This window comes from Podarcis vaucheri (genome assembly GCF_965113315.1).
Source record: "Podarcis vaucheri genome assembly, chromosome: 3".
In the NCBI taxonomy this organism is placed as follows: domain Eukaryota; kingdom Metazoa; phylum Chordata; class Lepidosauria; order Squamata; family Lacertidae; genus Podarcis; species Podarcis vaucheri.
In genome coordinates, this window is record NC_138761.1 from 111,489,518 (window position 1) to 111,607,646 (window position 118,129).

At 43.3% G+C, this 118,129-nt stretch overlaps 4 long non-coding RNA genes across 5 annotated transcripts; 3 read left to right on the forward strand and 1 right to left on the reverse strand.

Moving 5' to 3' along the window:
* The first annotated feature begins 23,348 nt into the window (after positions 1-23,348).
* LOC309528322 lies at positions 23,349-28,242 on the forward strand. Its single transcript, XR_014217660.1, has 3 exons — positions 23,349-23,524; positions 25,864-25,904; positions 28,046-28,242. It is a non-coding gene; the product is annotated as an uncharacterized lncRNA (long non-coding RNA).
* A 7,768-nt stretch (positions 28,243-36,010) lies between these two features.
* On the forward strand, positions 36,011-41,940 carry LOC309528351. Of its 2 annotated transcripts, none has more exons than XR_014217696.1 (3): positions 36,011-36,177; positions 36,613-36,745; positions 41,646-41,940. It is a non-coding gene; the product is annotated as an uncharacterized lncRNA (long non-coding RNA). The 2 variants fall into 2 exon arrangements; XR_014217697.1 differs by having other exon boundaries at positions 41,649-41,940.
* Positions 41,941-48,468: 6,528 nt separating this feature from the next.
* Positions 48,469-106,406, forward strand: LOC309528323. Its single transcript, XR_014217661.1, has 4 exons — positions 48,469-48,695; positions 82,834-83,117; positions 84,361-84,464; positions 106,292-106,406. It is a non-coding gene; the product is annotated as an uncharacterized lncRNA (long non-coding RNA).
* Positions 48,492-52,353, reverse strand: LOC309528350. The gene is made up of 2 exons (XR_014217695.1): positions 52,161-52,353; positions 48,492-48,710 (listed from the first exon to the last, which is right to left on the reverse strand). It is a non-coding gene; the product is annotated as an uncharacterized lncRNA (long non-coding RNA).
* Positions 106,407-118,129: the final 11,723 nt, after the last annotated feature.

The window sequence follows — 118,129 nt, forward strand, 5'->3', positions numbered from 1 at the left end:
TGTTAAAAAATAACAATACAAAAACCTGTTGCCGACAACCTGCTTGCAATATCTCAGCGACCCTTTGGCAAACTGAATCCCTGCCTAGAAGCAAACCGTATTTCTAGTACTAGGACTCAAAATTAGTGTAAGGCAACAACTTTTCCTTTAGCAAATGCCCAGAGTTCATTGATTGCTCGTAAACCTGATTAATGAAAAAAGGTGACCACAGTTCCTGCATCAGTGGGACCATAAAACAGCCTGCAGTGACAATAGAGTTTTGACCCATTTACACAACAAGTAACGGAAATGGATAAGATCTATACATCACATGCCTGGACATTCTGTTTGTATTTTGAGGGCATTTTTACTAGCAGGAGACAAAGGGGGAGGGGTGGGGGAGAAAGATTTGTTTCCATACAGTCTTCCCACTGTGACCCACAGAAAAGAAAATTATATCCTTGGGATGGAGGTGGGGCAAGGAAGTCTATCGTGTAGGGAATAGAATGTCTCCCCTGCTCATGCAATCAAATTATCCTCCATCAAAAATCACTTTGATGGTGTTGCATTCAGAATGTTTACCAAACATTTTTCAAAAGGGCTCCTGAGGGGTTTTTCCCAGTTATGGAAAAGTTGGTTTTCTTCTTCAGCAAGCTACCGACCAGTGCAGGCTAGTTTATTAGGACAACTGGGGCATGGTCTTCTCCTTAACAGCTAATCAACTTCTCAGCAGTACAGTGGTACCTTGCGTTAAGAACTTAATTTGTTCTGAAGGTTTGTTCTTAACCTGAAACTGTTCTTAACCTGAGGTATCACTTCAGCTAATGGGGCATCCTGCTGCTGCTGCGCTGTCGCCACACGATTTCTGTTTTTTAATCCTGAACCAAAGTTCTTAACCCGAGGTACTATTTCTGGGTTAGGGGTGTCTGTAACCTGAAGCGTCTGTAACCCGAAGCATCTGTAAGCCGAGGTACCACTGTAATCTCATACCCGCCAACATTTCTCTGAAAAAAAATAGGGAAATCCTATTCCATAATGATAATTTTACTATTTATACCCCTTACATCTTACTGGGTGGCCCCAGCAGCTTCCAACATATATAAAAACATAATAAAACATTAAACATTAAAAAAAAACCACCCGTTCCTATACAGGATTGCTTTCAGATAGCTTGGGAACTGAATAACCCCATACCCTCCAACCTTCAATGAAAACAGGGATGCCCTAAGGAATAGCGGGATATTCTGGGATCAAATCAGAAACTGGGACGGCTTCTCTAAATCAGGGACGTCCCTGGAAAATAGGGACACTTGGAGGGTCTGCAGTCCCAAGCAGCACTCACTTTCTGCACCCCTTTCCTTGCTCATGAGTAGCCACAGCTTCTCAGGAAACTGTCAAGACACCCCCACCTCTTTTGTAATAAGGCCATATGAACCTACCCGGGCCCTGAGATCATCTTCTGAGGCCCTTCTTTGTGTGTCTCCTCCTCAAGAGATCCTGAGGGTGGCAACACGAGAACGGGGCCTTCTCTGCAGTGGCTCCCCGTCTGTGGAATGCTCTCCCTAGGGAAGTTCACCTGGCACCTTCATTATACACCTTTAGGCACCAAGCAAAAATGTTCCTTTTTAACCAGGCCTGTGGTTGATCTGATTGACATCCTATGCCCTTTTAAAATATGGCTCCTTGAGGGGGGCGTTATTGGGTTGTTGTTTTTATTTTGATTATATATATTGTGGTTTTTATGTTGATCTTTTCTGTGAACTGCCCTGAGACCTCCAGGTATATAAATGCAATAAATAATAATAATAAGGCCGCCTCCTGCCATTTAACTCTGCTTGCTTGTGTGAATAGTACAGGCATTTGCCTTCTGTCAGATTATTAGCTCCTGTCCTTTTCCCGGCCTGATTGTCTTCAGAGCATCAGTGCTACCACAGAGAAGTCCCTGCAGTTCGAAACATAGAGCACCCTTTTTGGTTGCCATGTGGAGGTGTGCTCATTTACAAAATGGCTGCTGTGATGGGAGTGGCCAAGCATGAAACGCCCTTTTCACAGAAGGATGAGGGCTAAATAATATTTCCTAAGAACCTGAGTGCACATCCAAGATGGCCAAGTCTCTCAAAAACAGCGCCAAAGACCTGCAAATTGCCCCCTGCAATGTTTGGTGGTGGAAACGCTGCGTTTGCAGGTAGGGAAAAAAATGAGCCCTCCCACTGAAGTTAGTGGGACATGTTTCTGTGTAGACCTAAACAGGATTGTTCTGTCTGTCTCATTTTTGCTCACTCGCATCTCCACATCCTCTCACTATTCTTCAGGGACAGCAAAACCAGCTCACTAAAGGATACACTTTTAAGGGATTCCCAGGTTGAATAATGCATGTGCTGCAAATCTTAAATTCTTGGAAGGTATCAATCTTTCGGAAGATTGGTAGATTAACGAAGACTTTGATATGAATATTTCAAATGAATATTTCAAAGTGAGCGCAATACTCTTTCCCCTTATTTGAAAAGTGAAATGTAATTGAAAGATTCCATTAAAAGGAAGTCATTTTTTAAATTTTTATTATGCCAGGGGGCGTGTGTGAGAAATTGTATAGAAATGTGTGTGAGAGAGAGAATGGAAGAGATACAAGCAGTGTTATTAAATTGCCTCTTCTCCTATGTCCTGATTCTAATGAACATTTTGATACTGTCTTATTGATTCTTTTGCGATCAGTTTGCAGTAAGGAGATGATCCAAGAAGACCCACAATAACAAAATGCAGAAAGATTTATAAATTATGAGTCCTGGCACTTCAGATGGAGGCCTGTCGAAAATGCAATTAGGCTTGAATTGAGAATCAAAAGTATTCTCACATGTTAACACAGCTGTGAAGACTGTTTGCAGTGAAACAGCTGGTTTCAGGTTTCATCCTGATCTTGAAACAACCCTCTTTTCTTCATATTGAGAGCAGGAGTTTCAGTATCTTGGACTGATGGATTTGTATTTGTTAAACTAGACTAATTTCTTTTGACAATGATACTCATCACCCAAGTTGTGTGTGGGTGTTTTTTAAACACACTTACTTCAGTCTTACCCAAGTTGTGTGTGGGTGTTTTTTAAACACATTTACCACTTTACCACCTTCTCTCTTATGTGATGCATCCCACTGATTCGTGTTGATAACTAGGCTTATGATAATAGCTTTTATTGTCCTTTACAGTTAATCCAGTTTCCTGGTCCAATTCACTAACCCTTCCCAAACCTGGTGCCCTACAGATGATGTTGGATAACAATTCCCTTTATTCCTGACCATTGGCCATACTGGCTGGGGCTGATGGAAACCTCTAACAGGACCCAGAATGTACCCACTTGGAGGAAACTGAGTAATCAGAATAGCAGAAGCCTGCGGAAGTGGCACTCCAGGTTTACTCTAAAATCCCAAACTTCAGAAAGAACCACCTGTCAACTACAGATAATACAAATCTAATAAATACATAATAAATAAATAAATAAATAAATAAATAAATAAATAAATAAGGTATCTGAAGAAGTGTGCATGCACACGAAAGCTCATACCAAGAACTAACTTAGTTGGTCTTTAAGGTGCTACTGGAAGGAATTTTTTTATTTTAAATAAATAAGGAATGCCTATTGAATTCTTCCCACCCTAATTCCTTCCAGGATTTTGAAGTATGGAAGCCTTGTTTCCAGAACCACAGTGCTGCCAATACTGAGTCATTAGGCGCTCAGTTTAATTTCCTAGATTTCATTCAAACTACCATGCTCATTCAGCATGAAACAGATTCCTCAGCACCCTTTTGTTTCTTATAGGATGCCAAATGTATGCCGACACAGGATATCAGGGACTGGCTGGACACTGAAGAGAAGGCGGGTTGGAGACTGAAATACATGCCTCTTCGTAACTTGTAAATGTACTACTTTTGACAATAAAGTACGTTTCCAAGCACAATTCAAAGTGTTGGTGCTGACCTTAAAGCCCTAAATGGCCTCGGCCCAGTATATCTGAAGGAGCGTATCCACCCCTATTGTTCAGCCTGGACACTGAGGTCCAGCTCCGAGGGCCTTCTGGCGGTTCTCTCAATGCGAGAAGTGAGGTTACAGGGAACAAGGCCTTCTTGGCAGTGGCATCAGATGTCAAGGAAATAAACAACAATCTGACTTTTAGAAGACATCCGAAGGCAGCCCTGTTTAGGGAAGTTTTTAATGACTGATGTCTTAATGTATTTTTAATCTCCTGTTGGAAGCCACCCAGAGTAGCTGAGGAAACTCTGTCAGATTGGTGGGGTATAATAAATTGTTGTTGTTGTTGTTGTTGTTGTTGTTGTTGTTGTTGTTGTTATAAAGTAGGGCTGCCATTTGTCCAGACATAGCCAGGATTCGTTTGTTGAGAAAAGCTCTACAACTTTGGCCCAAAGGAAAGGAAAGGAATCTTAATGTGGTTGCATGATGGCACAAATATTTCTTTGGTGCAGAACTAATAATAAAATAATTTTATTTTTTATACCCTGCCCATCTGGCTGGGTTTCCCCAGCCACTCTACATAGAACTACTCCAGACATAAGCCCTCAGACCTTACTCTCAGATAAGTGGATAGAGGGCTGAAGCCTTAATCAAAATGCACATGTGCTGGACATGCACTGGCAGCCCATTCAAAGATCAAGAAGCAAACTGAAAACCAGGGATGGAGCATCCGTATTGTTGCTTGAGCAAAATGGGAATGTGCCACCCTGCTACTGGCAACACACCAGTCCCCTTGCATTGCGTGGCAGTGCCCATGAAACATGGGCAGTTGTGTCATCTTCCAGTGAGAGTCCACAAAATCTTGATGAAAACTGGTGCTGTTGCCACCACTGCTTCTCCAGATGCAGCTGGGTGGGCGAGATGCTTGAGGTGGTCCCCTTACCTAGCCTCATGGGCAGGCCAGACCTGCTGAAAACTGTGACACACTCACATGTGTCAGTTCCAATGAAGAAAATCCCTGCACTCCTATATTGGCATTCCTAACCCCCCATCTTTCTCCAGTCATTGTTTCATGCTAAATAACAACAACATATCCTCCAACATTTCCCCGATGAAAATAGGGACATCCTATTCCATAACAAGAACAAGAACAAGAACAAGAACAACAACAACAACAACAACAACAACAACAACAACTATATTTATACTCATCTGACTGGGTTGCCCCAGGCACTCTGGGTGGCTTAAAAACACAAGAAAACATTAATTTTTTTTTTTAAACTTCCCTATACAGGGTTGCCTTCAGATGTCTTCTAAAGGTTGTATATTTATAAATCTGCTTGGCAGTTGCATAACTCCATCCCCTCTCTGATGAAAATGGGGATGTCCTAAGGAAAAACACGGGACATTCTGGGATAAAATCAGAAACTGGGACGGCTTCTGTAAATCTTGGACTGTCCCTGGAAAGTAGGGACACTTGGAGGGTCTGTTGTTGTTGTTGTTGTTGTTGTTGTTGTTGTTGTTGTTGTTGTTGTTGTTGTTGTTGTTGTTCCTCCTCCTCCTCCTCCTCCTCTTCTTCTTCTTCTTCTTCTTCTTCTTCTTCTTCTTCTTCTTCTTCTTCTATATTTGTGCCCTGCCTATCTGACTCGGTTGCCCCATCTACTCTGGGTGGATTCCAACAGATATGAAAACATAATAAAACGTCACACATTAAAACTTTCCCTATACAGGGCTGCCTTCAGATGCCTTGTATAGTTGTTGTCTAGTTGCTTATCTCCATGACATCTGACGGGAAGGTATTCCACAGGGTGGGCGCCACTACCAAGAAGGCCCTCTGCCTGGTTCCCTGTAACCTCACTACTTGCAATGTGGGAAATGCCTGAGGCCCTCAGAGCTGGATCTCAGTGTCCAGGCTGAACAACAGGGGTGGAGACACTCCTTCAGGAATGCAAGGCCGAGGCTGTTTAGGGCTCTAAAGGTCAGCACCAACACTTTGAATTGTGCTTGGAAACGTATATAACATGTCGGTATCCCTGATCCCCAGCCTGCCTCCAGCTATTGCTTCATGCTACAGATGCAGAAAGGAAGTGTTAATCTGATCCATCACAGTTAGCAGCCCTAAAAATGCACCTCTCCTGAAAGCCATGCTAATCTCAGAGGAACATTAGATGTTTCTGTTACAGTCTGACACTGAAAAGGGCCTCTTTTTCTCCTTTCAAAGGGCTCGGAGCGACAGTAGGTTTGTTGTGTCCTGCAATGCACAGGAGAATAGATATGAATTACCAGGAATCTAGGAGGGCAACTTCTTGCGCACAGTGATTTATTTACTTATTTGCGCAGTGGATTTCCATCAGTCCACAAAACTAAAAGATATATCCCCAGCATTTCAGGGGCCAGTGGAAACAATAGCGGCCATAAAAATCTTCGGTGACTTCCCCTCGCTCGCTCGCTCGCTCATTCAACCCTTTCTTTCGGAAGAAGTTGCCCCCCACATAAGCAGAAGCGAGAGAAGGGAAATTCACAAGAGAAAGCGGCAAGTGACAGCTTACGCGAAAGAACTGAAAATGAGCAGAAGGGGAGATAAAAGGGACGGCGAGAGAATGAGATTGCACAATGACATATTCTCCTATAAAACCACCTAATTCTCCTATTTGGTATTCATCACTGTCAGGAGCCATTGTGGGACCTGAATGAGGGCTTTATATTTAGCCTCATTATCAGCTCAATGATAGAGGGCAGACCATGCAAATGAAGTTCAGGACCATAGATATGTTGTTAAAATGCTGCAATTTGTCAGCATTTAGATAAACAAATGAGGGGCAAGCTGTGTCTGTGAAATGACCCATGGAGCACTTGTGGAATATTTTCTTTCCACTTGTTCACCAAAATATCTTCAGGGCTTCCGGCTTCTTAGGGATGTTTTTGTTTGGGCAAGCAAAACAACAACAGGAACACCTTTCTCCTTAAAAGAAAAACACCAAACTCCAAAACTAGCATTTTAAATTATGTTCGTGGGTGGGATCCAGAGCACCACTGGTGGTGTATTGCCTGTGCATTTGAATTTTTCAATTATCCCTTCCAGGGGCAGCCCCCTAAAGCTTCCCAGATCCTATACATAGTTGGAGCCATTTAGAACTTCATCCCACAAGATGTGAGAGTCTATCACGGGAAATGAATATTGCCCCTCCTGCTTTCTACTTGTGTGTGGCAGAATCTGGGTGCCACCTCCCTTAAACAAGATGGCGGCAGCTCTCACTTTCTCTCTCCATTATTTTGTTGTAATTGAGCTTCATATGAGGAGAAGTTATTCTCTCCAGGTTTTTATGGGGTTCCTCCCTCCAATACTTATCCCATATTCCAGACCTTTGTAGGTTCTGAGAAGACCTTTTTAGGTTCTAAGAAGAAGTCTGATTTCAGAATCCTGATTCTCGGTTGAGCAAATTTCATAGCACCATAAGGACTGTATTCCTTTTTCTGCCTCCCAATACCTCCATGTTGTTGTGGTGCTGCTGGTTGTCATCTCCTTCTCAATGCTATTTTTCCAGTAATTTTTGTTTTATGGCTTACATTCACCTGATCTCTTTAACATACCTTCCAACTGTATTGTCTAACTGACACATTAGGTATTTATTCCATAACTTGTGCTATTTGTATGAATCGGTATATATATTTTGCATTCACCAGTAGAAACAGGTCTTAGGTAAGTCCTACGAAAATTAATGGGCTATGGCTTAGCATCTCAGTGATCTTCCATCCAGATTTCCAAACAGTTCTATACTGACTTAAGCACCAGTAATTCTGCAGTGTTTGGTGTGTCAGGCCACTGACTATATCCTACTTGTAAGCAAGGTTTCCTCAATTGTGCAAAAAATACTATACCATAATAAAATAATATTACCAGTAACAACAATAATATGTTTTATATGTATGGATTTGACTGGTACTATTTTGATATTAGACCTAAACATGTGCTAATTTGAAATTCAGACAACGGTAGCACTGGGGAGCTAGATTTGGAAAATGTAAAAAAGAGGAGGGGGCAGAGCAAATTGCCCTCTGGGTGTTAGAGAAAAATGGATTTTGAAGTTATAGATTCCTAAACTTGTCTTGGGAACTGCGCCAGGCCACCGGACCCCCCAGAAGTGGCAAGCTCACGTTGTCTGTCTATCTTTCCATAAGGATCTATTGTTTTGTTACAAGGAAAAATAAATGTACCTATCTTTATCTGGCAAATGTTGGAAGGTCTGCTATTAACGTCTCTAGCTCCTTTGCCTCGCGTGCAGCTGAAGTGACTTGAACATACTTAAAGACATGAACAAAGACCATTGAGTCAATTCTCTAGTTTCTTAAAGGGCTTTTAATGATGCCTTGAAAACCCGAACACCTTAGAAATCTAACTGAATGAATTGTAACACTCTCTGAAAAGCAAGATTAGGCTACAATAGGGTCTCAGTCACCTCGAGAAGCAGGCCTGCCTGAAAGCAGGCCTTCCTAGGATTATAAACAGCTGTTGAGCTACCTAATTCTTTCACAGCTTCCCCCCACGTAGCTGGAAACTATGGCGGCATGGGATGGCCATCCATCTCAATCATTTTGTACAAAGCAGAGTCACTAAAGTCTCATTTGCAAGCCCTTTCTGTTTCTTGGCCAGCGTGCAGTCTTTTCTGCTCGTTTGAGGAGAATTATGTGGGCTTAATTAAGTGTAGTAACTTATTGGTAGCACAGCACCCGATCAAAGAGAGGTGCAGATGCGGGTGTCAAATGATGGGGCATCGCTGCTGTGAGGGAGACAAACCCGGGTGAGAAAACTATTCTGCGTCACCCAAAAGGAGTTATTTGGGACTCAATTATCCCATTCATTGTGACTGTGGAGCACCAGATGGTTACAATGCAAAAGAGCTTTCCATGACCATAACATTACTCCGAACACTTTTTCTTCTTCTCCAGTTCACCATACAACAATTAGTTCCTTATTGGGTGTTTTGTTGAAATGAAGAAGCGGGGGCAAGGGAGGGGTAGGTTTGGGCTTCATGAACAGATTTAGTGCATCTAGGGACAAAAAAAGGGAAGGCAGGGCGACGAATCAAAAGAAGAGATTGCAGCATGCCTCTGTTGTTTCGAAGGGGCCTTGGAGTAAGTGGCCTCACAGCTTATCTGGAATCAGACCCCCTCCACAATGTGGGAGATGTAAAGTGTTTCTAATCTGACCGGCTGCTGTGCCGGCTGCCAAGACGTTTCCACCCAGCTGAGCAAGGTTCCTTCCCCCCATTTAATTCATTGAGTTGTCCTCAATAAAAATTAATTCCTTCTCATCAGCAGCATTCAAGCACACAGTGGGAACAAAACCAAATGAGCTCGTGAATATAGTGCTGGTCATTAAGTGGAGGCACCCAACTCCATCATGTTTTTTTGTTCTTCTTGTCCCCCTTGGGACTTGCAAAGACCTCACCATCCAACGAAAAGGGGAAATGCTCATTGATATCCACAAGGAGGACAGAGTTTCAACCGGGGGAAATGAGCAGCAGGGTTTTTTTTAAATAAAAAAATATGAATGGGAGTAAATCCTTCTATACAGATCCTGTCCACAAAGTACAAGCTGTGAACTCCTGCCATGCTTGTGACCTGGGGCCTCCGGCTTATCCCATTCTGTCCGAAGCATTCTGTGAAGCTTAAGACCAGTTTGTGCCCATCCGCCAAAGTTATTCCCAAACTTTATATATATTCTAAATATTTTGTTACTTCAGCCTCGGTGTATTCCCAATTGGTGTTTGCACATATGCATTTCTTTTGGAAGCCAGAAACGATCTGTTAAAGCAAAGATTCCCACATTGTGCCCATATGGCACCCCATTTTCACATTTGTATCATCCTTCCCTCACCTTTTCTTTTCTTTTCTTTTCTTTTCTTTTCTTTTCTTTTCTTTTCTTTTCTTTTCTTTTCTTTTCTTAATACCATTTTCAGCTGAACTGATGAGAAATGCCCATGATATGAGAATCAGGACAACTACCTGACCAGTTCTGTCCTGTGTTGTGCTGTCATGTCACAGCCAAAGGTAAAGTTATATGCTATCACTTTATAACTGATCAGTTCACCTCGTGACTCCTACGATGCAATGGCCAGCTACATTCATAGCCCTAAAGTTAGAAATGGAAGCATTTCTAATTCTAATTTCACTGGGTTCAAAACCAAAGCCAGAATGGAAATACAGTGGTACCTCAGGTTACATACATTTCAGGTTACATCCGCTTCAGGTTACAGGCTCCACTAACCCAGAAATAGTACCTTGGGTTAATAACTTTACTTCACAGAAATTATGCTCCACTGGTGTGGCGGCAGCAGGAGGCCCCATTAGCTAAAGTGGTACCTCAGGTCAAGAACAGTTTCAGGTTAAGTACGGACTTCTGGAACGAATTAAGTCGGACTCGATGGCCCTTGTGGTCTCTTCCAACTCTATGATTCTAAGTACTTAACCCGAGGTACCACTGTATGGGGAACCGCCCCCCTGGAGCATGGATTCTCCGCAGCTTTTTAACTTGTTTCACAAAGCCTTCCTTTAAGAGAATGGGATTTTTAGAATAGGAAAAAAATATGGTTGAAAGAATGATGGCTACCACCGACCAAAAGCAATAGTTGAGTTATAGATTACACTCATCTGACATACCCAGTTCTGCCTATCCTGATTCAGAGTGTTTTTAAAATATCATTACGATCCTCAAGTCATTGGGCAGCCGGAGGCTTCTCCCTTTGACTACTATAACCATGAGCAAGGCATGGTGCTTACAGAAGTAAGGAAAAGTAATTATTATTTCATTTTAAAAAGCTATTCATTAAAAGTAGATGAGGCTTTGAACTTAAAAAGAAGCAAATTCGATAAAGTGAAGGAAAATGAACCCTAATCTCTTTCAACTTCTATGTTTGAATAGAACAAATACCAATGGAATAATAGAATTGTAGAGTCATATAGTCCAACCCCCTGCAATGAAGAAATCTTTGCCCAACGTGGGGTTCAAACCCACGACCCTGAGATTAAGAGTCTCATCCTCTACTGGCTGAGCTATCCCAGAGCATGAGCTCATATTCACTAAAATTCAGGTACTAAATTTCTGCTGGCTACCAAGAAATCACTGATGGTTCATTCATTTCTTTGAAACTCCACCTGGAAATATGGGGACCACTCTTGCAATGAAGGCTGGCTGCAAGCCAAACCATACCTGTTGTTATGGTGAAAATTGTTTGTTGAACATACTGATGGTATAGATAATACTATATTTATGACTTTCCCATTCAAAACAACAGTACAGCTCTGATGGCGTCTGCTTGAAACCTGATTGTGTGGTTCCAAAGGCTGGCAGCCACATCCTATATTGGGGTTAGCCAAATAAAACTATATTTTGGTTTAAGTGCAGCTAGCTTTGAGGAAATGATGGTTAGGCTATTTGGGCCAGAGTTTATGTTGACTTTAAAACTGCAGCAGCCATGAGACAGAACTCCTACCCCCAGCTTCAAAACAAAACAAAACAAAAGCTTTTCTAAGCAACATCTGCAGTAAGTTTTCAAGAAGTTAAGAAATGCAGAACACAATTCTGATTGTGACACTTGGGCTCTTACTGATCTCCCTGGGGCATTGAACTCTCAGGTTCCTACTGCTTCTGCTATTTCTATTTCTTAACATTGATATTAAATACTCCTGCAGCCACTAACATCTTTTGCTAGTTACAACATGTTGAGCTGCCTATCACCAAGTAGGAACTTTGTCCCATAGGGATGGGTGAATATGTCAATTTTTGTTTATCTCTGTTTCTCATTTCTCCACTCTTAAATTCAGTTCTTCAAATTTCCATATAAGTTTGTGATATATCTATACAGCTATATCTATATCTATCCTCATGAAAATTCATTTTAGTGCAAATTTCTCCTAATTTTTTGTATGCCTAACATTCACATCTTTGCAAAAGCAATTGCAAAGCCATTCCCCTTAACACAAATGCATGCTTTTCTAATACAAGCTTTTCTTTATCGATTTTATTCTACTATATGTATTCTGCTACACATTATTTGGTTGGAAAACTTCATTGCAAAATTCAGAGAGATGCAATTTTTAGAGGTTAGCTGTGCATCTGTTCAATCAATCCGTTTATTACGATCATAGACCAGCATCTGTTTTTGTCTTGTTTTGGAAAGTATAAGTTAGATAAGTTTGCCTTTAAATGCAAATCAGATCAAATTTCTCCTCGATTCCGATTGCTCCATCAGCTTGAGCATCATTTCCTCAAGGAGGAAGTAGCTCTCCAATACTTCAATGACGGAGATGTCAGCATATGGTTGTGAAGCAGTGTTGTACCACTGAGCTACAGGTCCACAGGAATAGATTGGGATCTATTGGCTCTCAACAACAAAATAACTTCCTTTGCCAATAGCAGAAATGAAGAAAGCCGTGTGGGTTACCAGGAGTAGATTATTGAGTTGAAAGATTGAGAGTTCCATTCAGTTCTGGTGTACACATAAAATAAAGATTCCTGGTGTTAGAATTCTTAATTCTTAAGTCTATTTCTTCTGCATCTCGCTCCAGTTCATGGTTCTTGGAGTTCTATTAAAAACCAAAGTAGATCCAGAAGTCTTCCCTCTCGGACAACACAGTCACTACCTTAAGCTACTCACTTAGTCCTTCACTCCCTGTCCCTTCTTAGTTAGATAACATATTTGGAATTGAGTAGTAATGACAGCAGTTCCCTTTAAAGTAGCAGTTCATTGTAAAGTACATCACAGTGGAGCTCACCCGCCCATAACTCACTCACACTTTCCCCCCTGAAATCTTGTAGCCATTTTTTTAACTTTGGTTATTCTTTTTTGGGGAAGGGTTTTGTTATTGTTGCCAGTTTTAAAGAGTAGAAGAGAAGAGATTTTAAGAAGGAACCTTTGGGAGGAAAACAAAGCACACACTTTGCTCCAAATTTTCTCACTTTGCTTCTTTGTAGGGATTTGGTGGCAAGTCTGATTCGGCACATAGCTCCTTTTTTGCCCTAAGAAGAAGAATGTAGGACAGAAAGGTCAGATGACAGTGAGTAGTGGGAAAGAAGAAGTCAATAATGCCTACACATGTGCACACATGCATACCACAAATGTTTGCATCAAAGAAATTTAAATTCCATGCCAAGAAAAGCTGTACATGGTGGCCTCTGTCAGTTACTCAGATCAAAGGCATTGACTTATATCTGTTCTCTAGGTATAATATATTCTGTTTTCTATGCATAATATGCTTGTTGTCTTTGTCCATGGAGTTTTCTTGGCAGGGATAATGGAGTGGCTTGCCAGTTCCTGCTCCAGGTGGATCACGTTTGGTCAAAACTCTCCACTATGACCTGTCCATCTTGGGTGGCACTGCACGGCATAGCTTATAGCTTATAGAGTTATTCAAGCCCCTTTGCCATGGCAAGGCAGTGATCCATGGAGGGGATCACCTTGCCAACAAAGGTCCGTATAGTTAAAGCTATGGTTTTCCCAGTAGTGATGTATGGAAGTGAGAGCTGGACCATAAAGAAGGCTGACCGCCAAAGAATTGATGCTTTTAAATTATGGTGCTGGAGGAGACTCTTGAGAGTCCCATGGACTGCAAGAAGATCAAACCTATCCATTCTTAAGGAAATCAGCCCTGAGTGCTCAGTGGAAGGACAGATTTTGAAGCTGAGGCTCCAATACTTTGGCCACCTCATGAGAAGAGAAGACTCCCTGGAAAAGACCCTGATGTTGGGAAAGATGGAGGGCACAAGGAGAAGGGGACGACAGAGGACGAGATGGTTGGACAGTGTTCTCAAAGCTACCAGCATGAGTTTGACCAAACTGCGGGCGGCAGTGGAAGGCAGGAGTGCCTGGCGTGCTCTGGTCCATGGGGTCACGAAGAGTCGAACACGACTAAACAACTAAACAACAACATGCATAATATATTCCGTAATCGGATTCTGTAGATGCTGCATACAAGCTACCCCAAAAATGGCGTGCTGCAGATGTTTTGGATTAAAACTCCCATCATTAGTCATCACTGGCCATGCTGCCTGGGACTCATGAGGTTTAGACTCTAAAATGTTTGGAAGGCACCATGTTGGGGAAAGCTGCTGTATCTTGTGCATAAAAAGGTAAAGGTAAAGGGACCGCTGACCATTAGGTCCAGTCGTGGCCGACTCTGGGGTTGCGGCGCTCATCTCGCTTTATTGGCCGAGGGAGCCGGCGTACAGCTTCCGGGTCATGTGGCCAGCATGACTAAGCCGCTTCTGGCGAACCAGAGCAGCACACGGAAACGCCATTTACCTTCCCACTAGAGCGGTACCTATTTATCTACTTGCACTTTGACGTGCTTTCAAACTGCTAGGTTGGCAGGAGCAGGAACCGAGCAACGGGAGCTCACCCCGTCACAGGGATTCGAACCGCCAACCTTCTGATCGGCAAGTCCTAGGCTCTGCGGTTTAACCCACAGCGCCACCCGTGTCCATATTGTGCATAGTGCATAGTATGCTATAATCGCAAAGCTACAATGTGAAAAGGCTGAGGCTCAGTAGTAGGCACCTAGTTCAATCCCTGTCATCTTCAGGTAGGACTGGGTTAGGACTTCCTCTCTGAAATTTCAGAAAGGCACTGTCAATCGCTATAGGTGTTGCTGAGCTGGATGAATCAATGGTCTGATTCAGCGTGATGTAGCTTCCTTTGTAGGGCTGTAAGAGAGATGGCTTTCTCCACTTCACAATTGTTGCTGAGAGATGAGCTAAGGAGCAGGGCTGTGCCTATAATAGCTACAGGCTTTGCACCAACTTTGGTGAAGGCATATCCCAAGGGAACATGCAAATGGTTTCTTTTTGAAGGACACTTCTTTTGCTTTTTGCAGTTTAATTCATTGATGAGAATGGCTTCACTAGCGACAGAGAAGGGTGCAGCTCTGGGTTTCTTCTGTTTGGGAGAAAGGGGGAGATCGTGAAAGCTAATAAAATATCAATTTAATATATCTTCATTCCCTACTAGAGATGTTATTTTGAAGGTGTTTATGTTTCACCACAACTCAAAACCCAAAAAGTGCCTTCTTCCTTGTGTGGAGATACATTTCAAGTCCATTGCTTGAATTACAGGGCACTTAGCACTTCCCAAGGCAGCAGCAACACCAATTAAAATCCAGTTACCATTTTAACGCTCAACATCTGCGATAAATGCATGAATTTAATTGAACCAATTCACTTCTAAATGTGTGTGTTTATTCTTTGGGGGAGGGGGATTCCTGCCTTATTATTTTCAAATCCTCTGCATTTCCTGGAACACCGAGGAAGTTGGGGCGGGGGGAGAATCACACACAAAGACACACAAACTTTCCTGATGTACAATTATTTTTGACGTGGCTTGTAAACTCGGCTGTTGGAGGGGAAGGCCTTGTTATTCGGCTTGCCCCTGAAGGTTTCCCTTGCTCCCTAAGGCCCCCTTTGGGGACCAGTTTCTGCTCCCAATCACTGTCTCTTGCTTGCCCTGACCTGTTGACAACAACGCTTGATTTTATTTTTATTTTTTTAAATTTACCCCGTTAAAGCTGGGGATATGCATTTCCTGATACACTGCAGATGCTGAGCTTTAGCTGGGCTTTCACAGGGAATTCAGACTGTTTAAATAGGTTTAACCTTGTACTGAATTTCAAGGCCCACAAGGCTTGCTTCTCCCACCTCGACCCCCCAAAAACAAATTAATGAGAGAAAGCCCTTCCACCGCCGTTCACAGGGCACATGAAAAGAAACCTAACACAGCTCCCCTCCAGCACACACACATTCTCAATGCTAATTAAGCAATAACGATCAAGGCACCAAGTGTTTCCTGAGGATTAATAACTAACTGGGAGGAGATGATGACCCCCAGACTGTCATTAATCCCAAGAAAAGCCCTGTGTGAAGGTTGTTATTGCTAAGTAATCTCTAGTATGAGAGAAAAGCAGACTAAATGTGCAATTGGCTGATTATATATAACGCTACACAGAAGTGGGGAAATCCTAAATCTGTATGAATTGCACACCTTCTTCCCTCCTATGGATTCGACATGAGCTCACCCACAAGAGATATTTGAGTCCCTAAGATCACCTTGTGGAAACGCCAGGGAAGGAAATGTAATGAAATCTTGCCAGCAATGCATTGGATCTGTTGAGAACTAGGATGCCTGTTATTTTATTATTGAAACCTGATGACACTGACTCTAGTCTGTGAATGCTTATGTCATAGTCTACTGTTCTACTTTATTTCAATGAAAGTGACAGTCAATGAAGTATTAAGGATCAGGAAGAAATTACTACCAAAAAGGGGGGACGTGGTGGTTTCTGGACAGGTGGAATTATCAAAAGGGACTTAGAGGGAAGTTAAGACAGTTTCAGTATGTTTGACCACATTTCTTAAGGTAGCTTTGCAGTGTATCTGTAGGTCAGAGATGTTAGGCTATAATCTTGTTCTGGATTTGAAATGTGGGTTGACTCTGTAGGGACTTCTCTGTACAGATGTTTGTGTGATGAAAGAGAGAGAGAGAGAGAGGAGAGGAGAGGAGAGGAGAGGAGAGGAGAGATGGGTTAATCTGCCAATTTTGGTTACTTTTAGGTTCTCATTTTTCCAATTTTAAGTTCAGTTCTCCAAACTTGCACATCAATTTGCATTTATAAAAGTCCTTGAGAAACTGGCATTTTAGTGTGAATTGATTGATTGATTGACTGATTGATTTCTATACTGCTGAATATATTTTTAAAAATATCTCTAAGAGATGTACAAAAAACTGAAGCAACAAACAAACTATTGCAAAAATACAGAGTTACATACAAAAATGTTACATTAATGCAAAGTTGCTAATATATAAAAATCAAGATCAGTTTATTTTCCTTCTAACACACCCTCCCTCACAGCCTCTGGGTTCTCACAAACAAATTCACAGCTCACTCAGAAAAGCCTTACAATGAGAAGAACTCCTAGAAACAGCAGACATCGCCCTAGTCTCCCACTCTAGACTTGCTTTCCCCTAATGTACACATTTGTTTGCTGTTTTCCCTAATATGCATATTTATTTGCAAAGCAATTTTGCCCAGGATTGTACATTTGTTATTTTCACTAATATGCGTACTTCACCCAAGTATATGTATTTTTGTACACATTACTTGGCGGGGAAACTGCCTTGCAAAATTCGGGGAAGTGCAACTTTAGGTGAATTGCTGTGTTTCAGTTGGTACATTGTTTCAGAACATGTGAATTAAGTAGGTTCACCTACTTAATGCAAACTGAATCAAATCCCTAGCTGAGAGAGACACATACAAATTTGGTTTGCCTTGGTTACAGAACTGCCAACATTATCTAAAATTACTTGGTATCATGTGTCTTGGAATACAGTCAAACCTCGGTTTTCAAACATCTCAGCTGCTGAATGTTTTAGAAACCAAACGCTGCTTCCATGAATGCTTCCGATTTTGAACGCGCCTCAGAAATCTTCCGAGGCGCATTTTTCACCCCCCCCATTAAACTTTCTGACAGTCTTTTGATCCTCGGTTTTTGAATGTTTTGGAAGTCAAACAGACTTCCAGAATGGATTACGTTCAAAAACCAAGTTTCCACTGTACACCACAAATATTCCCTCTGTTATGCATCCATGGTTATAATTGTGGCTATCCTGCTAACATCCCCGCTGCCACAACAGCCCTTCAGTATTCATTAATAGGTGCTGAGAATACAGCGCAGCAGAAAAGCCCCCCCCCTCACATCTACACATCTGCTCATGTAATACTTTTCTTATAGGATAAAGTGAGTATTGTCTTTGTATGCGGAAGAAACAAAAGTGGGATGGTTGGTTTAGCAAAATGTAATGACCGTTCAGAATCAATCCCCCACTCCCCACCCACCTCAGCTCCATTCTGCAAGAGCACCTCCTTGGTCTAAAGTTTCGTGCTGGCCTATTTCTTATTAGCAATGCTAAGCTGGCATCAAGGGGCTATCATCTGTCGAAACATCAGCAGGAGGAACAATTGACAAAGCAACCACTTGAGAATGTTGAGTAAACTGGGTAAAATGAAGTGAAAGAGGTTAATGTGCAACCTGGCACACAGTGCCAACCCAAGCCGTGAGAACCACTTATGTGATAATTGGTCCCTCACAATATCTTCTGCTCTGTAAAACATTGTCTTGGGCTTGTCTTTCAGCACAGGAACTGATCTCTTTGAGACACGCTGAAATGAAAACCAGCTACCCCAAGCTCCCGCCCTCTCCCAGGTAGGAATTCAGGTGGGAAAACCTGCGCCTTTTGAGCATCTACAAGCTGTTTCGGGTAATTTCAGGTTAGTGCAGCGTCAATGTGTGTGATAAAGAAGCATATACATGAATGAGAAACCATTCCAGATTTAGGTCAGAAACAAACGTTGCACTTTTGGTGCCTATTAGACCTTCTCATTCAAAGGCCAAAAATAAATTTTATGATAGATGCAACCCAACTTTTTCTTCTGTGCACACACACACACACACACACACACACACACATACACACACACACACACACACACACACACACACCCTCCCAGAGAGACAGAGAGAGAGAGAGAGGTATCACAGTTAGAAAAGCATTTTACAAAGCTGACTTATGAATTGAGGATTTACAAACTGCTTCCCAAGAAATGCTTCTGAAGCAACGCCCAACAAAAATAGCAAAAGAACAACATATATAGTAACACACACACACACACATACACACTACATTGCAGTATAAAAACTGTATCTTAAAGCACCAAGATTCCAGATTATAGAACATAAAAATGTGAGCGGAATTCAGGTATGCTTATTTATGGATCATCCATATTATAATTCTGCTTTTGAAAATGAATAAAGGACAATACCTTTTTTGTTATGCTACATTCCTTGAACCTTTGTCTTAATTTGGACAATTGTTGGACTCTGCCAATCCATTAATTTACATGTAGGTATTTATGAATTTCTCCTTTTTTGCAATTTTAAGTTTGGCAGCAGTTAGACTGTTTGATATGAAAGAGGCATGCACTTTTGGTCAAAAAAGTACCGTTGCATTGGTATGTACTGGTATACCTTGATTATTCTAAGGACCACCTTCTTAACCTGTCTCATGTCTGCATGGCAAGACATGCCCACCACATAGGTAAGCAATTTGCTGTGGGCAAATTTCCCTGCCGACAAGCTAGTTTTATTTTCACTTTGTGGATCTTGTTCACTGTGTTTGGTTTGAGATGCCAATAGTATAATATCTTGCAATAGTTTCCCCTTAAATTTAAACCATACACTTCATTGCTTCACCTGAGAAATCTGCATCACATTCTTATTTTGTAATTATTGATCCTTGCATCACTTCCACCTTATTTGAATTCAAAGTCTGGCTACCCTTAATGTGTTAAAAGCAGCTATGCGTAAGCCAAGAATTTACCACTGTCAGAATACCAACCAGATAAATTGGAGGAGAGGAGGAACATTCTTTTCCAGTCTGGATAAATTTTCAGCTGGAGAAGAATGCGCGGGTCATAATGCCCACCTCGCATTCGAGGTGTGCATTGCAAGTGCTTAATTCCTAAGGGTCTTATTTCCAAAACCAGAAGCACAAACCTCAGCACATCACTATTCGAAAAGCACATTTTCCATGACATTCATAGATTAGTCTTTTAGTGACTCAATTCCCCCCTGAAACTAACTTGTAAGTATGTGTAGCTGAACTTCAACACATATACTTTGTGTTACCCTTGCCTCTGTATTCCATCCACCGCTCTATTGCTGTCTCTTAGTTTCATTTTAGTGTCCTGCCTCCCAGTCAATACACACAGATAGAAGCTCTTACTAGGAAATAGGAAAGAGATATTTATTTAGGCAAGTAACAGTACATGTTCCGTAGCAGACACAGTGCTCAGGACTCATGATTCATGAGTTAAGGAGCAAGGCAAGAAGTTCAGAACTGGAAGGAGGCAACAAAGATATCCCAACAAGTTTCCCCAACCCTCCCACCGAATGCATGGTGCGCTCCTTTGCAAAAAACTCTCTTGCCTTGCAGGAATATCAAGATTGCAAGCATGCACTCAGTCGAGGCAGGTGGGTTTGCTCCCACTGACAGATCTAGGTAACAGGACTGTACCCTCCTGTTGATTTGCTGCCACCTCCTCTTCAGCCTCCCCACTTGGCTGATCAAAGACCTCCCAAGAGGCTCTCCGCTCTGCAGGAGTGTTGTGGGAGGAGAGAGCCAGCATCCCTGCTCACCCTCCTAAACTGACTAGGGATGCAGTTACAGATAGGTAGCCGTGTTGGTCTGCCATAGTCAAAATAAAAAAATTCCTTCCAGTAGCACCTTAAAGACCAACTAAGTTAGTTCTTGGTATGAGCTTTCGTGTGCATGCACACTTCTTCAGATACACAGAGTCCAGTGCTGAAGAAGTGTATCTGAAGAAGTGTGCATGCACACGAAAGCTCATACCAAGAACTAACTTAGTTGGTCTTTAAGGTGCTACTGGAAGGAATTTTTTTATTTTGACTAGGGATGGAATGAGGAGATGCCTCCCAACCAAGGTTCCCACAATTCAGTCCACTATCTGCTTCTTCTTCCTCCTCCTCCTCCCATCCAAGCCTGCCAGTTCAAGCCCAGTCACAACAGTGCTGCTGGGCTCATGACGTTTAGATTGTAAACTCCTCAGGGCAGGGAACTACCTTGGTTGTTTATGAACGATAGCACAATATCTGTCTGTGACAGAGAGAGGCCACGTGCTTGGACTACACCATCAATCAGACCCTGTCAGCATAGCCCATAGTCAGGGATGATGGTAAAGGTAAAGGGTAAAGGGACCCCTGACCATTAGGTCCAGTCGTGACTGACTCTGGGGTTGCGGCGCTCATCTCGCTTTATTGGCCGAGGGAGCCGGCGTACAGCTTCTGGGTCATGTGGCCAGCAGGACTAAGCCACTTCTGGTGAACCAGAGCAGCACACGGAAATGCTGTTTACCTTCCCACTGGAGCGGTACCTATTTATCTACTTGCACTTTGACGTGCTTTCAAACTGCTAGGTTGGCAGGAGCAGGGACTGAGCAACGGGCGCTCACCCTGTCACAGGGATTCGAACCGCTGACCTTCTGATCAGCAAGTCCTAGGCTCAGTGGTTTAACCCACAGCGCCACCCGCATCCCTAGGGATGATGATAGTTGTAGGCTAACAACATCTGGGAGGCACCACATGAGCTGCCCCGATTGGTTGGATGTAAATGCCTTGTGACAGCCTTCTATTCTACCCTAATTTTGAAATTAGGCTTTACAGCCGCCCCCTACAAATGCAGATCACTTGGAGTCTGGGAATTGACCTCAGACGCTGTTGGAATAGGGGATATTTTTCTCAAGTGAGAGGCTCTGGTTTGCCGATACTGGAAAGTATGAAGAACATGTATGCTTTGGCACACCTGCAGACCCTCAAGAACCAAGAAACAGACTTCAAATTTATTTTTGATGATTCACATTGCTGCTACTTGTCCTTAAAAGTGTGAGAACTAACCGTTGCTCGAGTCATTACCATTTCCTTTGCAATTGGAAATTTCCTACTGTATATGTCGTCGTATTTCCAAAGGCTTAAGACTCACTCCTCAAAGCTGCTGCCAAAACTGTGTGATTGCACGATGGGATTTTGCTTTAGCTGTAGCTAATGACTACACTCCCTGACCCTTGTAAATGGAACTTGATCTTGTCACATCAGATTTAGGAAAGCATCATAAACGAGCTGTGGCAGATTCTTCCTTGATTGTGGGAAGACTAGGAAGGATGGGTTCTGAACCAGGAAATGGTAGGAAGGGTTCCGAGCCAGGAAGAGATTCAGTGAGGTTTCCCAAAGTCCGCCAAGAGCATTAAAAATATTATATTCAAATGAAACTCTAGCCTCTGGCCTATTTTGTTCTCACTGAGAACGGCTGAGTTGGGGATTTCCAAAATGGCACAACTCCAGTTCTGTCTTTCTGAGATAGGGAAAATAAAGACAGTCGTAAGAACTGTACTGTGGCAGCAAAGGGGTCAGGAAAAGAGCATCGGGGGGCATTGAAGGGGCAGGGATGACAGAGCAAGGGCAGTTTGCTGAATGGCACAGAAATGGTGGGTTGGCATCAGCACCGTGGGAGCTGGACAGTGCAACCCTACACATCAGCTCAAAAGTAAGGCCCACTGAGTGCATTGTTGCTTACTCCCAGGTGAGTGGTTTCTTTACACCAGGATTGAGGAACCCTTTTCAGTCCAGGGATCACATGTCAGTGGTGGGTGGGGCCAGTGGCAAAAATGGTTTTAATAAGGCATTTGAAACTCAGCAGGGATAGTGCCTGTCTGACTTATTGTAGGAGATCTTTCACAGAGCTGGGTCCACAACACCGAAGCATGACTTCTCGTTGACCTGAGGTGTGCTTCCAGTCCATGGGAGACAACTAACAGTGCTCCTCTGGGTGATCTCAGTGATCAGTTTTGGATGTACAAGTGGTACTTAAGATATCCACCCCCATTGTTCTACCCGGACACTGAGGTCCAGTGCCGAGGGCCTTCTGGTGGTTCCCTCACTGCGAGAAGCCAAGTTACAGGGAACCAGGCAGAAGGCCTTCTCGGTAGTGGTGCCCACCCTGTGGAACGCCCTCCCACCAGATGTCAAAGAGAACAACAACTACCAAACTTTTAGAAGACATCTGAAGGGAGGCTTTTAATGTTTGATGTATTGCTGTATTTTAATATTTGCTTGGAAGCCGCCCAGAGTGGCTGGGGAAGCCCAGCCAGATGGTCAGGGTATAAATAATAATAATAATAATAATAATAATAATAATAATAATAATAATAATATAATAATAATAATAATAATAATAATAATAATAATAATCCTGCGCTAAATAATTAAGAACGCAAGGAAATGGGCATCTGCAGGGATTTTCCCGAGGCTGAGAGTGAATATTCCAAATCAACAATCATAACTAGCATCAGATAACAAATCTGGCAACTGGAAAGCAGCAAGGCCTGGATAGACCTGGCCTCTGAGAAAGTTGTGTTTTGGGTCTACCCTTTTGTTTTTTTCTCAATTGATAGGTCTGCTAGCCAACTAAAGGTAGCCTTGACGTTCAGATTATGTTTTCCCACCCATACCTGAAACCTTCAATTGCTTCCCTAGCTCCCTTCACCTCCTGCAGATCTTGTACCAGGAATATACTTCAGGGTTGTCACACTTTTCTCTAACTCCCCCAGCAAAAGGGATGTTACACTATTGGGCTACTTTGCAATGCAGGTGTGCAACCCATGCTGCCTCAACTACCTCTCTTATAATATGGCTGTAATAATGGTGGACATGGTCTCCATTGGCAATGTTTACAAATGAGGCTGCCTCAGCTCCTGGCAACCACCACTCCTGGCCAGCCCCCAGAGGCACTATTCACCTGGGGAGCTTGCAGCCAGGGTCGCTGCAACAAAGAGCCACACAAGCCTTTGGGAGGCAGAGACGCAAGAGGGCATCAGAGGAGTGAGGGAAGGAAAGAGGGACAGAGGCTACTGTGCTGGTCCCGTGGGTTACCCGAGAGACGAGGTCGAAGTCCAGTCCGTGGTCAAAGGTGCAACGTGGAGGCAGTCCGTAGTAGCTGAAGCTGGGTACAGGGCAGGAAGTCAGGTGAAGCCAGGAACAGGCTTGTAAGCAGGGAGCCAGGGCAGGTCAGGAGCTCAGGCAGGAAAGCAGGACAGGGTTCAGGCAGGAACTAGCAACCAACAATGTTGCTCCCGCAACTTGGGGCTCGGGCTGGCCGGCTTTTATCTGTCCCGAGGCATTGGGCGGCCCCGATCCTCTGGTGACTCGCCTCTCCTGGCCTGGAGGCGAGCACTCCTCCTGTGGGAACTTAGTTCCCTCCGCCTCTCTGCCCTGAGCCTCTGCAGCTCAGGAGAGGCTGGAGGGTTACCAGACCCAGAGGCAACTTCAGCTTCCTCTGACGGGGCTGAGAATGGAGAACCTGCAGGCAATGGGTCCTCCATCACCTCAGGAGCCAGAGCAGACTCAGCTGAGGATCCAGCACAGGTGAGGACCCTTCAAGCTCATGCCCCAGCCCCGGTTCAGCTGGTTCTGGAGGCGGGGAATCCTGTGCAGACTGGGACCCCTCAGATTCAGCCTCCGAGTCCGAATCCCAGGTCATCACAGCTACTGTTGCTTGTGGCATGCCACAGCACGCTGGTTGGAAACCATTGATGTAAAAAATAAAATCATACCAAACAGAAATAATTTTGTCCTTACTTATTTGACTTCTAGAGGCTCTCAGTTTATATGTCATTTTTTTCCTAGTAGGGCTGATTCCTATACATTTGTGAACCAGTAAGAAATATCTGCTCTAGCTAGATCCTTCCAAAATGGGGCTATTGTGGCTCTGGCTGCAGTAAGCACATGGATAATTGAGACCTTACAACATAATCCTTTATCACTCTCTTCAAAGATGTTTAGATGAGCCAGTTGTGGAGTGCATGCTACACTGCAATTTGGACTTGCACTAATCTCTTTAAACACAGAGAGCCAGAACCTTTGTACTTTTCCACAATCCCACCAGAGATGTCTACAAGTACCCACCAGCTGGTATCTTGTGCAACAGCATGGTGATAGTGTAGAATTTATATAGGATAACATCATGGTGCTAATAGCACTTACGTAGCATTTTAACTGTTGCCTCTTTGTCTCTAGCTGAGACGGACCTAAATGGGGGTTTCTTCAACCTTGTCTGGCATTCCCGCTCCTCCAGTTTCAAACCCAAATTCTTGCTCCCACATTATTTTAGGGCCTTCTGTACCATTCATTTATTTTGTTTTTGCATGAAACCTGGGAATTGGTGGGTTATGGCCCATTTTGGGGGGTTGGGGAAATGCCCTCTCCCAGCAGATGCCCATGTCCAACAGACATGTTTGTTTTGTTGGAATCAAATGTTGCTTTTGAGCCATAGTAAGTGGTTGCAGGGGATGCGGGTGGCGCTGTGGTCTAAACCACAGAGCCTAGGACTTGCCGATCAGAAGGCTGGCAGTTCAAATCCCCGCAACAGGGTGAGCTCCCGTTGTTTGGTCCCAGCTCCTGCCAACCTAGCTGTTCGAAAGCACAAAGTGCAAGTAGATAAATAGGTACCATTCTGGCGGGAAGGTAAATGGCATTTCCATGTGCTGCTCTGGTTTGCCAGAAGCGGCTTAGTCATGCTGGCCACATGACCCAGAAGCTGTCTGCGGACAAATGCCGGCTCCCTCGGCCAATAAAGCGAGATGAGCGCCGCAACCCCAGAGTCGGTCACGACTGGACCTAGTGGTCAGGGGTCCCTTTACCTTTACCTTAAGTGGTTGCAGTCGCCCCGTGAAGCCACCCATTCAAGCTTCCCTCATCTGACTTTGCCCAAATAGTGCCAGCTGAAAAAGTGGGCAAGGGCAAGCATTTCTGCTACTGAGCACTTGCCTTTTCTACACTTGTTTTCACAGAGTGTGAAAGAGATAGGCAAAGCACAGCTACTATTTAGGATTCCCCAAAAACCTCAAAACTGCAGTGCTGTCCGCAGAGAGCAGGTGCACGCCCATAAGACTTGGGGGAAAGAACATTTTATGTCTTATCTTGGGCCATACGGTTTAGAAGCAATTGATATCAATGTTGTTAAGAATACTGGCCTGTGAAAAAGGCCAGGCAGGAAGCCTATGGAAAACCATGAACTGACCTTCTAATTGGCAGTCCTGAAATCTGTTCCTCACTGGGCAATTAATATCATTAAGTATCAACATTGTAAAAACTTGAAATAGTTCCATTACAATCACTGATGGGAATGAAGATTCATTTTGCTCAGATAACCTGCCTTTCTTTCTGGGTTTGAAAAGACTGAACTGGTCCTTTATAAACCCCCTCTCCAAAATGGAAGGGGCTAATTGTTTTAAATGATCTTTATTGTAGGCATCATCTGGAAAAGATCTTGTGAATTTTGAACACATGCTGTAAGTGAACCTTAGATATATGTGCTTTGGCAGTTCCACAGAACTCCTCCACAGAAAATTAAATTGATTCTTTGCATATGGAAGATCCACATCCCCCTCCCACTCTCTCTCTCTCTCTCTCATCAAACTGTACCCTATGCCTTTACAGGGAGGTAGTTTTATTGGACATAGACTATATCCACTTGTTATCAGTGGTTATACTGCTTTGGGTTGCTCTGCTTGTTGGGTAATTTAGGAATCAGCTGCTCTCATGCAACTTATGCATGTCAAATCATTCAACTGCACTCACGTACAGTGGTACCTCGGGTTACAGACACTTCAGGTTACACGCTTCAGGTTACAGACTCCACTAACCCAGAAATAGTACCTTGGGTTAAGGACTTTGCTTCAGGATGAGAACAGAAATTATGCTCCGGCGGCACGGCGGCAGCAGGAGGCCCCATTAGCTAAAGTGGAACCTCAGGTCAAGAACAGTTTCAGGTTAAGAATGGACCTCCAGAACAAATTAAGTTCTTAACCTAAGGTACCACTGTATTCACATGCATAACTTAATGAAGCAATTGCAAACCCAATGTGGGGTATACAGTCTGCAATGTAGGACTTAGCATTAACATGGATTCCCCTAGGAAGATGGTATCTGTCTTTTCTCTCTATGAGCTTATAAGGTGCTGAAGTGCCTCAAAGAGAATATGGGAAGTAGCTTTATAATAGGGATAAATAAACGAACTTCCTCTGTTCCATCCTGCCCCCCATTTGTGGGTTCCATCCACCCTGCATTCCACTTCTCTTCTTCTATGAGTAAGAGAATGTCCAAAATCAAAGCACATGCACTTGATTGCACCTTTCCATTCATTTGTATCTCTCCCCACTCCAGATTGCCAAGCCACATGCTGTGCACATTGATAATACGCAGGAAAAGAAAAGAAGGAAATAAATAGAGCAGTCTTGATGTGATTGGGGGAAAGGCAGCCTTGATTTGATTCCACCAAAACTCTGTGGGGTGTTTTACTGATGCACCTTGTATGCATTGATGAAACACCTCAAAAAGCAACTTTGATGAGATGGTGCACAAGGTTGTGTTAAGATTATTTAGTGTCTGGGATTTCATCAATGCATACATGTACATATGTGTACTCATAAAACACAGAGTAAAAAATAATCTTGATTCAATCATATTAACATCTATTCCAGTCTTGGAGCACTGAAAAATCTCAGGGGTCCTTACATTTAGTTTCCTTGGAATGTAGGAATAAAAAGATGGATAACATTTTCTGTGATGCAAGATTTATTTATACATTAACAGGGAGTGTCCAGCAGTGCCTGGATATTTTTAGAAACCAAAAATTATTGAGATTTTTGAATGGGTTGTGAGTTTGGACCTGTCATGGCCAAAATAAGGTGAAGTCAATCCAATGTCACATTTTGGTCCACCAGCTTAATTCAAAATGGCACATACAAACATAAATGGAACTTTTGCGCCATGTTTGGTGACAATATCTCAAGAGGCAGCCATACTTATGTAAAAAAAATGGGCAAAGTCACACCAAATTGATATATTGCTCTGTCATCTTGATTCAAAATGGCGTTTGGTGTCCAAATGGTGTCAAAACCTGCCACCTCGCCCCAGGAACCCTCGTGGCAGCCAGAGACAACTTCCAGCTCAGTTTCAATCCTATAACAATATGTAAAGGTAAAAGATAGAAGACCCTTGGACAGTTGTCCAGTCAAAGGCGACTATGGGGTTGCGGCGCTCATCTTGCTTTCAGTCCAAGGGAGTCGGTGTTTGTCCACAGACAGCTTTCCAGGTCATGTGGCCAGCATGGCTAAACTGCTTCTGGCGCAATGGGACACCGTGACGGAGCCCCCAGAAATGCCATTTACAATATGTATGACCACACCTAGGGTTGCCATACATCCGGAATTTCCCAGACATAGCCGGTATCCAGCTGTTGGAAACAGTGTCTGGGCAGAAATCTCTGCAATGTCCAGGGAAACCCATGTCAGAAGTGTAGTTTTTGGCGAAGCAAAATACAGTTTTGGGCAACACTGAAAAAAGGTCAACATCTTGTGTGTCTGGATTTTAACTTTATGAAATATGGCAACCTACACCAATACTTCTTTTTCCTTTTCCTTTTTTGCAGTACTTTGTCAGTGTAGACATGCACATTGGAAGACATGCATGAACCCAAGGAATTGCACATGAAACACACTGCATGTGAAATAATACTGTATACCTCAAGAAATAGCTGTGCCTTGCTAGTCAACTGTCGCTATTCATAAGATGTAACACTGGCCAGCCATTAGAGATGGATGAACAACCCTCGCTTGCCTCATAAAACATCTGGGTTTTATGTCTGTTCCTTGTAACAACTTGCAAAGCCTTGAGGAGTTGTGTCGCTGCTTGCAATGATCACAAAATGAAGATAGGAACACCCACCCCACCCCCCACTCCCTCAGAAGCAATACTCCTGTGCCAGTGATCTTGCCTCTGAAGGCGACAAGATCATTATTATTATTTTACAAAAAAATATTTATTTACTTATTATCATGCATTGGTGCACAGCAAAGGTAGCAGTAAAAACTATGCAGGCAAAGTACTTATATTTACAGTATAAGTGCCTAAAGCTAATCAAAGGAAGAGAGGAAGGGAGAAGCAGAAAATACTACATGCGCCTTCCTTTCCAGGAGAGGACAGGAGAGGAAATGACATCACACAGGACCCTCTCTACCAACTGTATTTCTATGGTCTAAGTACCTGCCTGTCAGCGATACAGCTCTGTGGAATTAGTGCCTTCTTGTGCTAACTAGCAAAAATATGCCTTTGTTAGGTTTGGCTGCTAATCTCCCACAGTATGAAGGAGCACTGGACTCTCTTTTCCTCTCCCTGACATTAAAGCATCCTGACTTGCCTCTAATCAGAAGAAGAGATTCAATTGTAAGTCACCTTGTGTCTTCCCAATGAACTTGATTACTCAACCTTGGGAACTGTACTTGTCAGCAGAATCCTCAGATATATATATTTTATTGAAACCCCAGAGCCTTGTTTAGTGCCTGGAGTTGCCTCTTTCCAGTAGACATATATGTGGAAGTTCAGTGGCTTGTATCTTATTATCTGCCTCAGGCAGACTCATTGCCCAGTTCCCAGTCTGGACAGTGGTTTTGTACATCTTCCAGAGTACAACTTTTGTTTCCTTTTGGAATTGCAAGTTTTGCAGAGGTTTGAATCACTTCTTTCCTGGTTCGTTTGGCTGCTGAATCTGTTTTGGGAAATAAGTACTGAAATGGTGCTGAACATATAAGTCTCTTTTCCTCTTTGTCAAATAACCTTTGAAATTCTTTAATGTTAAGATAGGAAACCTGTGGTTTTACGGATGATGTTGTTATTACGATATACATTTAGGACTCACCTTACTTTTGTGATTGTAATTTTGTGATTTCTTTCATAATGTGCCTTAATGTAACTTGCCCGGGGACCTTAGGAGTAAAGGGTGAGTAATTTATTTATTATTATTGTTGTTGTTGCCAGTGGTTGGAGATGATGGAAGCTGTGCTGCAGCACCTCTGGAGAATAGCAGGTTCTCACTTCTGCTTTAATGGACACATGCAGGACCTTTACTCAGAGAAGTTAGTTCCACTAAGTTGAATGAGACTTACTCCCTAGTACAGTCATAGGCAAACTCGGCCCTCCAGATATTTTGGGACTACAACTCCCACCATCCCTAGCTAACAGGACCAGTGGTCAGGGATGATGGGAATTGTAGTCCCAAAACATCTGGAGGACCGAGTTTGCCTAAGCCTGCCCTAGTATTTTGGTATAGGTTTGCATTCAATCCCTCACAAATTCTCTTCAATTTCATTTCTTTTAAAAGCATGGCGTGAAGGCACACGATGCAGCAGAAACTAAACACGTCAATAATAATAATAATAATAATAATAATAATAATAATAATAATTTATTTATACCCCGCCCATCTGGCTGAGTTTCCCCAGCCACTCTGGGCAGCTCCCAATCAAGTGTTAAAAACAGTACAGCGTTAAATATTAAAAACTTCCCTGAACAGGGCTGCCTTCAGATGTCTTTTAAAGATAGGATAGCTGCTTATTTCCTTCACATCTGAAGGGAGGGTGTTCCACAGGGTGGGCGCCACTACCGAGAAGGCCCTCTGTCTGGTTCCCTGTAACCTTACTTCTCGCAATGAGGGAACTGCCAGAAGGCCCTCGGCGCTGGATCTCAGTGTCTGGGCTGAACGATGGGGGTGGAGACATTCCTTCAGGTATACAGGACCGAGGCCATTTAGAGCTTTAAAGGTCAGCACCAACACTTTGAATTGTGCTCGGAACGGAAAGTCTAGAGACTTTTGGTGTCTGCCTCAATGGAAAACTACCTGGAAACACTTCAGCTCTGTGGGAAAAAATGTGGGATATGAATGAAATAATTAAGCACATTTCTATCCAAAACTGAGCATGAAACTACATGACCTGATTCCTTAATAATATACCACTACATCAGATTCAGTCTCTTCCTCTGAATGATTCAGCCCATGGTAGAAGATTGCATAGGCATCACCCGGCCAATATCTGCTGTAATCGTTAGAGTGACTAATTATTACGGCATCTCCCTTCCAAGGTCAGAATCAGGATCCTGTCCTGAGAGGTTCTGGATCAATATCTATGAAGACTGTAGCTTAATCTGTTATATTTGGACTAGACGATTAAAGAAAAACACTTCAGCAGCACCCAATTTAGTTGTTAGAAAATATTCCACAAAAACTTTGCTGGCCATTCTGCATGTGCGTACTACTGATTGTGGTGCAGTCCTTTCCGCTTGTAATAAAAGTCAGTGCAGCTGTTTCAGGGGCAGATGTATAAATGCAACTAAATCACAAGAAAAACTATTTCTTCATTAAAATATGGCTGGGGGCAAAAGAAGGCTGAAGTTATTAAAGCAGGACTAAAAGCTAGTGCCAATAAAACTCAGAGAAGTTAAAGATTAAGAGCGGATACCTTGAGTATATTAGTGGTATGAACTTCTAATATCGAAACAGAAACCCCAACCCCACAGACCCCCTTGTTTTGGGTAAGGAAGAGAGAGAAAGGCATTTACAACTTAAAATTCATTAAACGTATGTTGCTGTGCATGCATGTGACCTTGGCGATTTTAGATTGTCAAGAGGTATATCTTCTGGTTTCAGAAAAGGAAAGTGAAATTGAACCACAGTCACACAGCGGAGAAGAAATGCTCACTAGACCCCTGGAGTCAGTGGCTAAACTCTCGCTCCCTTCAAGGGAACTAGATTGTGCTCATTGCACATTCTTTAGTTGTTGTTGGGGGGCGGGAGGGAGGACGGCCGACAGTGACAACCTTGTGAAAAGCTTCAACCGGCACCCTTTATCAAGTCCCACTCTTTCCACTAGAGGGATTATAGAATTATAGAACTCTTTAGAAAATGCATCAGGAGTTGGCCGGGGCAAACTTTTATCAGCGTTCGGCCATTGTTACTTGTATTTGTGTAGCCTTATGGTAGCAAGAGGTCACATTTCCATAAAGATAAATTCCTTATTAGACTCAACTGTGATCTGAGGTCATTGCATATCTGTGCCAGGACAGACTTAAAAGTGATGGCGAATAGGAAGTTTTTTGTGCTGCATTGTCCTGGTTTACTGAGTCTGGAGCCAGACAGCATTTGGACCAATATCAGCATGGACTAAAGCCGGCATATCTTTCTATTTGCTCATCACGCAACAATGAGTAAATAAACACTGTCCGCCATTGCAGACTGAGCTGTCAGTCCAATTAGGCGTGAGAGTGTCCCAGCGCACCCTGTTCCCTATATCTTTACCTACTGCTTCCCCTGCTCAGATGCCTGGGGGGTGATTTCAGGCAGACACAGCTGTATTCAGGCACAGTTACATGGCTGGAAGGGGTCAGGTCTGCTGTGTCAACACTAATCCTTCCTGTCTATTATCAGCCAGTTGGGCATTTGATTCGTGTCAAGTTTCTGTGTCCACTGGAAGCCGAATATCACAGTCGTAAGATAACTTTTTGCCCTGCTTTCCTCCAATCACAGAAAGGCTTCTGTGTTTTCCTTTACTCAGTTGCCCAATCCAGTAAACTGAGGTTGAGGTCAGTGGCTGCTGATATGTGTGTGTTCTTTGACTGTTGCTATTTTTTCCATGCATGCAAATCTTGCAAGACTTAAAACAGCTCTTTTAAGGACAGTCAGCCACAAGCTATGGATTGGATGTCCATAATACAACAGCATTTTGCTTGATGTTTGGCTGTCCAGCTCGGAAGCATACTCACCGGAGTATGTTTAATGTTGTGTGGCACCAGAGACAGAGGTTTCTGTCTCTTGCTAAATAAAAGCGATCCTTCCTAAATGAAGATTTTTCACATCCCTATCTGTGCTGCGAAGTATGACTGCCTGCTAAAGGTTGCTCTCTATTATGTGATCATCTGAAACCACCACAGTCTTGGGCCTTCAAAGCATACTGAATGGCAGTGTAAAAGCATCTTTTTGTCCATGGAAGATGCCAGGAGTTGCAAGGAGGCAGGTCGTCTTCTGTGCTGTTGTGAGATGAGATTTTTCCATGCCAGGTAGCACTGAGTTTCTTGGGATTTACTAGTGTGGTACACAGTCTAGACAGGCAAGGAGAGCTGGCTACTCAGTTGTAAGTTATTGACCTGACAGTAATTACAAATACAGTCGTACCTTGGTTTCCGAACAGCTTAGTTCTCGAACATTTTGGCTCCCGAATGCCGCAAACCCAGAAGTGACTGTTCTGGTTTACGAATTATTTTTGGAAGCCAAACGTCTGGTGGGGCTTCCATGACTTCCGATTGGCTTCAGGAGCTTCCTGGTCACCTTGGGCATTGGCAGCGGCAGCAGGCAGTGAGCAGCTCCTGAAGCCAGCCAGAGCCAACTGCGCTACCAGGCTGGCCCCAGGCTGCTGAGGCTGCCACTGCCACGTTTCCCAGGAACAGATTTGCAAATCCGGGGACTGTCCCCGGGAACTGGGGAAGACTGGTAATCCTAGGCTAGATGGGTTGGGGCGGTGGTGAGGATTGATGAAAGCAGGAATTGTTATCTGAATGGTATAGCAAGACTTTTCTAAATGGCCCTAGCAAGAGAGTTGAACCATTTGGTCATTGCTTCAGGCCTCAAAATAGCTTGGGCTGTTGCTTGATTTCTTCCGGCCGTTGTTTAACCATGGCAGCAAAGCTTGGACCTTGGTTTTTGGAAGCACCTAATGGCCACATTTACTTTGGCTTCAGTGTAGTTCCATGAAAACAAATTATTGCTTTAAAATCCCTTGAGTATCTAATAAACCAGGTTGTGCTTTATAACTGATGGTGTATTGTTATCAACAATCTCTCTGTTATCAGATTTGGGCCACAAATTTAGGCATACATATTTTAGACTAGCTCCTCTTGCCATCAGTGAAACACGCATGTTGAGATGGTCCAATCTATAATTAGCCAGTGTGCTCCAGAAAATAAATATCTGGACTAGGTTGGCTGAGCTGAAGTCTCCACCATGCCACTGGCCTATTGTGTGGTCCGGAAACCCCATTTTCCCAATTGTAAAATGGAAACATTAGCAATTTTGCTAAAAGAATTATTCTGTGGGGGTGAAACATTGTGCATGTACATAAAACTATGCATGAATGATAAACTATAGGAATAATTATAGTTTATTTAACCATATCTGCCCACTTACTTGCTATAGCTGTAGATTTTTCTCATGATAATCCAAAAACCACGTTCTTAATAACCCTGATTTGTTTTGGCCACAACACTCCCAGGCTCTTCCAAGAACAAACACCTGGGGAATAAAGAAGGAATAAAATCTATTATGTTAAGAAAATCATTCTGGCCTGAGTCATGCTATCGGTCAAAGTCCCAACGATGGAATGATGTAACCCAAATCAACAGAAATGAATATCAAAATTCATTATATATAGTTTTTTCACAGTGTATGTGTTCATATTCTCAATAGAGTGGTAGTCCAATTCCTGTGTGGATTGGAGCAGATTTTGGCATCCAAAAGGTTAGCATTGAAAATATCCATATCTAAACATGTATAATATAAAGAAAATAGAGAATAACTTCTAAAATATACATGGGAATTTGTTTTCACTGATGAAAAAGATAGTAATAGCAATGATAAACTTTGTTAAAACCGTACTAAAAAGGCTTCTTTCTTACAGCCTCATCATCTTGTATAGAATAGACTAGCAGGGCTTTTTGCGTGGACAGGCGGAGTCCCCAGATCCTGCACGGTTCCCCCGTCATGTGGAATAACGACTCAAGACAATGTGCTATGGGATTAAATTGGCCACAGCTTTATTAAATTTCAAATGTGGGTAGACCTTGGCTCAGGCATTGGGCGTTCTCCCTCCCCGGTCCCCAGCCGGGGACCTAGGGAGCATCAGGGTTATCCAGTGTGTGTGGGGGGGATGGGCCGGCTCTGGAGAACATATGTTCAAGCAGAGATGGCCGCCCCCGTAACGCCGCCGCCGCAGGAGAGAGCAATGACGACCTTTCGGTGTACGGCCAAAGCCTCCCTTCAGGAAAACCCCTTTAACGGGGAACCCTGGTATCACCGCCGCAAGAGGAAGATGGATAAAAGGATTCTGCCCAAGGCCTGATACCGCCAAAGTTGTGACGTTTTGCTACGGGAAAGGCGAAACCTGCCAATGCAGGGAAATTCCTTTCCGGCCCTTTAACAGCGACCTTAACGTAGCAGCACCCGCATACCTGTGAAGAAAAGTTAACCTGCAAAACCTGTGAATAAAAGTTAACCTGCAAAATAAGACATTAACTGAGGGTGGGTAGGCTGGGAGAAGCTCTGGAGCAAAGTGAGGATTCCTAGGTAAGATCCTCCCTCTATTGTGTGGGCAGGTAATCCCTCCCTTACCTGGCCTGGTCTCCTTGGCAATGCTTCCCCCAGGTGGGATTGGACAACTGACTGGGGTAGGCGGAGACCTCCAGGTATCCCACCTGAGGGAAGGCAAAACCAAGCCTATGCTGTTGGGGCCGCTCCAGATCCAGGGGCTGCACGCGTCCACGCAAAGGGCGCCCCCCATTTTAAGCGGGGAGCGGTCATTGTCAGTGGGAACTCACCAGAACTCAGTTCCAGCACCTCTCAGTTGGGCACCATTGCCATTATAAGAGAATAAGGGGGATGTTCATTGTGAATTCTGGCACTTTCCCCCCGAGAAAAATAGCACTGTCTACTAGTATATGATATTGGGATTGATTATTTCCTCTGGGGTGAAGTCAGTTGAATCAGGGCTTTATTCAGTATAAGCTTACTGAAAAATTGGTTTGGAAGAGAAAGTGACCATTGCACAAAATACGTTGGGGAGAGGGTAAGAAGAAAGCAAAAAAATCCAGTTTCCCACCAATATGATATTGGAATGTGAAGGGGGTAACATTTTAGTTTACCTTTAGTTTTGATTTTGGTTTTAGGAATGTTCCATTTTTGTTTTAGTTTTTCATGGCTCTTTGTGAGACTACTGACAACACTTCTCAAGCTGGCACTTTGATGCTTTCTCTCATTCTCAGCAGCGGCAGTCTTCAATGGCTCCCATTCATCACAGGAATGACTGACAGGTGACAGGCAGACAAAACAGAGAGACACGCTCCCAATGACAGCCAAGAGAAGAAGTTAGAGGGCAGTCTGACAATGCCCACACATCACTGGGGGCTGGTGGGGGCTGGTTGGCTGGGTGAGGAGAAATAAGATTCACATCTGAGGGGGTGGGAGAGTAAGGAAGAGTAACACCTACCTGGTCCAGGGTACAAGAGGGCACCACTCCCATGAAGGACTTGGAACTGTAAGGGCATGGGTGCCAGAGTCCCTCTCTTTCAGTTGGACATCCTTCTTCAGGTGGTCCACATCAGCAGGAGGTCATAATGGCCAGTCTCACTCTTTCAAGTGGTCAGTAGCAGCCTGTGGTTGCAATAGCCAATCTCTTCAGTCAGGCACTGTCATCATGAGGTCACAATGGCTACTTTCTCTTTGCTTGAGACAACCAGCATGAGCTCACAATGCCAGTCTCAGTGACACAGAGCAACATCATATGTGGACCAAATCTGTCTCCTTCTCCATCTCTCTGTCTCTGTCCCTCCCTCCCTCCGAGTAGCCCAAACCAGGAACTTGTGAACACAGTCTTCCTTTCTTACTGAGGTGGGCACCAGCAGTGGACAGCAACCAGTCTCTCTCTGCCTCAAATGTGAAAGGTTGTGTAGGCAAAAAGGCAGCAGGTAAGGAGAAAAGGAGAGCTGGCAGACAAACCCCCCGTCTATTGAAGGGTTTCTGTGCTCAGAAAGTCTAGAGACTTTTGGTGTCTGCCTCAATGGAAAACTTCCTTCAGGTATACTGGGCTGAGGATTTCAAGGTCAGCACCAACGCTTTGAATTGTGCTCTGAAACGTACTTGGAGGCAATGTAGGTCTTTCAGGACCGGTGTTATAACCGGGGCTTTTTTTGTTTCAACTGGAAATTGCCATTATAAGAGAACAAGGGAAACATTCATGGTGAGTTCTGGCACCTCTTTTTCTAGAAAGCTAGCACCAGTTTGCAGAGTCTATCAGGATTGGGCATTGTGATGAAGGCAAACCTGCTGGTTTCAACCTGGCAGAAGGAAAGCATACACTGTCAGATGCAGCAGGGCTTCAACTTTCTGTGTTTTCCCAACAGGGGGCTTAGGAGAGAGGTAGGAGATGGGGACGGATGGGGACAGAAGCAGTAAACTATTGAGGCAGGAAGATGAAGGGAGCAGTGATGGAGACTGACAGGATAGGAGGAGTTGAGAACAGAAAGGTATGGGCATGTAAGCAGGCACAGAAATGCTCACTCTTGAGTAGGCAGTTTGTCACTTAGAAGGGAAAGGGAAAGGGAAAGGGACCCCTGACCATTAGGTCCAGTCATGGCCGACTCTGGGGTTGCGGGGCTCATATTGGCCGAGGGAGCTGGCGTACAGCTTCCGGGTCATGTGGCCATCATGACTAAGCTGCTTCTGGCAAACCAAAGCAGCACACGGAAACGCTGTTTACCTTCCCAGCAGAGGAAGGTATTTACTTGCACTTTGAAGTGCTTTCAAACTGCTAGGTTGGCAGGAGCAGGGACCGAGCAACGGGAGCTCACCCTGTCACGGGGATTCGAACTGCCGACCTTCTGATCGGCAAGTCCTAGGCTCTGTGGTTTAACCCACAGTGCTACCCGTGTCCCTTAGTTTGTCATTTACCTGAAACAAAAGCCAAAAAGAAAAATGGCATACAGAAGAAAAAAAAGTTTATTGATCTTATGTGTCTTGAACCCCAATGGTCCTTCTTTGAGAAGATTCAGAGGCCAGTATTTCAAAATTCAGGTGTGCAACCTCTTTTATTTCCTATACTATACACAGCCAATTAACCAGAAACAGAAGAGGTAGGACCATCTGAAATTTGAATTGCTGTTCAATGAATTTCCCCGAAGAAAGGCTTGAAAAACAATGATTAGAGGAGAGTGCAGGGTCACATCCACACTGTATATTTAAAGCACATGGGTTCCTCCCAATGAATCCTGGAAACTGTAGTTTGTTAAGGGCACTGGGAAATGTAGCTCTGCGAGAGGTAAAATATAGTTGGCAAGGTTATTCGAGGGAAGCCATGTGCTTGTATGGTGTTGATGTGACCATTGGATTGGTAAAACCAAGTTTTCTACAGACATTTAGAACTGATGAAATGAAGCACACATGTGACCATTCTCTATATAAAGTACACATTTAGGAAATAAAAAGTATTATCAAAAAAAGGAGGGGAGTCATATAAGGGGCATTATGCTGGCATCAGAGTACTTGTAAAATATACTTGTAAAATGTTTAATATGCACACGGGAATTCTTACAATTCAGGAAATGAAAAGCAAAATGTCAAAATGGCCTGAACTGTCTCTCCCTGTTTGAATGGAAACGAGAATGTTACTTTTATACGGAACTGTAAAATCAAGATATCAAGGCCGCATCCCTAACCCAGCTTACCTTAGTGTAAGCCTATTTACCTTAGTGCAAGCCTATAAACTTAGCTTTATATTTATAGATCTAAAAGCAGTTTACATCTCAATAAAAACTCCAAATACAGTATATAATATTAAATATAAATTCTGCATTCAATATGGCGACTATTATGACTAAAATTCCACATTTTAAGCTATAACCATCCATACCTCTGTACTCCACCAACCACACACTCTGACTTGAAACATAATGGGAGAAAACCTGAATTTGAATACCAGATTTTGCTAACACTAGCAACTTTTGTTTGGGCTTGTGACTTGATTTGAACCAGGACCTCCTGGCTCACAGCTCCCACCATTAACTGCTCTGCTGTGCCAGCTCTCTCAACTGTACTTAGTTCTGTTTATATTTTCTCCATCCTCAGAGACTAAAAGAAAGAGAGGGCTCCCATTTCAGAGTCCTCTGGCTTGTTGTCATCTCCAAGCACTTGCCTTCACTTTTGTAGCTGCCGTTTTCTGGCTTGCCATTCACCCTCTCTTTGGTACTAATTTCACTCTTGATTAGCAGGAGTCAAGCACCAATGATTGAGAAGGAAGGCTCAAGTATCCTCTGTCAACCATGTTTATTTGCCCTTGTTTCAGTCTTTCTGTTTGATGTGAAGTCCTTTGGAACAGAGAGAGGGGGAAGGGTCAATGGCCTGGTAGAATAATGGCAAGAAAGGAGAACTTCTGTGTGCTCCTTTAGCATTCTCTAATGAGAGGATGGAAGGAGTGAAGCTGAAACAGCTGGCAAAGCATGTTCCCAAAGGCCATTTACTTGAAACATTTTCTGTGACCCCCAAATATTGGCCTAGTTTGGAAGCAACATGCCTTGGATGTTCCTTCTACCTCTTTCTCTAAGGATTTTGCAAACCGATTGCCTACCTATGCTTCTTTGCCGCTGTGTCACGTGCATCATCACTGTGCAAATTTGGCCCTGGAAAGGCCCTAAGGATGAAATTAGCTGCATGGGTAGGCAAAATAAGGCCCGGGTGCTGGATCCGGCCCAATCACCTTCTAAATCCGGCCCGCGGACGGTCTGGGAATCAGCGTGTTTTTACATGAGTAGAATGTGTCCTTTTATTTAAAATGCATCTCTGAGTTATTTGTGGGGCATAGAAATTCGTTCATCCCCCCCAAAAAAAAATAGTCCGCCCCCCCCACAAGGTTTGAGGGACAGTGGACTGCTGAAAAAGTTTGTTGACCCCTACCTGACTGTGAGAAAGTACCTGAGACAACAATCTCGTCTCACAGACAGACAGACAGGGAGAGAGAGAGAGAGAGAGAGGAGAGCAATCGTATCCAGCCAAGGACACTTACTGAGAAGTTCTGTTAGTGGGAGATACATTTGCTGCTGAGTCATTATTTGTCCCTCCAGTCATGGAACTGGACTGTTTCAGGGGTAAAATTCATTTTGTGTCTCAAAGCTTTTCTGTGTTAGCATCTTTGCTGAAAGCAATAAAGAGAGATTAGCACCATGTCGTCTGAGTCATCAACCACTGTTTCTCAGGCTTTTAACATCACAGGGCCATTGACGCAGGCCTTTCTGTCTGCATTCAGCTCCTTGTTCTGAGATACCTTGTTGAACTTTATCCTGATAGTTCCTCAGGCTGCTGCTGCTGCTTCTTCTTCTTCTTCTTCTTCTTCTTCTTCTTCTTCTTCTTCTTCTTCTTCTATATTTGGCCACCCAGAGCTACTCAGAATAAGAGCAGTCTTCATGGAATTCCCAAGGTTTCATCTCTCTCCCTTTTTACAATACAAAAGCTAACAAATTTTTAAATGGAGCCCCTTTTCTAAGTGGCATGTCCTTCACTTGCTCATTGATCATTCATTGGCACATCTCATTCTGCCCTTCAGTGAAAATGAAGCTCTTAAGAATTACTATTCGAAATGCAGGAGCTGAGCTGACCAGAAAATGAAAATGATTCCAAATGCACATATCTAATTTGGATGTTGGCATGATCAGAATTAGTTCGGTAAAATTACTGGGCATTCTTGAACTAGGCCAAGTGTCCAAACCCAAAAGTTTTGGATCTATATACAACACGAACCTGTATTAGGAGGAGAGGCTGAATTATTTGCGACAGTATTCTGCCTGTGTTTTTGATGAAAGGGTTCGGTATTTTGCTAAGAGGAAGAATTGAGGGCTGAGTCTAAAATCTCTACTCCAGATCTCATTCTTGTGGCTTCTGGAAAATATATGTTATTTCCATCCTTCTTTGCTTCCAACCAACTTTACTAGCATGGGAGCAGTTTATGGCTCAAATGGAGACACTGGCAACAATGGCAATTGTGGCAACCATTAGGAACCAGTTTGAGAAATCCCAGTGGTTCAAGAATTTGGGGGCCCCCTCAGACACGGCACTTTCAGTGGGGAGGCCTAGCCTAGAAGAGGTGTATCATGAAACCTAAGAATTCTTGTAAGCAGTATCTAATTGTCTTAGATTTCCTGAGCACAGTGGAAAGGATAGCAGTGGCAGGGAAGTTGACATTTCTTTGGAGCCCTGAGAAATCGCCAGTCTTTGCTTCCCTCTGGAGCCAGCCCTGAACCCAGCCCAAATCCTATAATACATTCATCCCAACCTTAGTACTGCACCATGGGGTTCAGTTCTACCACTGTGCTAGCTAATACGCCCCATGGGTAAGACATCTCTTCTTTTTCACTTTGTCCGAAAGGTAATCATATATCCTCTAACACGTCAAGGAGAAAAACCGGGATGCCGCCTTCTGGGGCCATGCTCCTGTATGAGTCATGTGACCTTCAAAAGTTCATGCCCACAGGAAAAGCATTCCCCCCCAGCGTGTGATTGCAGTGTCCAAAATGGCCGCCGTGCTCTCATGTGAAAAATTGGGATGTCCCAGTTTTCCCAGGACAGTTGAGGGGTTTGTATTTGTAAACAAAGCAAAATAAATGAAAGCAAATTGCACCAGTTGAAGCCTTTACCACCTACATGGCAAGAAGAAAGATGCTTAAGCTTTCCTTGTGTTAACAGTCATTATTATAAACGATATGCATGTTAAGCGAAAAGCAAACCTGAACCTTTGTTTTCCTGGTCAGCTTAAACAATATATCTGCCAACATCTTTTCTGTTCTGCTGACAGTTCTTATCTTATCACATTAATGCTGGCATAAATTGTCCATCAATATTCAAAATGATGGGCTCACTAGCGCATGACTGGAATTTTCATTGCAGCTGTGATTCCACTCCCCCCCCCCCCGAGCTCAGATGTGCATTGTATGAAGCGAGCCTTTCCCAGTCTCTTGAGAGCTACAAAAACACTAAAGGAAAAGGCCGGTTGGGGAAGAACTGTTCAACATTGTAGATAAATGCTAAGTATTGTCAGAAGCACAGAGCAAAAGATCTTATACCTGCTTATCCCAAAGTCTCGGCAAGGGTATCTGTGCACAATAAGTGCTTGTTTGTTCCCTGTTCACAAGGCACCTATGGACTTTACTCAAGGTTCAGCTTCTCTTGTCAGAAACTGCTAATGTTGAACTGAGAATTATCCATAGAGAACTTTCAACTTGAAATTAAGGTGGGATGAAATTAAGGTGGCGGGGGATCCCAAAATGGATTTCAGGGGGCCGGGTGGGCATTTTTGAAAGTTTATGGGACTGAACTAAAGGATTATAGCAGCATTCTTCCCCCTTTTTTTAAAAAAAGCCCCAAAAACTAACAAGCGAAAAGCTTAATTTAGCAGCATTAACACTGGAGCTGTGGACAACGGATTAGAGGAGAGGTGAAATGGACCAGCCCGGAAGAGCAAGGAATGTGTCCATTTGGCAGCATCGGGAACAAGAGAATATTGAGGATTACAAAAAGGATGCAAAGTGAATTTCTGAGGAGGGGTGAGTTTTGTCCCATGTATGCCCCCCCTTCTGGGGGGGTGGGGTTTCAGTTCCTGGCTGTCACACAAGTCCATCCCGTCTCCTTTCAGCACTGAACATGGTGCGCATATCAGTGACTGTGCACATGTTGATCGTGGGCATGTGGACAGGTCCCTGTATTCAATTTTAGAAAGAGAAATAACAATATATTTCATATTAATGCTCCTTTGCTAAATACGTGGGGAAGGAAGGGAAAGGAGAACGTTAGCCGCTTTGAGACTCCTTCGGGTACTGATAAAGCGGGATATCAAATCCAAACTCTTCCTCTTCTTCCTCTTCCTCTAGCTTCCCAGCAGGTGAGTCGTTACTTACCAGGAGGGGCTGGGCAAGTTGATGTGCTGCAAACACACCAGCAGGAATGCCAAATTGAAGGGCATTTGCACCATGTCTGCTTCCCGCTGTTTATTGAACATTCATCTTGATTTGTTAAGGTGGACATTACAGTGATGCCCCGCAAGACGAATGCCTTGCAAGACGGAAAACTCGCTAGACGAAAGAGTTTTCCGTTTTGGAGGTGCTTCGCAAAACGAATTTCCTATGGGCTTGCTTCGCAAGACGACAATGTCTTGCGAGTTCCTGCTGGTATTTTTCCTCCCCCCCCTTTTTCTAAGCCGCTAAGCCGCTTATCAGCTGATCCAATCAGCAGATAAGCCGCTAAAAGCCGCTAAAAGCCGCTAAAAGCCGCTAAAAGCCACTAATAGCGCTAATCCGCTAATCCTTCAATGGGCTTGCTTCGCAAGACGAAAAAACCGCTAGACGAAGAGAATCACAGAACGGATTCTTTTCGTCTTGCGAGGCACCACTGTATATGACATTGCCAACAAGTGGTTGTTATTTTGCATGTTTGAGTGCAATTTTACTGAACTTTTTCAGTGAAGAAAGTGAGAGGATTTTTAATGATTTCAGATTTTTGCCTGGGCCTTAATGAAAAACCTTAAAAAAGCGCTCCACTAATGCATTGTTGATAATGGGATTTCTCTTCTTTCTTTCTTTCTTTCTTTCTTTCTTTCTTTCTTTCTTTCTTTCTTTCTTCAGTGGTACCTCGGGTTACATACGCTTCAGGTTACATAACGCTTCAGGTTACAGACTCTGCTAACCCAGAAATAGTGCTTCAGGTTAAGAACTTTGCTTCAGGATGAGAACAGAAATTGTGCTCCGGCGGTGCGGCAGCAGCAGGAAGCCCCATTAGCTAAAGTGGCGCTTCAGGTTAAGAACAGTGTCAGGTTAAGTACGGACCTCCGGAACGAATTAAGTACTTAACCCGAGGTACCACTCTATATAATTTTTATTAAATTTTCTGTTTTACAATTTAAAGTGCTGGAGATGCAAAGAGCTGGAGAGAACGTTCTTTCACATGGGGTGGACTTGTAAAAGGGTAAAAGAGTGTATTGGGAAATGATTCATAATGAATTGAAAAAAATGTTTAAAAGTAGTTTCCCAAAACAAACCAGAGTCCTTTCTGTTGGGGATAATTCAGACCGAAATTCCCAGGTGTCAAAAAAGGTTATTTATGTATGCCACTACTGCAGCCTGTGTTTCGTTAGCCCAGAAATGGAAAACGAGCGAAGTCTCAACTAAAGAAGAGTGGCAACTTAAGTTGACAGAATATGCGCAGCTTGCAGAGTTAACATATAGAATAAGAGAACAAGAAGAACATATGTTTAGAGAAGATTGGAAAACATTTATTGAATATATAGGAAATAATTGTGTACAGTTGAAAACACTGGCAGTATTAAGATAAATTCAACAGTGTTTTGATGGAGGCAATAATGGAATACTGAATGGTGTAGTTTTTTGTAAAATATGCAGGGATTTATGATATGTAAAATGTACCATGGAAAGAGAAGAAGGGAAGTCATTGATATCTTTCATTTAAAGCGTCAACATAAAGCAAATCCCTGTTTACTGTCAGGCTGTTCCCAATTCCTTTCCTGCTTATCCACTTGAATTTTAGTTAAAAACAGCAATAAAGGAGCAGCCAACATTTATGACGCTTGGCTCTTCCAAATGGGCATTGATCCGAAAGTTTACAGGTGCATACAGAGAAGCAGGATGTTTTGTGGAAGGGTTGGGTGGGATTGCTGGAGGCATCAACAAGACAAATTTAGGTAGTTGGAAACTGTACAGCACAGTCTTGAAACATACTGGGGTGGTTTTTTAAAATGAATATTTATACTCTCTTGGTTTGGCTGGCCCTTCGCTTTTGTCGATGGCTAATCAGCCTGTTCTGCTAATGAATCCCTTACACCAAGTAATAGGCAAAGACATCACTATGTTGCTTCACATATTTATAGCCAGGCCCAAATGCTGGCCTTGTTCTGCTCACTTTGATTCATTCAGGGATGCTCTGTAAAGTGTGGGCATCCCAATTCAGCAGCAAAAGTGGTGGCAGAAGAATTTCACAGACCCAAGTGACAAAGCTGCCATTTTGCACTTCCTTTCCCCTCTGTTACTTTTAAAGCATCACCTGAAACTCATTAACCAAATCATTTTATAGTGCCAAAACCTCAGTATCACATAAAAATGCATTATAAAGTATGTTAGGGTTGAGTCAGGGTGTGTGTGTGTGTTGGGAGAGAGAAGTCTTGCATGATTAATGCAAGATTTTTAATGACTCTCTCCAAACTCTTGATTATTCTCTGTGGCCAGAACCACAGAGCTTGGTACGTACAGAGCAGTTTCGCTGCTATAGGACTAAATTAATGAAGGCCAAGTGAGATACAAAGAATGAATGGTATTTAAAAGGCAGATCCAGGTCTGCATCTGGCATCAATTGGACAACTCTACTGAACATATTTGCAGCAGCTGATCCAAATAATCTCTACACAGCACCTTCAGCTTCTGTCAAATGGGATTACGCAAGAGTAAGAGCCAGTCTGCACTAATGTTCTGCAAAGGAAATTATGTGAACGTTGAGTCTGATTCAAAGGTGCTCTTCCATTTGTGGAAAGAGTGTTTCTGCCAACACAAGGGCCTCCGATCTAGTGGAGGACTCCACTAATGTATGTAGGGTGATGAGGACACAAGATAATTTTTATTAATTCCCGCCCCCTTCACTGCATCCTCTGGTCCACTTCCCATGCTATTCTAGAGGGTTCCCCAAGCATCCAAAGCAGATTTTCAGGGACGCAGTGAAGGGAGGAATCGGCGAGGGGGAAAATTCACCTCCCCACATCTCTTAGTGGAGTGCTCTTGCTGTGAGAGGCTTGGCTCCATCCCAGGATAAATAATGAAAGGAGCGAGTCAAGAAGGCGCAGACTTGTGGTTTCACAACTGGCCTTGTCGTGTGCTCAGTCTGTGTCCAATGTGAATCTTACCTAGACCTTTCCTGGTTAGAAGCCTATACCAGAGACTTGCCACACAGCACACACGTTCTGGGTTCATCATGGCCACACGCACAATGGACTGAGCTGTTGTAAACTATTCTGCTTATGCACAGAATTATAGTGTCAATTCAAATCTCTCTCTCTCTCTTTGTGTGTGTGTGTGTGTCTATGTCTGTGTATAATCATATCATAGAATTGTAGCGTTGGAAGGGAGCACAAGTGCAACTCCTTTGCAATGCAGGAATCTTTTGCCTATTGTCGGGCTTAAACCCACACATCAAGTTTTTAGCTCTTTAGGTTGTATGAAAAAAAATGTCCTGAGCTCAGAAATTAGAGGATGGCAGATTCTGCTTAGGGACAGGTGAATCTGTCGCTTTGGGTTTTTCTTCATTTCTCAGTTTCCCCCCACCTCAGTCTTAAGCTCATTTCTGCACATCTCCACATCACTTTAATAGCCTTGTGAAAATTCACCAGGAGTTGTATACATGAATTCTTGTACACATTTACTTGGCTACATTGCAAAATTTGGAAAAAGTGTGAATTTCAAAGGACAGTTGTGTTTCAGATTGCTCATTATATTTAGAAAGCTGCAAATTAGGTAGCAGCTTTAAATGTGAACAGAATCTGGTTTCTCCCTCCCTAAGTCCTCTAATTTCACCACTTAGGGGTTTTGTTACAATCAAGCAGTATGAAAAAGTTGTGAGTTCTCATCAGTGCAAGCAAGATTTCCTCTCCTTTTTATTTTTTATGAATAAGGAATTAAAATTTGCATTTTTGCTGCCTTTCCTGTTCAAAAGAATATGCAGAAGGGCCAGAACTGGAATCCTGGCAATAAAAGAAACAATGGACATGAAAGCATGGGCTGCTAATTAAAAACCTTAAAATCATATCACAATGACTTTAAAATGAGAATGATCTCAGTCTAATCACATAATACTTTCCTTTGTCCTCTGGGTCATGCAGTCACTCAGATGCAATATTCAGGAAGCACATTTCATTAGACTAAATAAAGCTTCAATCATGTGTAAAATTTCCAAGTTGAATAGGCAGCCATCATATCATTCATCAGTCCCCACGTATTTAATGGGTGTAATTTCTTCCTCATATTTCTGTGTTTATTGTTTCATTTTTCTCTATAGGAATCCAGCCACCTTATCGAGATTGCTTGTTGTCAAGGCCAGGCTTGAGTAAATAATGCAGCTGAGGGTGGACTCGCTAATATGTTTCCTCTAGATTGTCAAGGAATGGGGGAAAATTTGATTGAATTTAGCCTGGCATTCAAAGTGTTTGGATGCAGGGAGACTGCGTAGAGGCAGCACCGAGGAGAGGGAGGGCTTCCTAGCAAAACCTGCTGCTTGCTGTGAAATCTCAGCACTTTATTAGAAGCTAAACGTGTAGCCTTGTCGGATCATTATCTGTCACTAAATACTAGCTTTTTAGTGTATTTTTCATCTTTGTTGGAAGCCGCCCAGACTGGCTGGGGAAACCCAGCCAGATGGGCGGGGTACAAATAATAAATTATTATTATTACAGTGGTGACCCGCAAGACGAATGCCTCGCAAGACGAAAAACTCACTAGACGAAAGGGTTTTGCGGTTTTTGAGCTGCTTCGCAAGACGAATTTCTCTATGGGCTTGCTTCGCAAGACGAAAACGTCTTGCATTTTTTGCAAGTTTGTTTTCTTTTTCTTAACACCCTTAATACAGTTGCGACTTGACTTCGAGGAGCAACTCATAGAACGCAGTGTGGTAACCTTTTTTGAGGTTTTTGGCGATTTTTGAAGCTTTTCCAAAACTTTTCCGACACCGTGCTTCGCAAGACGAAAAATTCGCTAGACGAAAAAACTCGCGGAACGAATTAATTTCGTCTTGCGAGGCACCACTGTATTATTATTATTATTATTATTATTATTATTGCTGTGGGGAATCACAAGTGGGCACTCGGATCATGCTCTCAGGCTTCTCCTATGTGTCTGGCTGGCATGATAACCACACAGCCCCCGCTGCACATGAGAATCCCTTGGATCTATCATAAATTATTATTATTGAGTTTATATACCGCCTTATACCTGGAGGTCTCACAGAAAATATCACAACATATATAATCAGAATAAAAACAACCCAATGACACCCCCTCGAAAAAGAGCCACATTTTAGAAGGGTACAGTGGTACCTCGGGTTACATACACTTCAGGTTACATATGCTTCATGTTACAGACTCCGCTAACCCAGAAATAGTACCTCTGGTTAAGAACTTTGCTTCAGGATGAGAACAGAAATCGTGCTCCGGCGGCGCGGCAGCAGCAGGAGGCCCCATTAGCTAAAGTGGTGCTTCAGGTTAAGAACAGTTTCAGGTTAAGAACAGACCTCCAGAACGAATTAAGTACTTAACCCAAGGTGCCACTGTATGGGATGTCAAACAGATCAACCAAAGGCCTGGTTAAAAAGGAATGTTTTTGCCTGGTGCCTAAAGTTGTATAATGAAGGCACCAGGCGAACTTCCCTGAGGAGAGAATTCCACAGATGGGGAGCCACTGCAGAGAAGGCCCCGTTCTCATGTTTCTACCCTCCGGATCTCTCTAGGAGGCAGCACATGAAGAAAGGCCTCATAAAATGATCTCAGGGTCCAGGGAGGTTCATATGGAAAGAGGCGGTCCTTCAGGTATTGTGGTCCTGAGCCATTTAAGGCTTTATAGGTCCAAACCAGCACTTTGAATTGGCCCCGGAAACTAATTTGCAGCCAGCGCAGTCAGACCAGGATCGGTGTAATATGCTCAAACCATCTTGGTTTGAGCAACCTAGCCTCTGAATTCTGCACTAGCTGAAGTTTCCTCAACACAGTAATAAAAACGTGACCTCCATGCTCAGAGACAATATAGTACTTTTCACATGTGCAGAGATATGTATAAGCCATGGTCCCCAACCACATGCCCAAGCCTATGTGTAAAGAGTTTGTATGCATGATGCAGACATAGAAATGAGCACCTATGCATTGGGGATGGGTGAGATTTGCTGCTGTATTCCTGAACCCTCCAGAGCCCCGTTCCTGGATTAAGCATGTGAAGGGAGCAGTGCCAAGTAAAATTCAACCTTTCAAAAATTCCTGTTCACGGTGGTTAAAGTATGATTCAAGTTTATGCAACATTCTTAAACGGGTGAGGGGACCTCACAGTATTGCTGATTCTCTCTCTCTCTCTCTCTCTCTCTCTCTCTCTCTCTCTCTCTCTTTCTTTTTGTTGTTTATATGGCTTGGGCAGGAGGAAACATATTTTTTTTGAAATATATGTAGGGTGGGCCCTTCCCTGGAAAGAAAAATTCCCAGTGGTCTGACTTCAAGGCTAATAAAAAATGCTTTATTGTTTCTTTTGTTGATCCTACTAACCAGACAGCAAGCCTCTTGGGCATAGTTAGGCCAACAAATTCAAGCTTGTGTATCCAGTGTCTCATACTGCTTTGGTTAAAAATCAGGTTCCCGGTGAAGAAAAAGCAGCTCTTGGGCTCCTTGTGATTCCTCATTTGCCTTCTATCCATGTTTGTGATGCAGACAATTCTGCAATGGAAGTGATTCTTTAGCAGAATCTAGATTTAGACTTTAATCCTATACACTTTTACTGGAGAATAAATAAGCAAGTCCTATTGAAAGTTTTGGAAAAAGATGAGTAGTGGGAGGACAGGATAGAGGTATGTAAAATTATACATGGTGTGGACAATGTGGAAAAAGAGAAGTTTGGAGGAGAAATCTAAGTATATATAAAATTACATTTCTGTACTATCCTTCATCCATAATAACAAATAAAACAATACCCCCCCCACCAAAAAAGCAGGAGAAGAATTTGAATGAAGCAGTCATTTGGACGCATCCATATTTCTGCAGCAGACACTGTAAAATCTGCCCTGGGTGGAGCAGACAGAGAGGTCATAAGTGTCAGAATAATTACATCTGAAAGGAAGCAGGAACAATGAGCATAGGGCAGGCATAACAACCACAGGCTTGATACTCTTTAGCATTACAGAATGCTTGGCATTTGTCAAGAATCTGTCTCTGCGCTTCTGAAACATCACTGTGACAGCACTGATACAAGTGAAATGTGTTCATGAAACAATTGGGAAGCTCGCTTGCCTTAGATTCGCCGTTGTTGCAACTTAAGTTCATATAATACAGGAGTGGGGTACAGTGGTACCTCAGGTTAAGTACTTAATTCGTTCTGGAGGTCTGTACTTAACCTGAAACTGTTCTTAACCTGAAGCACCACTTTAGCTAATGGGGGGCTCCTGCTGCCGCCGCGCCGCCGGAACACGATTTCTGTTCTCATCCTGAAGCAAAGTTCTTAACCTGAAGCAATATTTCTGGGTTAGCAGAGTCTGTAACCTGAAGCGTATGTAACCCAAGGTATCACTGTAATAATAATAATAATAATAATAATAATAATAATAATAATAATAATAATAATTTATTTATACCCCGCCCATCTGGCTGGTTTTTCCCAGCCACTCTGGGTGGCTTCCAACTGAATATTAAAAACAGTACAGCGTCAGATATTAACTTCTCTAAACAGGGCTGCCTTCAGTTGTCTTTTAAAAGTAAAATAGTTGTTTATTTGTTTATTTTTTAAGATATTTATTAAGATTTTCAAAATATTACAAAAGAAAAATAGAAAAAAGAAAAATACAAAATAAAAATAATTAAAAACAACTCAATCTTTCCATTACTTATTTTTCATTAGCTTGTTTCCCGGACCTCCTCACGCCTCCCTTTTTTGTATTCCAATTCAGTTTGTTGGTTCAGCAAATCCTTCCCCTCTTTGTTTATCCTAATCTTTAATCTTAAAATATTGTAACATTAAATCTTTACCTATTAATAATCCATTTTTCATATTCCCTTATAGTATTGCAGCTAAAAACCACTTAGTTTCTATCCAACATCATTCTAACATTCATTAATTTTACAATATTTCTGTAAATAGTCTTTAAATTTCTTCCAATCTTCTTCCACCGACTCTTCTCCCTGGTCTCGGATTCTGCCAGTCATTTCCGCCAATTCCATATAGTCAATCACCTTCATCTGCCATTCTTCCAGAGTGGGTAGATCTTGTGTCTTCCAATACTTTGCAATGAGTATTCTTGCTGCTGTTGTGGCATACATAAAAAAAGTTCTATCCTTCTTTGGCACCAAGTGGCCGACTATGCCCAGGAGAAAGGCCTCTGGTTTCTTCCAGAAGGTATATTTAAATACCTTTTTCAATAGTTGTTTATTGCCTTGACATCTGCTGGGAGGGCGTTCCACAGGGCAGGTGCCACTACCAGGAAGGCCGTCTGCTTGGTTCTCTGTAACCTCACATTTTGCAGTGAGGGAACTGCCAGAAGGCCCTTGGCGCTGGACCTCAGTGTCCGGGCTGGATGATGGGGGTAGAGACACTCCTTCAGGTATACAGGACCAATCACAGTGAGTGCTGTGATGACAGAGACCTGTAACTCATAATGGCTGCCTCCCGCATTGTTTTTGCTGTGTACACAGCACCAGAGGGACCTCACTGGGGCGCAAGCCTGGGCAGTGTGTATGGAGGTCCTGGGCGGCCCAGATGACAAGACCCAACTCTTGGCCTTGATGATGTGGTCGAAAGGAAAGCAGAGGAAGACATTTGGCACCAGCTTGGCTGCAGGAGTTGCCAAAAGGAGGCATACAAGGCGCTGTCCAACTGTCTTAGGGACCCCACTCTGGATTTGTTTGCAGAGCTTAGTCCTTAGCTCTTTCTTCTCCCAAAGACATCCTGCAAGGCAGCAGGGAAGTATTCTTCCCTCTATAGCACATGCAGAAACCACCTTATTGAGTGTTGGACACACCATTGGTCTTGTCCTCTCAATCTGCCAGAGCCTGTCTTCACCTGCAGGGGAAGTCCCTAACTCAGCAAAGGTTTGAGACCCTTCAGCTACCCACATCTGATTTAGCCAGCGAGTTGAGGTCGTTTCCCACGGTTGTGACCGCTGTCACATGCTGACAGCTTCTAGGAGCCACAGGTGAGAGCTGAGTGCAGGTGGGGACCAAAGGTGGACAAACAAACCCAGAATAAGCACTACGTGTTCCCCACAAGAGGTACTACCCCTCCCCATACCCCTCATAAACCCCCACCACTGATATATGGTATAATACCGTATTTTTCGCTCTATAACACGCACCCGACCATAACACGCACATAGTTTTTAGAGGAGGAAATCCATAGGCATGCCACCAGTAGGCATTCCCTCCATAACACGCACAGACATTTCCCCTTACTTTCTACGAGGAAAAAAGTGAGTGTTATGGTGCAAAAAATACGGTATGTGGAACCTTGTAAGAAACTAATGTCCCTTCCTAAGTCAAGGAAAAATATTTTAGGCATCCTCAAGCAGAAAAAGATCACTCAACCTTTTATTTTTCCCAACCAGTTTTTGACTGATATTGTTGCAATCTTCTATGTTGTATGCAACCTTTTTGTATTTTTATAAAAAGTGTGGCCTATAACTATTTAAATAAATAAGGAATGCAGGCGCCCTTAAATGCCTAGAAGGCTTGAAGGGTACCCTGTTTGAAGTGGTGCCAAGGGTTACCAACCATATGGGGACCCTGATTGCTCATGTTTATTCTATGGCTATTGGACACGGGTAGCGCTGTGGTCTAAACCACTGAGCCTCTTGGGCTTGCCGATTGGAAGGTCAGCGGTTCAAATTCTCGCAACGGGGTCAGCTCCTGTTTTTCTGTCCCAGCTCCTGCCAACCTAGCAGTTTGAAAGCACACCAGTGCAAGTAGATAAATAGGTACTGCTGCGGCAGGAAGGTAAACAGCGTTTCCGTGTGCTCTGGCTTCCATCACAGTGTTCCGTTGTGCCAGAAGCAGTTTAGTCATGCTGGTCACATGACCCAGAAAGCTGTCTGTGGACAAACGCCATCTCCCTCAGTCTAAAGTGAGATGAGCACCATACCCCATAGTTGCCTTTGACTGGACTTAACTGTCCTTTGCCTTTACCTTTTACCTTAGCCAGTCATCTACCTGTAGAAGATCCCTTCTTATGGGCCATTTGCCACGAATGAAGCCGACTGCATGCCACTGTAAATCTCCTCAGTGAGAAGAGAGTAACAGCATGCAGAAGGGTAGGTTCAGGTGAGATGATCCATTTGCGCTAGGAAAAAGGAAAGAAAACTCCCATTATAAAGAGGGAGGTCACATGTGCCAGTCCTTAGGTTGAACAGGTGCTATGCTCACTCTAGCTTTGTCTAAATAAAACAGCAACCAGTTCAGTAGTATATTTTAGACTAACAGCTTTGTTGTATCCTATTAAGCAGCTGTGGCTTACAGCAGCCCATTTTGCCCGATGCACAAAGTGGTCACCCTGTGGCGAGCTGCTAAAGGTGACTCGCACATCTCTTTTCATAGATAACTCTTGAGGGCAGGATTGACATGGTCTGTGAAAATTAGTGCAGAAACTTCCATAACAAAAGGAAGATCTAATCTTTGCAACCATGGGGACTATATTTGGCGCATGGGAAGCAAACGGGAGTTTGGGAATTGCCCTTTCCGCTTCAGTGGGACATTCACCAGGTGTGGCATTACTGAACAGGGAAATAGAGAATTTTGCTAATCTAGTATCTCCAGACTGCAACAATAGCAGTTGAATAGGCATAGGCCCATATGCTTAACAGGACAAATAAGCAGGACTTTATATGAGCCAGCTTGCTCTGTGCAACCTATATGGGGAGCAGATGGCCTTTGTTGTGGGCCCAACTCTGGCTCAGAGGTTTCTCCAATTAGGTGGTCTGTGGTGTGTGTTAGCTCTTTCTACATATTACTTGTTTGGGATACTTGTTTAGGATGTTGAAGTTGCAAGTACACTTCCTGAGTGCAAACCTCAGGTTATTAACATGCCTTCAGACTCCCACAGTTTCCTTGTTTGAAAACGTCTCTCCTTGTAGAAATATAATGTTTACCAGTTCTTCTTTCAGGCTCACTTTTCCTCTCCCAAGAGGATGTTGCTTATGCATCCTCTAAGAGGAAGTTAAAAGGAAAAATTAACCTGTCAGAGAGGAATGATAAAGCTTCTATCTTTTTTAAATCAGTTTCTTTTCTAAAAGGCAGAGACTGGTGTGCTTTCCCGCCTCTTCATCAGCTCAGCAATCACTTCCATCATGACCATAGCAGCAGCATTCAAGGTGCCTCTTTGCCACTGAAAAGGGGGAAACAGAGACTCAAGCTGTGTCTCTGAGTGTGTGTTTAACATTCTTGCCTTGTGTTGATGTTCTTTAGTCGTGTCCGACTCTTCGTGACCCCATGGACCAAAGCACGCCAGGCACTTCTGTCTTCCACTGCCTCCCGCAGTTTGGTCAGACTCACGCTGGAAGCTTCGAGAACACTATCCAACCATCTCGTCCTCTGTTGTCCCCTTCTCCTTGTGCCCTCCATCTTTCCCAACATCAGGGTCTTTTCCAGGGAGTCCTCTCTTCTCATGAGGTGGCCAAAGTATTGGAGCCTAAGCTTCGGGATCTTTTAATTTCGTGACTGCTGTCACCATCTGCAGTGATCACGGCGTCTTGCCTTGTAGCACATGGGTAAAAAGGTAAAGGTAAAGAACCCCTGGATGGTTAAGTCCAGTCAGAGGTGACTATGAGGTTGCAGCACTCATCTCACTTCTCAGACTGAGGGAATCAGTGTTTATCCACAGACAGCTTTCCGGGTCATGTGACCAGCATGACTAAACCACTTCTGACCATGACGGAAACCAGGGGATTCGAACTGCCGGCCTTCTGATCGGCAAACCAAAAAAGCATGGTGGTTTAGATCACAGTGCCACCCATGTCCCTGGCTAGGGAAAAGGAGCAAAGCATTTGGCTTATTACTTTTTTTTAAAATAAAAAATTCCTTTGCCAAGGGGGCACACATGGTCTCCTCCCCATGTTGATTTTTGACACAGGGTTGCCGATTTCATTTCCATCACTGTGTCTCTGTGGCACTCAGTTAGATCTGAACCAAAATGAGGGCCCTCTTACAATGGAGGTGCTCACCCCTGTGTGAACTGGTCCCTCTTCTTGCAATGAGTACCGGGGTGAAACTGTGCACATACGCCCTCTGCATCTGTAGCCAATGAGCACTTTGCCAAGAGTGGGAAGGAGGCCTTACACTATTATGGGCCTGTGGAAGCAGTTTGGTGCAGGAATACCAAAGGGGGATGCCCCAAAACTCCAGTTTGGCCAGTCCTGGTGCTTTATTAAAGAAAGGTGTAAACTTACAACACAGCCTGCAAAGACCCACTGCTGTTACGGATACAGGGTGAACACCGCAGCAGTGAGAGGTTGTCATGACTTGTTTGCAAAGTGCTAATATGTTAAGTTGGACCATAAAGAAGGCTGATCGCCGAAGAATTGATGCTTTTGAATTATGGTGCTGGAGGAGACTCTTGAGAGTCCCATGGACTGTAAGAAGATCAAACCTATCCATTCTTAAGGAAATCAGTCCTGAGTGCTCACTGGAAGGACAGATCGTGAAGCTGAGGCTCCAATACTTTGGCCACCTCATGAGAAGAGAAGACTCCCTGGAAAAGACCCTGATGTTGGGAAAGATGGAGGGCATAAGGAGAAGGGGACGACAGAGGATGAGATGGTTGGACAGTGTTCTCGAAGCTACCAGCATGAGTTTGACCAAGCTACGGGAGGCAGTGGAAGACAGGAGTGCCTGGCGTGCTCTGGTCTATGGGGTCACGAAGAGTCGGACACGACTAAACGACTAAACAACAACAACAATAAGTGTGACATACAAAAGAGAGCATATGCCAGTTTCGGCAGAACCTCCCATCAATCCACCTGACTAGTGTGGGCATAGGTGGCAACTCCCCAAAGCTTACAGAGAGTTCCCCTCTCTGGGCCATGAGCCCAGCACCCTAGGGCCCACATATAAGCACAGCACCAAAGCAAGCCAATTAGCATATACCAAAGCAAATGAACATAGAAACAGTGGCAGAGAGGGAGAAGGCAATAAGCAACGTACAGGCCCTGCCTCCATCATAAGGCAGGTATGCCACGAAACCTATGCTACTGATGCTTGTTTTTATCCTCTGAATTCTGTGCAAATCTAAGGCCATAGAGCCCCAGCAGTGGCTTGACCTCAGGCTGCTCCTACAGGCTAGTTTGCAATTCAGCACAAGCCAGCATCACAGGCTAATCGAGGATGTTACCAGAGGCCAGCCAAAAACCAAACCAAGGACTAGGTGGTCAGTGCCAACATCTACATTCCAATGTCAAGAATCGTCATCGTGTTGCTGTCTTGTTTGCTCCGAGTGTGCCCACATCCGCTGGCTCTCGAGCCAAAGCAACTGGAGGCCATTAAGTTTTATCCTGATTACCAGTCAGAAAGGGATTCCTGTAACTCTTTCTCCCCCAAACCACGGTCGCTTTGGCTGTTTTGAAAAACAAAAAGTTATTACATTAAGCCATGAAGTCCTGTAACTCGCTCAAAAACGGGGGAAATGACACATAGTTTCACCACCTAGTAACTAGCGATTCAGCCTCCAGCATCAGGTAACACTAAGCAAATAAGAATAATAATTACAAAACATCATAGAAATATGAGCCTAATGTATAAGGTTCTCTACTCCCCATTATCATATACCCAGCCCATACTAACAAAAATACGTTTTTTAACCAAAAGGTAAGCTACCAAAAGATAGAGGGGACGCGGGTGGCACTGTGGGTAAAACCTCAGTGCCTAGGACTTGCTGATCGTATGGTTGGCGGTTCGAATCCCCGCGGTGGGGTGAGCTCCCGTCGTTTGGTCCCAGCTCCTGCCCACCTAGCAGTTCAAAAGCACCCCTAAGTGCAAGTAGATAAATAGGTACCGCTTTATAGCAGGAAGGTAAACGGCGTTTCTGTGCGCTGCACTGGTCTGGCTCGCCAGAGCAGCTTTGTCACGCTGGCCACGTGACCCGGAAGTGTCTTCGGACAGCACTGGCTCCCGGCCTCTTAAGCGAGATGAGCACGCAACCCCAGAGTCGGACACGACTGGCCCGTCCAGGCAGGGGTACCTTTACCTTTACCTTGAGCTGCTTTTTATTCAACCAGCTTCTGTTAGTAAGAGATTTCAATCATAGGCACTTACAAACTTAGATAACATAGACTCTAAAGGAGTCACTTACTTTTGGAAAAGTATAACAATTTTTCAACATTCAGCTTTTTTGCCCTACTGCAATTTTTCTCCATCATTTTTCTGTTGCAGTCATTCCCGACTTCCACCCCAGAATGCCCTGGAATGACATGAGATCTTGGGCAAAATTGCAAAATGGAATGGGCCAAATTGGGCCAAATTGTGAAATGGTGGCCAGGAGCCCAACACAGCTAGCTGCTGGTGTCACTTGTAGCAGCAAAAACAACAACAAAAAATAAATTAGGAGAAGACAACAAAGCTGATCTCACAGATCTCACAGGGTGTTTTTCCCCCAGCCGGAACTTACCTCTCAGGTGTGTTTTGGCACTTATTCGGTGTGTTCTGACAGCTCTTTAGGATGCTGAAGGTTGGGCAGCAGTGTTGCCTTAAAAAAGCTCAACAACCTGGATGGGTGCTCAGCAAGTTCCACCATCTCTTTTCTAGAAAGAAAAGCCCTGGCTGATGCCTCTGGGGAATTTCAGTGAGATAATTTCCTTCCTACATGCATACACACACACACACACACACACACACACTTCTCTGCTCACAAGATGTTGAAGAATTTTGAGGAATCATTTGTGCATAGCTCTAGTCCTGTCTTGGTCCTGAAAAAAACTTATTTCATGTAAGAAGTTGGTCCATATACTTGGGCCTACATCAACAGTAAATGAGTTTATCTCGTGCAATGGTGGATTATGAAGATCAGAAATGAGGCCTTAGAACAGATATAAGGTTACTGTGACTTTTCAGATGTAGTTGGAGTACAAATCCCATCTTCCTTGACTACAAGCCATTCTAGTTGGGGCTGATAGGAGTCCAACAATTTCCTGAGGGCCACAAGTTCCCCATCTGTGCCCAAGATTATGATCCAGTTTATCAATACCTTTATCAATAAGGGAGTCTCTAGGGTACAGTTCCCTCCCCCATTACTCAGCAACATTGGAAGTCTCTGGTGTGTTGGGAAGGTTCCCCGCCAAGTTCTCACTCCCATGCTAGGACCACCATTTCTGAGAAATGGAACAAATCTGATATTGAAAGGGCCTCTTTGCTCTCAGATTTCCTACTGGTCATTGCTCCTGCCCATAAGGGGAGATGCAAAGGATTTCAGCAGTTCCATCATTTACGAAGAGTGGACTGTATCATTGTACAACTCTAAAGGAAGACATCTTTCTTTCAGTTGGCTTTTAAATCAGGGGACAGCTTATACTCCCTTCAGTTTGAGAACACTTTGTGTGGGGCATCCAGAATGAAGGAAAACAGTGACCAAAAAATCACATACAGAACATCTGGTCCAATACATCTCTTGCTAATAGTATAGAGTCACAAAAGCTACACACATCTGAGAGGGCTCACAGCTGTCCAAGAATCCCATTACTTTCCCAGAATTGGCATAAAAGGAGGAACAAACTATGACTTGTATAACTTGAGAGTTATAGAATGTGATTAGGCAAACCTTCAGAAATATGAAACTGCTTTCTGGACTCTGGAGCAGGCCTTTTGATGAGGCCCTCCAAGGCGAGGACCACCTTTGGCCTACTAGAATTTGGAGAAATAAAATACCGCTCTTATTAATGTCCAAGGCAGAAGCCAAACACAGGAACTGAAGACAGGAAACCCGGTATTTGTTTTACATGACAAGTATATCAGAGCTATAAAGCACTTAAAAAAAAAAATCAGGGTGTCAAGCAGTATTTATGTACAAGACTCTATTCCATAGGAAGATGGGTTTTTGGCATAAAGCCCAACATGTTGTGTGTACAGGGCCAGATTTGCTGTGGTATAAAAAGGAGGGAGAGGGAAATTGAAGGTCTTGCTCACAGCATCTTTTGATGCTTGCTGTTTTGCCCTGGTGTTCTTTCTTTAGTTCAAATGGTGTAACTCAAAAACTAGCAACACCAACAGGGATTGCTCCAATTAATCAAGGATGTCACCTCAACTACTTGGTGTTTGGAATGTGCTTTGTCACGTAACACTCACAGGTTAAGAGAGCCCAAATCTCTCTATTTAAACTCTCACTTCCTTCAATGTTCCTTTCAGCTTTAAACTTTTGTCCTCCAGAAAAAAGCTATTCCTGGAAAGTGTGCTCCTTGTGCATAAACTTTTTCATATGGTCCCATTTGAAGCATGATGGGTTGCAGTACTTGAAAAGTTAATGGAAAGTTTCCGATATGAAAGAATATGTCACCTACCATGTTTTTACAGGACTTTCCATGCCAGTCATTGAGTTTATGAAGCAAAATCAGATGGTCACTAAACCGATCTTAGCACTATTCCATGTATCCTCTTTAGTGTTGCAAAGCCGTTTTGCTATTTAATCCTTAAATAATGTTGTCTTAATACCTCTGCATCTAGCACTTTTTTTATAATGACAGTAAGAAATCTGGCTTCTAGTTCCTGCACTCGGCACCTCTGAGGAAACTTTGGCTGTATATTTACAATGTATATTTATTAGTAGTGAAGTTTACTGGCAAGTTTTATTGTACCTGGCTTGTCGTCTGTATTCTAGCAATTGATTGACATTATTATCAACTTATAGTGTGTCATGTTTTAGTGACTGATTCTGCCAATCTTGCAGTGGATCTGTACCAAGATTGTGTAATCTGTATTTAACTGATTTAGACTACAATTGTAACCCTATTTACCTATGAGTGAGGATGGGCAAATTGGTGGAGACTGTCATAGCTTTAAGAAATGTGGTTTATTCACTTGTTTACACCTTCAATCTGCATGGATAGAGTCCAGATCTTACAGTATGGTCATTTCAAGAAGGGTTTGTCCCCCACAACAGTGCAGCCCTGGACTCAAAGGCATCTCTCCCAGTCAGCCTGCCCAGGATGGATCCCTGTCTTCTCCCTCTTCTTCCAAGCATACCTTGCTCTAAAGTCTCTCATTTCCTGACCACGTAAACACCCCCCATCACCATGGCATCCTCTGTCTGTCCAGGTCCCAAAATTCCTCTTAGATGGGCCACCAACGCCCTATGTGAGACTGTCCTTAAACATCTGTTTTGAACACACGGCTTGACGGTCCTCGCTACTGCTCTGTTATATTGTATATATGAACTTTGATTGGCTTACTCCTATAATTTGAATGATATCATTATTCTATTATATATTTTCTACTAACTATTAGCCTACATGATGTGTCTGTTCCTGTGTTGTGAGCATTTGGGGCAGATGTACGTGGGAAAGGATTATACAAATTGAAATAGTATATGGTAAAATAAAAGAATAAATTGTAGCTGATAACTTTCAAAAATTTGCTATATTTGGATGTCCACTTTTATTTAAAAAAGCAAAACAAACAAACCTGGCTGTCTTTCGATGGAAGAGCCCCTTCATTTACAAAGTTGTCACTTGCAATCTTTTTTTCTTTAAAGCCAAACACTTGGAAGGAATTCCTAGATAAGGTAGGTGTGGACCAAAATAGTCATTGACAGCCCCACAATTCACTCATTTCCTAACATAGCTGGCTGTGCACTGCATTTTAGCCTAAACAATAAGGTCATTGTTCGGACAAGAAAACATGCCCAGTTTATTTAAAGGTTAGCAAGACTCAAAAGCTATATGCACTAGCCAGGCTTTGGCATGCTCAGTTTTTTGTCATCGCAGGTAAAATGTTCCCAAAATGTCCACAGCTATGTGCAATTGATAGAAATATCATCAGAATCCTACCGCACGTATTCTCAACCATGAACAAGGCATGAGATGCTAGCATTTGCACGCACACATGCAAATTGTTGCCAGTGGTCTAGTTCTGACTCTAAGCAGGATGTTGACTTGGTTTGTACATTTTCCCCACTAAGGTCAAGTCTAAAAATACTCCAGAAGAACTTCTTTTTGCACTTCATGAACTGTTTGGCATCCAAGGAGTCTGAGTCTCACTATAGAAGACATTTCCATGTATTATGGAAAACTTAACAAGGGGCTTTAAATCTGGAAGGCACCTGTATTCTTCTCTCCTCCATAAATCTTCCCAAAGATATATGCACCTGAATCAAAACAGGATTGAATTAGAACACATTTGGGGGAGGGGAGGGAATGTCTTAGAACGAATCATGTTCCTGAAGGTAAGAAAAAAAATATTTTCTCTATCATGGGATGAAGGCTCTAGTACAACCGTAAAAAAGAAAAAGGTAAAGGACCCCTGGTAAAGGACGCCAGTCAAAGGCGACTATGGTGTTGTGGTGCTCATCTCGCTTTCAGGCCAAGGGAGTCGGCGTTTGTCCACAGACAGCTTTCTGGGTCAGGTGGCCAGCATGACTAAACCGCTTCTGGCACAATGGGACACTGCGATGGAAGCCAGAGTGCATGGAAATGCTGTTTCCCTTCCCGCCACAGCAGTACCTATTTATCTACTTGCACTGGTGTGCTTTCAAACTGCTAGGTTGGCAGGAGCTGGGACAGAGCAAGGGGAGCTCACCCCGTTGCGAGGATTCGAACCGCCAACCTTCTGATTGGAAGCCCAAGAGGCTCAGTGGTTTAGACCACAGCACCACCCACATCCCTACTCATTATCTGGAATGGAGCATGCCCTTGTAGTCCTCTGTACATGCTCTTCACATACAGAGCACTCGCATCAGGAGTGGAACTATGAAACCAGCCCAGTCCCAGGCAGTTCATGGATGAGCTAGTCCCATTCCTGATATCCTCACTCAGTGCCTTTCTATTTGGCACCTTGTGATTCCGTGTCACCATGCTGAAACTACAAAGAACATATTGAAAGCATCCTAGCTCTCAGGGGAGGCTGTGCAAGCCCTTGATCAGTGGCTGGACTAACTGATGAGGGCCAAGAAGTTTGGCTCGAATCCTGGCGAGACAAGAAGCACTGTGGACGAGTGGTTTCTGGGTCTGGATGAGGTTACATTCCCTATAAAGGAGAAAGTTAGTGGTCTGGGGTACTCCAGCACTGTCACTGGAAGCTCAGATAGCTTCAGTGGCTCAGGTGTCCTTTTAATAGCCTTGGCTGGTGAGACAGCTACAACCATTGTGTGGCTAGGCCCCACTGCCACCCTATTCCCTAAGGTGCAAATAACTAGACAACACACAGCTTTTTGGGATTTTGGGATCAAAGAACTTTTTTGGTTAATGATGTGAAAGGTTTGGCCATAGGCATTAAAGGTAAGCAACGACACATGTTACTCCCGCCTGTCTGCCAGGAGTGTTTTGAAGGGTGAAGTCAGCGGAGGGGGGGGGCGCCCTATGACCTACGTCAAATCGGGGTGTCCCCCAAGTGGTCCCCGTTGGAGGAGTGGTATGGTCATAGCCCCCGTCTAGGCATCAGACAGGAGTCACTCCTGCTGGATCCTTTTAACAGGATACCCTTACCCATGGAGGGGCAGGGGGGGTTACAACCACCCCTGCAACCAAGACTAGGCTAACCCAATGCCTCAGAAAGTTGTGACTATTGCTATGAGGTAGGAGAAAACACAAATGGCGGTGCCAATTTGACAGATGGGAAAAATTCCTGACCAGCTCCTGAATCTGGCAACCAGCATTGTCCATAGCAAAGTTGTACCATTGGTAAAGAACCCTAATCTGAGGGGTGGTGGGCGGGAGAACTGGTGCAGCGAGAGAGAGGCTGAAAGGCCCAGCTGGCCGGGTATTTATCCTTCCCCTGGGTGCGGTGCCAAGCACCACTATTAGTGGACTGGTACCGCGCCCAGTTGATGCCCCCTGAATGCCTGCTGCCATTGGCCAATTTGGCGGTAGGAGTACTATCCGCCTGACAATAGGCCGGTTCATAGGGGAGACGCGGTGCCCGCCCACAAAGCCACCCCCCCAGAGGGTAAACAGAGTTCCTTGACCATGAGAGATTACACATGGTTGCCCATTCAGTGGTTGTATGGCTTGATTACTGTCATTGGCTTTATGTGGTGCTACCCTTTTCGGACCTGGAAGCTTCAGCTGGTATAGAATGTAAGCAGCCCAACTACTTGTGGGACAACTTTCTGACAGAAAATAACAATAATAAGCCTAGGATCAAGGTTTGGGACGCGGGTGGCACTGTGGTCTAAACCACTGAGCCTCTTGGGCTTGCCGGTCAGAAGGGTGGCAGTTTGAATCCCCACAACAGAGTGAGCACCTTGCTCTATCCCAGCTCCTGCGAACCTAGCAGTTGGAAAGCTCGCCAGTGCAAGTAGATAAATAGGTACTGCTTCGGCAGGAAGGTAAATGGCATTTCTGTGTGCTCTGGCTTCCATCATGGTGTTCTGTTCACCAGAAGCAGTTCAGTCATGCTGGCCACATGACCCAGAAAGTTGTCTGTGATTGCAGCTGTAAATCATAATCTTAAAGAATGTACAAAGAAAATGAGCGAATTAACTGAACGAAGGGTTGCTGAGAAAGGGTTAATATAAGGATGCAGAAAAAGGGAGGTATGGGGAAGTCCGGGAAAGAAGGTTTTGAAAATAAGTTTAAGAAATTATTCATGTTTATTTGTTTGTATGTCTTGTAGGGTTTGTTTTGTTATTTGTTTTATTATATGTTTGGAAAATTAATAAAAATTATTATAAAAAAAACAGAAAGTTGTTTGTGGACAAACGCCGGCTCCATCAGCCTGAAAGTGAGATGAGCGCCTCAACTCCATAGTCGCCTTTGACTGGACTTAATTGTCCAGGGGTCCTTTACCTTTTTTTAAAAAAACCAAGATTTGGTACCACTTTACAAAGCCTTAAACAACCTGGGTCCAGGGTTCCTTAAAGAGTGCCTCACTCCCTATAGGCCTGCTAGATAGCAGATATCACCAGGGGCAGAACTTCTGGAGCTGCCTCATAACCCAGAAATCAAATTCCTGTATGCTCATAAGAGAACATTCAACACAGTAGCCGCTTGCACTATGGATTTTGGCACGTCATGAACACATTTTTATTTTACCAAACATTTGTTGAATATTAATCTTATCTGATCGCCTTTAAGACCCTGCTGTTTTACTTGGGATATATGCTGTTCTGAAATTGTTTCTGTTCTAAATCATTTAGCGATCTGTGCACGTAATCAATTCATAAATATTTAAAATAGATAAATAAAACAGAATCAGTTTAATGGCTGCTGCCAAGAGAGCAGAGATGGCTCAAGAGATATTGACTAATTCTCCTGAATTAAAGGATATAAATAAAAGACACTTTTGTACTCACACCATCTTTTGAAGATGCCACACAAAAATGAATACCGTACTTCCAGATTTTTAAAATCACATAACTAGCAAGGAAGACATCTGGAAGACTCATTTGCTACATGTAACTAATTCTTTTTAATGGTCTCAACTGGATAGCTTCTTCTATTTTAAATTAGATTTACTCTTAAGAAATAAAATGCTGTGTTCGTTTTTAACAGCAGCACTGCATCTTACCTAATGACAGTGATCTTTCCCTCATTTTTAAAGAATGTTACTGTTGCATTTGCTAAGTGCATGGTTAGGAGCTTGGAGCACTGTGCTCTCTTTTCTCTCCCTTCTTGTCCTCTCAAAGAAGATTTCACTTTGCCTTGGATTCCTATGTTACGAAACCCCTCTTCCCTCCCAGAGCTACAATTCCCAGAGTTCCATGAGAAGAGAGATTGGCTGTTAAGCCACTCTGGGAATTGTAGTTCTGGGAGGGGAGGAAGGGTCTCCTGACAACTCTCAGCACCCCTAACTACACCTCCCAGGGAAGCCATGACTATTTAAAATGGTATGAAGATGCTTAAAATATATGGTGCAAATGTGGCCTATAATTGCACTCAGGGCCGTCTTTACCCAGGGATGCAAGGGGTGTGGGGCACCCAGGCGCCGAATTCTGGGGGGCGCCAGGCGCCCCCCACTGAAGCTGCCTAAGCTCTTAACTATCTACCTATTATGAAATAATAAATCATTTTGATCAAGCTGACATTCAAAGCTGGCTGCCGCTGCCGCCTCCACCCTGGCCGCTTTCTCTTCTCCGGAGTCCTGCCCTGAACGGAGAGGCATTGTTCTTTCGCCTGCTATTGGTGCAGCTGCTGCGTCCCTCTTCTTCTTCCTCCTCCTCCTGGGGAGCATTTAAAAGCACCCAGATGTGAAGCTGCATGCCTTTGTGGAGCTCGGGCACCCGGTTCTTGAGAGGCGATGGCAATGAGACTCGGAAGAGCATGACGCTGCCGATGCCGCCATGGCCTCACCTGCAACTGCAGAGAAGTATATCTTGGGTGTAGACGTGGGCGGCACTAAATTTGGGGGCGCTGGGCAGATCTTTGCACCCCTGGGGCGCATATGGTAAAGACGGCCTAGATGGCACTACATGAATTGGCTGGTGTGTGATAATAGTAATTATTATTATTATTATTATTATTATTATTATTATTATTATTACCTCACCCACTTGGCTGGGTTGTCCCAACTACTTTGGACGGCTTCCAATGCATATAAAAACATATACAGGGTACCTTGGGTTAAGAACTTCATTAATTCTGGAGGTACGTTCTTAACCTGAAACTGTTCTTAACCTGAGGTACCACTTTAGTTAATGGGGCCTCCCGCTGCCGCCGCACGATTTCTGTTCTCATCCTGAAGCAAAGTTCTTAACCCGAGGTAATATTTCTGGGTTAGCGGAGTCTGTAACTTGAAGCGTCTGTAACCTGAAGCATCTGTAACCTTAGGTACCACTGTATAGTGAAAACGGTGGCAGTCTAGAAGCACCCTTTGTCATTTTTAGCTGCTTGCCACAAAAGCAGCGAAAGATTTCTCCCGGAGAATCACAAGTACTGCAAATAAACATTGCAAAGGTTCAAAGTGTCAAATCAGCAAAAGAAATCAGATCTCCCTGTTGCACGTAGAAATGTCTAAAGAAGTTGCAAGAAAATTCATAAAAATTGTAATAAAGCGACACTGCTAGGGGACACTATTAAGGGGCATAAGATGCCCATGCAAAGTTGGTTTCATATAGGTTTGTTCATTTTAGATCTTAATACCTATTACTACTTCAATAATAGCAAACTAATTGCAAGAAAATGTTAATGATTGACTTTTTAAAGGAGGGAATAAGAGTGCTGATTACTAACTGTAATCTCAGTGGAAAAGAAGAATTAAACATGAATAAAATTTGAAGACATTGCTTTTATTAAGCTGAGTATTGTTCACTGTTGGCCATCGCTGCACAATCAATAAATCCCTGTGATAGTTGCATTGCCCACCTAGAATCATAGAATTGAAGAGCTGGAAGGAACCCTGAGAATTATCTAGTCCAACCTGCTGAAATGCAGGAATCTCAATTAGATCATACATGGCAGATAGCCATTCAACCTCTTCTAAAAAAAAACGTTCAAGGAAAGAGAGTCCACCACCTCTCAAGGTAGTCTATTCCACTATCACACAGCATTTACTGTCAGAAAGTTCTTCCTGGTGCTTGGTTAGAATCACCTTTCTTGTAACTTGGATCCATTGGTTTGGGTCCTATCCTCAGCAGCGGTTGGAATCCCAAAACATCACTGGGAGAGTCACAAAATCCTTTATAGGAGCTTTACACTGTATGGAGACCTTGATTGGAGTTAGGTAGGTGTATGGGTGCAGAGATATCTCCTTGCCAACAAAGGTCCGTATAGTTAAAGCTATGGTTTTCCCAGTAGTGATGTATGGAAGTGAGAGCTGGACCATAAAGAAGGCTGATCGCCGAAGAATTGATGCTTTTGAATTATGGTGCTGGAGGAGACTCTTGAGAGTCCCATGGACTGCAAGAAGATCAAACCTATCCATTCTGAAGGAAATCAGACCTGAGTGCTCACTGGAAGGACAGATCCAGAAGCTGAGGCTCCAATACTTTGGCCACCTCATGAGAAGAGAAGACTCCCTGGAAAAGACCCTGATGTTGGGAAAGATGGAGGGCATAAGGAGAAGGGGAGGAACGAGGACGAGATGGTTGGACAGTGATCTCGAAGCTACCAGCATGAGTTTGACCAAACTGTGGGAGGCAGTGGAAGACAGGAGTGCCTGGAGTGCTCTGGTCCATGGGGTCACGAAGAGTCGGACACAACTAAATGACTAAACAACAACAAATGGGTGCTTAAAAACACAACAGTTCACTTCCATTCCAGAGAATAGGGATGAAGTCATTTCTTGGGTTAGGAATGAAGAAGGGAGCTTGGACTTTTGTTTGCTCACTAAGGCACAGAAATCCTTCTGCCCGTTCAACTTGCCCATTTAGAAGAATTTAAAAAAGGGCTGCTAACAAGCCACATCAGATGTTTGAGCAGGATTACACACACTTGCATTTAACCAATAGACCATAATTATAAAGGCAAGTTCACCTGATTAGTATCAACTTTACATCTTGTTTTCAAACCAAAGCCAAATATAATTAATAGGTATAAAAAAGTGGGAAGGAAACCACCATCACTTTGCCTACAGTGGTTTTCTTTTAATGGGAGCAGATGGAAAATCTTAAGGCATGGGCTTCATTTATATATAAATAAAACAAATCAGGACTAGTGAGCCAGTTGTAATTAAACTATGAAGTTAGCAATCATGTAGGGATACTGCTCCCTCTCAACCCCCAGCCCTACAGGGCTCCTGTGTCTGTCAGGGCAGAATTCAGCAAGAGAAAACTTACTCATCAATTGTGGGGAAAGCTTCTGATGTGCATTTGTTAGGGGCCTAATGGTCTCCCCAAAGAAGGTGCTCCTGGATAAATCTTGGAATTGCTCTTTACATTTAAGACAGATGCAATTACAGTGGTACCTGTAATTGCGGGGGCGCAATTAGTGCCAGCACTGTCCGTTAAGAGTTTGGGTGTAATCTTCGACAGCTCCCTTTCCATGGAGGCGCAGATTGCAGCTATAACAAAGGTGGCATTTTTTCATCTCCGCCAAGCTAAGCAGTTGGCTCCTTACCTCTCTCGCCCTGACCTAGCCACTGTGATCCATGTGAGGGTCACCTCCAGACTGGATTATTGTAACTTGCTCTACGTGGGGCTGCCCTTGAGACTGACCCAGAAACTCCAGCGGATGCAGAATGCCGCGGTGAGACTCCTTACGGGGCACTGGCTCCCAGTGGAGTACAGGATCAGGTTTAAGATGCTGGTTTTAACCTTTAAAGCCCTATATGGCCTAGGACCCTCATACCTACGGGACCGCCTCTCCTGGTATGTCCCACAGAAGAACTTACGGTCTTCAAACAAAAACATCTTGGAAGTCCCAGGCCACAGAGAGGTTAGGCTGGCCTCAACCAGAGCCAGGGCTTTTTCAGCTGTGGCTCCAATCTGGTGGAACACTCTGTCACAAGAGACTAGGGCCCTGTGGGACTTGACATCTTTCCGCAGGGCCTGCAAGACAGAGCTGTTCCACCACGCCTTTGGCCAGGGCACAGCCTGACTCCTTCCTTTGGCAATCTTCACAGAACTCTAGCCCAATGCTTGCCATTAATTTGATTTGAATTAATTTTATAATGAAATGATTTTAGAATGTTGTATTATTTTATTGTTGTTAGCCGCCCTGAGCCCGGCTTCGGCTGGGGAGGGCGGTATATAAATAAAAAAATATTATTATTTATTATTACCTCAGGTTACATACGCTTCAGGTTACAGACTCCGCTAACCCAGAAATAGTGCTTTGCTTCAGGATGAGAACAGAAATCGGGCTCTGCCGTCGCGGCAGCAGCAGGAGGCCCCATTAGCTAAAGTGGTGCTTCAGGTTAAGAACAGTTTCAGGTTAAGTACGGACCTCTGGAACGAATTAAGTACTTAACCCGAGGTACCACTGTATCTGAGCATAGTAGTGACTACTGTTGACTGAAAGAACCTCTGATTGCTCATCATAGCATAGTGGCAAATCATCTGTTCTGCATAAACAAGCTCCCAGGTTCAATTCCTAGCACCTCCAGGTATGGCTAGGAGACACCTCAGCCTGAAACCCTGCAGAGTCACGGCCAATCAGTGTAGACAATACTGGGCAAGATAGGCTAATGGTCCAACTGGTATATGGTAGCTTCTTATATCCTATACTTGTGGCTCCTCTTATTGCAGATACAAGAATGTTGCTGAAGCTCAGGAAGCCTTATGCATCAAAGACTGGAAGATTATGAAGAAGGGGATTACTGATCCAAAGAGACCCTGGGAACCTGGATATAACCCTTTCTTGTTATGGCTCCCCTGGTTCCTGTTTTTTCTCTTCAAGTTAGCACACCCATTGCCCTCCATTGTTCCGTGTTCCCCAGTAAATGCAAAAAGTTTTCCACTTACCCCTCTGTTACAGATTGGTAACAATGGCCAGCATGGCTATGCCCCTGTCTGGACAGGGATAGCCTAACTACTGTTGTCTATGCTCTGGAAACCTCAGGGTTAGATTACTGCAATGCGTTATACATAGGGCTGTCTCTGAAGACGGTTTGAAAACTTCAGCTAGTGCAAAATTCAGCAACCAGGTTGCTCACTGGAGCAAGACGGTTTGAGCACATTACACCGATCCTGGTCCGACTGCACAGGCTACCAATTAGTTTCTGGGCCCAATTCAAAGTGCTGGTTTGGACCCAGAAAGCCTTAAACGGCTCAGGACCACAATACTTCAAGGACCGCCTCTTTCCATATGAACCTCCCTGGACCCCGAGATCATCTTCTGAGGCCCTTCTTCATGTGCCTCCTCCTCGAGAGGTCTGGAGGGTGGCAACATGAAACTGGGCCTTCTCTGCAGTGGCTCCCCATCTGTGGAATGCTCTCCCCAGGGAAGTTCACCTGGCGCCTTCATTGTACACCTGTAGGCATGAGGCAAAAACGTTCCTTTTTAAACCGGCCTTAGTTGACCTGATCAACATCCTATACCCTTTTAAAATGTGGCTCTTTTGAGGGGGGGTGTGTTATTGGGTTATTGTTTTTATTTTATATAATAATAATAATAATAATAATAATAATAATAATAATAATAATAATAATAATCTATTGTTATTTATACCCCGCCCATCTGGCTGAGTTTCCCCAGCCACCCTGGGTGGCTCCCAATCAAGTGTTAAAAACAGTACAGCATTAAATATTAAAAACTTCCCTGAACCTTCAGATAGGGTAGTTGTTTATTACCTTGACATCTGCTGGGAGGGCGTTCCACAGGGCAGGCGCCACTACCGAGAAGGCCCTCTGTCTGGTTCCCTGTGACCTCACTTCTCGCAATGAGGGAACTGCCAGAAGGCCCTCAGCACTGGATCTCAGTGTCCGGGCTGATCGATCGGGGTGGAGACGCTCCTTCAGGTATATATATTTTGATCTTTTCTGTAAACCGCCCTGAGACCTCTGGGTATAGGGCAGTATTTAAATTCAATAAATAAATAAAATAAATAATGGTCAGGAATGTTGGGAACTGTGGTTCAACAACATTAGTGGGTTCTAAGGTTCGCCCTTGTCCATGAGTTCGGCTGCAGACATGCCAATCCCTGTGTCATTCAGGCAAGAGCAAACTGTGTCTATGCACCAACTTACGAAAAAGTGAGTGGAAAAGGGAAGTTCTTCTCTTGCTGTGCTGGGCACAATCTGGCAAAAAGGGAATGGGCTCTGGACATTCATTGCACTCAGGGATGGACCAGAGCAGGGCATAAATCACATAGTTTCTGCTATCCCAACTCTAAGTGTGGTTGAACAGATGTGTAGCCTCCCCAACGGCTCATTTTGGACATAACACTAAACCATGGTTTAGTGTAGCCTTCACTACTGTAATGTCCTCCAGATATTTTAGTCTACATCTGGGAGTTGTCATTCAAAACATCTGGAGGGCATTAGGCTGACAAAGGCTGCTTTAGTGTTTTGTGGCCCAATCTTACCTGACCTTTAAGCAAGGAAAGAAGGGCACTTCGTGATCTTAAATAGCTGCAACCCATTTGTTTCTCCTTTCTGGGTCCTATCAACACGGGTGCTTATATCTCACAAAGTATATTTCAATAGATCACATGGCCTAATTAGAAGTGGAAGCAACATGTGCCATTTGCATATTCTGCAACAAAGTGACTATTAACATGCAAGGTTTTGTACAAAGTTTAGTTTTGCAATTTAGATAACACACACACACACCAGCTCATTTGTGTGTGTATGACCCCTTTGTCTAGGTTATGTGTAAACAAAAGCTAGGAAAAAACAAAAACCAAATAACCATGTGATTTTAAAAGGCAATAAGAAAATATTGTGATCTAAAATAAAAATAACTTTTTTTTAAAAAAGGTGCCAAAGCAGAGCCATGTAAGGAATGGTCTTTTTCCCACTTGGGGAAAAGGTTCCCACTGGAAACTGTTTAGAGTGCAATAATGAGTCACTGCCTAAGGAATCTTATCCCTGCATTATATAAATCATTGTTCATTCTGGAAAATAGCACCACCGGCACATGGCATACAAATGTATTTATCGAAAACATGCCAAAACAATTTGTATAATTAGATTCAATTCAGTGAGAAATTTTGCCATTGAATTTGATAGACTTTAATACTTGTGGCTTCCTCTCCCTCCGATCATTAATTGGCTGAGAAATTCCTGCAATGGCAACAAATTAAACTCCAGACAGCTAATTCTCATTGATTATTAGCAGCTGTTGAGCTGGTGTTTTTTTTTTAACTTAACATTTGTGTGACACAGAGTGGTCAGCTTTAGTGTCAAGAATGAAAGAAACACTGGATCTTCGCTACAAGGTTTGAAGAAGTACACAACATCCTATGCACATCACCCTTTTAGTCCTTCTTTTGAGCAAATGAACTTTTAAATCCCCCCAATATGCTGACTCCAACCTTCCCTCCCCTTAGACGCATTCACGCTAATTCCATTCTGTACAAGATCAGCTGTAATGTTCGTTCCTCAGTTCTTATGCTGTGTGCCTTAGACATGGCCACTAGGAGAGAGTTCCTGCACAATGGTCATCAAGAGGCAGGTGTGCCTGCTTCATGCATCTGGACCAATGGGAGATTTAAGAATTTAAGATGGAACTCTGCCTCTCCAGCTCAATCTGACTGAGTGCAACACAACCCTCTATCCCTGATTTCAGTATAGGACCACGTAGGTTCTTTTGAATTATGGTGCTGGAGGAGACTCTTGAGAGTCCCGTGGAGTGCAAGAAGATCAAACTTATCCATTCTGAAGGAAATCAGCCCTGAGTGCTCACTGGAAGGACAGATCCTGAAGCTGAGACTCCAACACTTTGGCCACCTCATGAGAAGAGAAGACTCCCTAGAAAAGACCCTGATGTTGGGAAAGACTGAGGGCACAAGGAGAAGGGGACGACAAAGGACGAGATGGTTGGATAGTGTTCTCGAAGCTACCAGCATGAGTTTGACCAAACTGCAGGAGGCAGTGGAAGACAGGAGTGCCTAGCGTGCTCTGGTCCATGGGGTCACGAAGAGTCAGACTAAACAACAACAACAAGGTTCTCCCACACACCCCAACCTGCATAAACCATATGGATGAAGGCTCTTTCACCTCTACCATTGGTCTTCAATAGGTGAATATGGATGCACTATGAGGTTGCAACCTAATTTAATATGGGTGGCGCCAATAGCACTGCCACCATGACAACATATGATTTAAAAATTAAGAAATGCATGCTTTGGTTAGGAGTTCTGGGTGTGAAAATATTGACTGATCTATGTCGTACTGTGTACTTGTAGCAGTGACCCTTCACTGGTAATTGTTGTCTCAGTACACAGTCAACCAGATTACACCTGGCAGCAACATTAAAGGTTAAGAGAAGAACAGGTTGTAGGGTTACTAACAGTTTGTGAGTAACATGAGATGACATTTGGAGGGTGAAGAGGACCATCTGTACAGCAGGACCCCTTATGGCAGGGATGAGTAACCTGTAGTTGTCCATATATTGTTGTTGTTGTTTAGTCATTTAGTCGTGTCTGACTCTTCGGGACCCCATGGACCAGAGCACGCCAGGCACTTCTGTCTTCCACTGCCTCCCGCAGTTTAGTCAAACTCATGCTGGTAGCTTCGAGAACACTATCCAACCATCTCGTCCTCTGTCGTCCCCTTCTCCTTGTGCCCTCCATCTTTCCCAACATCAGGGTCTTTTCCAGGGAGTCTTCTCTTCTCATGAGGGGACCAAAGTATTGGAGCCTCAGCTTCAGGATCTGTCCTTCCAGTGAGCACTCGGGGCTGATTTCCTTATATTACTGGGCTACAGCTCCCAACATTCATGACTGTTGGCCACGGTGACTGGGGCTGGTGGAGGTTGGAGCCCACCATAACCTGGAGGACCACAGGTCTCCATCCTTTCTTCAGAGAAATCCCTAGATCATCAACTAAAGCTAGTAGGGTTGGGACTGGGGTGTGACTGGGCAGGCCTCCTGTAACACTTCCTTGGATGTGTGATGGTGAAGCAGCTGGGATCATTTGCAAGAACTCCTATGCCTGGGCTCAGAGCCAAGGTGGGGCTTAAACTATTTGGAGCCAAGACAGTGTTTCCAATACAATTCAGATGGCCAATCCTGGAGAAGCAGAGGCCATAAAACAAACACTCTTTGTGACCCTTTCCAGCAATCCCTCGAAAAACACCAAAAGAGAGGACTCCTTCAAATGTGTGTAGTTTTTGTGAAATGGGGGCTCACCAAGTTACTCACTCCTATAAAATAATGTCATGGGTTCCATGGCACTGTGGGTTAAACCACAGAGCCTCAGACTTGCTAATCAGAAGGTCGGCAGTTCGAATCCCCGCAACGAGGTGAGCTCCCATTGCTTGGTCCCTGCTCCTGCCAACCTAGCAGTTCGAAAGCACGTCAAAGTGCAAGTAGATAAATAGGTACCGCTCTGGTGGGAAGGTAAACGGCGTTTCCGTGCGCTGCTCTGGTTCACCAGAAGCGGCTTAGTCATGCTGGCCACATGACCTGGAAGCTGTGCGCCGGCTCCCTCGGCCAGTAAAGCGAGATGAGCGCCGCAACCCCAAGAGTCGGTCACGACTGGACCTAATGGTCAGGGGTCCCTTTACCTTTTTATGTCAAGCCATACAATTTTTGCCACTCTGTATGCTTTCTTTCTCTGTTTGACACTTATGCTCTCAAGCACAGTAAACTTAACTGAGTCAACATGATCATAATTTTGATTTAAATATGGTAAATATCTTGGCAATGTTGTGCAGACACTTGTGTGTCTGCACACACAAATCCTGTCATTGTTCCAAGCTCGGTGGGAAAACTGCATTTCATACTTAATTTAAAATCAGGTTGAGAACAATAATCAAAAGCATCAAGATTAGTTTCCACGGAATAAAGCAATATATCTTCTTGGATCATAATCATAATTGTGTTCTCATGAAGCATTTATTATTCTGAAAACCACGATGACATTTATTTACTACCCCCAAATCTAGTAAAATGGAACTTGACACAAAAACTGCAAGAAAGAATACAATAGTTTCCTAATTTAAACCACGGGAATTCAAAGCAGAAAGAGTTTTAATTGTATTCCAATCCTGGTGGGCAATTTTTAAAATAGTTGTTAATCTTTGAAATCTTCTCACATTTTTTTCACAGGCAAGCCATGTTTGAAATATTATATTCTGAATGGTGGTTCCCCCAAGGGAATGGGGCAGAGATGTTCCCATCTTTGTTTTTGTTCTCTCTTGCCGTCCTCCCCCAAATGGATATTTGCTGCAGCTGCTCCACTGCAGCCACCCAGCTCTTGTTCCTTGTGCAAATGACTGGATGATTTCCCACCCAATACAGCAGCCATCACTGAATGAGAACTTTTAGAACTCAGACCTAGCACTGAAGCCCTGGTTCCTCATCTGAGATCCATGGGGACTATATATCATGGCCTAGGACCCTCGTACCTACGGGACTGCCTCTCCCGGTATGCCCCACGGAGGACCTTAAGGTCCATAAATAGCAACACCCTGGAGGTCCCGGGCCCTAAGGAAGTCAGATTAGCCTCAACCAGAGCCAGGGCCTTTTCAACACTGGCTCCGGCCTGGTGGAACTGTCTGTCTCATGAGACCAGTGCCCTGCAGGATCTGATTTCTTTCCGCAGGACCTGTAAGACAGAATTGTTCTGCCTGGCCTTTGGCTTGGAATCAATTTGATTCCCTCCCCCTCTTTCTTTTTTCCTTTCTCCTTCTGTGATGGAACTCCTATTTGGGGACTTCCCTGGCTTTTTTTCCTGGCCTATGTAGGACCAGTCTGGATAGTTAGCCTTGGTGAAGACTTGACGTTTTCATCCCTCAAAAAGTTTTTGATTTGAGTTTCCACCGAAATGAGGCTGCATTTTAATGTTTTAATGTTGTATTTCAATCTTGTTTTTTAAGTTGTATTTCAATCAATTGTTTTTATATCGGGTGTTAGACGCCCGTCTGGGCTGGGGAGGGTGGGGATATAAATAAAATTTATTATTATTATTATTACAGTGGTACCTCGGATTAAGTACCGTATTTTTCGCTCTATAACACGCACCAAACCATAACACACACATAGTTTTTATAGGAGGAAAACAAGGAAAAAAATATTCTAAACGAAATAGTGGATATATGATTTTTGTGGTGCATGCTGTGGCCACAGACATGTGATCTGACAGTGAGTTTGGAGTAGCCCAATGCAAAAATCCTGAGGATCCATGTGGATCCATGCTTTGTAACCATGGAGGAGGGAAGGAAGGGGAACCATGGATCCTCTGCTCACGACTGCAGCAAATCCCCCCCCCGCCACCTGCAGGCATTCGCTCCGTAACATGCACAGACATTTCCCCTTACTTTCTAGGAGGAAAAAAGTGAGTGTTATGGTGCAAAAAATATGGTACTTAATTCGTTCCGGAGGTCCATTCTTAACCTGAAACTGTTCTTAACCTGAGGTACCACTTTAGCTAATGGGGCCTCTTGCTGCTGCCACGCGCCAGAGCACGATTTCTGTTCTCATCCTGAAGCAAAGTTCTTAACACAAGGTACTATTTCTGGGTTAGCGGAGTCTGTAACCTGAAGCGCCTGTAACCTGAAGCGTATGTAACCCGAGGTACCACTGTATTACATGATTAATCCAGTAGGCAGGACCTGTAGCTCACATGTTTGGTATGCTGAAGTACCCAGCCTCAGTCTCTGGCATCTCCAGTTCATGCACAGGAACAGGAACCAGTGAATCCAGCAGAAATCAATAGCAGTCATCAGCCAAAACATAGGCAACAATATGCAAGGGTTTTGACTATACTGACTGGTAGCGACATGCCAGTGTTTCAGGCAGAAGTATTTCCCAGCCCTATCTGAAGATGCCAGGAATTGAATCTGGGACATTTTGCACACAAAACTGATGTTCCACCACTGCCATGTTTGAAGTGTGTGGGTGTGTGTTGCAGTGGCCACTGAATGTATGACTGCAAACAGCAGCAACAGTAGTTACTAAATTTGAAGTGGATATACCTGAAGGTCATAAAATATCAGTTTGTATTCTGAGGTAAATAAAAGCTTGCCTTAATCAACACACTCCTAAACAAGGAAATAAGTGTAGCTCCTCCTATTTGAATATGCAAATTAATGCTAGCTCCTACTGATTTATTTATTTATTTACAAGCAAGTTAATAATCACATGACACATTTATATACTCTCCATAATTGAGTTCACCTGCTTGGGGTGAAGCTGCCTTATCAGTTTACTGATTTTGTAGGCAAACAGTTTAGTGTTGCTGTTCTGATAGGGAAGTGGGTCCACGCCTGTTTTTAATTCCCACACCTTTCCTAGGAAGTTGCTGATGGAGTTCTCTGTGAAAGAGCTTCCCCAGTCCTTAGTACAATTCCACTCAGAACACTGAAACAAATCAAAGGGAACAGAACCCATAATGATAATGATATAGTAAGGATCCCTTTAGAGATGCGGGTGGTGATGTGAGTTAAACCACAGAGCCTAGGACTTGGCGATCAGAAGGTCGGCAGTTCAAATCCCCGCGACAGAGTGAGCTCCTGTTGCTCGGTCCCTGCTCCTGCCAACCTAGCAGTTCGAAAGCACATCAAAGTGCAAGTAGATAAATAGGTACCGGTCCAGCAGGAAGGTAAACGGCATTTCCGTGCGCTGCTCTGGTTCACCAGAAACGGCTTAGTCATGCTGGCCACATGACCAGGAAACTGTATGCTGACTCCCAACATCAGGGTCTTTTCCAGGGAGTCTTCTCTTCTCATGAGGTGGCCAAAGTATTGGAGCCTCAACTTCACGATCTGTCCTTCTAGTGAGCACTCAGGGCTGATTTCCTTAAGAATGGATAGGTTTGATCTTCTTGCAATCCATGGGACTCTCAAGAGTCTCCTCCAGCACCATAATTCAAAAGCATCAATTCTTCGGCCTTCTTTATGGTCCAGCTCTCACTTCCATACATCACTACTGGGAAAACCATAGCTTTAACTATACGGACTTTTGTTGGCAAGGTGATGTCATTACCCCTCTGTTATTGTCCATGCCGGGTCACTCAAACATTGCTACTGTGTCCTTTCTTCTAGCACAGTGGTTCTCAAGCTGTAGGTCCCCAGATGTTGCTGGTCTACAACTCCCATCATCCCTGAGCTCTGGCCTTGCTAGCTAGGGGTGATGGGAGTTGTAGTTCAACAACATCTGGGGACCCACAGCTTGAGAAAGGCTGTGAGCAGATCAAGATGACCAGGTGACAGGAAAAATTGCAAGGTTTTTAGCGGGGGCAATTAGAATAAGATCTATAATTTGATTATTGTTGTAAACCTCCCAATGTATTTTGTATAGTTACGTTTTTACCTCTATCTTCAGTACATTTCATTTCATTTCATTTCATTTTATTATGATGGCTAGAGGCTAATGCAAATAAAGATTTTTCTGAGCTGGATAAAAACATAAAAGCCCTGATAATTGTATCTTAACATCCTAACAAAAACATACATAGCAGCCTTCTGTTGAGTCAAACTGTTGGCCCCTCAAAAGACCAGTTATTCTAATTCCAACTGGCAGCAGAACTACAAGATCTCAGGGAAAGCTTTTTCCTTGTCATATTACCCAAGAACCACTTAACTGGAGATGAGGGATGGGGAAATCTTCAGTTTTGGCATCTCAGTTTCCCCTTACCCCAGTCTTCAATGAAGTATTCCATTTCACCCATCAGTTTGCGAAAAGGCTTTTTCGAAAGTCCTCATTAAATTTATTCTGCTACTACGTGCATTGATTGCAAATATTTTCTCAAATACAAAGCATTTTGTATGTTGTTTTCATGAGCACATGCATTTTTATGCACACTCTATCCTAATATATGCATTTTCGCTCATATTACCTGGCCAGGGAACTGCATTGCAAAATTCAAAGAAATGCGAATTTCGAACACTGGCTGCATTTTGTTTTGCATATCGGTTCAGGAAGTGTGTTTTGGTAGGTTTGCCTTTAAATGTGAACTGAACTGAATCTCTTCCCCATCAGTATTTGGGCAGAAATCTTAACCCCATTTACTTGGGAGTAAGTCCTTTTTTAAATAATATTTTTTATTAATTTTCTTTTTTTTTACAATAACATTGTATCACCTTTCACACATTTTTAGCTCTGCCGGGCTTTTGACTTCCCTCCGTTCCGTCATCTGGTTTTTATAAAACACGTCTTAGAACCACACATTTATACCGTCTAACTTCTACATTTAACTTACATGATTTAAAACTTAAAGCACAAGCAGAAAGTTTCCTCTCTTTAACATTGTGAACTTTACCGCAGTCCAGCTAGTGTCTTTATATGTTTACAATGATTATCTATATATTTAATAAATTTACTCCATTTTCCCTGGAACACTTGGTCACTCTGGTTTCGGATTTCCCCTGTCAGCTTTGCCAATTCTGCATAGTCCATCATCTTCATCTGCCATTCCTCTACTGTCGGTAATTCTTGCTGTTTCCATTTTTGGGCTAATAAAGTTCCAGCTGCTGTAGTAGCATACACGAACAGTTTCTGGTCAGCTTTTGATATTTCCACATGGGAGTAAGTCCTGTTGAATTCAATAGAGGGTCAATACTAGAGGACAACCTCAGCCTCCATGATGACCTTGCATGAAAAGGCACATGCAATTGATTGCAAAGATCCAAATTGCTACATTTGATATGCTTGCTAAGTATTGGCAAAGCTAAGGCAGGGTGGCCCCTCCCCAAATACAACAATCCCATTCACGAAGCTGTATGTGTAAATAAATGTGACTGAATCATTCTACACCATGAGAAGGACGATAACCTGAATTTGTCTCAAAATGGGAGGTTTTCAAAGAATATTTGAAATATAAATATAGTAGTTTAAACTCTGTTTGAGGAACTTCAGTAATAGTTGCAAGTTAGCCATAAGAGTTAAGATATATTAAGAAAAAGTTAAATGATGATAAAAGTGTGTATTGGCAATAAGTAATAAGAAATTGAAATAAGAAATAGACGGGAGGTCAGGTCTATAGTGTTAAGGCCAACTTATGTTTTATAGTTTGTTAAGAAAATTTTGTGTTTATTGTTATTCCTGTGTGTAATTCTATATTTGTGTTTTCTCTTTTTTTCTTTTTCTTGCTGTATCATTAAAAAGAGAGAGAGAGAAGGATGATAACCTGCTCCACTCCAGCCCAAGGTGTTTATTAAGGCATGCCAAGATGTAAGTGGGCTGTTGTTGTAGGGTAAAGGGCATTGCGATCCTATGACGTAGCGATGTACTCTAATTCCCTGCAGCAAATATACAAACCACAGCCTTATATAAAACAGCTCAATAGAGGTAAGGCGGAAACAAGTTCTTCATTTACAGCAGTCTTACGAATGAAGCTCAACTTTGATTTCTTTTTACTGTGGGAAAATTCCCTGCTGTATTAATAGCTTTCCCTTTTATAGATCCCTCATGCTTAACAAATTGAAAGGCAAACTATTAATAGCGATTGCCATGGAAATGGAGGCACCTCTGGGACACAGTGTGAGTTGCACTTGGCGGCAGACAGAAGAAGTACCACACAAATGTTTGTGCAAAGGAGCCACAGATTGCTTGGGCACAAATTTTGCGAATGTTTCTCATGTGATGACTATGATTATCATGTGACAGCCTGCTTTGATCATTAAGAAAACCCTCTAAGAAATGATGGCTCTTGATATACAATAGCTACTTTAGATTTTTCATTATAGTATTTTGATCTGATGTATCCAGTGAGACAAAGGTTTTGTGAATGATTCATTATGGTTAGCTTAAATGAAACTATTCTAATGGTTGCTATTATATCTATCTGTCTATCTATCTATCTATCTATCATCTATCTATCTATCTATCTATCTATCTATCTATCTATCTATCATCTATCTGTTTTTTATTAAATTTTCTATTTTACAATTTAAAGTACTCATTTTTACATCCTTAAAATAACAGTGACTTACCCTTCTTCTCTTTCCATGGTTCATTTTACATACTATAGATCCCTGCATATTTTACTGCTGCAATTTGAATGTGGGTTTGATTGGCTATACTTTATTGAAGGAGCATCTCCACCTCCATCATTCAGCCCAGGCACTGAGGTCCAGCTCTGAGGGCCTTCTGGTGGTTCCCTCACTGTGAGAAATGAGGTTACAGAGAACCAGACAGAGGGCCTTCTAGGTAGTGGCACCTGCCCTGTGGAACACCCTCCCTTCAGGTGTCAAAGAAATAAACAGCTATCTGACTTTTAGAAGACATAAGAAGGCAGCCCTGTTTAGGGAAGCTTGCAATATTTGATGAATTACTGTATTTTAATATTTTGCTGGAAGCCGCCCAGATGGACGGGGAATAAATTATTGTTGTTGTGGTTGTTGTTGTTGTTGTTGTTGTTGTTGTTATATTTTACATTGTTAGTCCCTCTGAACTATCTTGTGGGAGGAAGGTTGGGCTCTAAATGTAAGAAAACACATCACTAACTAACTAATCAAGACAGGGGCCCATGGGAGAAGAGAGCACTGTTCCTCTAAAACCAAATTTAATGAGAAGTGCTTGTTCTTAGGATCATAACATAAGTTTTTATGTTATTTCAATATCTAACCTAATTAGTTGACATTAAGAAGAAGAAGAAACCTTCTATAATTTTTATAATTCTGCCTTTAAATCTGTAGAACAACCAGATCAGTTCAAGCAAAAAGCAGATTTATTATGCATTATGTATCCTGGATGCCTTCCTTCTGTTTCATAGTTGATTGAAAATGCAATGTTAATGCCTGTGGCAAACCAATGGATTTTTATTTTTTTTTAACAGGCATTACTGCCGTGTAACAAATATACATCTGAAGGGCTAGAGCTGATGCAGGAATAAAAGGCCCATGCAAACTTCACTGGCAAAGCATGCATTTTAAATAAAGCCTCAGTGAAGAGTAACAGAGACAGTCTCCATTCTCATTCTGAGTAATGTCTGCCTTTATTCAGCAGAACAGCCCACGAGGAAAGTAACAGACAAAGACATACCAGATGAAAAACATCACACTAACAAAATCCTTGTATGCAGGGCAAATAATCTTATAATTGCCGACTGATGATATTTGCCTCTGAAAGTATGTGGGGAAGACAGTGGGAATGGGTATGGGTTTTTTTTGTTTTGTTTTTAAAAAGAAAAAAGTGTGAAAGAGAAAATATACAAAATAATGAGTGGGTGATGATGCTGTGCTTTGAAAGTTTTATTCAAATCAAAATATCAGTGCTGTGGTTTGGGTTGTGGAGCCTCGTTTGGTTTCCCCGACTCAGCTCTGAAATGCTTAATCCAGTATCAAACAGCAAACACCGCTTGGCGCTGATCCTCCTAAACCCAGACTGAGACCTTTGCCAACATTTCTTGATGAGGAGTGAAATTTGCCCGCACGTTCAAGATGGAATATGGCCCACGCTTATGATGTCAGAATGAGTCTTCCACTTTGGGTTCGGGCAGACTGAAGAAGTTAGTCAACCTATGCATCTTTTCATGTTTATTTTTAACCAATATGATAAAAATTGGTCCCTTTCTACCAAAACATCATGCTGGTATTCATTAAAAGCCTATTGAACTCAATTGAAAGACATCAATGGGCCTCAATTAACTAATGTGTTTGTTTATGTAGAGATTACAATCCTACTCATGTCTATGTACTAGTTACAGTGCATAAATAGCCACAGTTTAAAAACACAATGCCCATGGACTTCAGTCCAAGCCCATCGATTATATATACACACACTTTATTGTCACTTGTACAACTTGTATACAGTGAGATTACGCAAGCACTCCCCACTCAGCTCTCTTAGCCTTAATTCCCCTCGTTTACTAACGCATACCCACCAAACCCGAAAGTCAGTTGCTCTGTTGTTATCTTTTCATTCAGCAGCCTAACAGCCCACGGATAGAAGCTGTTCTTTACTCTGTTGGTGCGACTAATCATGCTTCTATATCTTCTGCCTGAGGGCAGGAGATCAAGAAAGTGCCAGCCAGGGTGTGAATCATCACTGAGAATTTGCCTCACTCTCCTGAGGCAACGTTCTTCTGCTATTTCATCCAGCAGATTCACGGGACAGCCCATGATATCTTGTGCTGTATTCACCACCCTCCGTAGGCACTTCCTATCAGTTGATGTCAAACCAGCGTACCACACCATGATGCAGTATGAAAGGACACTTTCTGTTGTTGACCGGTAGAAGGAGATCATCAAATGTTGATTGACATCGTTCTTCCACAATACTCTGAGGAGATGGAGTCTCTGTTGGACTTTCTTAACCATCTGGGTTGTATTGATTTTCCAAGAAAGGTCTTCACTGAGACCCTTAAAGGAAGAGACTCTCTCCACACAGCCCTTCCTGATGTACAGCAGGGCTAGTTCTCTCCTCTTCCACCGAAAGTCCAACACCATCTCCTTTGTCTTTCTGATATTAAGGTGCAAGTTGTTCCCTAGGCACCATGTAGATATCTTTGGGACCTCCCCTCTATATGCTGATTCGTCTCCACCTGTTATTAAACCCATTATGGTGGTGTCATCTGCAAACTTAATAATTGCAGTAGACGGGTCAGATGATACACAATCGTATGTATACAATGCATACTATAGAGGCCATTACATGCAATAGCATGTGTTAACTTGTGTGAAGTTGCACTTCAGAGCCTGAGCCATACTTTCTTTCAGAGCATGAGATAGCTTCTAAAGAAGGAGCAGAAGAGCAGTAGGAGAAGGAAGATAATGAGAGAGAAACATAACTATGCAATAATATGCACCAGATGTACATTTAACAATAGGAGAAGAGCCTGCTGGTTCAGGCTAATGGCCCATCTAGTACAACATCCTATTTTCACAGTGGCCAAGCAGCTGATGGGTAGCCTGCAAGCAGGAGTTGAGCACAAGAGCAATCTCCCCTCCTACAGTTCCCAGCCACTGGTATTCAGAAGTCTGCAGCCATAGTGGCCTAGAAAAGCCAGAACAGACCTATCAACTTCTCCAACTTAACCTTGAAAAGAAGCCCACAAGGCAGCACCATGGAGAGCTCCAACAAAGCAACTTGCTCCGACAGTGTCCGCTACCCGCTAACTCTCGGGATGTTCGAGTCTCCTCCTTTCCTCTGCCCATATGGAGTTGCCCCTTTCACTGAGAGAGGGGCTGGTGGCCACTCTTCCCACACACTGCTGCTGCTGCCCTCCACAGTGAGACAAAGAGAGATTATGCCCACCTCCCTCTGGGTGACTCTGTGTACACCACATACACTGCATCTGTGGAGAGGGAGGGGGTTGAATCTGCCAGCCAGCAAATGAAGCGAACTATGTGTCTTCCCTACTGATGCTGCTTGCCTGAAGAGGAGACAGTGGCCATTGTGACCTCATGATGATGACACCTGCCTGAGGGAGTGTCATGGCAACCTGTTTCATGTAATATCTTGCCTGATGAAGCATCGTGAAGAACTTGAAAGCTTGCCACATTTTTGTGACTTTTTGATTGGTCCTAGGTATTGCCCAACTAGCCGATGGATAACAAACATGGATTCTGCGATGTGTTATGGTGGCTAAGAGGCTTATACTGCTAGACTAGAAGGACAAACTTTCTCCATGTTTCAGCCAGTGGTTTGAAGAGCTCACTGCCCGCTTAGCATTTGAATGCATGCCATATAACTATCCATTTCATTTAGAAACCTATTAATGTATATGTTTCAAACAGAGTTAATGGGGTATTTTTAGTTTCAATGTCAGCTGGCAATAGATTGTTTCAATCACTGTTGTTCGTTTGTTTAGTTATTTTCTGTTACAAATGAAAATAAAACTGAAAGGGAGGAGGTATTGCCCAACTAAGAGTTGCAGTCATTCTTATAACAGGGAACAAGCTAAATTCAAAATTAAGGTGAAATTTAAACATTTAGAAGAAAAATCTAAACTAATGGTAAATAAGAGCTGAAATACCAAATGTAAATTTTGCACACCCAAAAACTAACAGCTGTGAATATTATTAATGTGAAATGCATAAATTATCCAAGATCAGTACAAGCTGATCTGGATCAGTGAGATGATTTCTGTACTGAAAATAAATAGTTTATTTCTTAAAGTGAGTTGCTTCTTGAGCCAAAAGAGGGTTAAGTTTTCATTGCTGTCTACAGCAAGAATATTGATTTTCAATAAAAGCTATTCTATTAAACATCGGATCTGTAAGATACAGAATATTCTGCTTTTGCTCAAATTTAATATATTTTAGGAGATATATGGAAGGAAAACTCAGTTTCCTTTTATATGGAAGAAATGATGGATCACTGTGATAAAATGAATCAGGCAAGGAAAAATGTAGATAAAGGGCCATAGCTCAGTGGTAGAACATTTGCTTTGTATGCAGAAAAACCCAAGTTCCATCCTCAGGTAAGACTTCGAATGTTCCTTGCCTGAAAGTGGGTCTGTATTGTTCTCCTTGCCTTCCCAAGGCTGCAGGTTGCTACCACATAGCTCATCATAGTGTGGCAGAGCCAATCTGACACTCCCCCCATGCTGGCCTTGCCCCATTGCCTCTCCCTCTCAGTAGGCAACAGAGATGTTCAGGACTGGGAAGTCAGGAGAGCACAACATCCCCACACCTGTGTAGCACCATTGGTCACTACTGAATGTCGACAATATTGAGCTAGGTGGACTAATGTCCTAACAGTAGAAGGCAACATCCTAAGTTCTTATGAAAATTTTGTCATACTCTTTCCTCATGGTTTGATCCTCCAGGCCCCATTGAAATCATTCAGTATCTTCCAGCTTTGACTTGGAAGCACTTCAGTAAGGATAGTGATATGTGACATGGCATCAAAACGCAGAAGCCAGCTTCTGAGGTGAGTAAATTTGTTCCCTAAATATCATTTTGTGCCTCATGTTGCTGAATATATTGAAAATGTAAACAGATGTTGGAGAACTCCTCTAGCTTCTTTGGCTTTGGAAAGAGCAAATGGAATTATTTTTATTTTTTTCATGCAGTTCATGGTTTTTTTGTTTTTTGGATGAAGTTAAAGTGAACCAAATTAATTTTGCCACAATGCTTTAGGCTCTCTTATATGATGCCACCAACTGAGAGCCGATTGAAACATTAAGGGTGAAGGTGAAGGATTTTAAAGAACTAGTACGATGGTGGAAAGGAGTTTCCCTTTCAACTCCCTTCTTGGGAGTTGAGTTTTCTAAACTCAGGCCACCCATAAAACAAGCCATATGATTTTGTTATCATTGGAAGCTGACTGTCAGAAGCACAGCTAATATGTTCTGTGGTATCTGGATGCCTCTACATTGCACGATAAGAGTATTATGCAGCAACAAAAAACTTTGACACACTATCCGTAAGAACTAGTTCAGATTTAGGATCCCACAGAACACTCCCTTCCTTACCCACCCTCTGCAGCACTCAGATAAGGGCTACTCAAGGCTTTCAAAATAGGGTTTGAGATTCTGTATAAGCTTAACCTAAACTTCAAAAAATGTGATCCAACAAGTGCTGTAAATCCATTTTTTTCTGTAAATACCATTCTGCCACCAAAATCAATGGGATTAAAAATGCTTAAATTGGACTGTATTTCACCACTACATAAGAATATCAGAGACACCAGTGACACTGTGGTCTAAACCACAGAGCCTCTTTCGGCTATACCTGCTATACCTGGTATAGAATGTAAGCAGCCCAATTACTTGTGGGACAACTTTCTGACAGCAAATAACACCTGGACTGGCCAGCCTAGGATCAAGGTTTGGGACACAGGTGGCACTGTGGTCTAAACCACTGAGCCTCTTGGGCTTGCCAGTTAGAAGGCTGGCAGTTCGAATCCCCATGACGGAGTGAGCTCCCATTGCTCTATCTCAGCTCCTGCCAACCTAGCAGTTCGAAAGCACACCAGTGCAAGTAGATAAATAGGTATCACTGTGGCAGGAAGGTAAATGGCGTTTCTGTGAGCTCTGGCTTCTATCACGGTGTTCCATTGCGCCAGAAGCAGTTTAGCCATGCTTGCCACATGACCCGGAAAGATGTCTGTGGACGAACGCTGGCTCCCTCGGCCTGAAAACGAGATGAGCGCCTCAACCCCATAGTCACCTTTGACTGGACTTAACTGTTCAGAGGTTCTTTACCTTTACCTTTATCGGGGGATGATGACTAGGAAGTTTCTCCCTTTCCTTCTGTTACATCTCGATAATTTTGGACATAGTTCCTGCTCTGGCAGAAAAACCTTTATCTGGCCTGTCCCACTTCAGAACAGTAAAGGTAAAGGTAAAGGTACCCCTGCCCGTACGGGCCAGTCTTGACAGACTCTAGGGTTGTGCGCTCATCTCACTCTAGAGGCTGGGAGCCAGCGCTGTCCGCAGACACTTCCGGGTCACGTGGCCAGCGTGACGAAGCACACGGAACGCCGTTTACCTTCCCGCTATAAAGCGGTACCTATTTATCTACTTGCACTTTAAGGGCGCATTCGAACTGCTAGGTGGGCAGGAGCTGGGACTGAAAGACGGGAGCTCACCCCGTTGCGGGAATTCGAACTGCCGACCATATGATCAGCAAGTCCTTGGCACTGTGGTTTTACCCACAGCGCCACCAGCGTCCCAGTAGTAATAGTAGAACAGTAGTAATGCATTATTGAGTGCACCCCAAAGTTCTTCCTTTTAAGTGAATGGGTGCCTTCATTCCTTTGGGGAAAAGTAAAACCCTGTAGTTGGGAAAAACATTGTGGCAGATGAAATCCAATCTTGTCCTCTGCTGTTAACTCTGGGTGGGACAGTCTTTGCTTGTCGAGGAGGAGTTGCACCCATACAACATCCTTGCGATTCACAAATCCTCTTTCTACACACATTACTGCCACCACAATAAACCTTTGCCTTATACAGTGGTACCTCAGGTTAAGAACTTAATTCGTTCTGGAGGTCCGTTCTTAACCTGAAACTGTTCTTAACCTGAGGTACCACTTTAGCTAACGGGGCCTCCTGCTGCTGCCGCACCGCCGCCATGTGATTTCTGTTCTCATCCTGAGGTAAAGTTATTAACCCGAGGTACTATTTCTGGGTTAGCAGAGTCTGTAACCTGAAGCATCTGTAACCTGAGGCATCTGTAGCCCGAGGTACCACTGTAATTTAAGAATAATCCAAGACTCTTCTTTTTCACTAAACATTAGAAAGGAGGAGACATTGAGGTGACATGATAGCTACAGTATCTTCAAATATCTAAAGGGCTGTCACATGGAATGTTTTCTGCTGCTCTGGAGGGTAGGACCTGTACCAATAAATTCAAGTTACAAAGACATTGGATTCTTATCTCATTATACATGACTAAGCCATTTTTCACCTTCTCACCCCTTGCCTTTTCCTGTAAGACCTATTGCAGTCGTTAAGAGTCGTCAACAGGCTCATCTCAGCTATCTGCCAATCTCCCATTCCCACTACCCTTCTAAGTAATACCCCTCCCCACCTTCTCACTATATAGAAGGATCTGCCAACTTCTGTTTCAGTGTATCTGAAGAAGTGTGCATGCACACGAAAGCTCATACCAAGAACTAACTTAGTTGGTCTTTAAGGTGCTACCGGAAGGGATTTTTTTATTTTCACAATAAATTCAAGTCACAAGAAAGGAGATTCCAACTAAACATCAGGAAGAAGCTTCTGACAGTAAGAGCCGTTAGATAGTGGATTGGACTCCCTTGGGAGGTTATGGACTTTCCTTCAAATGGTTGGATGGCTATCTGCCATGGATGCTTTAGCTGATATTCCTGCATTGCAGGGGATTGGACTAGATGACCCTCATGGTCCCTTCCAACTCTACAATCATATGGTTCTATTATTGGGGGAGCCAGTTGGCTGAGTGTACACCTGTCAGTTGGGGTCTGATACCTGCTCTCTTGACACTGGCGTTGCTGCCGCTTTCCCAAATGGGGATACAGCAGGGGGGCAGCAAGGGTGGGGCTGTGCAGACAAACCAGCAGAGCTAATCCTTACTATCACCGTGCCACTTCCAGGTAAGCTGCTGCAACACTTTTACTTAGGCAGACATCAGTAGTGGATCACGTAATGGGGTGGACCCACAGAGCCATCCCATCGCATGAGCCACTACTGATGCCTGTGTCATGAATTAGCAACTGTTGCTCATATCTTGGGGGGCGGGGGATTTTATCCACGTGTCTTCCCTTGTTCTGGAAATGTGTGTAAAGAAGCAACAGGGAAATAACTGCAGAAGAGCTTTTTTCTCCTGCACAAAAGTGAACTTCGACATAGGAATGAGATGTCTCTAGTAAAGTCTGGGAAGATTCTTCACCATCCGTGATTAATCTATCCTACACCAGTCTGCATGATGATGACCCCTTTTAGATGTTCCCATTGGCCGATTCCCAGAGTTCCAGACATGCCACAAAGTTTTGGCTGGCCAGGAGATTCCAAGCATTGCCAGACTTCTTGATTTTAGCTACGTTCAAGATGAAAGTTGGATTTCTCCTCTCCCCTTTAAAAGTTGGTGGCATAACCCAATGAATATATTGCATTTTCAGCTGCATGTTTTGAAAACTAAAAGGACAAGAAAACAGTGTGGGAAAAATCAGGCTACAGGACGACAAGAGGAGAGAAAAACAAACACCCTCTATAGTTCCCATAGCTCAACAGAGCATGTTGTTAGGGTAACTCATAGGCCAGTGCCTCTGAGGGATCCAATCACTGTTTGGCAGAATTAGATTCTGATTCATGCTTTCTTAACTCATACACGTGCCAACGAGGGATGAGAACATTCCATGGGAACTTTATGACCAGTCTCCTCCTTATCAGCTTTGAACCAGCTGCCAGACTTGAAGGTTGTTCGATAGATAATTGAATTCTCCACATCACACATTAATTTCTAGATCCTGTCTTATCCATCCATGGGCTAAGATTCAAGGCCCAATGTAGAGTAGCATTTTCCTATCCACACCCACCCTTCCTGTCTCTGAACTTCCTTCCTTAAGATTTACCCAGAGATCATTGTGCTAAGGGAATTCCCTGTCCTCAGCTTGTAAACCTCATCCCCTTGGAACTTGTTCACAAGCTTTGCTCTGACACTAGGGATTTTTAAAATCAATGCTTCCCTACAAGCAAGGTCTGCAACAAAAAGTTGTTTTGTATTCCCAGTCTCTCTTACAGGAGTGCTCTCTAGGGGAGAGTTATAATCCTTCTCAGGTAGCCTCAGGAGGAAGGAAGGGGGAAAGGCTATCATCAACAACATATCACCAAGTGATGGACAGGAGGGTTGTCCCATTCACCTGTCACAGTTGGCCCCTGGAGGTGGGAGGAGATGGCAACCAAGGAGGATCAAACTGCTTGCCCATCAGATAATGGGTTGGGAGTCCAGTTCTGCTGTTGAAGAAGAAGAAGAAGAGTTTGGATTTGATATCCCGCCTTTCACTCCCCTTCAGGAGTCTCAAAGCGGCTAACATTCTCCTTTCCCTTCCTCCCCCACAACAAACACTCTGTGAGGTGAGTGGGGCTGAGAGACTTCACAGAAGTGTGACTGGCCCAAGGTCACCCAGCAGCTGCATGTGGAGGAGCGGAGACGCGAACCCGGTTTCCCAGATTACATGACTACCGCTCTTAACCACTACACCACACTGGCTCTCAGTGTGTTGGCAGGGAACAGCTGCATAATCAGTCGTGCCCTTACCTAGCCCCACACCTGATGCCATATAAGACATGCAAGGTGGGTGCAGCCCCAGATTACACATCTTTGTAAAACAGTCTCCCCTAATATATTTTACATGCTATTTTCATAAATATATGCATAACATTTAGTATGTATTTTTCACTAATATTGGGATTTTTTATGCATACTATACCCCAGTATAGGTAGAACTCATCTTACATGCATAAAGCTACAATCACATAAGCAAATATGTGTAACATGTAAGTTACTTTTATATGTGTTTACTTTTACATAGTACTTGGTGTCAATATTATTATCTTTAGAGAGCAGCAACAATCAGTGGAAATCCACCCATGTGCTTCCACTAAAAGTGGGTTGTGGATTAGGATGAAAATGTGTTAGTGCTGAAGCTGCCTTTTACTGAGTCACCATTGCTTACCCAGTCCATCAGTGGTTCTTCAAGGTCACAAACATGAGATCTTCTGCAGCTCATTGAAATTCTTGTAACTGGACATGCCAAGGATAGAACCTGAAACCTTGTTCATACAAAGGCCCATACAAACTTATCCAGATCATATGATCATCATCTGAGGCCCTTCATCGTGTGCCTCCTCCACTAAAAAAAGTATACTTAAAAAAAAGGAGAAGGGAAGATGATGTGGAATGCTCTCTAGAGTTAAATACAGTGATCCATCCAGTCCTACATGCTGTCTCCAGTAACGACAAGAGAATCAGATTTGTCAGAAGATAGGCAACTAGAGGATGCTTCATTCCCACACTGATCAAAGCTCATACCCGCTATGCTGCACTAGTTATACCAAGGTCGGAAGCCACACAGAACATAGGCACCATTTTTCATAGCAAGTTATTTGTGTGATATGGCTTCCACGTGTTCATGGCGAGTTTTAACCACACCAAAGACACTCTCTGAAAAAGTGGAGTGGTTATTTGTGGCCAAACTCTGGGTTGTATTCATAGAATCGTGGCACCAGCCTTTACTCAGAGAAGACCCACTTAAATTAAAGCCAATATCTCTTGAGTTAGTTGAATACAGCCCCATGTGCCTGAAACAGCCACCAACTCTACCTGATGAAAAAGCCACAGACCTTTCTGTCTGATGGACCCTTGGTGACTGCCATTCTTGTTTTCACTTGGAGGCAGCTAGAATAATGCAATGTACTTCATGTAAAACTTCATGTAAACTGCTTGGAAGTGCCAGTCACTGTAGAATGTATTGTACAGTCACTGTGCAGGGGATTTTGGAGAGCAATGCACAAGATAATGCATAATTATTGCCCAGTCAGTCTGACATCAATACCAGGGAAGATTCTGGAGCAGATCATTAAGCAAACAGTCTGTGAGCACCTAGAAAGGAATGCTGTGATCACCAATAGTCAGCATGGATTTCTGAAAAATAAGTCATGTCAGACTAACCTGATCTCGTTTTTTGACAGAATTACAAGCCTGGTAGATGAAGGGAACGCAGTGGATGTAGCCTACCTTGATTTCAGCAAGGCATTCGACAAGGTGCCCCATGATATTCTTGTAAAGAAGCTGGTAAAATGTGGTCTTGACTATGCTACCACTCAGTGGATTTGTAACTGGTTGACTGACTGAACCCAAAGGGTGCTCATCAATGGTTCCTCTTCATCCTGGAGAAGAGTGACTAGTGGGGTGCCACAGGGTTCTGTCTTGGGCCCGGTCTTATTCAACATCTTTATCAATGACTTGGATGATGGACTCAAGGGCATCCTGATCAAATTTGCAGATGACACCAAACTGGGAGGGGTGGCTAACACCCCAGAGGACAGGATCACACGACCTTGACAGATTAGAGAACTGGGCCAAAACAAACAAGATGAACTTTAACAGGGAGAAATGTAAAGTATTGCACTTGGGCAAAAAAAATGAGAAGCACAAATACAAGATGGGTGACACCTGGTTTAGAGCAGTACATGTGAAAAGGATCTAGGAGTCTTGGTTGACCACAAACTTGACATGAGCCAACAGTGTGACGCGGGAGCTAAAAAAGCCAATGCAATTCTGGGCTGCATCAATAGGAGTATAGCATCTAGATCAAGGGAAGTAATAGTGCCACTGTATTCTGCTCTGGTCAGACCTCACCTTGAGTACTGTGTCCAGTTCTGGGCACCACAGTTCAAGAAGGACACTGACAAACTGGAACGTGTCCAGAGGAGGGCAACCAAAATGGTCAAAGGCCTGGAAACGATGCCTTATGAGGAACGGCTAAGGGAGCTGGGCATGTTTAGCCTGGAGAAGAGGAGGTTAAGGGGTGATATGATAGCCATGTTCAAATATATAAAAGGATGTCATATAGAGGAGGGAGAAAGGTTGTTTCTGCTGCTCCAGAGAAGTGGACGCGGAGCAATGGATCCAAAATACAAGAAAGAAGATTCCACCTAAACATTAGGAAGAACTTCCTGACAGTAAGAGCTGTTCGACAGTGGAATTTGCTGCCAAGGAGTGTGGTGGAGTCTCCTACTTTGGAGGTCTTTAAGCAGAGGCTTGACAACCAAATGTCAGGAGTGCTCTGATAGTGTTTCCTGCTTGGCAGGGGGTTGGACTCGATGGCCCATGTGGTCTATTCCAACTCTATGATTCTATGATTCTAAGAAGACCTTGCTATGTGCACATAGATCTAAGCTAGAATCCCAATGCCTATGCATAAGCCTGGTAGATATTGCCTGCTAATCAGTCTACGGGGTATAATATTTCTACTTGTAGTTGGTCAAAATGACTGTGCTGCAGTTTGACACTGAAAATGCCAGGTATTTCACTCTTAATACAGCTACTGGTTTGTGCCAACTCTCTTTTCATATGCCAACTCTCTTTTCAAATACTGACAAAGGAAGGTTATGTCTAAGTATGCAAATCCTCATAAATGTACAATGAGAAACAGCAAACCGATACAAATAACTTGCAGTCTACGGAGCTGACCTGATGATATGATGTCAATCCAGCAGATCAGCGGTGGAAATGGAAATTGACTTTAGTTTTCCAGACACTCCATTACTGTCCATTCCTTATAAAGCCAGCAAGAATGTGGGTGGCACTGTGGTCTAAACCACAGAGCCTAGGGCTTGACAATCAGAAGGTTGGTGGTTCGAATCCTCACGACGGGGTGAGCTCCCGTTGCTCAGTCCCAGCTCCTGCCCATCTAGCAGTTTGAAAGCACATCAAAGTGCAAGTAAATAAATAGGTACTGCTCTGGTGGGAAGGTAAACAACGTTTCTGTGCGCTGCTCTGGTTTGCCAGAAGTGGCTTAGTCATGCTGGCCACATGACCCAGAAGCTGTCTGCGGACAAACGCCAGCTCCCTTGGCCTATAGAGCGAGATGAGCGCGCAAACCCAGAGTCTTCTGTGGCTGGACCTAATGGTCAGGGGTACCTTTACCTTTCACCTTATAAAGCCACAGTACTCTTCTGTAGGGCTCTCATGCTAATAGTCTCTATAATGTCTGGTATAAGCAAATCTCTGGAATATCAGAAGCCTTTGATACGAAAGACATGCTAACATATCTCCCTTAATTTCCTTATTGTTTTCAATATTGTGTGTTCTAAGAATTGGAGAGGATTTGAGTTTATTTAACTTGTACAAATAGATTATCCTGAGATATTTATTTAAACCTTTGGGGTTTATAATCAGCCATGCCCACCACAATTTAGGCAATATTGGCTGTTGGCAACTCCCTATGGCTCTTTACTCCAAATCTCCATTAGGCCACAGAGGCACAAATCAAGTAATTTAATGGAATTTGCAGTTCTTCACTAAACTTTTTTGAGAAGTCTTTGCTTAAAACTTGTCTTGCATTGTGAATTTAGGAAATGGAAAAGCCCCCTAAATGTAATCACAGCTAGAGTAGCCTTCTTCAAGCCCAGTTGTTCTTGGACTCCAGTTCTCATCAGCACCAACCATCATGGTCAGTGGTTAGCAGTGACAGGAGTTGGAGTGCAACACCATCTGGAGAGCAACAGATTGGGGGAAACTGAGCAAAGCTGTTGGTTAGGTTGGAAGGAAACATAGATTTAATTCATCATTGAATCTGTGCAGATTAGTTTATCTCGCCTCCATGCAAGATTTCTGTGTGGCTAAAATGTAGTTCTACTATCCTGAAAAGAAGCAAGTGACAGTTAATTGAACATAGCCCTGGTTAAAACAACACTGTTTGGTTTCATTTGTTTTAAAACTATATTCTGGAGACAATGGACATTGTGAGGTTTTGGCAGTATCACTGAGTTCCATCAAGTGGCTTGAGATCTCTCCTAGCAGTCTATGGAACCAAGCAGGTAAGTAAGGAGACTGGAGGAGACTCTTGAGAGTCCCATGGACTGCAAGAAGATCAAACCTATCCATTCTTAAGGAAATCAGCCCTGAGTGCTCACTGGAAGGACAGATCGTGAAGCTGAGGCTGCAATACTTTGGCCACCTCATGAGAAGAGAAGACTCCCAGGAAATGACCCTGATGTTGGGAAAGATGGAGGGCACAAGGAGAAGGGGACGACAGAGGATGACATGGTTGGACGGTGTTCTCGAAGCTACAAACATGAGTCTGACCAAACTGCGGGAGGCAGTGGAAGACAGGAGTGCCTGGCGTGCTCTGGTCCATGGGGTCACGAAGAGTCAGACACGACTAAACGACTAAATAACAACAACTACTGCATTTTTAATCTCATGTTTCTTCTGCCATGGAACTCAAGATGCCATACATGTGATTCCCCACTGGTCACTCATCTAGGCACTGACCAGACCCAGACCAGCTTCAGCAGGCATGGTTGCCTTCTAACCAGAGAAATTCATGGATGAGAAAAGGTCTGTCAATGGCTATCAGCAGAGCCAGCCCAATATATTTTGACACCTGAGGCAAACTGCAAAATGGTGCCTCCCTCTCCACCAGGGAAGAAGGTGTGAGTGAAGATCTACATTGAGAATGGGGGTAGGGAATCTACATCGGGATCTGCTGCTCCTATGGATCCTGCCTCCTGAGGTGGTCACTTCAACTGGCCTCATGGGTGGACCACCCCTGGCTATCAGGGATGCCTGTCTATTTGTGGACTTAGTCACTTTACACCAGACTTTATCAGCAAATTGGATTCTTTTCAGTGTAAGTATGGACCAAGATAAGGGTTTTTATCTCCTACTGCAGATGTTACATTTGCATAGTAAGCTTTGTACAATGATATTATCACCAATTAATTCTCTGTTCTTATCTTGGAGCTTTGCCTATAAATGGCACAGTAGTACTGGGCCTCTTACATTTCAGATAGATGATTAGGCCCTACTATTTCCAATCCCCACTCCAGACCTTTGTTGTTTAGTCGTTAATCGTGTCCGACTCTTTGTGACCCCATGGACCATAGCACGCCAGGCACTCCTGTCTTCCACTGCCTCCCGCAGTTTGGTCAAACTCATGCTGCTAGCTTCAAGAACACTGTCCAACCATCTCATCCTCTGTTGTCCCCTTCTCCTTGTGCCCTCAATCCTTCCCAACATCAGGGTCTTTTCCTGGGAGTCTTCTCTTCTCATGAGGTGGCCAAAGTATTGGAGTCTCAGCTTCAGGATCTATCCTTCCAGTGAGCTCTCAGGTTTGATTTCCTTAAGAATGGATAGGTTTGATCTTCTTGCAGTCCACGGGACTCTCAAGAGTCTCCTCCAGCACCATAATTCAAAAGCATCAATTCTTTGGCAATCAGCCTTCTTTATGGTCCAGCTCTCACTTCCATACATCACTACTGGGAAAACCATAGCTTTACCTGCCAATTGAGGATTATGCATCTGATGAAGTGGGTTTCAGTCTATGAAAGTTACATCACAAAAAAGTTATTAGTCATTAGGAAGTCAAAGATTCTTTGACTTCTATTTTTGCAGCAGACTTAATGCAGTTACCTTTCTGAGATGTGTCAGGTGCTTTGAGCACTTTGGTAGAGAGTTAAAATTTAAGCACAGGATGCTGGGAAAGTGATTCGAAAGAGCTAATTGGAGAGAAGGGGATTTCCAAAGATGACGACACTTCTGGAAAAAACTGTTCAGGACCAGCTTAAACAAATATGGCATCAAGCCTTGTTGATGGGAGCCAAGGAACACAGGGCCATTTCTGTGCTGTCAAATGTCATGACACAAAATTCATGAGAAAATGCCTTCTAGCTCCCGGGAAATCTCCCTGTCAGAGCACACCCTCCTAGTTCGACACATCTGCTATACTTCGTGCAGGAATTCAACGGGCACAAAACATAGATGGATTTCTTGGGAATGAGCAAGAGACTTCATATAAATGCTTTTTGCTGGGGGGGGGGGAGGAAGGAAGCAAGAAGAACCATACATGTAACTATTTTTATTTTTGCATATTTCTGAAGCATTCTAAAGAGGGTGATAGATAAACCACACATCATATCACATCCTCCTCAAAATGATTGAGAAATGTGGAGGAAGAGAATCTATTAGAATAGAGAGATGTGCTTTGTACAGGTGAAGGTTTAGCATTAGTTTAGCAGAAAACCAACATTTGTCAAGGATCCTTATGGTGGAAGAAGGTAGCAGAGCTTTCATTTTATGCAGTAGGCTGAAACGAGTCCTCGCCTTTCTAAAAGCCCATCCCTATGAGGGGTCGAATTACTGTAATATCAAATAATGTTTGCAGACATTTCAAGTGGTGCTGGCAGAGATAGGAATCAATTACAGAATGTTGAATTTTAATGTTGTTGATATGAGTTCATCTTAATGGAGAGGGGGGAAAGGGATATCTCACACAAGACCAGGAAACAGAAGGGGCAGACTGAGCAGTGCTCTAAAACTGTGAAGACAGGGGCTACACAACCAGGTGGGAGGTGTCTCAAGAAGTCCAGGAGGAAAATGGGGTTACACCTCCACTCAAGACAGGAGGGGGAGAAGTGCTGTTAGTGGGGAAGAGTGCCAAGAGGTAAGGAAGGCTGACTTTCTCATACTGATTCAATTTAACCGGCCAGTTTTCTGACTGTGGGCTTCCAGTGAACTTATGATTCAGTAACACATGCATATTTAGTCTGCGGGACACTGCCACAAATTATTAATGTGGCAAATAGTTTAAACATCTCTATCCAAAAGACGGTCAGATTTCTAGTTGGAGCTTAAGATTGTTTGGCACTGAATGTGTGATTCTGCGACAGCTCAAAGCATGTTCACTGCTAACACAGCTCAGATATATCCACGGACAGATTTTGGCCTTTTGCTCTGTGGAGTAAAAATGGTTTTAAGGTCTGCAGAAGTAAATAGTAGACGCTAATATGGTGTTCATCCCAGATCTGTCATTGGAAAAGCTCCATCTTCTCACAATCTCAGAGTGCAAACATCTCTGTATATTTGATATCCTTGACATTAAAAGAGTGATCTGGTTTGTTTAATGGCTCTGAAAGCATCCCTGAGTCACTGAAGCTAATAGCCCCCATTTGAAATTGTAGTGCCTGCTCTGAGCAGCACCAAGTGAAAAGTTCCAGATCCAGCCATTTGAAAAAAAACTCCTGGCACCGATGTTTAGATCTTGACCCCCTGACTATATTTTGGTTCACAGTTAGCAGCTAGGTTACCAAAGAGGGTGGCAGTGTTTAGGCATCCCTGCAGCTTCATTCTTCATTCAGGGTCTCCTTTGACAAGATACTCCAACAGGCCTGATGTTTCTCCAAACTGCATTCCAGGGCTGAAGAACTATATAGAGGGAGAGCCATGGCTTAAATGCTCTCTCTGGAGTAGCTTCTGGCAGGAGAGGTCAGTGAGAAGGGCTGTCACCAGGTACCTAACCTCCAAGTAGTGCTGTATGGATGCTTGGGCAGGAGTGCCAGAGTGACCCCATCAATGCCCCCAACAAATGGGATATAATCCATTGGAGCAGTCAAATACAACATTCCTTGTTTCCCTAGAGTGGGCACAGGCAGGAGGATGTTAATCCAGTCAGTATGACTTCCTGTTCCATGAAGCATCCTCCCCCTGCATGTGACCAGGGAGATGGGCGTGACCCTGGCTGACTCCAAGTCACACAGCCATCTTCTCTCTTGATGCCATGCTGCTCTCCTGCTGCCATTTTGTCCTATTTATGCTGTTCTCTTAATGTATTTTGCTGTCTGCTTGCTCTCAGCCAGCGGCACATGGGCTCAATTCCCATAAGGGGTGAACTCACACTATGTTCTGTAACTACTAGCTAAAGCTTGCCATCAGGGATCATACTGCAAACTGAATGTGAGTAAACTTCTTGTTACTTTTAAGGAAAGACTCTTGTGTCTTTATTCTTTTAAGAGGGATAAAAGGGGACACCAGGAATCATCCATTCTAATCAAGCCAGACTGGATTGCTTAACTAAAGAGATTCAAATGAGTCTGCAAACTAGCTTCCTGCTGAATTGAGGGGAATCTGCTCTGCTACATGACCCAGTAGCGTGAATGAAGGAAGGATAATATTTAATTAATATATGCTCTCCTACTATCCTTAACATTCCCACACAACAGAGTGCCAACTTCCTCATTGCCTTGTCCCATCCCTTCTCCTTCCCTGTAAGCATAGTTGTCAAGCGTCCCTTATTTGGAAGGACAGTCCCTTATCCCACTGCCATGTCCAGCTGCTGTCCCTTATTGGTGATGTCCCTTAAATTTCCCGGGTTTCAAAGGAAGCAGCTCCTCTCCCTCCCTCCCTGCTGGCCAGGGAGGAGGGAGGCTCCAACTGTGTTGCTTGGCTGCGTTGCTCACCCAATAAGAAGTCTAAGAATTACTGGGGGGTGGAGCTTGCATGCCTGGTGCTGATCAAATTGGCTGCGTTGCCTGGGGACTTGCCTTTGCTCAGCGCTTCCCAGCGGAGAGGTGACAGTGGTTTTCCTTGAGGCTTCGTTTGGCTGCTGGCTGGGCTTTCTGCCTTTGGCTCGGAGGGGCTCAGAAGTTGAACATACCTGTGCTTGGAAAATCCTTTATTTTGGCTGCTGATCCCTTATTTTTGAGGCTGCTGGTCCCTTATTTTCAAATCTGTAAGTTGACAGCTATGCCTGTAAGCGGTCATGACTTTGCTGTCTGGAAGCCAGCTACCCACCCTGCCTTTACTCACTGACTGCTCTGGGCTTCTAGAAAGGATAATCTGCTGTCTTTGGTTTGAGCTTTAAGAGAGTCTGAAACTCTGCCTGGTTGGCATGGAATATAATCCAAGCTGTACCTGAAGAGTTCCATCCAGCTCACTGACTTGAAAGGCAGAGATGCGTGCTTTATCACGGACATTGCAAAATGTTCTTCTTCAGATTGTAGCTAAGGTGCTGAGCATCAAATTTTGGGGAAAGGTGTAAACGTTTAGGCCTGTCCCACTCCAATTGTGGACTCCGTTTCTGAACACAGAGGGTTCCCATGGGTTCCCCCCACATAGGACAACAATTGAATCCCATTCTTTATGATTTCATCAAGAAAACATGGGATGGGGAATTGCTGAGCCCTGTTTGAACCCCTTACGTTCAGGGGCTATGCCTGTGGCTTGAGTAGCTGATGTCCATTGCTCTTAGCAATTTGACTCTTTAACTTTTTTTGCCTTAAAATTCTTTGGTAATCATTAATAAGTATCCATGATAGTTTAAAAGCAACATTTTAGCCAATATGCGACTTAGTTTAGGATGAAATAAATTGTGTTTCATGGCTGAGAAGGGATTTGAACCCAAGGCCCTAGCTTACTCCAACACTACACTACAGTGGCTTTCATTTACATAGGTTTAGATGAGATCTGCATGTCACCTCTGCCCTGCAAAGGAGATCTACAGGTGAGTCACATTTTGGATATGGAATCAAAGGCATAAATCAGTGTTTCAAACAAAAGGAAATTAGAATGTGCATCTGGGTGTTGATGTTGTCCATCTGCATTGCATTGCTTTCAGCTGAATGCCCATTTAACACACAGCCCCATCCATATTCTGATGCAGCTAGTCTTACAGAAACAGCTTTATAAAGTGTAGCTCGAGTGGATTCAGAGCAATCGTATATTATATACAGCGTCTCGTGTGCTATTAGATAACACAAGCATCTGGGAAAGATGATATGTTTTACTGTTGCATAAGAGATATCACCATTGATATACACTTGAGATTGTGAGAAATGGGTGTGTTCTTTTGGAATATGCCTGCTGGAGAGTCTAACTGCTTTCCAGTGCAAGTGCCAAAGAATCGGAGCCAAAATCACAGCCATTAAATATTGAAGTCATTGCAGCCATCCAAGAAAAAGGGTCACAAATTCTCTATTGTTCTGTCTGACTTTATAGAAAGAAACTTGGGAATGTCAAACACTGATTACAATTCAAAGAAGAAAAAAAACAATAATAAAAATGATGCCAAATAACACTGTTTTAAAGTTCAGCTTAGTGCTCTTAAATTACAAAGCAGAACTCTTTCTTCTAATGTTTGGCATGCCCACATTCTAATTTTGACTTCTTCTGAAAGGTGGCGATAGCATCTGATGAGTCACCATTGAAATGTGTGAGACCAAATGTTTTTTTTCCCCATATAGCTGAAGCAATCAGCACTCTTGGTTTGTTGTGCATGGCTTGCTTTCATTGGGTAATAGTGGCATGGTGTTCCACTTCCTGAACCATGTGATCGGGGCATTCTATTGGGGAACTTGGACTGAACTCTACATTCCCTCTCAGACCCAGGCACCTAACTCCCCTACTCCCGACATGAACTTCATTTCATTCACTTTTGGCCATTGGCCCCACCCCTGAGCCTAGAATTCAGCATTTTTAAAATCTGATCTAATACAATGTGTGCTGGGCTGGAGTCTGCGCTGTAAGAAATGATAGGCACGGGCACCATTGGTGACAGATGCCCATTGGGAGGAAAATAGAAATACAGGAAGTGGTTTTACATCGTGCCAGAATATGTGTTCATCTGTCAGGGACTGTGCTGAGGAGGGCTGCACTGAGGAGGAACGGTGGGAGCCTCCCCCTCCCCCTGCTCCAGATCCTGAATCTTCCCAGGAGCAGGAGGACAGTATAGATTTAGAACAGTGGTTTGCAGAGAGGCATAGTTCAGAAGGCAGAAGCTGGGAAATACTGGATGGGGGACAGCTAGGAGAAGAAACACTGGAAGAGAGAGGGTTAACAGATTCACAGTCTCTGGACAGCATTCACCCCACCTTCTCTAAAGTCACGGAGAGCTCAAAAAGTAGCAGAACAGAAAGCACAGAGGGTACAAACTCAGATTACAAGACATAGAAGTGACGTGGATTAATAGGGACAGCAGGAGGTGGATTCCTTAATTGGGAGCACTGCCATTCCTAGTTGTGTTCTTTGTTCTCTCTGTGATTATTAAAGTATAAATGGCAGTTAATAATTTGTTTCTGAAGCTAATTTAGATTACATTTATACGATGGAAAGACAATTCTTCCATGGAGGTCTATACAAAGCCATTGCCATATCTGGCCACAGAGACTGAGTCACACAAACCTTTATTGCATATGCAATCCAAGAAAAATTGTCCCAGAGAAAGGAGTTTTGTTGATTGCCTTGTGTCCCTCAGGACAATTCTGCTTGTACCCACATACTTTAAACCAGCTTACTAAAATTACAATGCACCCCCAACACAAGTATCTTGGGATGTCTTGTTTTGTGTGGTTGATTGTTATATCCTGTTAGAAATCCTTAAACCCCAACCAAAGAGCAGGTCTCAGAGTTCTGCTGGGGGAAGAATGTAAGAATGTTCAACTGGTTCCTGTTTGGAGGGAAGGATGTGCCTTCAGTAATAGAGATGAATATGTGAACAGTCCAAATAAGGGATCCAAACTCTCTTAGGAAAGGGGGGGGGAATCTTGTTTTTATTTCTGGAAAGGAAAGAGAGATACATTTCACAAAAAGCCTGTTTTCTTTTTGTAAGGCAGCTTCCCTTTAGCTCTCACATCTGGAAAGCATGAAAGGAGGAGGAGAGCCTTCTGCCAGGCCTAGAAGTGTAGAGGTGTTTGGAAAACTTCAACCATCCCAAAATGCTTGAATCAGCCAAAGCGAAAGGCAGAGCCTGGAATCTAGTCATTCTTGCTGTGTGTGTATGTGTTGCTACAGCTTCCTTTTGAAAGTTAAAATAAAAGATCAGCTCCCCCACAGGACTTTTTTTTTTCTGAGCACATCATCAAGGAAGCGATGATTTTGGCACACAGCAGTTGCTGCCTCTCCTCTCCAGACATCAAATAGCCCCACCACATTGCGCTGGGTGAAGAAACAGGAAGGAGCAAGAACACACAGCTTGCGCTCCTTGTCTCCAATGAGTCAGGAGAGCCGCCTCTGCTGAGGATGGAAATCCTCCACTTTTCCTGTGGTGCAGGAAATACCTGTAAACATCTCAGGGTATATTCAGCTCCAACAGACAGTAAACAAGACTATGTCATCCACTCCCATCTACCAGAGCCTTGTAAGGCGAAAGCAACAATGCGACCTTGAATTCAACCTGAAGGAAAATAACAGTGAAGGAACTGACTCATATGTATCCCCCCCCCCAAATCCAAGTAGGGTCAGTCAGGAAGAAGGAAGGAAGGAAGGACACCTTGTGCCTACACAAGTCAAGAACATGTTAGAACCAGGAACCAAGTTGATTCAGTGGGCCACCCAGCTCAATATCCTGTTAATAACGGTAGCCAGTCCAGGATGCTTCCAAGGAAATGTGTAAGAAAATAGTACAGATACGAAAGGAGTTGTGCATATTACTTCCAGCTTTTGAAGGTCAGAGAGCAAGGGGTGTCCTGTTTATAAAGTTTCTCAGGATGTCCAGCTTGGTCCTGAATGGGTTGACTGAGAGCTGATGCCTATGCGTCTATGACAGTTGACACATGAGGTGGCAAAGAGAGGAGGATGGAAAGGATACTGTGAATTTATGAGACCATTCTCATAACAGGAACACTGGAAGCTTCCTCCTACTGAGTCCAACTGTCGGACAGAACATGAGACCTTCTGCATGCAAAGTACATGCTCTACCACTGAACTATGGCCAGCAGCTCCTTATGAGGTGGGCTTCTGCCTTCCCACAGTGCTTTGAAAATGTTCATGCATGGGACCAGAATGCTGAAGACAGGGTGGGAGATAGCCATTCACCCTGCAGGGCTAATGGCTGATGTAGCGTAGAAGCCTAGTACGAACGCAGGAGCTAAAATTGTGAAATACAAATTCATTTAACAGTCGAGAGAACATTGCCCACAGAAAGTGTGGCAATAAAAATGTAGCCTTTACACTGTAGAATTTTATGACCTCATAAAACTACAGATTGAATATGATTCTTAGATCTTAACATTCAACCATTGTCTAGAATTCTGTTGCCTTTTCAGAGTATAGAATGGCAAGGAACAAAGCAAACTACAGTCTAACTGGGGGGCATTTCACAAACAGGAAGGAAACGTGCAAGTGAGCTAATATTGAGCAGTGCAAAATTACTTTTTTAATTTTAAAAACATGATTTTTAATTAGAGTATCTTAGATAAGATGGAAGGCAAAATGGCTGCTGTGGCGTTTGCCTCCTAGGTGGGTCATAAGGAAAGGGTTAAATGAGTGCGATGTGATTGGCCAGTGGGAACCCGAGGGGAGGAGTTAGAGTTGGAGTTATGTGAAAGTCAGTTGGGAGTTGGAGAAGGAAGAGGGAGGATAAGTCTGTGGGTTGGTCGAGTTGTGTTGTGAGAGAGTGTGAGGAACTGTTAGGTGGGGTCAGATAGATAAGTGGGATAATCAGTTTGAAGTTGTTAGGTACGTATAGGACAGTAACGAAACTAAGATTAAGAAACTGACAAGAAAAATTAACTGACACCACAAACTTGTTCATGCTTATAAATAAACTTGATTATTTGTTAATGTTAACAACTGTCTGGACTCTGTGTGTACCCAAGAAAAACAGGTTGGTGGCAGCGGGAAAGTGATCATAGTGGTGGCACAGGGATCAATAGACCGTCAAACGTCCGGGGACCCTGTGTGATCACCACAGCCATACACACTACGTGTTGACAATTTCCCCAGCCATTCAAAACATCCTCATGGTTGTATTTACACATTAATTAAAGGGGACTGGATGTGTGAGTGAGAGAACTAGTCTACAAGTGTGTGATAAACTACCGAGGACTCAAAGTGTGGAAGAACATGTGCAAGGACGTAGGTGTTTTTGTAGAATCAAGGCTGGAGCTCTTCTGATTTACTTTATACTATGTTTCTCATTCTCGTGAATGGACATTAATGAATATTTCCATCATTTAAAACAAATAGCAACTGATAGAATTGGGTGTGATTGTGAAGATGCCCTGTTTTTGAAACCCAGCACCTCTTCTTGTACATGAATAGCGTGTAGAACCGTTGCAGATTATAAAGAATGCTTTTGGCTGTGGCAGCATGCTGGATATCTGAGAAGACTCAGAAGCACACCTTGGTGGATGCCCCAAATTCTGGTGTAAATACATGGAAGCACTCCTTTTCCAAGCTGATCTGAGCATCCACAGAGACGGTAAAGTCCATGCAACAGGCGTATGGTGAGTGGAGAGCTGATCATTGTAGGAGGGGGACCACCTGCCTTCCAGAGGAAGCAGGAGAAGAAGAATCTCTTGCTACTTTGTCACTGTTAAGATGACTGGTGTTCTACTTCTGTTTTATATTAAGAAGCAGTGTCTGTTCTTATTGGAAACCTGAGAACACGGATGGCGGTATCCCACTACACATTGCAATCTCTTCTCCCCGATAATTCAATTTGAATCTCTATCCATTTCACTGCCTTGTAACATTGTCAAGCTGCTCTTGCTGCTAAAACATTTCTCCTGGTGTTCAGCTGAAATCTACCCTCCTATAACTTCAGCTAATTAGATCTACTCTGGCAGCAGAGAACATGTCTTGACCCTGTTCCATGTGACAACACTTCAGGTCTTTGGAAAGCGGCATCATTCCCACCCACCTCCCAGTTTTATCCAAGCTAAATGTTCCTGGTCCCTGCCATTTTTCCGCATAGGATTTGTTTTCTATTGCCCTGACCATCTTCATCCATCTCCTTAGAACCCAGTCTAATTTGCTGATAATATATCAATCCATCTAGCACTGCAGCTGAAGTCAGAGTGGTGTAGAATAAAGCAATATCTATCTATCTATCTATCTATCATCTATCTATCTATCTATCTATCTATCTATCTATCTATCTCTGGCAGCACACAATTTCCGTTCTCATCCTGGGGCAAAGTTCTCAACTCGAGGTAACTCTTCCAGGTTAGCAGAAGAGTTTGTAACCTGAGGCATTCGTAACTCGAGGTACCCCCCTCTCTCTCTCTCTCTCTCTGTGTGTGTGTGTGTGTGTATTTCTTGTGACCTGGAACCTGTGGTTCTGTTAATGAAACCTAAAACCACATTAGCCTTTTTCACAGCTGCATCACACTGCTGACTCATGCCAATGCTGACTCATGTCCAGTTTGCAGTTGTCCTGGATATAGGAAAAGCAAAAGCCAAGATTTTGCATTGACTTCTATAATAAAATCAACTAAAAATCCTATATTATTATTAAAGACGATTGCACATAAACACTTTTCTCAGGTCAGATTTATAAAACCACCTATATGTGAACTTTGCCTACTCTCCAACACTTTAAAGCTAAAATCCAAGACATCATCTTCCCTTTTTTTTTAATCACAAAAGCATGGCAGCCATTTTCATTGCTGTGATCTCACACATTTTTGCACTGTGGTACCCCCCTAAAAAAACAAAAACAAAAAACTTTTTCAGGCTCATTGTCCAAAAACACACATTTTAGCGCACCAAGCAAAATCAAAATCTATATCTATATATCGATATAGATATAGATAGGTCCCTGGGTTGGTACAGCAATTAAAAAATACAATATTAAAACAGTTTAAAACTACTTCAATCAAGAGAATAGAATGGCCCCTAAAAATATCTCTCTCAGGTGTCAGAGGCCAGGGCTGCAACCCATTGAACTTCTGAGGGCAGTGGAACTACCAAGATGGTACCACATCTGCCGTCAGAGGGGAGCTATAGAGAAGAGATTCACTTTCAGATGTTTCAGGCCTAAGTCATACAGGGCTTTAAACATGAAGATGGCTTGCCATTCTTTAGGAGATGAGAAACCAAGATGTATTCAACCCTTTCACAAAAGAAGTGTTGGGTCCCACCACAGTGTGACCAGAAAAAGGAAGAAGAATCCAACAGGAGTCACAGATCTGGTGATCTACTGAAAAAAGGAGGCTTCATTTCTCTTGTCAGCTGACCCAAGGGAGGGATATAAAGGAGTGGAAATTAAGAGAAGCATCTTTAGATGAGGGTGAAGAGGGAAGAAGTTGGGTATGCTGACCTAGGATTTGGCTTCTGATCTGAAACATTTCTAAAAAACGTAAGTGGTTTAATAAAAACACCCTGTAACCACAGATTCAGGAAGAAGCTCCTTTGAGAGCTCTTTGGTGCTTTCCAAGGGTTGGGAAATGCAATGTACCTCCTGTTTATACTTGCCACCAGGCAGTTGATACTGATACCTTTGAAGCTGGTTCAAGGAGGATTCGGTGCTGAGAAAGTGACCCTGTGATCTCTCATGTGATCGAAAGGGAGCTGGTCTTCAAGCAGTTAGTCAGGACCCACAAATGGACGTTCCAACCTAAGGTGGATCACAAAGGTGGCACCATCAGCACTGTTGTTGTTGTTGTTGTTGTTGTTCTTCTTCTTCTTCTTCTTCTTCTTCTTCTTCTTCTTCTTCTTCTTCTTCTTCTTCTTCTTCTCCTCCTCCTCCTCCTCCTCCTCCTCCTCCTCCTCCTCTTTTGCTTGTTTGGCTTTCTTTTTCATAGGGTGCCTGACCATCCTAAAGAAAGAAAGAGAAAACTGGCAAATGCATTTTTTGAATATTAAAAAGTTGTTATTTTCCAGAGTATCAGACTAGTTGATTTGAAGTATTAAAACATATAAACATGGAGGGAGGGAACAATCACACAGCCTATGCTTGCTTCTTTTTTAAAAATAGTAACTACTTTCCATTAAGACTTTTCAATTGCAAAACAGCAGTACATTAAGCAACATTTCCTACTCTCTTTTCAGAGCCAACAACCAATTTTCACTTACCAACTGTCTTTTCAGAGTTGCCAAAGATTGCAAATTCACCCAGAGCTTTACAAAATATTGAGAATTGCTATGACTTTCTCCAACAGCAAAAGAACAAACTGTTACTGTATGTTTATCTATTCACTTCATTTAAAAAGACGTGGGTCCCATGTTGCAATCTGGGATGAAAGGTTGGTGCTGGATCTTAAAAGATGGCATATACAGTGGTACCTCAGGTTACATACGCTTCAGGTTACATATGCTTCAGGTTACAGACTCCGCTAACCCAGAAATAGTGCTTCAGGTTAAGAACTTTGCTTCAGGATAAGAACAGAAATTGTGCTCCGGTGGCGCGTCAGCAGGGGGGGGGCATTAGCTAAAGTGGTGCTTCAGGTTAAGAACAGTTTCAGGTTAAGTACGGACCTCCAGAACGAATTAAGTACTTAACCCGAAGTACCACTGTACAAGTCTGGCTTCCCTACGCACTGAAACCCTGACCCAAAGTTTATGCAGTTTAAAATTGCCTAGTGAATTAAGGGACTAATGCAAGTATTAAGAAATATCAGAATATCAGAAAATGGCAGGTACTCTGACAGCTACTGCAGTACAATGAATAAAGTTTATTAATCTTTGCTATTGTAGGCACAGGAGCTTTGAAGGATTTTTATTATTATTTTGCTCCTAAGTTTCATACCCTGTCTTTAAATTGAATTATCCTCAAGGTGGCTTAGTTTGCAATAATTTCAATCATACAACCTTCACCTGTCAAAGGGGGCAGGTCTATGAGTTAGGGTTGCCATATTTCATGCAGTGAAAACAGAAAAGTTGTTGAGCTCTTTTTGCCATTTTTGAGCTATTTTGGGGGGAAATCGGCAGTTGCTAGGAATCACAAGTGTTGTGTTGTTCATGTCCTGCTTGCAGACTTCCAGCAGGCCACCATGAGAACAAGAGAGGCATAGCTTCCCCAGCCTTGGCCAGAAGGTGGACTTTGGTTTTTCAGATTTCACCTGTGCCCTGTGCAAGCCCAGAATTCAGCAAACACCTCTCACCTTCCGTTCTATTCAATTCACTACTTCATAGTTGTATCCATTGCAAGGGAACCAGTTGCCTCTGCCTAGGCCTAGGGGAAGAAGGGGCTCCTATAGGTGGAAAGGGGACTTAATTTCATATTTTCTATTTGCCCCTTTGGCAAGATGTTTCTCTATATGAGTTAAATTGTTTTACAAATCCCATGATTTAAAGACCAAACACAGATACTTTAAAAAAAAGAAAAGAAAAACTGGAGACTGGCAGTGTTGGGTGGAAGATAGACTCAACTAAAGCTTTGTAATAAATAAACCAATAACGCCCTTAATCAGAGACACATGGCGAGAAAATGGATGACATCAGCAAGGCTGGAACTGCCGCTAGCAGGAAAATAAGGTACTGTAATACCATCTGAATGGTTTGAGATCTATTTGTGGTGATTCAGCATCAAAGCCACTATGCTATGTAGCAAATATTGAGATTCAGGCTGCAATTCTATACTAACTTGCTTGGGAGTAAGCCCTATTTAGTGCTGTGCTTTTAGTTCTAAGTAGACACGTATACGCGGGTGGCACTGTGGGTTAAACTACAGAGCCTAGGACTTGCCGATCAGAAGGTCGGCGGTTCGAATCCCTGTGACGGGGTGAGCTCCCGTTGCTCGGTCCCTGCTCCTGCCAACCCAGCAGTTCGAAAGCACTTCAAAGTGCAAATAGATAAATAGGTACCGCTCCGGCGGGAAGGTAAACGGCGTTTCCATGCGCTGCTCCGGTTCGCCAGAAGTGGCTTAGTCATGCTAGCCACATGACCCAGAAGCTGTACGCCGGCTTCTAGGCTAATAAAGCGAGATGAGCGCCGCAACCCCAGAGTCGGGCACGACTGGACCTAATGGTCAGGGGTCCCTTTACCTTTACCTTAGACATGTATGCTTGCACTGTCAGTTGTTTGCTTGATAGAACCTTCTTGAATGTATGTGGTAGAGGGCATAAGCTGTCAATCAACTGAGAGTCTGAGCTACTATGGATTTGTCACAGTTTAGGAAAATAAGGGAGAGATCTCTGCAGATATTCCCATTCTCAAGAAGAAACTGAAATAAAAACTGTCCAAGTCAGACATTGATTATGCATCTGTTTTATGATGTTGTGCAAGAGCTTACAACAGACCAGGCTATCTGTAAAGAGGTCTGGGGCCTATCTGACTTCCCTATCCCATAAAATTGACTAGATAAATGCATCCATACAAGCAACAAATCAACGACTCATATTTTTAATATGTAATTGGCTGATTGTGTTATGCCAAAAGAACAACAAGTCATAAAACGAGCTCAATATATTTACATGCCCATCAGATACAGTCTCCCTTTCCATCTCTGTTACTTTCCATCAGACTACATATCCGGAGCATTTTAATTATAGATATCCACAAGAAAGGCAGATTTTCCTGACCAACTCAGCACATAAAACTTTCATCTAATCCATTTTTTTATGTCCCAGAAGAAGAAAAGAAGATGGACAATCAGAGTGTAACAAATAAATATGAAATGAATTTTGATGTTTCCCCAGAAATTCCAAGGCTTTCTTGGTACTGGGGTGAGCAGTTCAGAGCAATTAGTAGCCACCCTCTTGTTTCTCCTGCATTTTACAAAATGATAATTGGAATAGAGGGCTTGAGACTTTTAGGACTGCTACCAACAGTGCCCAATCAGGGAGTGGGGATGAGGGCTCAGGCTGGCCACTTATGCATCACGAAAGAAGAGAACATCTGCATAAATTTTGCATATGCTAATATATAGGCAGAGCTTATGCTGTGTGGGTTATTTCTCCTGGGGTTTTTAAAATATATATAATTTTTATTGAGTTTTCATTTTTCTACATATCAAATTAAACATTTTACAAACCCAATGACTTCCCTTCTTCTTCTTCCATGGTTCATATTACATATCATAGTTTCCTGCATATTTTACTATAACCATTCAAATCAATATTTTCCACTTTTACATCAATCAACTATTTATTTCTCCTGTTTTTATGATATGCATTTGAATTGTGTATTTATGTTTATGGTGGCAAAATTAGTGTCTGTACATTTACATTCCCTCAGAACTGTTCCTTCAGAACTGTCTACGAAGTGTCATAAAATTCCCCACACTGGTTCCGACTGGTTATAACAAAGAAAATTAATCTTGAAGAGCTCGCTTTTGCTAGCTGTTGTTGCCTGAAATGAATGTGTTGCTAAGAAAATCATGAAGGTATAAATTTTATAAGATAGCACAGCTTTGCATATCCTGCATTTTTTTTTAAGAGACTCCCTACATGGTGATCTAAGATGTGGGATACCTATGTAAACTCTACTCCTACGTGTGGTCCTGAAAGGAAAGCTAATATTTTGCGGTATTAATTGGTCCCCACTGAGATGCCATCATTTGATCCCTCTATGGAAAGTACTACTACTACTTAGGTCAAAACCACAGACCCACTTTAGCAGCCAAGCAAGAATGTCTGTGGTTTTGCTTTAGGAACATGATGAAGCTTGCAACAGCCTTCAAGCAGGTGAATAATCTAGCTAAGTCATTGGGTCTACATGCGGCTAGGGGAACAAACCTACTGTGGTTCAGTGCTTAATCAGGACCCAAATTCCTCTTGTATTTCAGCATACAGACGGAATGACAGAATGAGGATAATTACTTAATTGCTCCTCCCCCTTAATATTCCCCAGGCACCATACAAACTGCCCACACAATTCTCAACAGTGTGGGTCTGTATGATAGCTCTACTCATTCTTCATTCATCTGCTTTCACTGAAGAACCTGCATTCAGATTCCCAGCAATTTTAAATTCATTGGGACCTTGTTTGAGTACCTAAAAGAACAGCACCTTTGTGGTTCCAAAGAGAAAGTTCACATTTTGTCATCCTTTGACAAATCTTCCAATTGGTGTGGCTGCTCTTCCTAAGGCTTATCGGTCTCATATTATTACATGTGTATGGTATCACTGCAAGTTTCGATATTAGATTCAACATTTAGAGTCCCTTATAGCTTTTTATCAGGGATGCGGGTGGCTCTGTGGGTTAAACCACAGAGCCTAAGACTTGCCGATCAGAAGGTCGGCGGTTTGAATCCCTGCGCCGGGGTGAGCTTCCGTTGCTCAGTCCCCGCTCCTGCCAACCTAGCAGTTTGGAAGCAAATCAAAAGTGCAAGTAGATAAATAGGTACCACTCCGGCAAAAAGGTAAACGGCGTTTCCGTGCACTGCTCTGGTTCGCCAGAAGCGGGTTAGTCATGCTGGCCACATGACCTGGAAGCTGTACGCCGGCTCCCTCAGCCAATAAAGCGAGATGAGCACCGCAACCCCAGAGTCGGTCACGACTGGACCTAATGGTCAGGGGTCCCTTTACCTTTACCTTTATAGCTTTTTATCATTGTGAAAACAAGTTTTAAAATCTACAGGCTGTGCCTATACATTGTCCGCATGTATAGGAGGGAATTGCATAGCAAGCCATCCCTTTCTGCTTTTCAGTGCCTGCTCAGACAACAACATCCACCATCCCAAACCTTTACAGGCACCTCCAGACTAATAGTATTTTGCAGGAGGGATTCAGGTGTATATAACAATTAAAGTAGATTAATTGTGTCATCCTGGTGCAACAACTCCACTTTTAAAAAAGCAAGCAGACTTCTTGCAGTTAGGAAAACGAAAGCATTGAAAAATGTGGCATGAACAAATGACTAACATTAAGATGTGAAAACACCCGACAAGCAAATCATGATGAATGTTTGTTGTCATATAGCTGCCCCACAAACAAATCAGAACAAATGCATAACACAACCATAGAATATCAACACGAGAAAATGAGGATGAATGCTCAATAAATAAGTCATCTAGATGATCCCTCTGTCTGCCCCATGTCTATGGATGATTTTGGTCAACATAATAAAAGACAAAGCCCTTCCAGACTGAATAGATATTGTGATGCAACATTTATGAGCCTTAGTAATTAAGACTTGAGGTTAGCCAGAGACATGCTGAGATAAGCCATAGAAGAGCTCTCTTCAGAAATGTATGTATGGTTCTAGAATTAAATCAGCAGCTGACTCCAGAACATTTTAACATAGAAAGAGACAAGGCCTTAGCACTGTCTCCTCACGCAGAAACATCTTCTACCCAGGGCTTTGCTTTCATCCAGAACACACTGGAACTCGGTTCTGGCACCACTGGAGCGGCTGCGCTGGCTACCAATTAGTTTCCAGGCCCAATTCAAAGTGCTGGTCTTGATCTTAAATGGCTCAGGACTGCAATACCTCAAGGGCCGCCTCTTTCCATATAAACCACCCTGGACCCTGAGATCATCTTCTGAGGCCCTCCTTCGTGTGCCTCCTCCTCCAGAGGTCCAGAGGGTGGCAACATGAGAACGGGCCTTCTTTGTAGTGGCTCCCCATCTGTGGAATGCTCTCCCCAGGAAAGTTCGCCTGGCACCTTCATTACACACTTTTAGGCACCAGGCAAAATCGGTCCTTTTTAACCAGGCCTTTCGTTGATCTGACTGACATCCTATACCTTTTTAAAAATGTGGCTCTTTTTTTGGGAGAGTGTAATTGGGTTGTTGTTTTTATTTTGATTGTGGTTTTTATGTGAACTGCCCTGAGACCTCCGGGTATAGGGCGGCATATAAATTCAATTAATAATAATAATAATAATGCCTCATTCAGGGGGAATAATTGCCTCCAAAGAACCAGCAGTAGTAGCGCTATGCCTGGGGAGATACTCACGGGTGTAGCAGGGTCTAATGTTGCAGATGTGCCGCTTCATGGAAGCAGCTTTTCTGTACCAGAGGTAAGGTGCTTCCATGCCTTTCCAATGCCCTCCGGCCATCTGATCTGGGGATGTTAAGTAAAACAAGAATAAGCAGCATGTTCTCTGCATATATTTTAAATATGGCATGACTTCTCCAAACGTTATATACAGTATTCCCTTTCTATGTATGCACTATATTGTGTGTCTGATGTAGAGCATATAGGGAGAGGGGATGGAATTAACTGTCAGGAAACTTTCCCTGAACAAAATATATATCTAGCATCTATATGTTGAATTCTGTTTGGTAAATAGGGACTATTGTTTTGAGAGGAATGTAACCAGCATTCATTATGTTTTGACTCAACATGCTTCATGGGGAGTACAGGAAGTGGCGCAGACTGAAATATTCCCCAATGTTATCTGACCTGTAAAAACTTGGCTGCAGTCCAAAGCTGCAGTTTTTAATCACACAACACTCATAGTGACTAGGGGTTTGGACCCTAATATCACCTTTCGATTCAGTAGATGTTCCATGTGAATTATGGCAGCAAATAAACACGGAAGATCATTTATCTGTACGTCTGCCTGGAAAGTAAGAAGACCGCTGATACGTTAAGATCCTTTTATTAGTCAACCTCTGCCTATAAGAGTTTTAAAAAGGTGTTTCCCATCTGACCTCTCTGTTTTGGAGGAATGGGGTGTAACCAAGAGGGGCTATTTTATGCAGTTAACATCATATAGAGCAACATTCCTCAGCCTAGTGACTTGCAGATGTTGTAAGACTCCAGCTCCCATCAGCCCCAGCCAGCCTGTTCAACAGTCAAGGATGATGGGAGCAGTAGTCTGGCAACATCTGGAGGGCATCAGGCTACGGAGAGAGAGAGAGCGCGCTCACATGAAGTCATTGCTCATGGAAGGAATAGATGGAAGGTTTTATCAGAGCTAGTTCTGTTTCCTTCTTTGCATCTCAAAAACACAGGAATGGAAGGGATAAATGGCATGTCTGTCATTTTGATTAGATGCATGAGACAGTTCTGAACATTCTGCATATCCTGTTCACATCTGACACCATTCAGATATGATGAAAACTTGTGTCTGCTGTCAATTAGCCGTCCGCTCCCCACCCCACAAATTCCCTGTTCAGAAGTGAGAGATGTAAGTAGTGGAGAAATACCAGTCACTACATGCATGGCCAATACTCATGTATTTAGAGCATTTATAGCCTGCTTTCCAAATTATGCTAAATTCCTAGGGCGGGGAACAACAGAACAACATATAAAAGTACAAGGAAAAAGTACAAACTCATAAAACTGTAAGAGCTCAAAAGCTGTCAAATAAAATAGCAAACCACTAAAAGGCACAAAGACACTATGTAAACTGATACAGATGAAACAGAGGATTAAGACCGTTCCATTTAAAAACTAGGGGTGTGCATTGGATGAGGATGAATTCGAAGCTAAAGTGAGCTGCCTTGGGAGGACTTAGAGCTTGTCAAAGTTGAAATGAGATCTGTATGAGGCAGTTTGAGTGAAAGGGGTACCTCTGAAGTGCTTCTTGAACCCCTAGTGATCCAGATAATTTTTTTAAAAAAAAACTGGAAATATGTCTAATAAAATCAAAGGCACTACTCCTTATCTCAGACCATAAAAATAATCCCAGGTTAAGTATAGGATTGCAGTCTTAATGCTGTATGAGTGCTGAACAGAAGCTTCCAGAGAAGAAACAATATCTACGCTGCAATCCTCTGTTTATCCCACAGTAAGCTCTATTGCTCAATGGGCCTTCCTTTTGAGTAGAATTGTATAGAATTCCACTGTTATAGCCATAAATGTTCAGTTGCAGCTTATGGAGTTAAACAGTGGAACAAACAGAGGGTTTAGAGAAAGGATATATAGCCAAAAATCTACATTTGTGTTCCCTGTCTGAAATGTATTAATTTGGAGTTACATCACAGCGGTTTTCATTTGAATTTCTAAGCAGCTATGCTTAGGACTGTGGCACAATCTTATTCTTGTTTACTGAGAAGTGAGGTTGCAGAATGTTTACTTTAGAGTAACTCTCACTGAACTCATTTAGCCTTAACTTCTGAGTAAACCTGCATAGGTCCATTGAATTCCTCAGATCTGCAGCCTTAGACTCACAACTGTCCTGATTTTCATTTGAGATTTGTGTTCAAAGGTGATTTCATGGATAGAGGTCCAATGCTTTATGAAGTACAGCCCTGGCCCTTTGCATATTTATTCAGGGGTAAGGCATAATTCAGTGTAGCTGCAGCCTTATATATACACAGCCCTTTTTAAATGTACAGTGGTAACTCTGGTTACAAACTTAATTTGTTCTGGAGGTGTGTTCTTAACCTGAAACCGTTCTTAACCTGAGGTACCACTTTAGTTAATGGGGCCTCCCGCTGCCACCCCGCCACCACACGATTTCTGTTCTCATCCTGAGGTAAAGTTCTTAACCTGAGGTATTACTTCCAGGTTAGCGGAGTCTGTAACCTGAAGTGTTTGTAACCCAGGATGTTTGTAACCCGAGGTACCACTGTAGTTTTTAAGGTCCTGTGTCCAATTCTAGATGTCACCAATTAAGAGGATCTCGGGTAGGTGGAACCAGTAAAAGGTCCTGAAATTCTGGAAAGAGCTACCTCTGAGCAGGGCACACCATAATCAATCAATAACCTGACTCAGAAGTATAAGGCGTCTATATGTTTATGCTGTGCAAGCCTACCCTATCACTTTCAATGCAAATAAAAACAGGCCAGTTTTGCATGTTTGGCTTTGCATGGCGGAAATGAGTGGGAGAGTTCCCCTCATCTTGAAAGCAGCTCTGTTCTTGCAAGCTTTATTGGAGAGCGTTTGGGGGGAAGCCTATGTTTTCCCTGAAAGTTCTTGTTCCTGGCTTGTCGACGTCGCTGGCTGCATTCTGACGGTGTTGTGTTTCTGTGCACTGCAGATAGGGAATGGTATTTTCTTTGGCTCCACATGCATGGCTGAAGTGACAGGGAATGCAAGTTTATGCGATGCCCTTTGTTCATGCAGCAGGATGTTATAAATTGCATTGAAGAAATTCATACAATTTTGCAGCAATCAATGAGAGGTCCGCTCATCTTCCCTGGTGGGTGGCGTTGCAGCCAGGCATCCAGGACCTCTCAGTGATCCGTCTGGGGGCTGAAGGATGCCACCCTCATCATGCTTACTCCTGGCCACATCATGCGCCCAGCTGTCCAATCAGCATGGCCAGGGACATGAGGCATTGGGTAAGCTTTTGTTTAAGGGAGGGGAAGTTGTAGCCGCTGCCTGCCCCTCCTCAATAAGGGTATCCTGTTAAAGCGATCTGGGGGTGTGGATCTTGTCCAAAGCCTGGATGTGGGCTAGGGTCATGCCATGACCCTAACGGGGACCCTGCGGGGTGCCCCAATTTGATGTATGTCATAGGGCTCCCCCTATTGGTGGTTTACCCTTAGTTAGATTCCCTGAAGACGGGCAGGAGTTGGAATATAGCCTGGTTTTCACCCAATGCCGAAGCCAAACACATCTGTAGCCAATAAAGTTGTGGCCTAATTTATCCCATAAACCTACATATTCATCTCCATGTGTTTATTATCTAAGGGAACTGCGGGGCCCAGGGGCTTGGCACGCAATTTCATCAAGCTTGTGGGGTTAATGCTAAAGTGCTTCTGCCCATGAGCCTGCTATTCTGCTGGCTTTGGGCACCTGGCCTGTTGAATGCTGACTGAGGCAGTTCAGACAAGCCATTCTGTGGGCAATTACAAGCCAGGCGAATTCAAAACCAGGAAAATCCCAGTGCCATTGCTTGTCAAAATTCTTAGTGGCTGAGATCCTGTACATGTGGTGCTCTTGCTATGATCTCTTTCAGGCATAGGCAAACTTGGCCCTCCAGATGTTTTAGGACTACAACTCCCAACATCCCTAGCTAACAGGACCAATGGTCAGGGGTGATGGGAGTTGAAGATCCAAAACATCTGGAGGGCCGAGTTTGCCTATGCCTGATCTCTTTCCTTCCAGTTCCATTGTGAAGATTGCTATGTTGCACCAAGCCACTATTGCTGGTGCAATTTCAGCAAACTTCAACTGACTGTCTGGTAATACAAGCCCCAACCTATCCTTCGGGAGAATTTGCCTGTTAATTTTAGCCCCTGCTTTGGTGATACAGTGTGGGAAGTCCTTTCAGTGGGATTCCTCCAGAGTAAGCGTCATGCAGCTGCCTGCCTTGATCACACCTTTAGCTCATGTACAAATTATCTAAACCTACCAAGTCCAATATGTGAAAACGATATTACTGTTTAACCCACATAATTAATGATTCCCAGATCGGAAATGCCAAGGTTGGCACAAATAATAGGATTAGCTCAGTTGTCAAATGTCCAAATGCACCTGGTTTGTCTTTTAAAACACTGGAAGGAGCAAACTTGCTCCACTCGTCTTTTTACTTTCTACCGTCAGGTAGGGGATTTCCATTTCTGTTAAATCCTTTCTTTGGCACAGCCAGCGTTGCTCATGCTAGGAATTATTTTCTTTGTCTTTTATCCAGTGTGGGTCTTCCTTTCCTCAGTGCCGTATGAGTCATTCCACCTTCCTTTCTCAGGAAGGTGGAACTCCCTTTTCTGGTGTCAGCGAAAAGAAAATCAAAACAAAACTGGTAAGCCACATGCTACCAACGTCCCATCCCCCCCCCCCATTTTCTTCAAGAGGAATTTGGAACAATCATCTTGAATTTTGTAAAAAATTCAATGATTTCTTGAACGGTGGGCTTGAGATCTTACAATACTTTTGAAGTATTGGGCCACTGGCATTATTCAGGAGACTCTTCTTATTTTCCTACTCTGAGGCAAATGCTAACTAGATGCAGCGCTGTCGCTGATTCTCAGAATCATCTGTTTTAGGATATGAATTTGTCAGCTTGTAATGCTTATATATACTGAGAATTGAATATTATTTCCCCTGGAAGAACTTATCTTAGGGTTGCCATATTTCAAAAAGTGAAAATCCAGAAACAAAAGTTGTTGAGGGTTTTTTGTTGTTTTGCAAAGTTGTTGAGTCTTTCATGAAATTTGAAAATTGCGTGTGGAGGTCCCCAAGCCACCCCTCAAAATAATTCACAGATCACACATAATTTTTGTTTAAGGTTTTTGGCATAATTTTGGCCACAACTTTATTAAATACATAATCTGTGAGTGGTTGCTTAGGCATTGGTTATGACTATCTGTCTCCCTGCCTGGGACAGAACTGACTAACCGAACTCCCTCAGAAGCCAGAGAAGGGAAAACAATATTGGGGATCAGTTGAGCTGAGCGACAGTCCCTCACTGCTCACCCAACCTGCTCCCCAAGGCTTGCCGGCCCTGGTCCCATTTCAGGGATTGGATGAAATCGTGGCAAGCCCCAGGATTCCTTTAACGGAATTCCCTTCCACACCACCATTGGAGGGGCAGGCCCAGCCTACCCTGACCCCCCTCCACCAATTTTTTATAACCAATGCCTAACCGCAACCTTACAAGTTGTGATGAATTGCTAAGTAGTAGACAAAAACCAAATGGCACCAGCCAATCAGCCAAATGGACAAAATCCCTACTAGGCCCCTGCCCCAACGGCAGACGACTCCATGACAGGCATGGCAAGGTCAACCGGAACACAGGGCGGGCGGGTGGGTGATCCGATGCACTCAGCTAAAGAGAAAGCAAAAGCGGAGTGCCCCAATATTTAAAGCCTTTGGTCCCACCCACCCAATTTGCAACATGCAATTTGCCCCAGCAACCCGGCCATCCAATCGTTGCATCAGGCATTCACCATTTAACCTGCCTGGCAACAGAGGGTTGGCAGACCCCACCACAACACGTGCTCTCATTTCAGGGAGAACACGCTTTGTTCAAATCTACACTACTGACATGGGCTGCCATACACCTGGATTTCCCCAGTCATTTCAGTGATGCTGTTTGCGAGGGCTGAATGCCGGTTATGTCTGGGGAAATCTGGATGTACGGCAACCCTATCTTATCTGGTCCAG